Here is a 144,179-nt window from a genome sequence, read left to right as displayed (position 1 = left end):
GTAATGTCATTCTGTAAAAAGGTAACTTAGCCTACCTGAGTATAATAATTGAAATGCGTTTAAAATATGTATTTCTTTTTTCTGAGCCATTCATTCCATTATTATTGTAGTTCTCCATGGTGTTGCATTGATTAATCCCGAGTGGCGCAGCGGTCTAAGGCATTGCATCTCAGTGCTAGAGGTGTCACTACAGACCACCTGGTTCGAATTCAGGCTGTATCACAACTGGCTGTGATTGGGAGTCCCACAATTGGCCCAGCGTCGTCCAGGTTTGGCCGGTGTAGGCCATCATTGTAAATAAGAACTTGTTTTTAACTGACTTGCCTACTTAAATAAAGGTTAAATCCATTTTTTAAATAAAAATATCTGATATACATGGAGCCACTAAGGGGGGGCATTCAGAGTGTTACTGCTGCAGGCGCGCACCTCTCTTCTTCATACATTGGTCCGTGACCATTGGAAGAAGCACAGTGAAAAGAACAGTGAAGCTAGCTCTCTGTGTCTCCAATATTTTGTACGCATGGTTACGTTTTTAATGTAACCAATAGAGATAACATGTTTTACTTATTATTTTTCTGGTCATTTTGGTATATCATTTAATTGTTTTGACCAACTAAAAAAATGGTGAGATTATCCCATTTATATGAGTGTAGCCAAGCTAAGTAGCTAGCTGGTTATAAATGTTTTGGACCTTAAATGTTTTTTTTGTACAAACGAGGGCTCATATTAAATTGTTTTGTATTTGTACCATTACTTGGACAAAATCAAGAGGTCAATATTCTTGTAATGCTTTTTATATAAATAAAACATCTTAAATTACAGCTCAATTTGATCAAATTCTGAATTTGGCTATTAATCGTGATTAATCACAGCAAATCCTGCAGCAAATCCTGCGATTATGTTTGACAGCCCTATTTTAAATTGAACAGTCAATCTGAGATTGAGAAATTAATAATGTCACACCCTGATCTGTTTCACCTGTCTTTGTGCTTGTCTCCACCCCCCACCAGGTGTCTCCCATCTCCCCTCATTATCCCCTGTGTATTTATACCTGTTTTCTGTCTGTTGTCAATTTGTTTTGTACATCAAGTCCACCAGCGTTTTCCCCTTGCTCCTGTCTTTTCTAAAGTTCCTGTTCTCTAATTTTCCCGGTTTTGACCATTCTGCCTGCCCTGAGCCTGCCTGCCATCCTGTACCTTGTCCCACCACACTGGATTATTGACCTCTGCCTGCTCTGAGACTGCCTGCCGTTCTGTACCTTTTGGACTCTGATCTGAATTACTGACCTCTGCCTGCTCTTGACTTGTCGTTTTGCCTGCCCCCTGTTCTTGTAATACACTTTTGTTACTTCGACACTGTCTGCATCTGGGTTTTCCCTAAAACGTGATAGATAATAAATATATGGTACATTGGAAGAAAAACCCAGTGTTGGTCTAATGGTGAAGACATTGGTTTCTCCTGTGGGAGATTTGGGTTCTATTCCTGCCGGTTACTAAAGCAGACGTGAAACTTGGAATATCACGTGAAGAGTCTGTGAAAAGTAATGTGAAAAATAAACATGTGAAACTTCACATGTCCAAAATCCATGCTTCTGACACGTGAAAAAAAGGTATTTGTTCATACATGTGTTTTTTCACGTGATTCTTTTATGTTTTTTTTGTAAGGCTAGCGCTCTCCAAGCTTTTCCCTTGCTGGCTCTATGTAATAGAACCTATTCACAATGCTCAGTGGAATCTGTGAGTGACAATAGCACAGTGAAGCACCACGGTCCGTATGAGGAACACAGGCCCTGCCCAGGAGTCCATGACCCAGAATAATCACTTTAGTCACATGAATGAGTAAAGTTAGAATTTTTTGACACAACCCCCAATTAGAATCTTGATCAAACAAAACATGTCAAAGTCAAAGTGCCAAACAAATTCCCATACGCTCCTGTGAGGGGGAAGTGGGAGGAGAGGCACGGATAAGCCCGCAGCTGTGGTTGTGAAACTTGGACTTTGCTGGAATTCATCAGATAAATCTCTCTCTGTCATGTTATTACAAACCACAGTCTGTCCTCCAGGCTTTGGACTGTTGTTGTTTTAATAGTCCTCTGCAAGACAGATCCGATCAATTTGGATGGTTTTAAAACCACAGCTATAAGAGAACATCACTTTCTACTGCTCCACTGACATAACTTCAAGTTTATGTAATTGCAGCATTTTTGTTTTATCTTTCACCAATTGTTTTCATGAAGATGCAATGCTTTTATTATCTCCAATAAGAGACAGACTACTGATTGAGATGAAAGAAGTTATGATATTAGCCTCCATCTGACAAGTTCTTAATAACGTTATTGTTACATACACAGTGCCTTCGGGAAAGTATTTAGACATATTGACTTTTTCCACATTTTGTTATGTTAGTCTTATTCTAAAATTGATTAAATAAAACTATTTCCTCAGCAATCTACACACAAGAACCCATAATGACAAAGCGAAACCAAATTTGGGGACATTTTTGCAAATGTTTTAAAAACAAAAAACAGAAATGCATTATTTACATAAGTATTCAGACCCTATTCTATGAGACTCGAAATTGAGCTCAGGGGCATCCTGTTTCCATTGATCATCCTTGAGATGTTTCTACAACTTGATTGGAGTCCACCTGTGGTATATTCAATTGATTGGACATGATTTGGAAAGGCACACACCTGTCTATATAAGGTCTCACAGTTGACAGTGCATGCCAAAGCAAAAAGCAAGCCATGAGGTCGAAGGAATTGCCGTAGAGCTCCGAGACAGGATTGTGTCGAGCCACAGATCTTGGGAAGGTTACCAAAACATGTCTGCAGCATTGAAGGTCCTCAAGACCACAGTGGCCTCCATCATTCTTAAATGGAAGAAGTTTGGAACCACCAAGACTCTTCCTAGAGCTGGCCGCCTGGCCTAACTGAACAATTGGGGTAAAAGGGCCTTGGTCAGGGAGGTGACCAAGAACCCGATGGTCACTCTGACAGAGCTCTAGAGTTCCACTGTGGAGATGGGAGAACCTTCCAGAAGGACAACCATCTCTGCAGCACTCCACCTTTATGGTAGAGTGGCCAGACGGAAGCCACTCCTCATTAAAAGGCACATGACAGACCGCTATGAGTTTACCAAAAGGCATCTAAAGACTCTCAGACCATGAGAAACACAATTCTCTGGTGTGATGAAACCAAGATTTAACTCTGGCCTGAATGTCAAGCATCACGTTTAGAGGAAACCTGGCACCATCCCTACGGTGAAGCATGGTGGTGGAAGCATCATGCTGGGGGGATGTTTTTCAGCGGCTGGGATTGGGAGATTAATCAGGATCGAGGCAAAGATGAACTGAGCAAAGTACAGATAGATCCTTGATGATAACCTGCTCCAGAGCTCTCAGGACCTCAGACTGGGGCGAAGGTTTACCTTCTAACAGGACAACAACCCTAAGCACACAGCCAAGAAAACGCAGGAGTGGCTTCAGGACAGCTTTTTGAATGTCTTTGAGTGGACTTCAGACTCCTTTACTTTTTCCACATTTTGTTATGTTATAGCCTTATTCTAAAATTGATTAAATTGTTGTTTTTCCTCATCAGCCTACACACAATACCCCATAATGATAAAGCAAAGATATTTTTTTGAAATGTTGCTAATTTATTAAAACTAAAAAACTGAAATATGACATTTGCATTAGTATTCAGACCCTTTACTCTGTACTTTGTTGAAGCACCTTTGGCAGCGATTACAGCATCGAGTCTTCTTGGGTATGACACTACAAGCTTGGCACACCTGTATTTGGGGAGTTTCTCCAATTCTTCTATGCAGATCCTCTCAAGCTTTGTCAGGTTGGATGGGGAGCGTTGCTGCACAGCTATTTCAGGTCTCTCCAGAGATGTTCGATTGGGTTCAAGTCCGAGCTCTGGATGGGCCACTCAAGGACATTCAGAGACTTGTCCCGAAGGATGATCAATGTTTATTTTATCAATTTTAGAATAAGGCTGTAACATAACAAAATGTGGGGTCTGAATACTTTCCGAAGGCACTGTATATAAATATAGGTTGTTGACACTTTTATACTATTACGTTGGGGACATTTGTTTAGAACATTTCCATTTAGAACATTTCCAAATTCCGTGACCTGGAAGCACTTTTTTTGTGTTGGTGATGAGACGCTGATCATGTTATGAGTCTTGAAATCAAATACCCAATTGTGGTGCTACAGGACAGAGAAAAGAAAAACAAGTAAGATAACCTTTTTATTGTAATTTACATTTGTTTGTAATAGTTAAGTGTTGAGTTAAATTACATACTGTAGCTACTTCAGTCGTTAATTCAAATAATTTTGGTGACTTCACAGCATTTGCTAGCTAGCCAAAATGTAGCGGTTCTGCTGGTCGAGGTAGAGCTCCTTTGCAGCTCCTACCATGAGCATACTCTGCTCCTTCTGTGCTTGGGGAATTACATCATGCAACACTGTGAGATGGATTTCCTTACAGCGATTGCAGGGTTTCCTCAATGTGCAGGTCCCGCCTTATGGCTACGGACACACCTGTAGCATCACTCGCCTGAAGTTATCCAGGCCTTCAATTGAGGTTGAGTGAGCTTTTGTACCCTGGGGCATGAGCCAAGGAAGTGCCCCTTACTTTTGCAATAGCGGCAGTAAGGCTGGAATTTGATGTTATTGCTCTTGAGCGAGGTCTTCTTCCCGGGTTTCTCCCTCCCGTGTTCCTTCCCTGCTTCACTATTTAAGTACATGGTAGTGGGATTTGGCCTTTTATGTCCCTCGTTGCGTTCAAACTCCTTCCTTACCCCGGAGGCTGTGGCTGAGATTGTGGCCTGGTGAGCGATGCTCTTCGCCCTCGCCCTCGCCCTCGCCTTCACCTGTAACCACGCGGCCAGGTCTTTGAGGGCATAGGTGCCTCTCGAGCGCTCTTTCAGGATGCCCTTGTTCAAACAATGTTCGATGAAACTGTCTCTGAGGTAGTCTGGAAGCTTGCTAAGAAGCCTGTCCACGTGGGAGCCACATTTCAGCTTGTTCCCGCCTTCTCCTTCAACGGATTGGAGCATCGAAGTCAGGGATTGGACAGCAAGGGAGAACTCTTGGAAGGCAGCATGGTCTCCCATTTTGAGTCATTTCGGCTCATAACTATTCATCATAATCAGGGGAATAATAATACAAATAATTCAATCAGTGAGCGGTTCTTCAATCTATAATCTCCATCAGTTTGATATCAGAATTGATTAGTACAGCAAACAATGACGTTTCATATTTCACCCTTTCAAGTTTGTCTTCATATGTCCATGTAATTTCATTACATATTAACCATATATCAATGGTATAATTGGCCTGTGATGATCTGTAGGGCCGTGATCATTGTCCATTTACATTACGCAATAGGTTTGAAGCGTGCGCTCCAAGCCGCGCTCCGCGGTGATAACTATAAACAATAACTGATGGCCTGCTCTTCCTATCACAACAGATAGTTCAGATGAAAGGTAACAGATTTGGTGGATTTATGTGGATTCATGGACGCACAGAATGTCTGGATTAGACGGAGTTAAGGAAGAGAAAGCAGCGAGGTCGGGCGATGGCGATTTCCTCCTTTTAATGAGTTGAGATCAGTCGGACATTTCCACCTGACCTAATTAAAGCGTCCCTGGCCCAGCTGAGCAAGTGGCCATGAATTAAAGGATTATTCCACCAACTCCATGGGCCTTTTCTACACCATCCCATCTGGTTTGCGCTTATTGGGACTATCATTTGTTTTTCAACAGGAAAATGACCCAACACAGCTCCAGGCTGTGTAAGGGCTATTTGACCAAGAAGGAGAGTGATGGAGTGCTGTATCAGATGACCTGGCCTCCACAATCACCTGACCTCAGCCAAATTGAGATGGTTTGGGATGAATTGTACCACAGAGTGAAGGATAAGCAGCCAGTGCTCAGCAAGTGCATTTGTGGGACCTCCTTCAAGACTGTTGGAAAAGCATTCCAGGTGAAACTGGTTGAGAGAATGCTAAGAGTGTGCGAAGCTCTCATCAAGGCAAAGGGTGGCTACTTTGAAGAATCTAAAATCTAAAATACATTTTTGGTTTACTGCATGATTCAATATATGTTATTTCGTAGTTTTGATGTCTCACTATTATTCTACAAAACCCTTGAATGAGTAGGTGTGTCCAAACTTTTGACTGGTACTGTATATCACACTTGTGTGGGGAGATGTCAAGGCCTTTACAATATAAATGAAGTAGAAAAGAAACCACAATATTATCTTAGAGAAGCTATGAATCAAAAAGTTAAAAACAGAATATTAGTAGGCACCATTTTGTCTAATGTTATACTGTTGGCTAAATCTAGCTGCAAACCCATTCATCTCTATGGTGAGATCGCTAACAGTTTTCACTCGATCAATTTACACATTTAAACTTTACAATTTCCACATAAAAGGTAGTTATTAGATAATAATTTAAACTCTAACATTTCCTGTAGATAATGTGATTGTGTACACTACATACTTGTTAAACAGAATAAATAAAAGGAAGACAGAAGGAAACGGTTAAAGTTGTACACAGGTGTGAGTTGAGTTGAGACGCAAACCTCTGCGGTTGCGCTCCTATCACGCTCCCTGCTGGTGGCAACAGGCATAAACAATTCCCAATGGAAATCCTTGGAAGACTCACCCAAAATACGAGTGGATTACAACAACAATATCCAAAACATGTTCTATACATAAAATTTCATACCATAACCTTATGAGCGTCACACTAACAATACAGCTGTACCTCCATTACAGCAGTTCCAGTGAATTTACAGTAATAACAGGGAGACGTCACCTCCCCAGCATAATGCCAGTGTGCTTAACAGAAAGAACACTTTAACAATGAATAGACATTTATAACAGGGATATGAGTGACTGTGTGTGTCGTCAGTATAATGAATAGGCCTTCGTAGAGGGAGCACCCAGAGCTCGAGGAGGAACAGGTCTGATTCCTAGATTCCTGTGGATTAATCAGAACTAAATGTGCCGAGCCACTCCCGGCCGCGATCCCTGAGGCTGACCCCCCTCCGAGCCTAACACGAGGTTACTTCTGTTGGCCCGGTGGACGCGCCTGGCGGAGGAACACCCCCACGGCATCCTGGGATAGGCTACCTCCGTGCTCCATGCTGCGCCCTGTGACATCTCCATAATAGATGGCTTCCAGACGACAACGGGAAATTAACTAATCCACCAGAGCCCAGGCGGGCAAGCAGCGGGCAACCTTGACTCCCGCACAACACGGGAGAGAGAGGAGAGAGAGGAACGGCGGGCCATCCGCCTGTCTCATTGTCTCCACAGCGCAATTTGGGACCAGAAATGATTATTAATGTACAATAGGGGTGCCATATTGTGATGAATAGCAGGGAAAGGGTAGACTGATCCCAGGATGCTGTTGCATGCTGGTGGAATTAATGGCAAATTGTCACTCAGGCAGTCTGTGCTGATGTCACTGCTATTGGCTGGCAGACTTTATCAAAATTGTTAAAGCCAGACAAATGTCCTTCTGCCTCAGGGAGTAATGGAGATTAAGATTAGGATGGGTAATTCTTAGACGTAAGATACTCTTGTCCTTCGCTTGTAAATAACATTTCACACAATGATGTTGGCCCTCCATTCGTATGTCAGCTGTAAATTTCAAATATTATCTGCCCACCGAGACCAAGCAAACATCATTCACAGTGGCAATACTCAATCAATGCTATCAGTGTTACACTGATAGCAATGATTGACTATTGTCACATAACATTTTTCAAGATATTGTATGTATTTCCCCATTTTACTCGGAAGTGTCTACCTTGGCCAAGCTAAACTGACGTGCAAGTAGGCTACAGGAGCGTCATGGCCAGATGGTAACACCTTTGATTTGACCTAAAGTAACACTAAAGTAATTTACTGTAATAAGTGGTCTTTGAGTGTGACCTTGATTTACACCCAAACCGTTTCTGTTTGGCCTAATAGTCCACTGCTAAAACCCAGGTGTTGCTCATTAAATACAGATCCATCTGATTGCGCTTGGCTTTCACAAAATACACATTTTCATTAAGCTACAATTCATCACAAATGCAAAACTGGGCTGGATGAGATGCCCATATCAATCATTTAAATGGGATCATCAAGGCATATGTTATTTAATGGGTTGTAACGGCAGTGAGGCAAAAATGATCACTCCAGTGCACCGCTGCTGGGGGACGAGTCTCCCACTCATTCATTCACACAATGTCTTGTTGCTGAGTGAACTCTTATTTATGTGTTCATGCTGTTGTCCCTGCAGTTGTAGTTTTAGATTGCTAGGTAACTCTCTACAGGTGAAAAAAAATAAGGCTGCATTTGAGGTCTATGTTTTCCAGGGATTTTGCCTATCCCAATATGTTGGTAGAATGCAAAAAAGCCAGGTAAAAACATGAACGTAATAACTTTACAACCGATAGCCTGTTGTTGTAATAGATGACTGCGTATGTCATCACGCCCCTCTTTTAATTGGAGGGGAAGTGGTTGTGGGAAACACATCAAACGTGGTTGTGTGCGTGTGTGTGTGCGTACGCGTGCATGCGTGCAGAGGCAGGTCTATTTAGAGATGCGCTGAGCCCAGACGAACACAACAGTGTAAAGGTGGAGCAACTCAGGAGACTCCCCCCCCCCACACAGGCAGCCTTTAAAGATGCTTTTGGAGTATTCTCTGAATAGGTATTACCAATGGGAATGTATATACTGCATGCAGTACAGGCATGAATGCTCATACTGGAACACTATTGCATTTACACTAGAGAGTGTGATGTGCATTACATACTGATGTACAGTCAGATATATGTATCCACTAAATATATTTTCTGTTGCTATGGCTGGGGTTCACTCTCACAAAAGCGTGAAAATATAATGTTCAGTCTTTGAATGATGGTTGAAAGTTTTACATGCTTCAGTCCATACTCCTTGTCATCTCTCCCTCTCTTCTTCCTCTGGTGACAGATACGGACAGACGATGCCAATCTGGAGCAGTAAGGATCTCTCGGCTTTTCCATTTTAGCATGGGTAAATCCGCAGGTTAATTAGTAGCAGTGAATCGATAACCCAATAGCAGGTGGTCAAGTAAAACAAGATCTGCTCCAGTTGGGGTGCAGGTGAGGTGATTGAATGTGACATGTTTTATTACCAGTCCATGCATTCTTCTCTAGAGCTCAGGACGAATTAGGAGCTCTGGCCCTCTCGCTCTGGACCCTGTGGGACAGACCATATCTGCATCCCTAACCAGGGGCCTATCCTGGTGTTCCCTGGCCCTCAAGTCCACAGCCTGTTAACGGAGGAGGCCCTGCCCAGGAAGCAAAGCCTCAGGCTCAGCCACATCTGACAGAGAGGGGAGATGAGAGTGAGAGGAGAGGAGAAAGAAGCCATGGATTTCTCTAAGTACAAGAGCAAACTGTCTGACTTTTTTGGTGATGATTTAGTGATATGTTCTATGGCAATGACAGAGAATGTACCTTTCATGTTATACCTCTCTCATATGTAATAAAGTGCATTTCCTCTTGATGGAAAAATGAAGAGGAAGCACTGTGAGACTGTGTCACTTGAAGCACTGAAAGGACACAAGATAAATCATAGTTTTTAGAACAACAAAAAAGTATGAATATTCTACACTACCAATAAATAAGTATTTGAAATGGGAGTTGTATTGCTCCAAAAGCTCCAAAACATTTTGGGTGTCTCCCTCATTTAACAGATCTGTGATCTCTTTATAAGGAAAGATTACAAATACCAACCCTGTACATAGGGCTGTTATGGTGACCGTATTACTGCCACACCAGCGGTCACGAGTCATGAAGGCAGTCAAATTCCACCTGACCGTTTAGTTACGTTAATTAAGCTTCTCCAAGCTATGATGCTGCTGATGGTCATTAGTAGCCTACCAAACTTGCTAACTGCCTGGTACTCAGAACTCTATTGTCCCTCTAATCACTCTGACATCAATGGAAATGTAATCGAAAATCGAATCAAAAACTTAATGAGAGCCCATGAGCTCATGCTCATGTTGCGCAATAGGCTATGCAATTGCGTGGGAAAACAGAGTGATGGCCTCTATTAAAAAGAGGAGGGTCCCATCAGCTTTCTTTAGGCCTACTATATTTATTTCTCAACTTTCCTAATATTAAGCACATTGCTTCTCTTTACAACAGGAGTATAGCCTATCTGGCTGGCATGAATATGAACCACGGGAAAAGCGTCCTCCATTCGCTATTTAAGTGCATAGATGACATGTATTTTTTCCCCTGCCCCTGTTTCGAGACAGGTGCATGATAACGGTCCATTCTAAATCATAACAAATTTCACACACATATTATATAGTATATGTAAAGACAAGATTAAATCAAGAATTGTCTGATAGGTGACAATATTAGCGTATCACTTGTGAATTATATATTATCACTTGTGAATGAGGCCCAACGTAAGGCAAGAAAGAATCCCTTTTTTTGCAACTTTTTTTTCCAAATCATAGTTGCACACCTCATGTAGCCTAGCCCATAGGCCTATATGTTTTGTTAAGGTTTATACCACAACTAAAGTTGCCAGATAACTTCATAAAATTAAGGACATTAATCCACTTTAGTAGGGGTGTATAGCCCAACTGGCATACATAAGCAGCACCTGAGTTTCAAGTTTGGGGAAGATAATTTTCACCATAAAAATGCACCTTTACAATAAAAGCATTACATGCATAATCATATTTGCGGTCACTTTTGATAATGGTGTTTTCCTGCTAATTGAACATTCACGCTTATAGCCTACTGCCGTGTGCGCACTGCTGCACTTATAATGTGAAGAAATAGCCTAATATTTTATCAAAATGTTAAGCTAAACGTCTGATCTGTTGCGTCAGCGTCAATGTGGGAAGAAAAAAAATTATGCTAGTGTGTATTCATTTGGGATCTATCACATCCCACAACTGTCCCAGACTATGTTTATAATATTTATTTCTCTCACAGAATAGAATCTGTCAACTTTTGTACTATGATGAATAGTAGATTGACATAGGCTAGTGCTTTGCTGTTCGTTAGGCCTCCTCATCTTGTTGGCTGATGAAAAGTAAATGTGTAATGTTCTTCCAATATCTTCAATATGCACCTCGGAATTGGATAAGAACTTTCGCAGTTGCGTCCCCGATGTGTCTGTCTTTACTTGTAGCCTGTGAGAAAGACCCGATCATATGATGGAGAGCCATGTGAGTGAGAGGTGCTCCGGAGCACGCAGCACTCAGGGAGAAGGGAATTATAATTATTATATTTAGCCCAAGGGTACAACCACCACTGGCCGTAAGTCTTGGATTGTTTTAGGGGGCATTACGGCCACATAAAGGGGATGCTGCCTGGAAATTTGAGGCATTATCAAGTGCTTGTCAAATTGTGAATGAGAAGCTGATGAACAGTGTACAGCCTAAGTAAAAAGCAAAGCAGAACTCATGCCTTTCAAGCAACTTTTTTCAGTAGCATCATGCAGCCATAAAATGTATTCAAAATCTAAACTTATAGCTCAACGTTTGTAGAACAACTAAAGTTACATTAATAACTCTAAACTAAGCATATAGGAGTACCTATTTCTTTATTAAAACGCTGAACACAGAATGTGCACACTCACTCAAATCGTTTGAAGAAAATATCCTTTCTATTTTATTCAGCTTTGTTCAATTGTATTCTTCATACTATAAAATAATATAAAATAATGTCATGGAATTCTAAGCAAATCTGTCTGCTAAATTAATTAGTGTAGCCCACATCCATATGGCATAGCCAAATTAGGAACTAACATAAGGACAACTTATGCTATTATGTTCTTCTGAAATAGACTACACTTTCTTCATATCATGTTTCTTTAGATCTGTCTAAAATAAATAATGGATTTATTGTGAAGTTGTAGGCTATATTATATGGATTTATTAGACTTTTTAAAATGTAGATGTTCCAAAGGTCTGCATCAGTGGCATGTGGGCTATGTGTGGAAGCCAGGAGATGCTAAATGTGTTTTTGTTAATTAATGGTCAATTATAGTGAGAGCGGCAGTTATTTGCTTGACAATCACTGGCTGACAAAATTTCGTGACCACCACAGCCCTACCTGTACCTCTATAATAATACTCTAAACTGATGAGAGACCATGCGTAAAAGAACATTACTCAAACATTACTCAGACTAAGTGCTTAGCATTGCACCACCAATCAATTCCTGCGATGTGACGTAAAGAGTACGAAATCTGAGAAATTAATTTAAAGTAGGCCACCACCTGCATGTCAGTGACAAATACCACAAGCCAGGGCTTCTTTCATTACCCATGATGATGTTGTGCTTTGCCAGAGGTAAGACACATAAATGATAGAGGAAACAGAGAAACTTCCCTGGAAAGTGCTGTTTGCGCTATCCGACCTCGTGCTTGCTGCATCTGCTCTCCTCTCCTGCGCTCCTATACGGTGAGGTGCTGCGAGGGACATGGCAAACAGTGGCATCTGTTGGGTTTCAGGCAGAAAAAGCACTCTGGGTCCCCTGCCTTGTCCCCTGTGCTGTGTTCCCTGATGTTTAGAGAAGCAAGGTGAGCTGTGTTTGATTAATGAGAAAGAAAAACGGTTAAGGTGTTGTGGGCCTATTCTCTTCCCGTAAGACAGCAGGGGTCTCCTGTTCAGGCTGCATCTGGAGCAAGGCAAACACAGTGACAGGAACTGAAGCCACATAAGCTTTGTGTTCTATAATCTCTGGAGTCCTTCTCTCACTCTCTCTACATCAGCCTGCCTGCTCTTCTTGCACCATGTGCCGCTCAATCCTCTTTGTTATGCCTTTGTCACACTCAACGTCAACAAAACAAAGGAGATGATTGTGGACTTCAGGAAACAGCTGAGGGAGCACCCCCCTATCCACATCGATGGGACAGTAGTGGAGAGGGTGGAAAGTTTTAAGTTCCTCGGCGTACACATCACGGACAAACTGAATTGGTCCACCCACACAGACAGCGTTGTGAAGAAGGCGCAGCGGCGCCTATTCAACCTCAGGAGGCTGAAGAAATTCGGCTTGTCACCAAAAGCACTCACAAACTTCTACAGATGCACAATCGAGAGCATCCTGTCGGGCTGTATCACCGCCTGGTACGACAACTGCTCCGCCCACAACCGTAAGGCTCTCCAGAGGGTAGTGAGGTCTGCACAACGCATCACTGGGGGCAAACTACCTGCCCTTCAGGACACCTACACCACTAGATCATCAAGGACAACAACCACCCGAGCCACTGCCTGTTCACCCCGCTATCATCCAGAAGGCGAGGTCAGTACAGGTGCATCAAAGCAGGGACCGAGAGACTGAAAAACAGCTTATATCTCAAGGCCATCAGACTGTTAAACAGCCACCAGCAGCCACTATCGAGTGGCTGCTGCCAACATACTGACTCAACTCCAGCTCACTTTAATAATGGAAATTGATGGAAATTGATCAAAAATGTATCACTAGCCACTTTAAACAGTGCCACTTAATATAATGTATATGTATATACTGTACTCTATATCATCTACTGCATCTTGCCATCTTTATGTAATACATGTATCACTAGCCACTTTAAACTATGCACTTTTATGTTTACATACCCTACATTACTCATCTCATATGTATATACTGTACTCGATACCATCTACTGCATCTTGCCTATGCCGTTCTGTACCATCACTCATTCATATATTTTTATGTACATATTCTTTATTTGTGTTTTTGTTTATACACTTGTGTGTATAAGGTAGTAGTTGTGGAATTGTTAGGTTAGATTACTCGTTGGTTATTACTGCATTGTCGGAACTAGAAGCACAAGCATTTCGCTACACTCGCATTAACATCTGCTAACCATGTGTATGTGACAAATAAAATTTGATTTGATTTGATTTAAGAGTGTTAATAAAAATCTCCCTGCCTGCCTTTCATCCTCGATTGTCAGGTGTGCGAGTGCTGTGTGTATTAGCTGTACTTTAAAGACATATGGCTTTGATGAGAACATACACTGTAATCAACAACAAATAAGCCATATATCCATTCAGCAGGTGCTGTTGACATATTGGGAGACTTCAGGATGTCAATTCGTTTTTCATGTTTGTCTTTGATCTTGGTTATTTTGGGGGTCTGGGACGTGTGTCCTGCCATTGGCTCCTTCTGATGGGTAATTTCGTTCTGAAGGGAGGTTGGACAGTCCTACACTGTGCTCTGCTCAGACACCCTGTGACAGCTCCTCCTATCTGGACCATCTCTGGTACTCTTTTCAATCCTCTGCCCTCACTGCCCAGGTATGCATGATTGAACATAACCTTCCTTCTCTGTAGTTACTTGATCTTGCTCTCTTTCTTTCTCATGTTTCTATTGGCTAACTTTATTCCCCTTTCAATTTCACTTTCTCTCTCTTGTCTTTTTCTCCCTTTCTCTCTGCCTCCCTCCCTCTCTCCCTCTCTCCCTTTATCTGTTACCCCCTTTCCCCCTCACAGAGATCAAATCATGGGCTGCTCTGTGCCAATAAGGCTCCATTGTCATCTCCCCAGCTCTTCCACAGTGACAGACCAAGCTAGCAGATAGAGACGGAAATGACAAAACATCCAGGATGAGCTGAAGTGACAATCAGGCCTGGCTCAGGCATGAAGCACGGGGATGATGGGAGAGAGGTGACCACACATGGCCTTCTCTGGATTCATCAAAAAACATTTCTGTACATCACTGTTCCCTGACTCACTCCTGCTACGACTCTCTTGAGTTTTGTGCCATTCAAATTTTTTAATTGGAGGAGAAGCCTGTCCTGTGGGTTATGGGCCATAATTGATGTGGACCTTTATTTAAACTGGCACGAATTCAACATGTGTGAGGGGAAATGCATTGAGACAATCATATCTCCCCTGCAAAGATTGGGCTGTTTGTACAGAACAGTATATGACTGCTTTTATTGGGTACACAGTTTTAAAGTGCAGCATGACTGTCACACCCTGATCAGTTTCACCTGTCCTCATTATTGTCTCCACCCCCTCCAGGTGTCACTTGTTTTCCCCAGTGTATTTATCCCTGTGTTTCCTGTCTCTTTGTGCCAGTTCGTTAAGTCAACTAGCGTTTTTTCTCGTTCTCGTGCTTTTTGCCTTCTCCTTTTTATAGTCCTCCGGTTTTGACCCTTGCCTGTTTCTGGACTTTATACCCAGCTGCCTGACCATTCTGCCTGACTTGACCACGAGCCTGTCTGCCACTCTGTACCTCTTGGACTCTGATTTGGTTTTGACCTTTTGCCTGTCCACGACCATTCTCTTGCCTACCCCTTTGGATGAATAAACATTGTAAGACTCCAACCATCCTCCTCCTGTGTCTGCATTTTGGTCTCACCTTGTGCCTTGATAATGACAAACTGAGTGCTATCCTGTCTTGTAAAAAATCCAATGCATTGCATTAAGTGCTTTAAGGTAGGACCAGACCCATTTAACGTGAATCTATGGTGAATGTTTGAGGAAAAGGTAGCATTGTTTACCTGCTTCAATGTCACAAAGATATTGAAAGGTTTTCAGTCATTTTGGCTACTGCTGGACCAAATGCAATGAGTCTATACGTCATGTCAGGTTAACTAGTGCCTTTACCTCCTGAGATGGCACATTTGACACCATTCTATACATCCCTGCACCGTTCCACTAACCAAGCACCTTCTCTGCTGCTTCTCAGCCTTTATAGCGCTTGGGTCAATGCCAAGTAAATCCATTGAAAACTGAGAAACTAATTAAATTTACCCCCAAGTATCTCGTTACTGTGGAGCTAACTTATTTTAAATAACAGGTGCTAATTAATTTCAAATGTCTTTGTTATGCAAATGAGAACAAAAGCTTAAAACACTAATCCTGTATTGGATATTTAATACTGAAAGTGTATTGTGATTCAGTATCAGCTCTGCTCACACTCCTACCTACTCTGTGAAATCCTGTGGTCTTCTGCAACTAGTGTGAGGTAGCTAGTAGATTAGCAACTAAAGGCTGCTTTTAATGGGCAGAAATGGCTGCCTCTGTCTTCACAAATCTCCCCACATCTTCCTCACACTCCCTCAGAAGAGCTCAGGCACCGTGACTTATTAATGCGCAAGGCACCATGCCAACAATTTGGTCCGCTCTCATTTAATGCGTGAGACTTTCTAAGTCTTTAAGGATGGTACATTAAAATAGACTTGTTGGAATAGCACCGTAGGGAGTCATTGAATGCTGATCATTCAATCAAGCTTTTGATCTATAGTACTATTTCAAAAACCTTAAAAAGAATACCTATTATAATTGTAAATAATATTTAAAACATGACTATACTAATGAAAGAATAGTAATATGCTGCATCCAATATTCAAACATTGTATTGCATGACTATAAATAATCCATAGTCTCCTGGCTGGAGGATACGACTGTCCATCTGTCTGTGTTGGTGAAGCGGTCTGCCAGTCCACCAGGTGACCTTGCCCTGAGCAGTGCTGACCTACCATCACCCTGACTCATCGCTTGGGTTCACTAAGCGTCTATGGTCTGTTTACACACCAGATGGACACTGTTCTGCACACATAGAACAAGAATAATGTACAGTGCTTCCAATTGGCTCATTCAACCCCCTCTCTTCTGCCCTGCAATTCTACCCCAAACCTGGTCTCATAGCATTTCGTATTATTCTTAACGTAAATCCGAGACACTCTATTGAGTATATGTTACGTTTTGTATGATATGTATTAATTTGTGACGTCCATTACCCATTTCGTATGATATATTATGAATTATATGTTTCGAATTTGCAAAACGTAGGATATTTTATGAATTCTAACTAGGTTCTAACGTCAGCTAGCTTGCTAATGTTAGCTAGCCTAGTGGTTGGGGTTAGGGTTAAGTTTAGGAGTTAGGTTTAAGGTTAGGGTGAGGGGAAGGGTTAGCTAACATGCTAAGTAGTTGCAAAGTAGCTAAAAAGTAGTAAGTAGTTGAAAAGTTCCTAATTAGCTAAAATGCTCAAGTTGTCTGTGATGAGATTCGAACTCGCAACCTTTGGGTAAAATATGGGTTAGGTAAATAAGACTTCTACCCGGCCTGTGATACTTTTAGGACCCTTATTTTCAAGTGAATACAGCCTATTTTCCTGCAGAAACCTAATTACTGGGTAATTTCTGATTCTCATTCAGATGCCACCATGGTAGCCACTAATTTGTCACAAGTTAAATGACAACCTTGTTCCTTCCCATCCCTCTAACTAGCAATAGAGGGAAAACAGGAAGCCAGACTATAAATCATTCTGTTTTGTCAGGAGCATTGATTCTGTTCTATTATAAATCCCAAGTCCAACAGTAATTAATCCACCGAGGCGCTTGAGTATAAAATGAGCTTAGAACTTAATGAATTACGCCAACAATTAAATTATTTCAATTTTGTTCGATGAATATATTTAATTTCCAGCCTTGGTGAAAGACAGTTGATTGCAGGCAGTGAAAGAGTACCTGACGAGTAATAATTTAGTCTAGGGCTAGGGAACTGTGGACAGCTCCACTCTGAATTTCAATTTCTCTGTTTCATTTCACCCATTCATTTTTCAATTAACCAACCAAAGTTCGCCAAACACACGGAAAATATTATCTATTTGCCAACAATTTTTTTGAATGTTACTTAATCTTAATCTTTAGGCAAGTCAGATAATTCAGAACAAATTCTTATTTACAATGACGGCCTACCAAAAGGCAAAAGACATCCTGCGGGGATGGGGTGTCACGTTCTGACCTTTATTTCCTTTGTTTTGTCTTTATTTAGTATGGTCAGGGCGTGAGTTGGGGTGGGCAGTCTATGTGTGTTTTTCTATGTTGGGGTTTTGTGTTCGGCCTGGTATGATTCTCAATCAGAGGCAGCTGTCAATCGTTGTCCCTGATTGAGAATCATACTTAGGTAGCCTGGGTTTCACTTTTGGTTTGTGGGTGTTTGTTTCCGTGTCAGTGTTTGTCGCCACACGGTACTGTTTCGTTTTATCATCGTTTATTGTTTTTGTTCCTGTGTTCAGTTTTTGGATTTATATTAAAGACATGAACACTTACCACGCTGCGCTTTGGTCCGATCCTTCTACCACCACAGACGATCGTTACATGGGGGCTGGGATTTAAAAAAAATAATAATAATAATAATTAAAATGGGACAAAACAACACTACATACAGACAGACCTAACAGGCTGACTACACCGCTCGCGTCACGTGCGCGAGCGTTGCAAAATAAATTTAGAAATCTATATTATTCAATTATTGCGCGCACCAACGAGCGTCTACATTACCAAGGGCTAAAATAGAAGTCACTTCTATTTGTGACGCAGATCGCGCTGAAAGTCCTGCCTCTCCCATCTCCTCATTGGTTTATAGAGGCAGGTACCCACGTGCCATCTCCTCATTGGTTTTCCCCACGTGGGTGACTGAAAGACGAACGAGGTCAGTGGCGGTAATGCACCTAATTTATGAAAGTTGCCAATCGCAATATAAAGTCAAGAGAAGAAAAGGCCTAGAAGGAGGAGAGATGACTAGAAACGATTCGGTTGACCGTTTTATGTGTGGATTAATTGTTGGAATAGAGGACCTTGTGCATTTCAGGTAAAATAACAACTCAATGTTTATATCCCAGGACAAATTAGCTTGCAACAGCAATCTAGCTAAATAGGACAAATTAGCTACCAAGTGCAAGCTAGCTAGCCAAATTGCCATACATGTTTAATGCTTTTCGAACTGTCCCCAAATTAATGTAATTGGTTCAGAGTTTGTTTTGATATTTGAAGTGTCGTGATCGCGTTTGGTGTGGGGGGACAAAATAAATGTATGCACGATGGCGCACGATGGTGCACGTGCACAGCCGGTTTGGGTTCCGTGTAAGACAACAACATAGCATGGCAGCAACACATGACAACACAGCATGATAGCAACACAATTTGACAACAACATGGCATCAGCACAACATGGTAGCAGCACAAAACATGGTACAAACATTTTTGGGCACAGACAACAGCACAAAGGGCAAGAAGGTAGAGACAACAATACATCACGCAAAGCAACCACAACTGTCAGTAAGAGTGTCCGTGATTGAGTCTTTGAATGAAGAGATTGAGATAAAACTGTCCAGCTTGAGTGTTTGTTGCAGCTCGTTCCAGTCGCTAGCTGCAGCGAACTGAAAAGACGAGCGACCCAGGGATGTGTGTGCTCTGGGGACTTTTAACAGAATGTGATTGGCAGAACGGGTGTTGTATGTGGAGGATGAGGGCTGCAGTAAATATCTCAGATAGGGGAAGTGAGGCCTAAGAGGGTTTTATAAATAAGCATCAACCAGTGGGTCTTGCGACGGGTATACAGAGATGACCAGTTTACAGAGTAGTATAGAGTGCAGTGATGTGTCTTATAAGGAGCATTGGTGGCAAATCTGATGGCCGAATGATAAAGAACATCTAGCCGCTCGAGAGCACCCTTACCTGCTGATCTATAAATTACGTCTCCATAATCTAGCATGGTGTCGTGTCTTTGGCATCATTAAAACTGAAGACTATTTATCAAATAACTCTCTGTAATTATTATTACGCGATCAAACTGATTAATCGTGTAACTGTAATTAACTAGGAAGTCGGGGCACCAAGGAAAATATTCAGATTATAAAGTTATAATTTTCCTAATATAACTTTCAGATATTTGAATATCTGATCACTTAGTCTTCGAATTAATTAATTATTATTTACCTCATGTTAGTCTCATTCCAAACGTCGTAAATTGTTGGTTATCTGCACGAACCCAGTCTTCACTATGAGTCATCCATACATCAATTGTCTTAAATCATTTATTTACTAACTAAGTAATTCACAGAAATGCATAAACAAACAGTAGATAGTTACAAGGAAATGATAACGGAGTTTCCCTAGTGGGATAAACCGGTATCGCGGCTTGGTGGACAAAAAGGGAAGTGGGGGACAACTGAGATGAGACACTACAAAGTTGATAATTATAACAATTGAAATGCTAATCCTTTGCACATGAACGCTCACTCATTCGGGAATAATTGCAATCAATATATATATTTACGCTCAGTGTGTCGTCGGGATCTCTGTTGAAAAGTTAGTTTCTGTTGGAGAGTCTGTCCGCCCTCTCTTTCTCTCTGTTGTGGTTAGATGGATAATTCAGAGTGACATTCATTCAGGTCGTTATAGAATAGATGTTTCGGCGGTTGTCGGTCTTCTCGTTCAATGATACCGAATTCCTAGCTGCAGACTAGTAATTAATATCAAAGACTTGTTCTTATTCTGTCGGTATCGATAGTCTAAGAGTTTAACCACGTGGTATGGTTAAAAGATTTAGCCATCTACTCAAACCTTAGCTTATACTCGGGTTTATGGTCTCCTCTCAAACCTTGGCCCTCTCGTTATCGAGGTAAGCTGGTCTGGTGATAGAAAACCCAGGTGGGGGTTTTATTCGGAAGAGCAGAAAAGGCCTGTCCCAGGACGCCCGACAATAACTGTGCTCATAGGCGGTCATCTGATTTAGTTAAACTCCAAAGGGAATTGGAGTTTCCTTCATTAACTTCCTTGGGCTGCAATCCCGGTAACGGGATCGATATGACAACAGCCAGTGAAAGTGCAGGGCGCCAAATTCAAAAAACAGAAATCTCATATTTAAAATTCCTCAGACATACATGTGTCTTATACCATTTTAAAGGTAATATTGTTGTTAATCCCACCAAAGTGTCCGATTTCAAATATGCTTTTCAGCGAAAGCACCACAAACGATTATGTTAGGTCACACCAAACCACAATAAGCACAGACATTTTTCCAGCCAAAGATAGGAGTCACAAAAAGCACAAATAGAGATTAAATTAATCACTAACTTTTGATGATCTTCATCAGATGACACTCATAGGACTTCATGTTACACAATACATGTATGTTTTGTTTGATAAAGTTCATATTTATATAAAAAAATATCTAAGTTTACATTGGCGCGTTACATTTACTAGTTCCAAAAACATCCAGTGATTTTGCATAGCCACATCGTTTCAAAAGAAATACTTATCATAAATGTAGATGATAATACAAGTTATACACATGGAATTATAGATATACCTCTCCTTAATGCAACCGCTGTGTCAGATTTCAAAAAAACTTTCTGAGATGGTCTGAGATGGTGCTCAGAACAATAGTCAAATTAGCCACCATGTTGGAGTCAACAGAAACCAGAAATTACATGATAAATGTTTCCTTACCTTTGAAGATCTTCATCAGAATGCACTCCCAGGAATCCCAGGTCCACAATAAATGCTTGATTTGTTCGATAATGTCCGTTATTTATGTCCAATTAGCTACTTTTGTTAGCGCGTTTGGTAAACAATTCCAAAGTCACGAAGCGCGTTCCCTAAAAGCTGACAAAATGTCCAAAAGTTCAGTAACAGTCAGTAGAAACATGTCAAACGATGTATTGAATCAATCTTTAGAATGTTGTTAACATAAATCTTGAATAACGTTCCAACCGGAGAATTACATTGACTTCAGATGAGCGATGGAACAGAGCTCCCTCTTATGTGAACGTGCATGGTCAGGTCATGGCAGACTTGACTAATTCCTCTCTCATTCGGCCCCCCTTCACAGTAGAGGCATCAGACAAAGTTCTACAGACTGTTGGCATCTAGTGGAAGGCGTAGGAAGTGAAAACTCATTCATATCTCGCTGTGATTTCAATGGGATCTTGGTTGAAAATCGACCAGCCTAATAATTTCCACTTCCTGTTTGGATTTTTTCTCAGATTTTTGCCTGCCATATTCAATTTTATTTTATATAGCCCTTCGTACATCAGCTAATATCTCGAAGTGCTGTACAGACACCCAGCCTAAAACCCCAAACAGCTAGTAATGCAGGTGTAGAAGCACGGTGGCTAGGAAAAACTCCCTAGAAAGGCCAAAACCTAGGAAGAAACCTAGAGAGGAACCAGGCTATGAGGGGTGGCCAGTCCTCTTCTGGCTGTGCCGGGTGGAGATTATAACAGAACTATGCCAAGATGTTCAAAAATGTTCATAAGTGACAAGCATGGTCAAATAATAATCATGAATAATTTTCAGTTGGCTTTTCATAGCCGATCATCAAGAGTTGAAAAACAACAGGTCTGGGACAGGTGGCGGTTCCATAACCGCAGGCAGAACAGCTGAAACTGGAATAGCAGCAAGGCCAGGCGGACTGGGGACAGCAAGGAGTCACCACGGGCGGCAGTCCCGACGCATGGTCCTAGGGCCCAGGTCCTCCGAGAGAAAGAAAGAGAGAAGGAGAAAATTAGAGAGAGCCAAGATTTTCAAAATGTTCATAAATGACAAGCATGGTCAAATAATAATCAGGAATAAATCTCAGTTGGCTTTTCATAGCCGATCATTAAGAGTTGAAAACAGCAGGTCTGGGACAGGTAGGGGTTCCGTAACCGCAGGCAGAACAGTTGAAACTGGAATAGCAGCAAGGCCAGGCGGACTGGGGACAGCAAGGTGTCATCATGCCCGGTAGTCCTGACATATGGTCCTAGGGCTCAGGTTCTCAGAGAGAAAGAGAGAACGAAAGAATTAGAGAGAGCATACTTAAATTCACACAGGACACTGGATAAGACAGGAGAAGTACTCCAGGTAACCAACTGACCCTAGCCCCCCGACACATAAACTACTGCAGCATAAATACTGGAGGCTGAGACAGGAGCGGTCAGGAGACACTGTGGCCCCATCCGAAGAAACCCCCGGACAGGGCCAAACAGGAAGGATATAACCCCACCCACTTTGCCAAAGCACAGCCCCCGCACCACTAGAGGGAAATCCTCAACCACCAACATTACAATCCGGAGACAAGGCCGAGTATAACCCACAAAGGTCTCCACCACAGCACAAACCAAGGGGGGGGCGCCAACCCAGACAGGAAGATCACGTCAGTAACTCAACCCACTCAAGTGACGCACCCCTCCTAGGGACGGCATGAAAGAGCACCAGCAAGCCAGTGACTCAGCCCCTGTAACAGGGTTAGAGGCAGAGAATCCCAGTGGAGAGAGGGGAACCGGCCTGGCAGAGACAGCAAGGGCGGTTCGTTGCTCCAGAGCCTTTCCGTTCACCTTCACACTCCTGGGCCAGACTACACTCAACCATATGACCTACTGAAGAGATAAGTCTTCAGTAAAGACTTAAAGGTTGAGACCGAGTCTGCGTCTCTCACATGGGTAGGCAGACTGTTCCATAAAAATGGAGATCTATAGGAGAAAGCCCTGCCTCCCGCTGTTTGCTTAGAAATTCTAGGGACAATTAGGAGGCCTGCGTCTTGTGACCGTAGCGTACGTATTGGTATGTACGGCAGGACCAACTCGGAAAGATAGGTAGGAGCAAGCCCATGTAACGCTTTATAGGTTAACAGTAAAACCTTGAAATCAGCCCTTGCCTTAACAGGAAGCCAGTGTAGGGAAGCTAGCACTGGAGTAATGTGATCAAATTTCTTGGTTCTAGTCAGGATTCTAGCAGCCGTATTTAGCACTAACTGAAGTTTATTTAGTGCTTTATCCGGGTAGCCGGAAAGTAGAGCATTGCAGTAGTCTAACCTAGAAGTAACAAATGCATGGATAAATTTTTCTGCATCATTTTTGGACAGAAAATTTCTGATTTTTGCAATGTTACGTAGATGGAAAAAAGCTGTCCTTGAAACAGTCTTGATGTGTTCGTCAAAAGAGAGATCAGGGTCAAGAGTAACGCCGAGGTCCTTCACAGTTTTATTTGAGACGACTTTACAACCATCAAGATGAATTGTCAGATTTAACAGAAGATCTCTTTGTTTCTTGGGACCTAGAACAAGCATCTCTGTTTTGTCCGAGTTTAAAAGTAGAAAGTTGTCAGCCATCCACTTCCTTATGTCTGAAACACAGGCTTCTAGCGAGGGCAATTTTGGGGCTTCACCATGTTTCATTGAAATGTACAGCTGTGTGTCATCCGCATAGCAGTGAAAGTTAACATTATGTTTTCGAATAACATCCCCAAGAGGTAAAATATATAGTGAAAACAATAGTGGTCCTAAAACGGAACCTTGAGGAACACCGAAATGTACAGTTGATTTGTCAGAGGACAGACCATTCACAGAGACAAACTGATATCTTTTTTTTTTTATTTTTTTTTATTTAACCTTTATTTAACCAGGTAGGCAAATTGAGAACACGTTCTCATTTACAATTGCGACCTGGCCAAGATAAAGCAAAGCAGTTCGACACATACAACAACACATAGTTACACATGGAGTAAAACAAACATATAGTCAATAATACAGTGAAAAAAAATAAGTCTATATACAATGTGAGCAAGTGAGGTGAGATAAGGGAGGTGAAGGCAAACAAATATATGTATAAATAAATAAAAATATAAAAGGCCATGGAGGCGAAGTGAGTACAACACAGCAAGTAAAATAAAAACTAAAAAAACACTGGAATGGTTGGTTTGCAGTGGAAGAAAGTGCAAAGTAGAGACAGAAATAATGGGGTGCAAAGGAGCAAAATAAATTAATAAATAAATACAGTAGGTAAAGAGGTAGTTGTTTGGGCTAAATTGTAGATGGGTTATGTACAGGTGCAGTAATCTATGAGCTGCTCTGACAGCTGGTGCTTAAAGCTAGTGAGGGAGATAGGTGTTTCCAGTTTCAGAGATTTTTGTAGTTCGTTCCAGTCATTGGCAGCAGAGAACTGGAAGGAGAGGCGTCCAAAGGAAGAATTGGTTTTGGGGGTGACTAGAGAGATATACCTGCTGGAGCGCGTGCTACAGGTAGGTGCTGCTATGGTGACCAGCGAGCTGAGATAAGGGGGGACTTTACCTAGCAGGGTCTTGTAGATGACCTGGAACCAGTGGGTTTGGCGACGAGTATGAAGCGAGGGCCAGCCAACGAGAGTGTACAGGTCGCAGTGGTGGGTAGTATATGGGGCTTTGGTGACAAAACGGATGGCACTGTGATAGACTGCATCCAATTTATTGAGTAGGGTTTTGGAGGCTATTTTGTAAATGACATCACCGAAGTCGAGGATTGGTAGGATGGTCAGTTTTACAAGGGTATGTTTGGCAGCATGAGTAAAGGATGCTTTGTTGCGGAATAGGAAGCCAATTCTAGATTTGACTTTGGATTGGAGATGTTTGATGTGAGTCTGGAAGGAGAGTTTACAGTCTAACCAGACACCTAGGTATTTGTAGTTGTCCACATATTCTAAGTCAGAGCCGTCCAAAGTAGTGATGTTGGACAGGCGGGCAGGAGCAGGCAGCGATCGGTTGAAGAGCATGCATTTGGTTTTACTTGTATTTAAGAGCAGTTGGAGGCCACGGAAGGAGAGTTGTATGGCATTGAAGCTCGCCTGGAGGGTTGTTAACACAGTGTCAAAAGAAGGGCCAGAAGTATACAGAATAGTGTCGTCTGCGTAGAGGTGGATCAGAGAATCACCAGCAGCAAGAGCGACATCATTGATGTAAACAGAGAAGAGAGTCGGTCCAAGAATTGAACCCTGTGGCACCCCCATAGAGACTGCCAGAGGCCCGGACAACAGACCCTCCGATTTGACACACTGAACTCGATCAGAGAAGTAGTTGGTGAACCAGGCGAGGCAATCATTAGAGAAACCAAGGCTGTCGAGTCTGCCAATGAGGATGTGGTGATTGACAGAGTCAAAAGCCTTGGCCAGGTCAATGAATACGGCTGCACAGTATTGTTTCCTATCGATGGCGGTTACGATATCGTTTATGACCTTGAGCGTGGCTGAGGTGCACCCATGACCAGCTCTGAAACCAGATTGCATAGCGGAGAAGGTGTGGTGGGATTCGAAATGGTCGGTAATCTGTTTGTTGACTTGGCTTTCGAAGACCTTAGAAAGGCAGGGTAGGATAGATATAGGTCTGTAGCAGTTAGGGTCAAGGGTGTCCCCCCCTTTGAAGAGGGGGATAACCGCAGCTGCTTTCCAATCTTTGGGGATCTCAGACGACACGAAAGAGAGGTTGAAGAGGCTAGTAATAGGGGTGGCAACAATTTCAGCAGATAGTTTTAGAAAGAAAGGGTCCAGATTATCTAGCCCGGCTGATTTGTAAGGGTCCAGATTTCGCAGCTCATTTAGAACATCAGCTGACTGTATTTGGGAGAAAGAGAAATGGGGAAGGCTTGGGCGAGTAGCAGAGGGGAGGGCAGTGCTGTTGTCCGGGGTAGGGGTAGCCAGGTGGAAAGCATGACCAGCCGTAGAAAAATGCTTATTGAAATTCTCAATTATAGTGGATTTGTCGGTGGTGACAGTGTTTCCTATCTTCAGAGCGGTTGGAAGCTGGGAGGAGGTGTTCTTATTCTCCATGGACTTTACGGTGTCCCAGAACTTTTTTGAATTTGTGTTGCAGGAAGCAAATTTCTGCTTGAAAAAGCTAGCCTTGGCTGTTCTAACTGCCTGTGTATATTGGTTTCTGGCTTCCCTGAAAAGTTGCATATCACGGGGGCTGTTCGATGCTAATGCAGAACGCCATAGGATGTTTTTCTGTTGGTTAAGGGCAGTCAGGTCAGGAGAGAACCAAGGGCTATATCTGTTCCTGGTTCTAAATTTCTTGAATGGGGCATGCTTATTCAAGATGGTGAGGAAGGCATTTTTAAAAAATGACCAGGCATCCTCTACTGACGGGATGAGATCAATATCCTTCCAGGATACCCCGGCCAGGTCGATTAGAAAGGCCTGCTCGCTGAAGTGTTTCAGGGAGCGTTTGACAGTGATGAGTGGAGGTCGTTTGACCGCTGACCCATTACGGATGCAGGCAATGAGGCAGTGATCGCTGAGATCTTGGTTGAAAGCAGCAGAGGTGTATTTGGAGGGCAAGTTTGTTAGGATGATATCTATGAGGGTACCCGTGTTTACGGAATTGGGGTGGTACCTGGTAGGTTCATTGATAATTTGTGTGAGATTGAGGGCATCAAGCTTAGATTGTAGGGTGGCTGGGGTGTTGAGCATGTTCAAATTTAGGTCGCCTAGCAGCACGAGCTCTGAAGATAGATGGGGGGCAATCAGTTCACATATAGTGTCCAGAGCACAGCTGGGGGCAGAGGGTGGTCTATAGCAGGCGGCAACGGTGAGAGACTTGTTTTTAGAGAGGTGGATTTTTAAAAGTAGAAGTTCAAATTGTTTGGGAACAGACCTGGATAGTATAACAGAACTCTGCAGGCAGTCTTTGCAGTAGATTGCAACACCGCCCCCTTTGGCCGTTCTATCTTGTCTGAAAATCTTGTAATTGGGGATGAAAATGTCTGAATTTTTGGTGGTCTTTCTAAGCCAGGATTCAGACACGGCTAAAACATCCGGGTTGGCAGAGTGTGCTAAAGCAGTGAACAAAACAAACTTAGGGAGGAGGCTTCTAATGTTAACATGCATGAAGCCAAGGCTATTACGGTTACAGAAGTCATCAAAAGAGAGCGCCTGGGGAATAGGAGTGGAGCCAGGTACTGCAGGGCCTGGATTCACCTCTACATCACCAGAGGAACAGAGGAGGAGTAGGATAAGGGTACGGCTAAAAGCTATGAGAATTGGTCGCCTAGAGCTACTAGAGCAGAGAGTAAAAGGAAGTTTCTGGGGGCGATAAAATAGTTTAAAGGAATAATGTACAGACAAAGGTATGGTAGGATGTGAATACAGTGGAGGTAAACCTAGGTATTGAGTGATGATGAGAGAGATATTGTCTCTAGAAACATCATTGAAACCAGGTGATGTCATCGCATATGTGGGTGGTGGAACTGAGAGGTTGGATATGGTATAGAGAGCAGGGCTAGAATCTCTACAGTGAAATAAGCCAATAAACACTAACCAGAACAGCAATGGACAAGGCATATTTACATTAAGGAGAGGCATGCTAATCGAGTGATCAATAAGGGTCCAGTGAGTAGAGGTTGGTTGGGGTCGTGGCGATCCAGACAGCTGGCCGGGTATATGGCTATCGGTAGCAGCATAGGATGGAGGTCTGTTTGTAGATACCTCGTGCGTTTCCGTCGGTAGGTTAGTGGGGTTCCGTGTAGTGGGGTTCCGTGTGGTAGAGGGGATCAATCCAAATTGGCAAAATAGATATAGTGACCCAAGGAAAAAAATAAAATAAATAATAATAATAATAATAGTTGTCCGATATACTTGTTCAGATAGCAGCCGATAAGACAGCTAACGATTAGCGGGCCTCAGATGAGCGTTCAGGTAACGTCGGGACGGAGGTGCCAGTTGGATAAATCCCTCGGGCAGATAACGTCGGCAGTCAGTCGCGGCAGTCAGTCGTGAAGGCCCGGTGGGGTTCCGTATCTGCAGCAGCAACAAAAGAAACGGGTCCGGATGGTGATGGAACTCCTCAGCTGGCTAGCTCCAGAATGATTTGAGTTTGCTCCGGGGTCGACGTAAGCCAATAGTCACACGGTTTGCAGCTAGCTAGCTGCGAAATCAAGGTGCAAGTGTCCAGAGCCTGCGGCTGGAATCCGGGGAAACTGAGAGAAAAAAAGTCCCGGAATGCTCCGGTCCGAGTCGCGTTGCACAAAAGTGCCGGTAGATTATCGAGCTAAAGGAATAGCTGATGACCACTAAACGTGGGCAGCTGAAACACCAACGCTAGCCAGCAAACCGGCTAATTTCGGGGCAGCTACAGATTAGCTTCTGGCTAGCTATCGGAGTAGCTTCTGGTTAGCTTTCAGGCTAGCTTCTGAATTAGCCCCTGGCTAGCTTCCACGATGGATTTTCAGATTGAGGTAAATAATACTTTTTGTAATTGGTGAAGCGGGTTGCAGGAAAGCTTTTGCAGGAAAGCTTTTGTAGTTGAGTTCTTGGATAATAAAATAAATAAAAGATATGCGAAGAAAGGTGTAAATATATATATATACAGGACACGACAATACGGAACAGAAAAAGACGTCTGAACTGCTAAGCCACCTTGGACGAACGATCTTTCCGACAGGTAAGATCTAAACCAGGCCAGAACTTGTCCGTGTAGACCAATTTGGGTTTCCAGTCTCTCCAAAAGAATATGGTGATCGATGGTGTCAAAGGCAGCACTAAGGTCTAGTAGCACGAGGACAGATGCAGAGCCTCGGTCTGACGCCATTAAAAGGTCATTTACCACCTTCACAAGTGCAGTCTCAGTGCTATGATGGGGTCTAAAACCAGACTGAAGCATTTCGTATACATTGTTTGTCTTCAGAAAGGCAGTGAGTTGCTGCGCAACAGCTTTTTCTAAAATTTTTGAGATTTCTAAAATATGAGTTCTGTTATACTCACAGACATAATTCAAACAGTTTTAGAAACTTCAGAGTGGTTTCTATCCAATACTAATAATAATATGCATATATTAGCAACTATGACTGAGGAGCAGGCCGTTTACTTTGGGCACCTCTGTGCACCTTTCATCCAAGCTACTCAATACTGCCCCTGCAGCCACAAGAAGTTAAACAATCCAAAATCACATTACACAATTTCACAAACAGTATCATCCTCACTCATTCATCTTATACAACAATTAGATGTAAGCCTCATATCTGAGGCTATTGTATAAACAGCGTTATGGTAATGTGGCCATATTGTCTCTCATGAGTTTCACATAATTGTACCAAACGGACCAGTTCGTAGCTGGATTCTTCACCGATCTTTTACACCTTCTCCAGAACATAAATGTTGTTCGGACCTCAAGTTCTGTGAGGTGGAAGAAATTCCGTTGTTCTGTCTATGAAAACTCACTCTCTCTCTATACTGTGGCCATGAGGAGATAATCTCCTCCAGGAATTTATGACCTGAGGTCGCAACAGCCTGAGTGTAGGAGACAGAGAGAGGGGGATGGTGCTCGCTGTACCCAAAGAGGGCAACGTCATGACAATGGGTAGGATGGTCATCTGAATCAGGGTTAGTTTGGCAGCTGGGGTGAAAGAGGAGCGATTACAATAGAGGAAACCAAGTCTAGATTTAACTTTAGCCTGCAGCTTTGATATGTGCTGAGAGAAGGACAGTGTACCATCTAGCCATACTCACAAGTACTTGTATGAGGTGACTCCCTCAAGCTAGATTTAAATGTATCTCACTGAAAATTGATTCTAGAATGTGGGGTGGTTAATCCCACTCCTATTAAATTAAGTCAATTGAATTGAGGTAGGTACGTGAAATAGATCAACCACATTGACAACCAGGGGAGGACAGGAGCACCTCATGATGTTTCCAATCATAACTCAAATAAATTACATTATCTTAAGCCCAGCACAACAATTTCCAATAAAATAACAATCTCCAGGTGCACATCAAATTACAACGGCTGAACAAGCAATGACAATATACAGTATGTTGCCATGGCAACATTTTGACGTCTCTCTCTTTTCCAGTCGTTTATAATAACCCGTCTACCTGTCATCCATCTCTGTATGGAAGATACGCGGCGAGCACACTGCTCTCTTCTGATGTTCTGTCACCCTGAATGAGCTCATCTTCCTGCGACGCTCTCCTCTCCACCTTGACACTTGCTCTCGACCGTTGTCGCCATGTCTGCCATCTGTGAGCCAATCTGTGCGACCTCTAACGAGGATGGAAAGAGAGATGCTGTGAGAAGTGACCCTGAGTATTATGGGTACAGAATCCTCTGTCTCTGTCTTTACCTCTGACTGCCTCTTCCATCTTCCAGGCCTCACAGCCCATGTGGAAACACTATAGAGTGGGATAGGGAGGCCTGGAATAGTATCTTTATAAACAATAAGAAAGAGTCAATATGATGAATATTTACAGAAAAATCGGTATACCACATTACGTTACATATTTCACATGCCATTTGTGAAGGGTTTATGATGTCTATAGACTGTTAATTACTATTTTGATGATAGTTAATAAAAAAAGGTAAAGAGTGACTCCATGGTCATATGTTGTCTACTCTCATTTGAGAATTCTTTCCTACCAAAATCATAACAAATGTAATAAAGCTTATTCTATCACTAAATCCAAGTGAATAGGATAGCAAGCATAACCTTAAAAACAAAGAGGCTGGTCATATATTTCTTAACATAAATGATTCATCCTCTTGCTCCTGGAAGCTCATTTTCAAGTGTAGTGCAACTAACAGGCTGTGTTTACTCCCAGCATGACTGTTTTATTTATGGTGAATAATAATCTGTTTGTTTGTGTGTGTGTTTACTGACATATCACTGCCTTCACTCATACAGGATCCACAAAGTTCCCAATGGTCTTGCAAAAAAGGTTTTATTCTTGACCAATGAAAGGACATTTAGGGTGATGAAGAACATCAACAACCTTCTCCTTGAGCACAATCATTTACAGTACATATCCAAGAAATTTAACTAGTATTCCCATTCAAACACACTACCGTTCAAAATTTTTGGGCCACTTAGAAATGTCCTTGTTTTTGAAAGAAAAGCATTTCTTTTGTCCATTAAAATAACATCAAATTTATCAGAAATACAGTGTAAACATTGTTAATGTTGTAAATGACTATTGGTAGCTGGAAACGGCAGATTTATTTTAATGGAATATCTACATAGGCGTACAGAGGCCCATCATCAGCAACCATCCCTCCTGTGTTCCAATGGCACGTTGTGTTAGGTAATCCAAGTTTATCATTTTAAAAGGCTAATTGATCATTAGAAAACCCTTTTGCAATTATGTTAGCACGGCTGAAAACTATTGTTTTGATTAAAGAAGCAATAAAACTGTCCTTCTTTAGACTAGTTGAGTATCTGGAGCATCAGCATTTGTGGGTTCGATTACAGGCTCAAAATGGCCAGAAACAAGGAACTTTCTTCTGAAACCCGTCAGTCTATTCTTGTCTGAGAAATGAAGGCTATTCCATGCGAGAAATTGCCAAGAAACTGAAGATCTGGTACAACGCTGTGTACTACTCCCTTCACAGAACAGCGGAAACTGGCTTTAACCAGAATACAAAGAGGAGTGGGAGGCCCCGGTGCACAACTGAGCAAGAGGACAAGTACATTAGAGTGTCTAGTTTGAGAAACAGATGCCTCACAAGACCTCAACTGGCAGCTTTATTAAATAGTACCCGCAAAACACCAGTCTCAACGTCAACAGCGAAGAGGCAACTCTGGGATGCTGGCCTAGGCAGAGTTCTTCTGTCCAGTGTCTGTGTTCTTTTGCCCATCTTCATATTTTCTTTGTATTGACCAGTCTGAGATATGACTGTTTCTTTGCAACTCTGCCTAGAAGGCCAGCATCCCGGAGTCGCCTCTTCACTGTGAAGGTAACCCGAAGTGGATTTTTTGTGTTGCTTCCGCCCAGAGGGAACAGGCACTCCACGCAACGGGGGACAAAACCTGTTATTTGCTTTGCTCTCAGGAACAGGGCGACATTGAAAGGAAATAGATAATGACGCCAAAGGAGATGGCCAATGTTTAACAATCCCGTAACCAATTGTGCATGTTTTTTCGTGTAATTTGTAACTTATTTTGTACATAATGTTTCTGCCACAGTGTCTTATGCCCGAAAAGAGCTTTTGATATCAGGAATTATTTTTCTTCAACGAGTCAGACGGGAAGGATTTACTCTAGACAACCTACAAGGCCCTCATCCCCGTAATTCGCAGGAGGAAAAGACAGAGGTATCGTGGACGACGGTTCGGGTGCCTTGTAAGGATTCGTCGCCGAGACGGTAATCTACCTTTACCATCGGTCCTATTAGCCAACTTACAATCAATTAATAATAAAATAGACAAACTATGAGCACATATATACTACCAACGGGACATTAAAAACTGTAATATCTTATGTTTCACCGAGTCGTGGCTGAACGACGACATGATCAACATACAGCTGGCGGGTTTTAAGCTTTTTCGGGAAGGATAGAACAACGGCCTTCGGTAAGACAAGGGTCTGCGGCTTATCCATATTTGTAAACAACAGCTGGTGCACAAAGGAAGTCTCGAGGTTTTGCTCGCCTGAGGTAGAGTATCTCATGATAAGCTGTAGACCACACTATTTACCAAGAGAGTTTACATCTATATTTTTCATAGCCATCTATATGCCACCGCAGATCGAATCTGGCATTAAGACCGCACTCAATGAGCTGTATACGGCCATTAGCAAACAGGAAAATGCTCATCCTGGGGCGGCGCTCCTATTGGCCGGGGACTTTAATGCAGGGAAACTCAAATCAGTTTTACCTAATTTCTATCAGCATGTTAAACGTGCAACCAGAGGGGAAAACAAACTCTAGACCACCTTTACTCCACACACAGAGACACGGACAAAGCTCTCCCTCGCCCTCTATTTGGCAAATCTGACCATAATTCTATCCTCCTGATTCCTGCTTACAAGCAAAAACTAAAGCAAAAAGCAACAGTGACTCAATAAGAAAGTGGTCAGATGAAGCAGATTCTAAGTTACAGGACTGTTTTGCTAGCACAGAATGGAATATATTCCGGGATTCTTCCGATGGCATTGAGGAGTACACCACATCAGTCACTGGCTTCATCAATAAGTGCATCAATGACGTCATCCCCACAGTGACCGTACGTACATACCCCAACCAGAAGCCATGGATTACAGGCAGCATCCACACTGAGCTAAAGGGTAGAGCTGCCGCTTTCAAGGAGCGGAACTCTAACCTGGAAGCCTATAATGTCACGCCCTGATCTGTCTCACCTGTCTTTGTGATTGTCTCGACCCCCCTCCAGGTGTCGCCCATCTTCCCCATTATCCCCTGTGTATTTATACCTGTGTTTTCTGTTTGTCTGCTGCCAGTTCGTCTGGTTTGTTCAAGCCTACCAGCATTTTGTGTCTTAGCTCATGTTTATTCCAGTTTCTCTTTTTCTCGTCCTACTGGTTTTTGACCCTTTCCTGTCCTGATCCTGTACTCGCCCGCCTGACCGCTCTGCCTGTCCCTGACCCTGAGCCTGCCTGCCGTCCTTTACCTTGGCCTCTACTCTGGATTATCGACCCCTACCCGCCTTGACCTGTCGTTGGCCTACCCCTGTTGTTACAATAAACATTGTTACTTCACACAGTCTGCACTTGGATGTTACCTTGGTACCTGATATATAAGAAATTCCACTATGCCCACCGACAAACCATCAAACAGGCAAAGCGACAATACAGGACTAAGATTGAAACGTACTACACCGTCTCCCACGCTCGTCGGATGTGGCTGGGCTTGCAAACTATTACAGACCACAAAAGGAAGCACAGCCACGAGTTGCCCAGTGACATGAACCTACCAGACGAGCTAAATTACTTCTATGCTCGCTTCGAGGCTAGTAACACTGAAACATGCAGGAGAGCACCAGCTGTTCCGGACGACTGTGTGATCCGCTCTCCGTAGCCGATATGAGTAAGACCTTTAAACAGGTCAACATTCACAAGGCCGCAGGGTGAGACGGATTACCAGGACGTGTACTCCGAGCAGGCAAGTGTCTTCACTGACATTTTCAACCTGTCCCTGACTGAGTCTGAAAAAACAACATGTTTCAAGCAGACCACCATAGTCCCTGTGCCCAAGAACATGAAGGTAACCTGCCTAAATGACTACCAACCCGTAGCACTCACGTCTGTAACCATGAAATGCTTTGAAAGGCTTGTCATGGCTCACATCAACACCATTATCCCAGAAACCCTAGACCCACTCCAATTTGCATACCGCCCCAACAGATCTACAGATGATGCAATCTCTATTGCACTCAACACTGCCCTTTCCCACCTAATCAAAGGGAACACCTATGTGAGAATGCTATTCATTGACTACAGCTCAGCGTTCAACACCATAGTGCCCTCAAAGCTCATCACTAAGCTAAGGACCCTGGGGATAAACACCTCCCTCTGCAACTGGATCATGGGAACAACACATCCGCCACGCTGATCCTCAACACGGGGGCCCCTCAAGGGTGTGTGCTCAGTCCCCTCCTTTACTCCCTGTTCACTCATGACTGCATGGCCAGGCACGACTCCAACACCATCATCAAGTTTGCTGATGACAGAACAGCGATCACCGGCAATGATGAGACAGCCTATAGGGAGGAGGTCAGAGACCTGGTCGTATGGAGCCAGAAAACAACCTCTCCTTCAACGTGATCAAGACAAAGGAGATGATTGTGGACTACAGGAAAAGGAAGACCGAGCATGCCCCCATTCTCATTGAATGGGGGCAGCACTGGACCACACAACTGGACCACACAACTGGACAATAATCAAGATTAGACAAAACTAGAGCCTGCAGAACTTGCTTTTTGAAATGTGGTGTCAAAAAAGCAGAGCATCTCTTTATTATGGACAGACCTCTCCCCATCTTTACAGCCATTGAATCTATATGTTTTGACCATGACAGTTTACAATCTAAGGTAACGCCAAGTAATTTAGTCTCCTCAACTTGTTCAACAGCCACACCATTCATTACCAGATTCAGTTGAGGTCTAGAATTTAGGGAAGGATTTGTACCAAATACAATGCTCTTAGTTTTAGAGATGTTCAGGACCAGTTTATTACTGGCCACCCATTCCAAAACAGACTGCAACTCTCTGTTAAGGGTTTCAGTGACTTCATTAGCTGTGGTTGCTAATGCATATATGGTTGAATCATCAGCATACATGGACATGCTTTGTTTAATGTCAGTGGCAGGTCATTGGTAAAAATAGAAAAGAGTAGAGGGCCTAGAGAGCTGCCCTGCGGTACACCACACTTTACATGTTTGACATTGGAGAAGCTCCCATTAAAGAAAACCCTTTGAGTGCTATTAGATAGATAGCTCTGAATCCATGACATGGCAGAAGTTGAAAAGCCATAACACATACGTCTTTTTCAACAACAGGTTATGGTCAATAATATCAAAGGCTGCACTGATATCTAACAGTATAGCTCCCACAATCTAACTATTTTCAATTTCTTTATCAATCATCAGTAATTTGTGTCACTGCAGTACATGCTGAGTGCCCTTCTCTATAAGCATGCTGAAAGTCTTGTTAATTTGTTTACAGAGAAATAACATTGTATTTGGTCAAACACAACTTTTCCAACAGTTTGCTAAGAGCTGGCAGCATGCTTATAAGTCTGCTGTTCGAACCAGTAAAGGCCGCTTTACCACTCTTGGGTAGCGGAATTACTTTGGCTTCTCTCCAGGCCTGAGGACAAAGACTTTCCTCTAGGCTCAGATTAAAGATATGACAGATAGAAGTGGCTATAGAGTCAGCTACCATCCTCAGTAGCTTTCCATCTAAGTTGTCAATGCCAGGAGGTTTGTCATTATTGATTGATAATAATCATTTTCCCACCTCTCCCACACTAACTTTACAGAATTCAAACTTGCAATGCTTTTCTTTCTTTTCTTTCTTTGTTTTTCATGCATGAGTACAGTGACTCACTGTTCGTTATTGGCATTTCCTGCCTAAGTTTGCCCACTTTGCCAATGAAGTATTCATTAAAATAATTGGCAACATTAAATTATTTTTTGATGAATAAGCCATCTGATTCGATGAAAGATGGAGTTAAATTTGTCTTTCTGTCCATAATTTCATTTTTCATTTAAAGTAGTTTTTTTCCATCATTATTTATATCATTGACTTGGGATTCATAATACAGTTACTTCTTTTTGTTGAGTTTAGTCACATAATTTCTGAATATGCAGTAAGTCAGCCTTTTGCCCCATCTCTTTCAACCATACCATTTTTCAATTAATCATCAATCCATGGAGTCTTAACAGTTCTAACAGTCAGGTTCATGTTTATCAATAATTGGAAGAAGCAATTTCATAAATTTATCAAGTGCAGCGTCTGGATGCTCCTCGTTTATCACATCAGACCAACACATTTTTTAAACATCATCCACATAAGAGTTACAGCAAAATCTTTTGTATGATCTCTTAAACACTATTTTAGGCCCAGCTGTTGGAACTTTGGCTTTCCTGGATATAGCCACTATATTGTAATCACTGCATCCAATGTGCATGGATACAACTTTAGAACAAAGTTCTACAGTATTAGTAAAAATGTGATCAATACATGTGGATCTTGTTCCTGGTAGGTTGATTAATCGGATTACAGGCACTGGTTACAGTAAGAAGCTTCCTCTTGAGCGAACAGCTTGGTGAAAACCAGTCAAAATTCAGGTCCCCAAGAAAGTAGACCTCTCTGTTTACATAACATACACGATCAAGCATTTCACACACATTATTTAGATACTGACAGTTAGCACTTGGTGGCCTATTGCAACACCCCAAAAGAAAAGGCTTTAGATCTGTCATTGTTATCATGGATTCACATACAGAATTGATGTCCTCTCTCAATGACTTACAGATTGATGTCATCTTGCCGTTCTCCTGTTTCAACTCATTGAGCTGACCCTGGGAGAACTGCAATCTGGACCTCTCTGGTCAGATCGTCCATTCTTTTATTAGTTGAATGAACTAGTATTTGGACAAAACACTTGAAGCTATTTTCTTGTTGTTGTAACAACTGCTTGTAGAACTCTTTTTGTTCATTTAAAAGATGCTTCACGTGTGATAGACAGACACCACTGTCCTCAACGGTACTCCCGTCAGCTTTGGTCTTTGTTATGGTAGCTAGCAATGTAGTTTATGCAGGTCACAGTGAAGGCTGAAAACAACAAACAGCAGGGATCTAGACAGCTACAAACCTGGGAAAATCCACGGTCCCAGCCACAATGGCTAATCGCGTCGCGGGCTGCTCTCAAGAAAACCCCGCTAGTTTGATATGCAGCTAGCTAGCAGCTAGGCTAGCTGCAAGCTCAAATAGCTCCTTAGACCCATCCTTGGTCGACAGGATCACTGGACAGAGACTAGCAGTCACAGTAACTGATGCCAACTGCGTTGCAGGATCCAAACTAAAAAGTTACCTAGTTACTAAGAACTTTCCAATACACTTTCAAAACAACAAAACTGAGCTCTTACTCGTTCCGCGTTCAACCGGAAGTGAGTGAGATGGATCAACTAAAGTTGAAGATTCCCGGTGTCTGTAATGCCCGACGTTTGCTGCATACAGACCATGTGGCGAGTGTGTTGAAACAGAAGAGTCACTGTTTGTCATTTTGAGTTTTGATTCTGAGTCTTTACCTAACAAAGTAATGTTAGGATATATCAGTTATCCCTTTAAGAGCTTTTGTGCCGAACCCAATACGATGTTTCAGGTGTCAAGTTTATTGTCATGTTGTAGCAGTGTGTAGGAGGGAGATTCCTATATGTGAGAAGTGTGCAGGAGGGCAGGGCTAGCTGGCACATTGTTTTGTAATTTAGCATAGACATGACATCAGTCAAAACACCTAAAAACAAGACATGGTGTTAATAACAAAATACAACAAGTTGAAACGAGCCACCTACTATTCCCCACATGGCAGCTTCTTGTCACTGTTGCTAGCTATCTGACCGTTTAGGATCCTAACAACGCACGACTTCCAGACACATTTTCGTGACGTTGTCAGCCAACCCATCTATGCTGAGGCAGTGAATAAAGTAGAGGAAGATGGGTCAGTGGTGAGCGATCCTAAGAGACTCCTGGTGAGTAGTAAACCTTTCCCACTCCAGGGTGATAGGCCTACGAATGGAATGTGCTTTAGTAAAAGTGGAAACTGCTGAGGGGAGGAAGGATCATAATAATGGCCAGAATGGAGTTAATGGAATGGTATCAGACACAGGGTGTTCATCTGTTTGATACCATTCCATTCACTCAATTCCAGCCATTATTATGAGCTGTCCTCCCTTCAGCAGCCTCCACTGTTCAGTAAGGTTGGCTTTTTAGCATTCATTGTCATGGTTATCAACTGTACCGCAGACATGGAATGTAAATCACAGAAAATTGGTGTTATGATGGCAGCTGCAGGTAAGTACTTGGATTTACGAGGCCTTTGGCCTGATGTAGGATCAGATAGGGTCAAAGTAGTGTAATCGGGTGTTATTGAAGAAGGAAACAAAGGGAATTCACTCAATAGAACATGTTTTCAGCTGCTAATACTAATAGTCCAAGTCAAATAGCAATTTTGATTCATTGATCAGTTTTCTTGATGGTACATGTATTTGTTAATTGACACATGCAAGGCCGAACAGCAAAAACAAGCAAAACTTACCCCAGCCATGGTTGCTGTTGCCTAAACATCAGATTGTTACCATGGTTACCCCACGGATATTCAATGTAAAAGAACTCTGCCTAAAAAAAGACGCAAGAGTCTCTACAAGCCAGAATGTTGAATAAAATGATATGTACACTTACTTTACTGGTTGTCCATGCTGTTGGTCCTTTTGACCATAGGAGGTAGATATAGGGTATCCACAGGAAAGTGTTGTTTACCTGACTTTTTGCGGTGCCGGTAGGTTCTGTCGCTTGTATTTTCAATCTCCTGACACATTGCATGTAATGCAAAATATGTTAACAATAGCCAAATTGTTTTTGAAATTTGACAGCTGATTGCATGGGACAACGTTCAGTCTGTGGTTCGGTTAGGCTCGGGCCATATTGTGCAAGTGTTTGTCAATTGATTCAGTATTGAAAATAGAAAACCGGAAATAAAGACCGATATACAAACCAACATACTGAAGGTCGGGTTGATAACACTTCCCTGTGGATATTTTATCTTAGAATACCTCTGGCATAGGGACAAAATCTGCAGACAACAGGTAAAGTAAGTTGAAATTAAGTTTGTTCAACATTCTGACTTGTATTAGGACTGTTCGGGAATGCTGAGCCTACATGTTAGAGACGAGAGTGTACGTTTTTCACTCTCGGATTCTAAAAGAGGCTATGGTTGCTGTAGCTTCATTCACCTCAGCCGATTTACAAACACAGCCTATTAGCTATACAATTAGCGCTCCACATTAACTCACATTAAAATGATTTTATTAACAAAAGGTAAACAAATACGTTTGCTTTACAGAACTTTTTCATTATGTTGCAGTTTAAAGCTAATTTCCTTACATTCTACATATTTTACCATGACTTATGCCATGTTTGTAATGAGTACGATGGGAGACGGTGCTGGTTTCAGGCGCAGGGCGCAACAGGTGTTTATTTGTAAAGGACTACAGGAGGAGGCAGGTAGCTCGGTCCAGGGGCAGGCAGAAGGTCATACACAGGGACTCCAAAAAGGTAACAGTACAGGCAGGGAAAAGGCTAATAACGTAGTCCGGGAGATCAGGCAAGAGGTTGATGACAGGAAATCTGATAGGCAAAAGTACAGGCAGGGAATAGGCAAAAATGCATCGTTAGTGAGGATGGCCAAAAACGACGATACACGTGAGGACTAATACAGAAATAAACAGAGCTCCAAATAGAATGCGCATCAAAACAAACAATACCTCACAATGATGGGGTGCAAAGAACTGAGCTACTGTAAATAGTGTGTAAATGACATACAGGTGTGTGAACAGGTGTTCAGAATTCAGGTGATTGGTATCTAGAGAGTGAGCTGCGTTCAGGGGATCTATGTGTTTGAGAGTGTGAGTTGGAAGCAGACGTTACAGTGTTAATATGACAGGCAGATCGCTAAAGAGTGATTTCCAAATTGGACGTATATACATGTCTTGAGGACGTCGGATAATGCCTTCAAAACCGGCCACTAGGGGAAACAGTGAACGCTATTACCATCAAGTAGGGTAGGGTTGGGTAATCCCATTTCTGTAAATCAGAAGTTACGCGTTTGATCCCAGTGGTGGACATTTGTTTTCTATTTTTTTGTTTTAACCCTATCCCAAACCTTAACCCTTACCTTAACCATTCAGAATGAGTGCCTAGACGTAATGTTTTAACCCTATCCCAAACCTTAACCCTTACCTTAACCATTCAGAATGAGTGCCTAGACGTAATGTTTTAACCCTATCCCAAACCTTAACCCTTACCTTAACCATTCAGAATGAGTGCCTAGACGTAATGTTTTAACCCTATCCAAAACCTTAACCTTCTAAATTTGACGTTTGGAGTGAGACTGTGAGAGCTTGCTGGATTTCTGAGTGAGAGTGACTAACAAAATCAATGTGGGCCCCCTTGAGGTCAGGGCCCGATCGGTAATTCGGCCATGATTACTACAAGTTTATATAGCTGGCTAGACTAAATAGACTAGTTTACCATCTAAAAAATCATAACTGACATGGGCTAATTGAGTGACTGTCAGTGAGTGACATATAACAAGAGGAAAACTGCTGATGCACAACACTTGGCTCCCGAGTGGCTCAGCGGTCTAAGGCACTGCATCTCATTTCAGGCTGTCTCACAACCGGCCGTGATTGAGAGTCCCATAGGGCGTTGTACAATTGGCCCAGCGTCGTCCGGGTTAGGGTTTGGCCGGGGTAGGCCGTCATTGTAAATAGGAATCTGACTTGCCTAGTTAAATAAAATAAAAACTAGTTTTGAAATTGCACCTTGTGTATTCTACTAATCTAACTGAGGGGCCCCAGTGTCCTCATATGTAGCCAGGGCCCTGGACACATCATTGTTCGCACTTTTTGTGTATTTGTTTTTTAATGCAAACTAAAGCCTGCTTTTTATTGAATACTTCTGGCTTGTTTGCCTACTACCTTTATAAGCGTTATCTATTGTTTGATGTATGCCCCACATGTTATATGCTACACTAAATAACCACTGACAATTTAGTCTGCTCTAGCTTTGGTCTACCGCACCAGAAGTTATGCATCTTACTTTTGACATTCATATTGTTATCTTGCTGCTATATTTGCATAGCTTAATCACACATGCATTTTGCTATTGATATGTTTAATAATTGTATATTAATATCACAATGTATTAATATTATAGAGTTTGATAACATAATTAAGCATTTGTGTAATATCTTGTTTTATTTGCTATTTCTCTGTCTCCCTGCAGAAAAAAATACATATTATGTTACCCACCTGCTGGCCAATTATAACCAAAGACAATCAACACAAGATTCACAGACTAATGTCAACTAAACTGTCAATCATATTTTCTAACTCAACTGTATTGTGATTCAATCAATCTAAACACATTTCCATGTCATGTAGCATCATCTGAACAGAAAGATACATTAACAGCAGTTCCCAAACTAAGGGTTAAATATATATATATTGTCTTTGTATCTCAAAATCATTGTAATGTGGTTAACCTTAAAAATCTAAATGAAAATGATTGAAATATATAATTTCAAATTCAACCAGAGTGCCCTTAGATGTTGGGGGAAAGTGTACTTGACTGTAGCACTTGAGTAGGAATGATTCAAGTGCAACAGTCAAGTGCGGCCTTTCGAGCTGTCATGTAACCCAATGCTGCAGACAAAACATTCTCGGGTCATTACGGAGGAGATTTGGTTCCTGACTAAAAGGGAATAAATACCCTAACGTCTTCCTCAGAGCATTAAAACTCATATCTGTGTGAAGCTGGATTCAGCAGTGCTCTCGTCTGCATTAAAACCAAATATTGATCCAGTTTGAATCTGACAGCAGCGATGAGGTGCGCACTGTTGACCACGCCCCCTGACCATGTGAATCTCCAACACGACTTGCATCAACATGTATCAAGCACATCCATATCATCAGTGCTGGTGAGCTAAGACACTCTGTCAGACAAATTTGCAATTGACTGTCATAGCCCCACATTAAAAGTATGTGATCGTGAGTTGAGAAGATAATCCGAAATACTTTTAGAATGTTTTGCAATTTCCTGCCATAGCCCCATATAAAAAAGTAAACATTGGCAGTTTTTTTCACATGGTTGGGGCTGCGAGAATTTTCAGATATCAAAATGGGGTTGTGGACGAAAAAAGTTTAGGAACCCCTGCATTTGCACAATGGATAACCGGTGGATCGCATTGAGCTTGAATTAAGTTTTGTATAACATTAGCAGTTATTGGTAGTATTTGTTTTCCATGAATATGAAATATATTGCTTTATTTTCATTGATTTTGAATAATATTAATATGATAAATACCTTAAAGGTTTTTGGAACTGTCTTCATCAATATAAAAATGTGATCGAACTGTTAATGTTTTGTTGTCATTTGATCATTTGCAAAGAAAATTTAAAGCATTTGAAGATTCAAAATCATGTCTTTGTAATTTTGTACTCATTAATTATTATCCTGGACAAACTTATTAATTTGTATTTTCCCAAAACTATATTTTCTCATGTCCTTTGTTTGAGGATAATACTATACATTTGACCTTTTGGAATTACCAGAGGGGAGTTTATAAACCCACCATGTAAGAGTAGGGAATATATGTCACGTTCCTGACCTGTTTTCCTTTGTTTTGTATTTGTTTTAGTTGGTCAGGGCGTGAGTTGGGTGGGTTGGTCTAGGTTTGATTTTCTATGTTGGGATTTTGTGTTCGGCCTGGTATGATTCTCAATCAGAGACAGCTGTCAATCGTTGTCCCTGATTGAGAATCATACTTAGGCAGCCTGGGTTTCACCTGTGTTTTGTGGGTGTTTGTTCCTGTGTCAGCGTTTGGGCCACACAGGACTGTTTCGGGTTAGTCACGTTTGTTGGTTTTTGTATTTTGTAGTGTTTGTTGTTTTTCCATTAAATAATGAACTCTTACCAATCCGCATCTTGGTCCGATCCATGCTCCTCCTCGTCTGAGGAGGAGAACGACTACGACAGCCGTTACAATATAGAATAAGAGGGACTCCCGTTTACAGTATTTGGAAACCCCAGGTTAGCTAATTCTGCACTAGACAGAATTAGAAACATCATAGTGTTTAGATGCTTTAAAGAGGAAACAACACCACGAGAGAAGGGATCCAATTCTGCACTACACATGACTCAAAACACTATAATAGCGTGTTCAACCTTTTCCGGATTAATGCTCCCAGTCTCTGGCAAGGTGTTGCACAACTTTTGATTAGGTGCTGTTACAACCCACATGTCATGTTTCAGAACACCTCAGGATGAATGTTTCAGCACACGTTAAATTTGTCCCAATACCCTCACAACCACGTGTTTCAAAGTTAATGTTTTGTCTCCACTAGTTTTAGTGTTACAAAGCACTTCATTTTAACAGTGTACCTGTAGAGGAATCAAGGGGCATTTTATAGAGCAAGGCATATTATGGGATCGACCTCTCTGTCAAAATAGCTATTTGTAAAATCATAATACACATCTACATTTTTGCTCTCTCTGAATTCTGTTTAGTAGTGTTCCATAACTAGTGAATCTGAATCTCTGGCTATGGGGGAAAGAGCCAGGCGGATAGATCAAAGTAGACCCGACACACTTTGATTCTATCAATGGCAAACCATCACACAGACATGCAGTCTTTTCATCGTCAGGGAACAGTGACATCGTTTTGAAAAACATTGTTTGTGACAGACTTTATTCTGCTCATGCTTGATTCATAGGGAATAGTGACAGGATAGTTGTCAAAGAATTAACACCACCGCATCATTCTAAAACAGCTTCAATATTTTAGGGCTGGAAAAGAAACTGTGTGCCTGTACTGCTCACAGATTTGTAAAGTGAAACATCTATTTGCACAGGAAATCATCTGAATGTCACAGACCATTGAAAGCATATCACAGATTTGACATATCCACCCTATCAATTTGTGCATGCCTTTTCTTGTGATCATTGCACACGGAATACCTGTAGTTTTTGTCAAAGCAATCTTTTTTGCAATACAATGAATTCGATACAACCCAATACGAGTTATTCTCACATTATGTCCTTGCCCTTTTAGGAAATGTACGTTTCAACAACCGATTCTCCTCTCCACAAGAAAATATATTTAATTATTGAAGTAGCTGCAACTGAGAAAATGGCCAAATCTTCGGAGAAGGCATTCGTTGTAAATGCAGTTATCAACTGATAGGGACTCCATGATTCTTGTCACCTGGAATAACCTTGTCTTATCTGGCTATGATCTGGTGGTCATTAGATCCTACCATCTATATCAAGCTGATGTCAATGGTTAGAGACAAACTGTCAAATTCCATTTTCACCTTTGGCGGTTTGGAGCACTCTGGGTAATAACAAATGAATGTCTGCATCCAATTCCCGGGAGATTAGGATTCATTTGCATATAACTTAAGTATATCTGGAGGATTGATTTCCATAAATCAGAGGAGCTTAGAGGGCAAGGCTTTAGGCCTTAACTGGGCTTGTAATACCCAAATAAAAAATGTATTTAATGGAAGAGCTAATTTAGGTGAAGAAAATTACTCCGACAAGTTGGATGGTGTTGGCACATTGAATTTAATGGAAGCAGGGCATATAGGAATACTAAGTATGAGAAGTGGTTTGTTTATACAGCTGAGTGTGAGTGCTGGATAAGGGAGCTCTAGCCATGCAGTTGTCCATAAGGATTTATCCTGAATTGTAGTTGCATCAGACCGTATCAGACACATCAGCCTTACATCCCAACAATTTCACACTAGAGTAAACCCAATGTGGAAGCATGAGACAAAATAATAATCAAATCATATGATCATACTTTGGGCCCTATACATTCCCACATGTTCCCACAGGCATGGATATCTTGAGTATTTATGTAATTACACTATTTGAGATGTTCCTTCTTACTTTTCACTCTGTTGACTTGGTTAGCTAAAGCTGAGGGATAAGTATTCCCAAGCCATTCCAAGAAATCAAATAAAATCTTTGTTTGTTCGAAACAAATTACCCAATACTGCCGTTCCGAATCCTTGAATCAGTAAGGATTTTTACCATTGCAACAAACAAATAATCCATAATCCGAACTGTGGGATGATCCATTCCAGAGTTTATATTGTTTGATGTGGGCATTATACAGAATGTCAGGTATGGAAGTTATGCACTTGATTTCGATGCATAATCACATTTACATTGTTCAATACTTGTAAAAACACAATGACGGACAGCATCCATAAAAGCAGCTTTAACAATGTAACCAGCGAATGCAGCTGCATTACTCTATTTAATTGGCAGGGGAGGAGGCCCCTTTCTCGTATTTGCATCACAAACATTTCTAATCAGACCAGAGAATGGCATGAGTGGCATTACATAAACTGCACACGGGATAGTAGGTTCATAATCTCAGCCAGCAAATTAAATTACTTGAAATCATGTTTCTTCCCTGAGGACCCTGACACACGTGAGACACAATCAGTCACAAACCCATGGAGAGGGTGGTGGCTGAATTTCCACCTCATCCGATACCCACTGCTTCCTATCCCAGGGCTCCCCTAGGGGTATAGCCTAGAGAGTGCCAACCCTTCCTGCTCCCTTCATCACTTCTACTTCATGTACCACTAAGGACAGCTTGAAATCACCTGGCATTTCTAAACCATAGACAATGATTAAAGTCATGAGGAGAGAGTATTCATGAGGAGAGTGCTGGTGGTAGTGGTGATGGTGGTTGAAAACAGTGACCTTCAAAGAGAAGGGCAGATCAGAAAGCAATGACATCTGGCACAAACATCATGACAGGATTTTACATCAAAACGGTGCACTACGCAGGTAAACTTTGAAATCTAATCGACTTTGTATAAATGTCGGTCTCTAAAGATGTAAACAGTCTAACATGATGGTAGCAGTGGCGCTACCATAGCTACAATCAGTTGAATGTGTTTTGATACACTTACATACTCCTCACAAAACACATCAAACGAAGCCAAACGCAAATGTTTGTGTGAAATGTATGATTCATACATCAGTAGACGAGAAGCAACGAAGCTGAAGCTCCTCTCTCATGGCTGGTGAATGATATCACATAAAGCTTTTGATAAAGCATATTATACAGTGGCTTCAGAAACTATTCCCACCCCTTGACTTTTTCCACATGTTGCTGTGTTACAGCCTGAATTTAAAATTGATTAAATTTAGATTTTTTTTGTCACTGGCCTACACACAATACCTCATAATGTAAAAGTAGAATTGTGTTTTTTTCTAAATTTGTACAAATTAATAAAAAGAAATAAAAAAAATGAAATGTCTTGAGTCAATAAGTATTCAACCTCTTTGTTATGGCAAGCCTAAATAAGTTAAAGAGTAAAAATGTGCTTAACAAGTTACATAATAAGTTGCATGGACTCACTCTGTGCGCAATAATAGTGTTTAACATGATTTTCTAATGACAACCTCATCTCTGTACCCCACATATACAATTATCTGTAAGGTCCCTCAGTCGAGCAGTGAATGTCAAACACAGATTCAACCACAAAGCCCAGGGAAGTTTTCCAATGCCTCGCAAAGAAGGGCACCTATTGGTAAATGGGTATAAACGAAAAAAGCAGACATTGAATATCCCTTTGAGCATGGTGAAGTTATTAATTACACTTTGGATTGTGTATCAATGCCCCCAGTCACTACAAAGATACAGGCATCCTTCCTAACTATGTTGCCTGAGAGGAAGGAAACCACTCAAAGATTTCACCATGAGGTCTATGGTGACTTTAAAACGGTTACAGTTTAAATGCTGTGGTAGGAGAAAACTGAGGATGGATCAATAACATTTTGTTTCTCCACAATAGGCAAATGTTGGACAATCCAGGTGTGGAAAGCTCTTAGAGACTTACCCAAAAAGTTTGCTAAAATTTCTAAAAGCATGTTTTTACTTTGTCATTATGGGGTATTCAAATCAAATCAAATGTATTTATATAGCCCTTCTTACATCAGCTGATATCTCAAAGTGCTGTACAGAAACCCAGCCTAAAACCCCAAACAGCAAGCAATGCAGGTGTAGAAGCACGGTGGCTAGGACAAACTCCCTAGAAAGGCCAGAACCTAGGAAGAAACCTAGAGAGGAACCAGGCTATGAGGGGTGGCCAGTTCTCTTCTGGCTGTGCCGGGTGGAGATTATAACAGAACATGGCCAAGATCTTCAAATGTTCATAAATGACCAGCATGGTCAAATAATAATAATCACAGTAGTTGTCGAGGGTGCAGCAAGTCAGCACCTCAGGAGTAAATGTCAGTTGATTTTTCATAGCCGATCATTAAGAGTATCTCTACCGCTCCTGCGGTCTCAATAGAGTTGAAAACAGCAGGTCTGGGACAGGTAGCACGTCCGGTGAACAGGTCAGGGTTCCATAGCCGCAGGCAGAACAGTTGAAACTGGAGCATCAGCACGGCCAGGTGGACTGGGGACAGCAAGGAGTCATCATGCCAGGTAGTCCTGATGCATGGTCCTAGGGCTCAGGTCCTCCGAGAGAGAGAAAGAAAGAGAGAAACTTTCTGAAGGCAATGTAAATACCTTCATCATCCTGTTTCAATGTCATGTTCAACATTGTACCATAAGCACAGTAACACTACTGAAGGATCAGTGAGAGAGACAGGAAATAGGATGTGACCGACTCACTGATACTATTACAGTTTCCCCTGAGGCTCGGACGGATGGCCAGGACATCCATGCTGATAGGGACCGTATGGGATGAATGAAGTTGCAGCATGAGAATGACTTGGTATTAACTCCATGCCATTAACTCACAGGTCAGTGATTGTCCACAGACATGGTGGGATGGTTGAGGAGTTGTCACATGAGGCAGGGCGCTAGCGTATGGGTGATGTAATGTAGAGCTGATCCAGACATAGGGAAGGAATAGAAGAGTTACAGTGTGTGGCAATGGCAAAAAATATCTATTACAATTGAAAGATAACAAGTTTAAAGTGATATTTCCTCTCCCAAAAGCAACAGGTGGTGCTATTTGGCTTGATGCTAACTGAGCAAGTGCAAAATCACACTTGTGTCTTGGTTGGTAAACTACCAATTCAAACCTTATGGAAGCTGAAATGTTGAATAATACTCTATTGCTTGAAGCACTTGAAGATCCGTTTTCAACGTTTTCCATGAATCAAATCTCAAATCATGGGTTGGCCTAGCTGTTCTCAAATCGAATTGGTTTGCAATACTGTGTTGTCACTGTCTTAACCTGTAGTGAGCAGATATCAAAGAGGTCCTTGCAGATGAGGGTTAGACAGTTGTTATAGGCAAGGCAAGGATTGGTAGTGATGGTAGGGGGGCCTTTGTTTACACAAGCCGATATTCCCTTGTGGAGATTTTTCTTGGATAAAAGTCTGGAGGATGTGCTTTCTGAAAACCCATTGCACAGAGGCGTTCTCAATGAATGTACTGCTGAACTCTCGTGTTTGTCTGCAGCTGAATCCAATTCCAGGACTAAACGATAAAACAAAGCGTTATGGCAGATGAAATGGTGGACTCATCCTTGCCAAGACCCATTTGATTTCCACGATTGATTCTCCACTCACCCTTATTTGGGGGTAATTGGTGCTCTGAGGCAAGAGAATGCTTTTTGTAAAAGGACATCAGCCAACCCTCTCAGTAATCTGCTACAGATGGACTGGTGTTTCTATATGTTGAGTGGAGTTTTGGAGATTTTCCACAAAAATGTAATTATCCTTGTCTTTTTTATTGTTTTGACATGAAGCAACAGAGAAAGTGGATTCCACCATACACACTTGACACCAAGAGACATGCAATAAGTCATCACATTAACAGTCAGCTTTTGAAAGATTATTTTTTTTTGTCCATTAAAATAACATCAAATTGATCAGAAATACAGTGTAGACATTGTTAATGTTGTAAATTACTATTGTAGCTGGAAACGACAGATTTTTTATGAATATCTACATAGGCGTACAGAAGCCCATTATCAGCAACCATCACTCCTGTGTTCCAATGGCACGTTATGTTAGCTAATCCAAGTTTATCATTTTAAAAGGCTAATTGATCATTAGAAAACCATTTTGCAATTATGTTAGCACAGCTGAAAACTGTTGTTCAGAGTAAAGAAGCAATTAACAATGTCTACACTGTATTTCTGATCAATTTGATGTTATTTTAATGGACAACAAAAGGTGCTTTTCTTTCAAAAACAAGGACATTTCTAAGTGACCCAAACTTTTGAACGGTAGTGTAAGTGTGTACCACTCTAGGGACACAGCACACTGCCACACTCAAGTACACTTAGACATGGACTCTTGAGGAATGAGGAACTCAAATTATGTGCAAAAAGGATTTTGAGGAAGCACACTTTCTTTTTGCTCTCTGGCCTCTTTAATTTTCAAACCCTGTCTTCATGTGCCACTCATCTCCATCTTCTCTGTGTGAGTCCTGTTAAGGCTTACAGTGCTGCCTTGTTGTGGAGTGCTCCCTACTTCTACAGATGTTTCAGCTGTGGTGCTGCTGAGTGCATTTCAAGTCACCGATCAAGTGCAACAGTGTTTTTCTCTATTTCACATAATAAACACACCTGTATGTGCATGTATGCACATATACGTGATTGCATTTTCACACACGAGCACTCACGTGTGCACATAGTACATGTGCACTCATGTGCGCACACACACACACACACACACACACACACACACACACACACACACACACACACACACACACACACACACACACACACACACACACACACACACACACACACACACACACACACACACACACACAGAGAGAGATCTGCATTCTCCCTGACTGTTGTCTTTTGGCCTTGCTCTGTTTTCCTCTCTGTCTCTCCCGCTCTGTGCAGTCACAAATACTTAAGGTTCGGTGCATAAAGGAATGAGTTGTTGTTGCCTTATTTGTTTTGTCCTCTCCCTGTGTATTATGCTGCTGTAGAGAGGAATGGGAAAAGCCTTTGATGCTCCGTTGCCTAGCAGATGCTTTCAGTTTGCTTACTGAATCTCTATACTGAGCCCTCTCATTCTCCTTGGCATGACATGGGCTATTGACTGTCACTGCAGATGGGATAAGAGGCCTGTGCTTCCAAATAACGTTAGAGGATGGAAATAACTTCGACATTCCACACACATACTGCGCGTGATGCAACAGAGGGGCCACTCCAAGACCCAGTTCAACAGCACCAAAAAAAACAACTCTTGGAAATCTCACAGAGACAGAGAATAAAATAAACTTGCAGTTTAGTAAGTGGATATTATGGGCTCTTGGCCAAACAGGGTGAATATTTTGCATGTCATTTGGCATGGAACAAAAGAATGCAATTACCACGTGACTTTGGGAAACAGACACTTTGGCTAACCTAAAAACGATTCTGATATACAATGGACTCCTTAAGTGCTATTGTTGTTGAATTTGTGCTGTAAATGGGGCATGCAGAAATATAATATATTTGAAGTGGAACTAGTGAACACTGAACTGTACTGCTAATGTTATAACTGGCTAAGAAATGTGTCACTCTTTCACATAACAGACTTAACATCTTCTACCTGTCTCCGACAACAAGATGGAGGAAGCAACTGTTCAATAAATCTTTCATGAGTTTTATTACTGCATATTTCATAGGGAGCCTGTCACTCTATAAATCAGCAAAGACAGCCCAATTCATCTTTGAAGTTCAGAGCTAAAAAGTGGAGCAGTGCAGTCAGACCAACTCATCTAGCATATTGTCTTATTGCAACTAAGAGAGCCCAGTTATTACTTTGAGCAAAATCAAAACACCAGTAGAATCTTGTTAGCTTATCTATTGTGGTGTGAAATTCACTTTTAAAGCTATTGGAAGACGGAACAACAGGAACAATAGATAACAGCTCAAGAATATCAGTGAATTAAAATTGGATTATGGTAAATCGCAGAGAATAGTTAGTGAAACACACTTCCATAAGACATTTGCCTTATAACTCCCGTGAATCGTCAGAATGTGATGAAACTGAAATTATACTACAATCAACAAGATTGTAAGCATGTCTTTGATAGTTTGATGAATATGGTTGCTTCGTTACTATAACCTGTTGTTTTCTTGTATGCAGTTACTATTGACATGGAGAAAGGACGCCCTATGTTGAATACAGTAAATGTCACTTGCACTACTAAAAATGGTAAATGAACAGTGACCATACCAGAGGTGCGCTCAACAAGGCTTCCGTTTGCAAACAGTCGTAGCAAACTATTCTTGTTTTCAACAGTTTGTTGATAGTTTTTTTAACACAAACATTCCATTCTGTTAGTTTTAGCTACTCTTTCTGGTAAAACGAAGGATAGACCATGTCAAATGTTGATTTTAGCTGCAGCTTCTGCAATAATCAATGACTTTTTAGACCCTGGTACTGATGTCATGAGTGGCTACCGATTTTAATGTGTGTATCGACAAGAAAAAGTGAGCAGCCGATTGGAAGAGATTCGAGTGTTATGTGGAGGAGGAAGTCGTCCCTCGCTACAACGACTTTGCCTTTTTCGCTCATTTTAGGATGCGCTGAGAAACCTTTCAGGTAATTTGTATGTCTAGACGGTCTCTGTGTTTTGATTAAACTAACCTAAATAAAGATGTCTAAAAAATTCCCATTCATGTAGCTGGCTAACATTATCTATAAGGAAGCACGAATGCAACCCAACCGCTTAGTTAATTGACCAACCAGACAGCTGGGTGGGTGGGGTGTACAGTCAACCAACCAGACAGCTGGGTGGGTGGGGTGTACAGTCAACCAACCAGACAGCTGGGTGGGTGGGGTGTACAGTCAACCAACCAGACAGCTGGGTGGGTGGGGTGTACAGTCAACCAACCAGACAGCTGGGGTGTGACAGCTGATATAATCACTCAAACGGTTATGTACATTAAGTATATTATATATAAAGCCCCTTATCTATCAACAGTTGCACAAAGGGCAAATACCCTAATTCAAATGTAAAAATGTTCAAGTACAATGTAAAAAAAAGTACAATGTAACCAACATTTTGAGCAGAAAGCCTATAATGAACAATACACCATTGTATCATTGCTAATTGCCTCTGTCTTACACACAGAACAAAGGCAGGATAAAACTCTTAAGATGACAAAATCAAATTTTGCTTTGTTTTTCAGATATTGTGTGAGGAACTCAACCCTCTGGTTCCATATAGAGAACTACTGGATTACTGGATTGGCTTCCATTCTATTAGTCTTACTCTGATTTACAAGGCCTGGTGTGATAACATGCGTCTTATCTCTTGGCTGGTACATATGACTATTATGCTTCTATTAGGCTGGTTCAGTCGTGTGCTAATACGCTGCTCTTTATCGTGACCTATTTTAGCAAATACAGTATATTCCAGATAAGAGTAAGATAAAAGCCATCGCAGGGGGAAAAAAGGGAGTTTTTTTCAATCATGGCAGGATTCAATTAAATATTTTGGGGTTAATTTCAGTTTCAGGCTCGTATCTCTTTTTCCCTTTCATGCTGTCTGATGTTCATATCTCATATAATCCAGAGAATTGGTAGCAATTTGCAGACAGAAACTAGTGTAGGCGAAGTGCATGTTTTAGAAATGGCTGAGATCAGTCACCCCACACAAAACCGACTGTTTCAAATGGATTGACAGCTGGAATGGTCCAGACCAAACATCTTTAAAGATTTTGTTGAAGCTGTTCAAGGCTCAGATGTCAGAGTTCATTGGGAGGAAAGAAATTGCTTCAGGGCTTTTTCTACTCACGTCTCTTTCTCAAAACTTAAGCAGTTAATATCAACATATGAGATTATTATCCATTCCATCTGCTGAAGTCAGAGGATCTTCATTCCATTCCTGCCACCCGTACCCAGAATAATCACTAGATTATATATTATTGCATTGTTCGGTGCCTGAATAAATAACACCTGGGTAAAGTACTGCTGGGGTTCATTACAATGATGCTGGCAACCAATCTTTACTCAGAAGTTTCTGTGATTTGCAAATGCAGTAAAAACTCTTGTGTTTTTAGACATATTTATTACTATTTTTAAACACTTAATTTGTGAGCTCTGCAAGTTAGACTTCAAGGTCTACAATTCCAAACATTAAAAAGCAGGTTATAATGAGTTGGCACCCAATGTTTTCACCCCGATAATAATCAATTGTTTTGGACTGGGCCAATGTAGGTAAACACGCAAACACACACCCCAAAACACACAAGCACACACCTTTGGACAAACAGCAGTGAGAAATTGTTCAAAGTCCTTCAGTAAGACAAGAGTGCCAGAGAAGCACTACTCATTCAGCCAACTCATAATTTGTTCTATACTTGAGGCTGATGAAGGAATTAAGTCATTAGCATATTACCCATCTTTGGTAAAATTCTATGAATCAGCCCTCAAACACACACTGAAGAAAGAAGAGGTAGGAAGAGCATCACATTGTGTCTGTCCCTGTACAAGTTTGTCCCCATAGTGATCACTGTTTACTTCACTGAAGCCAAGTAAATTACAGTCTGACTGCCATTTAACCTGAATATATTCAAATTTTATTTTAACAATGTATAGTCATTTCTAGAATAAAAACATGTTTTACAGGTAGACAAGTAGAAATCATGTATGTAGATCACATGCCATTAGGTGTGACTCATGAGAGATAAGATGTTTATTCAACCTTAGTATCAACTGGCCCTATAGTTGTCCAATATAACCTTTAAAACTGTCAAAGAAGTATTTTTCTTGTTCTACCTCAGAGACCAAACAGTTGGCTCTGTAAAAGTTGTGCAACACCCCCACCAACTGGAAAGATAGCAGAATTACACCAAGTGGTGGAAAAAGTACCCAATTGTCATACTTGAGTAAATGATACCTTATTAGAAAGACTCAAGTAAAAGTGAAAGTCACCCAGTCAAATCCTTCTTGAATAAAAGTCTAAAAATATTGTTTTAAATATACTTAAGTATCAAAAGTAAATGTTATTGCTAATATATACTTGAGTATAAAAAGTAAAAGTATGAATCATTTCAAATTCCTTATATTAAGTTAACCAGACAGCACCATTTCCTTGTTTTTTTAAATTTACAGATAGCTAGGGGCACGCACCAACACTCAGACATAATTTACAAACGAAGCATGTGTTTTGTGAGTCCGCCAGATCAGAGACATTAGGGATGACCAAGTTTGCTCTCTTGATAAGTGTGTGAATTAGACAATTTTCCTGTCCTGCTAAGCATTCAAAACGTAACGAGTACTTTTGGGTGTCAGGGAAAACATATGGAGTAAAAAGTACATAATATTCTTTAGGAATGTAGTGAAGTAAAAGTTGTCAAAAGTATAAATAGTAAAGTACAGATACCCCAAAAAACTACTTAAGTACTACTTTCAAGTATTTTTTACTTAAGTACTTTATACCACTGATTACACCCATTACCCCGAGTAAAATTGTACTTAATTTGCTAGATTGCCTTGTGCAACCCATATTCCAAGTGATTTTAAAAATAACATGTTATTTGTTTACGATACAAAATTCAAAAAGGCACTCGCACATCTGAGCCATCTCTTTTGCAGGTGCATGGTTAAATAAGATGAGAAAAAAGAAGAAACCCGCACACTACTCATTAGTTGAAAAAAATTGAAGCTGAAATTGGGATTTTATTTTAGGAATAAGGCCTGTTTTTCTTTTGAAGCCAGAAGGAGGCTAGTATCAACTACATTTATGCCTTTACTAGACTATGGGGATATTTTATATATGAATGCTTCCGCTCAGTGTTTGAGATCAATTGACACTCTTTACCATGGCACTTTGAGATTTATTTTAAACTGCAAAACCCTTACGCACCACTGCACTTTGTATACCAGGGTTGGCTGGCCTTCTCTAGTCACTCGTAGGCTCAGTCACTGGTATACTTTTATTTACAAAGCCATTTTGGGTTTACTACCTTTTTATTTGGGCATTTTTATTGTTCAGAAATGTGGTGGGTACTCTCTTCGTTCGCTGGACTTTATCCTGCTAACTGTTCCAAATGTCCGAACTGAATTTGGTAAAAGGGCTTTTATGTACTCTGCGCCATCGTCTTGGAACACCTTACAAAATAATTTTAAACTGGAAGAACTTGTCCCGATTGGTGTTTTTAAATCACTGATGAAGGATTTTGAGGCTGATTCCCTGACCTGTCAATGTTTTTAATTTGCTGTTTTTGATTTTGTTATACTCTTGTGAATTCAATGGTTTTTACTAGATTACTTGTAGTTTTTCATGTGTCTGTCTGTAATTTTTGTAATGACTTGGTGCTGCCTATCTTGGCCAGGACGCTCTTGAAAAAGAGATTTTAAATCTCAATGAGCCCTTCCTGGTTAAATAAAGGTTAAATAAATAAAAAAATTAGTATCACTGCTCTTTATTAAGCTTTACATATCGGCCTCAAGGCCTTCGTCAGAGGTTTTTGAAGGCCGATACGTAAAGCTTAATAAAGAGCAGTGACACTAGCAAGAGCAGTGTGCAGGTTTCTTCTTTTTTATCATTTGCACAAAATACCTCTCAACTCCCACCATCTGTGGTTGCCATCTGAGCAGCCCTTTGATTTTGACCTCTCAACTAACTGGAAAATATTAGTTGTAAAGACCTGACTGGCACGACTAAATGCGACTTTCATAAGCCACACTCCCACTGGAGCATGGACCCAGCATGGGTACAGACACCTCATCCTCTTCAGCCCACTTCTCATCCTCACACTTGGACATAGGGTGGACAGACACTTCAATGTCCAGGCTGTTTTCAATGGTACCATCAACACCATCACCATCCTCTCTGCCGTGTGCTGCTGGGCCCTGCTGCTCCGCTGACATCTGGACCTCACAGGTTTGACCTCTCCCCTCTGGGTTGGCTGGCTCTATAGCTTTCTGGAGGCTTGTCGCCCCCACCGAGGTGTGCACCGTCTCCATAATCTCCTCCACAAAGGCCCTGCAACTGAGGATGGTCTGGGGAAGTGGCACGCTGCGGGCCAGCTCCTCCATGTGGCGGGCAAACTCCATGGTCTTGAGCTGGGTGACCTTGGCCCACTCCATAGTCTTGGCTGAGGTGATGATGGGGATGCGCTTGGCTATCTCGTAGGCCTTCTGGAGCTTCTCAGCTCCCTCGGTGCGGAAGAACTCGTTGATGGCCTTCTCCGTCTTCTTCAGATGACTGCTGACCATGCAGAGGCGCGTGACATTGAGGATCATGGTGATGGTGAAGGCGATTAGACACACGATGACGTAGTACAGGCCCAGGCCGCTGTGGACGTAGGCCACCCGTAAGGTGATGGTGTAGTTGGAGGTCCCTGCCAAGCTGGAGGCTATGCAGGTGTACCGGCCTCGGTCTTCAAAACTGACCGTTGTAATATTTAAAACGCCCTTGTCCTGAATCAGCCATTTCCCACCTTTCGGAAAGAAATCAAAAGTTAGTTAAATGTGCTTTTAATAATACAATGTGAACCAATTAATCAGATGTTGTAAAGATTTCAGGTAACTAGAAGTTGATAGAGTTGGCTGTATGTATTACCTCCCTCTTCCGCATTCAGAACGTGCCCTTTGGAATTGTACCACTGAATGTAATCTGGCTTTCCAGTGACATTGCACTCAATCAGAGTGCTGGCTCCCTCTTTTACTACGATATCCCGGAGAGTAGGTAAACTGGCAAGGTGGTGAATGGATACCAGAGAACGGTTCTGTGTTCCATCTTTAGTGATCTCTTCTGCATGTCCAGAGGCAAAGAGTAGTGTGAAGACCATGCACGCACACTTTGTAATCAGTGTGTAACTGTGTGCTTGTGTATGTGACATGTTGGGGAGCAGTACTATCTTCAGTTCACATCAAGGGAAAGTTCTCTAAAACCTGTAGAACCTGGAGTGGGAGGAGGGGGAGGGGGGTGAACAGGTGGCGAGGTAAAAGCTATTGCAGCTAGTCAACATTTCAATCACAGCCAACCAAAAATATATATATATACACTGAGTATACAAAACATTATGACACCTGCTCTTTCCGTGACAACCTGACCAGGTGAAAGTTATGATCACTCATCGATGTCACTTGTTAAATCCACTTCAATCAGTGTAGATGGAGGGGTGGAGACAGATTAAATAAGGATTTTTAAGCCTTGAGACAATTAAGAAATATGTATGTGTGCCATTGTAACAGTTTAACTTTATGGCGTCCCCTCGCCCCGACCCAGGCACGAACCAGGGACCCTCTGCACACATCAACAACAGTCACCCACGAAGCATCGTTACACATCGCTCCACAAAGGCCGCGGCCGGGTCAACAGCATCAATGTAACAGTATAACTTTACGTCCGTCCCCTCGCCCCGACCCGGGCGCGAACCAGGGACCCTCTGCACACATCAACAACAGTCACCCATCGCTCCACAAAGGCCGCGGCCCTTGCAGAGCAAGGGGAACCACTACTTCAAGGGCTCAGAGCAAGTGACGTCACCGATTGAAAGGCTATTAGCGCGCACCACCGCTAACTAGCTAGCCATTTCACATCCATTACACCATTCAGAGGGTGAAAGGGCAAGACAAAATATTTAAGTGCCTGTTTGGTATACTTAGTGTAGTTGATCTACATCATAGCCAATTATGGATCATAAATGTTTAAAAACAGTGCAAGAAAATAAAACGAGCAACTATGCATAAAGTAATCAACAACTATGATACCTGTAGTAAGGTACGTCAGCAGGTAGCTAACTAGCTAGCAAATGTCAGCTACACCTGTTGTTCAGTTAGCAAGCAGAAATGCCCTGATGGAGAATAATAACATAACACTAGATGCCACAAAACATCTTAGATAAAATAATAAAAGTCATAACTACAGCAGCCAACAAAAATAAAATGAACAATAGCCTTAGATTTGTTCTTTATCTACCTTCATGCACGCAAATAGCAGCACCTGGTGACTTCCGCATTCAGCAGTGGGCGTGGTCAGAATCTGAAGAAACCAACGTTGCGCCAAAGATGTTCTCGTCCATCTGTGGTTGTGCTCTCTTCTTCGATGAGGTTTAACGTCGGTTGGCATACATTAAATGTTGCCTTTACTGCCATCTATTAGACTGGAGTACAACTCCCTTATACTTTGCTTGAACAAAATAAATAAACAAATACCCTACCATCTTACACTACACTCCCCCAAAAATAAACCCCTATAATAATAAAAAAGTAACACCACCCGCTATTTAAATTTATTTAGTCCTACCTCAGGCAAACAACCCGAACCTGGGACACCACCACAACAACCTGGGACACCACCCAAATACCTCTCTGCAGCTGACACCACAACAATTTTCTATGACAACTTCTGGAAACCTCAACCTGCCTCTCTTGCACCGGACATTTCTGATCCCCAGCCCCATGGGCACCCTTACAATTAACACCTACCACAACTTTCCCCAATGCTACACATTCCTTTGTCTCATGTCCTTCTGCACACCTAGGAACATCCCTCATACACACTGCTGCCACAAGCCTATAAGCTTGACACCTGTAACAATGTAATGTATTCGACAAAAAAGCTCGTACAGGATAACTTATATATCCTAACATCACTTTGTCGGGCAAAGACTCAACATCAAAACTCAAAAGAACAAACAATGACTGTTTCACCACTCACACCACCCTGTCTGTGCCGCACCAAACGACTAGCATCACAAACACTGGGAATCTTCCCCTTCAGTTGGTCAACTTTTACTGCTACCCAGTAATCACTCCTTTCATTGGCACCCTTTTCTTGAGAGTAAAACCATTCACAACTCTTGTCCCCATTCATTTAACATGGATCGCCTGCTCCCTCTGACCAGCAGAAACACAAACAATTATCACAAGACCACGTCTAGTTACCCTCACCAATTCCACAGCACCCAACTATGTTTTCACCCACCCTGAAACCACAAATGGATCAGCCAAAAGGCAGGGGTCCACTTTTTCCAAAAACTTCACTACCACTGTCAGACTCATCTCACTTATCCTGACCCTCGGTGCAAGGCTCGGGCTCCAAGAACTTCACCACACCTACCACCTCAGATACTTTGCCCTCATTCACTTACATTTCTCCTCCTGTCTTTAGCTCACTCTGCTTACACTTTCTACCATTCTTCTTTAACAAACCATCTCCTTTTTCCCCACCATTTTTAACCGACTGAAGCTCACCCTCTTCCTCCCTTCCTCTCTCTCTCTCTTAGACCTCCTCTGCCTCTCTTTTTCCCTCCATTCCTCCTCCGTATTCCAAGTATACATCTCCTTATGATAATACTGCACTTCTCCTAACATACATCTTGTTCTTACCTTCTCAAGGGATGCCATTTAACCAGCTGTCACAATCTCCATACAATCAGCACTGTATCTCTCTCCAGCAATAATCTTCTTCAAGTTTTATTGGCGAATCACAACCAACCGACAGGTGCATACACCACCACCTACTGTACTGGAGTGTGAGGCCAGTCATGACCTATCTACAGTGTATTCTCTTAACTAACCCTAAATAAATAATTCCCTACAAACCTCAAAACTCCCATCACCCCCACCCAAAATACCACCCACTCCCATTCCGTCCAACCTCTCTGACTCTGTCAAACAACCTGTCCCTTTCTACGTCATACATTTCACAAAATAATAATACATGTTCAACCATTACACATTCCAGTACCATGTTTCCCTATCAATTTCAAAGATAAATTAAATCCGGTAAATCCTAATCTCATCCTACACAACATAACCTCCTGCCTTCTGTTCCCATTATATGCCACTATCTCCCGTACAGATTTCCTTATACTGTAAAAATGTCTGCACCTACTTCTTTCATCCCATTGTCTCCGCTAGCAATCTAACCAATTTCCCAAATCAATGTTTCAATTTCCCCTCTACCTAACTACAACTGTATATCCACAATATCATTTTCACTGCTCTTTTTGCTATTATATCTACTGCATCATTTCCATAAACACCTGTATGAGCCAGAATCCAACATAACTGAATTTCAATACCATTTCTTTGTAACCCCAACAGCATCATTATTTCTAACCATAAATCCTCACATTCTGACTTTCCAGATCTTAAACTAAACAAAATTAATGCAGTCCGAACATATTACTACTCTTCTTGGTTGCACCTCCTCTATCCAACAATTATCACTACCATTTCTGTTGAATATACAGATAAATCACTTGTTATTCTCTTGCATAGATTCTTCACATCACTGTTTATTTTCTTCTATCAGGCTAAGATAAACATGTGGTCTTGTATAAAACCACAGTGGCACATTTCCTATTGTCACAAATGGCCCTATAACAATATCTCCATATTCATCCATATTCATCAACCCTTTTTCCAATCTCTGGGCCAAAACCACTCTTTTGATATTGTTCATATTCCCAGCAGTCTTCCAATACTATCAGTGTAGGATGATCTACCTTACTACACTACAGTCTTGCCCAGTATGCCAAGGCTAGCTTAACTATTCTAAGGGATAGCGGCCTTTCCCCAGTATTTACTTGCACATCATGAGTGCCTTCACTTGCATCTTATCAAGGCGCAACAGTGATGTCACCGGCTTCATCAATAAGTGCATCGATGACGTTGTCCCCACAGTGACCATAAATACATACCCCAACCAGAAGCCATGGATTACAAGCAAAATCCACACTGAGCTAAAGGGTAGAGCTGCCCCTTTAGACGAAACATCAAACAGGCAAATCGACAATACAGGACTAAGATGGAATCCTACTACACCGGCTCCGATGCTCGTCAGATGTGGCAAGGCTTGCAAACTATTACGGACTACAAAGGGAAGCCCAGCCATGAGGACCCCTGTGACAAGCCTCCCAGACGAGCTAAACAACTTCTATGTGCGCTTCGAGGCAAGCAACACTGAAACATGCATGTGAGCACCAGCTGTTCCGGAAAACTGTGTGATCACGCTCGCTGTAGCTGATATGAGTAAGACCTTAAAACAGGTCAAAATTTACAAGGTCGCAGGGCCAGACAGATTACGAGGATGTGTACTCTGACATGCGCTGACCAACTGGCGAGTGTCTTCACTGAAATTTCCAACCTGTACCTGGCCGAGTCTGTAATATCTACAGTACATGTTTCAAGCAGACCACCATAGTCCCTGTGCCCAAGAACACCAAGGTATCTTGCCTAAATGACTACCGACCCGTAGCACTCACTTCTGTAGCCATGAAGTGCTTTGAAAGGCTGATCATGGCTTACATCAACACCATCATCCCAGAAACCCTAGACCCACTCCAATTTGCATACCACTCCAACAGATCCACAGATGATGCAATCCCACCTGGACAAAAGAAACACCTATGTGAGAATGCTGTTCATTGACTACAGCTCAGCATTCTAAACCATAGTGCCCTCAAAGCTCATCACTAAGCTAAGGACCCTGGGACTAAAAATCTCCCTCTGCAACTGGATCCTTTACTTCCTGACGGGCCGCCTACAGGTGGTAAGGGTAGGCAACAACACATCTGCCACGTTGATCCTAAACACGGGGGGCCCTCAGGGGTGCGTGCTCAGTCCCCTGTTGTACTCCCTGTTCACCCATGACTGCGTGGCCAAGCACAACTCCAACACCATCATTAAGTTTGCTGACGACACAACAGTGGTAGGCCTGATCACAGACAACGATGAGACAGCCTATAGGGAGGAGGTCAGAGACCTGCCAGTGTGGTGCCAGGACAACCTCTCCCTCAACGTGATCAAGACAGAGGAGATGACCGTGGACTACAGGAAAAGGAGGGCCGAGCACACCCCCATTCTCATCGACGGTGCTGTAGTGGAGCAGATTGAGAGCTTCAAGTTCCTTGGTGTCCACATAACCAACAAACTATCATGGTCCAAACACACCAGGACAGTCATGAAGAGGGCACAACAACACCTATTCCCCTCAGGAGACTGAAAAAGTTCTACAGCTGCACCATTGAGATCATCCTGACTGGTTGCATCACCGCCTGGTATGGCAACTGCTCGGCCTCCGACCGCAAGACACTACAGAGGGTAGTGTGTACGGCCCAGTACTTCACTGGGGCCAAACTTCCTGCCATCCAGGACCTCTACACCAGGCGGTGTCAGAGGAAGGCCCTAAAAATTGCCAAAGACTCCAGCCACCCTAGTCATAGACTGTTCTCTCTGCTACCGCATGGCAAGCGGTACCAGAGTGCCAACTCTAAGTCCAAAAGTCTTCTTAACAGCTTCTACCCCCAAGCCATAAGTCTTCTGAACAGCTAATCAAATGGCTACCTGGACTATTTGCATTGACCCCCTGTAACGGTCGTCCTCCTCCTCTTCGTCTGAAGAGGAGGAGTAGGGATTGGACCAAAGCGCAGCGTTGAATGTGGACATAATGATGTTTATTAAAGTAAAGACGAAACACGAAAACACTTTAACAAACTACAAAACAAATAAACGATGTCGACAGACCTGGACTTGAGAACTTACAAAATACGAAGAACGCACGAACAGGAACAGACTACATACACGAACGACAAACGAAACAGTCCCGTGTGGTAGACATACAGACACGGAAGACAACCACCCACAAACAAACAGTGTGAACAGCCTACCTTAATATGGTTCTCAATCAGAGGAAACGTAAAACACCTGCCCCCTAATTGAGAACCATATCAGGCAACACATTGCACCCAACATAGAAACACAAAACATAGAATGCCCACCCCAACTCACGCCCTGACCAACTAAACACATACAAAACAACAGAAAACAGGTCAGGAACGTGACACCCCCTGCATGTGACAAAAATAATTTGTTTTGATGTAAACATATAAAACATAAAAAGCACCCATAATCTATGGACAATCTCTTCAAAGTACGATAAATAGTCAGTAAAGACTGCCTATCTGCTTCAACAGCACCTTGCATTTTCTCTATTACATAAGGAATATTCCTTCCCCTTTTCCAAATGGCACCATCATCTGCATATAACACACCCCGTATACCCTGTCCGATATCCCCAAAGATATCATCAATCATCATAGTGAATAAGATACCACTAACATGTGGAGTTCCATTTTCCACCTCATGTTCTCTTGATAACTCCAATCCCACCCTGACCTGGAAGATTCAGTCAAACAAGAAATCCATAATCCAGTTATACATTCTCCCACTAATACCCATTACATTTAATCAGTAGACCTTCCCGCCACATTGTATCATATGCTTTTCCAATATCAAAATATACTACTGACATCACTTCCTTCATTGACAAAGCTTTGGTCACCTCAGTACTGATTTTAACTAATGCATCAAGGGTAGGCCTTCCTTTTCTGAATCCACTCTGGTATGGACTTAATAGACCCCTATGTTCCAGATAATACGTAAATCTTCCTACAATCAATTTTTCTATTAATTTACAAAGATTTGATGTAAGTGCAATAGGTCTATGTTTAGCAGTGTCATGACTGACTACGAGAATTCCAAATAGGTCAGATTCGGTTTGCAATGAATAACTTAAAATCAGACCCCCTTTCACCAGTTGAGGGGGGAGGAAAGAACTAGTGGGGATTGATACTTACGTCCTGTTGTAAATCAAGGGAGAAGATCCAGGCCTGTGCTCAAAATTCACCAAAGGAATGTGTTTTGTCTCAACAGACCTTTTCCCGCTGAAACTCTAACACATTCAAAAGCAAATACTGGAACGGTATTTCGAACGTAGAACATGGGGAATGATCAGAGGCGATCTATAGAACACTAATGTCATTTTGTTTGTTATTTTGTGATGTCATAAAAAAATTGAAAGGAAATACTGTAACTTGGAAAGTACACACACTACATAGCTGAAGTTTCCACACTATGGGTTGTGCATATAATATGAACAATTATGAAAGTGTTTTTGTTACAAGAGGGATGTAATTTGAGATGTAATAAGATGTTCCATAACTTTGCAGAGTGAGTAATCACCGCCCAGGAGTGAGGTCAGGGAGCGTGCCAGCCTGCCGGAACCGTTCCTTTCGAGCAAAAGGTATAAATTATGTGTTAAGAATAAAAAACACATTGACCAGAAAACCAGAAAAAAAAACTGAAAAAGCGTGAAGCGTCAGCTACACGTTTAAAATGGTTTGAACTTTGACAATAAACTCACCTCCCTGACAATCACTGGTACAGCTGATTAGCTGTCCTAAGTAAAGTATCTTCGAAAGCTAATTTAAGTAGGACCATCCTGTTACTCTGCTCAAACCATCGTATTACACTACTCTCGTCACCCACTGGGGAACTATCAATACGGCTGGCTAGCCTATCAAAGAAGTATCTTCAAGAGCGAATGGAAGGAAGATCAACTCTGTAGTTCTGTCCAGGACAACACGACAAGTCACCGGATACCGGACAACTACGAAGAAGGACAATAGTAGAAGAGTTGTTGGAACCATTTCGGACAATCCGAGCCTTGCAAGCGTCCGAGCCTTACAAGGCCCAACACTCTTTCCAAAGATACCCCGTTCACCGAGAGATTCCCGGCGAGCCGAGGCATTTCACGTAAATTCATTCATGACTTCTTGTTCAAAGCAGGCGGCAGTTCGTGTGCAAAGTATTTGGTTATTGTAAGTGAGAGTAGTTTCTGAATGTGGCAATGTCAAGTGTCTCTGTCCTTCTCTCTCTCCCTCTCCATCTCTTCTTTAACAAGCATCCATGTTGTTGTCATTCCGCTGGGGATCTGTTTTCAGCGTATTACGTCTCCGGTCAATAACCGGTGCAGAGTGTGTGTGTTTATCCTGTGTTCCCATTTAATTAGCTAGTAAATAAATCATTAAACCAATGTGTAGTACTAAATCATAAGTAAGGCTCTGGTTTTTGCAGATGCAAGGTTGCAAATGTTCCGAATTATATGGTACGAGGATGGACTGTTTATAGATGTGATAGGTAAAAACCTTTTAGAGTTTAATTCGGGAGATGGTAACTCTTTAAAGAACCGCTCTCGTGATGCCCCAGATCATAATGAGTTAATTTTTACAGTGGGGCAAAAAAGTATTTAGTCAGACACCAATTGTGCAAGTTCTCCCACTTAAAAAGATGAGAGAGGCCTGTAATTTTCATCATAGGTACACTTCAACTATGACAGACAAAATGAGAAAAAAAAATCCAGAAAATCACATTATAGGATTTTTTATGAATTTATTTGTAAATTATGGTGGAAAATAAGTATTTGGTCAATAACAAAAGTTTATCTCAATACTTTGTTATATACCCTTTGTTGGCAGTGACAGAGGTCAAACGTTTTCTGTAAGTCTTCACAAGGTTTTCACACACTGTTGCTGGTATTTTGGCCCATTCCTCCATGCAGATCTCCTCTAGAGCAGTGATGTTTTGGGGCTGTTGCTGGGCAACACGGACTTTCAACTCCCTCCAAAGATTTTCTATGGGGTTGAGATCTGGAGACTGGCTAGGCCACTCCAGGACCTTGAAATGCTTCTTACGAAGCCACTCCTTCGTTGCCCGGGCGGTGTGTTTGGGATCATTGTCATGCTGAAAGACCCAGCCACGTTTCATCTTCAATGCCCTTGCTGATGGAAGGAGGTTTTCACTCAAAATCTCACGATACATGGCCCCATTCATTCTTTCCTTTACACGGATCAGTCGTCCTGGTCCCTTTGCAGAAAAACAGCCCCAAAGCATGATGTTTCCACCCCCATGCTTCACAGTAGGTATGGTGTTCTTTGGATGCAACTCAGCATTCTTTGTCCTCCAAACACGACGAGTTGAGTTTTTACCAAAAAGTTCTATTTTGGTTTCATCTGACCATATGACATTCTCCCAATCTTCTTCTGGATCATCCAAATGCTCTCTAGCAAACTTCAGACGGGCCTGGACATGTACTGGCTTAAGCAGGGGGACACGTCTTGCACTGCAGGATTTGAGTCCCTGGCGGCGTAGTGTGTTACTGATGATAGACTTTGTTACTTTGGTCCCAGCTCTCTGCAGGTCATTCACTAGGTCCCCCCCCGTGTGGTTCTGGGATTTTTGCTCACCGTTCTTGTGATCATTTTGACCCCACGGGGTGAGATCTTGCGTGGAGCCCCAGATCGAGGGAGATTATCAGTGGTCTTGTATGTCTTCCATTTCCTAATAATTGCTCCCACAGTTGATTTCTTCAAACCAAGCTGCTTACCTATTGCAGATTCAGTCTTCCCAGCCTGGTGCAGGTCTACAATTTTGTTTCTGGTGTCCTTTGACAGCTCTTTGGTCTTGGCCATAGTGGAGTTTGGAGTGTGACTGTTTGAGGTTGTGGACAGGTGTCTTTTATACTGATAACAAGTTCAAGCAGGTGCCATTAATACATGTAACGAGTGGAGGACAGAGGAGCCTCTTAAAGAAGAAGTTACAGGTCTGTGAGAGCCATAAATCTTGCTTGTTTGTAGGTGACCAAATACTTATTTTCCACCATAATTTGCAAATAAATTCATTAAAAATCCTACAATGTGATTTTCTGGATTTTCTTTCCTCATTTTGTCTGTCATAGTTGAAGTGTACCTATGATGAAAATTACAGGCCTCTCTCATCTTTTTAAGTGGGAGAACTTGCACAATTGGTGGCTGACTAAATACTTTTTTGCCCCACTGTATATGATTAATTTAATTGAAAACCTGTTGTTCTGCAATCATGTTGTACCTTGCAATCATGACGCATTCATGACTACACATTCAGACCATACTTGCTATAAAGTTACAGAAAGCTAAACCAACCTGCTTCTCCTGTCCGGTGTCGGTCTTTACACTATTGTGGTGATTGATGAACATTAATTTCTCTGGTCCCTACTGTTGCATTAAAGACGCGGGTGGCGCTATGCTGTCAAATCCTCCCATGTTTCTAGTTTGTCCATATGTTTTCAGCAACGGGTATTCTTTTTTCTTCGGTTGTCATATTGGCAGGTTTGCTAGCAACAAACTATTTAGCTAGCTTCTAGACTAGTGTTTGATATGCAATGCAATCTCCTTGTAATTAACAGTCAGTGTTGACGAGTGTACTGACGAGAAGGCAAACGTTTCTAGTTGTGCCAGGCAAAACCAGGCATTATCAGCTCATTGTTATGGATTTATCCAAATTAATGTCAATAGAAAATAGCTACTTTGCTGTTATTCTGGCTGCAGAGTTTGTGACTGTGTTAGCCATAGCTAGCTGGCTAGCTAGCAGGCAAGGGATAGGAACGTTGCCAGCGAGCACAGATATTGAACTAAATTGAACGAATGACTGGGTCGCGTCGATAGCAACCAAAATATGAAAAAGTATGAATTTGCTCATATAGATGGAAATATCAACGAAAAACAAATTTCTACCGATGAATCCAAAAGGCTTCTTAACAGCTACTACCAACAAGCCATCTGAACAGCTAATCAAATAACTCCCCGGACTATTTGCATTCACCCCCACCCCCATTTTTATGCTGCTGTTACTCTCTTGTTATCTATGCATATTCACTTTACCTCTACCTACATGTACATATTACCTCAATTACCTCGACTAACCTTATTTTTATTTATTTTTTCTTCCGTTTATTTTAGTAAATACTTAACACTTTTTTTTTTTTTTTTTAACTGCATTGTTGGTTAAAACTTCTCTAGGATAGGGGGCAGCATTTTCACATTTGGATGAAAAGCATACCCAAATTCAACTGCCAGCTACTCATCCCCAGAAGATAAGATATGCATATTATTAGTAGATTTGGATAGAAAACACTCTGAAGTTTCTAAAACTGTTTGAATCATGTCTGTAAGTAAAACATAACTTATTTAGCAGGCGAAACCCCGAGGACAAGCCATTCAGATTTTTTTTTTGAGGTCACTCTCTTTTCAATGAGATTTCATTGGGAATACAGATTTCTAAGGGACCTTCTTGCAGTTCCTACCGCTTCCACTGGATGTCAACAGTCTTTAGAAATTGGTTGAGGCTTTTCCCTTTGTGTAATGAAGAAGTACGGCCATCTTGAACGAGGGTCACTCGAAGTGTCCTGTTTGTTAGAGGCGCATGACCAGAAAGCTAGCTACAGTTTGTTTTAATCCTGTATTGAACACAGATCATCCCGTCTTCAATTTTATCGATTATTTACGTTAAAAAATACCTAAAGTTGTATTACAAAAGTAGTTTGAAATGTTTTGCAAAGTTTACAGGTAACTTTTGAGATATTTTGTAGTCACGTTTCACAAATTAGAACCAGTGTTTTTCTGGATCAAACGCGCCAAATAAATGGACATTTTGGATATATATCGACGGAATTAATCGGAAAAAAAGGACCATTTGTGATGTTTATGGGACATACTGGAGTGCCAACAACAGAAGCTCGTCAAAGGTAAGGCATGAATTATATTTTTATTTCTGCGTTTTGTGTCGCGCCTGCAGGGTTGAAATATGCTTCTCTCTCTTTGTTTACTATGGTGCTAACTCAGATAATAGCAACGTTTGCTTTCGCCGAAAAGCATATTTGAATTCTGACATGTTGGCTGGATTCACAACCAGTGTAGCTTTAATTTGGTATCTTTCATGTGTGATTTAATGAATGTTAGATTTTTATAGTAATTTATTTGAATTTGGCGCTCTGCATTTTTACTGGCTTTTGGCCAAGTGGGACGTTAGTGTCCCACATATCCCAGAGAAGTTAAGGGCTTGTAAGTAAGCATTTCACTATAAGGTTGTATTCTGTTGTATTCTGCGCATGTGACAAATAACATTTGATTTAAATGTGTGCTTTCATATTGTTTTCTTTGGCAACTGTGGTATAAGCGGGATAAACGCTTACTTAAGGATTTATCTGCACTGTATAGCTAGCCAGACAGTTTTAGAGGAATGATTGCATTATTTTTTTCAAATTAACTGCCAATATGCTAACACCCCATTTGAACTATGCAGTCAATCCGAAGCCATACACTGGTTGAAATCAGTTGATAATAGGACTTAGACAAGTTGTAAATGCAACAAGTACTGATATTGTATCATATAATAGCACTCACAGCTTTCAGAGAAAACAAAAATGTAGACATTTATGGTCTGTTAACATATATTTTAGAAGCTATTTATACAGAAAATTGGTACTAACCCCGTATAAACTGTATTCATTATTATTTTCCAATAGTTTAGGTTAACAATAATTATATTAAAACATTTTAATAATGTTACATGCCTTACTTTTATTTTCCTGCATAAGTAAAATCACGAGTAAGTAAAATCACGAGTATGCCTCTTCTGCTGGTTTGGATTTCACCCTGACCAATATGCTTGCCAATTTCATCCCATTCTGGAACTTTGAGGGTTTATGACAGCCCTTCTAGTAATCGAATAGGATTTCTATGCGTCAAACAACCTTGTGAACAATGATCATATCTGAAATGCAGAGGAGAGTGGTGCGGTAGGAGCTATATGAGAACGGGATCATTGTAATGGCTGGAATGGAATAAATGGAATGGTATCAAACAATAAAAACCACGTTTGACTCCGTTCCATTAATTATATTCCAGCATTTACAATGAGCCCTTCCTCCTATAGTTCCTCCCACCAGCCTCCTCTGCTGAAATGTCATAGATACACTACAAAATTAAAAAAACATGACTGCAAGAACAGGTTACTCAAGAGTCAGATTTTAACAGATTTAGTGATGCGTTGTTCGCGAAGAGCTCTTTTTGAACAGATCTTTTTGGTGAACATCGGGAACCAACTCACATCTGAGAAAGAGACATTCATTTAGAGTCATTCCATGAAAAGAGTGTGTCTTGTTTTGCACGCTTTGTACAAAATAATAAAATGCAGTACTACAGGATATTTCTTAACGTAGCTCTTTATTAGCTAGCTATAACTTGCATGTTCACGTATCTCCAACCATGATCAACTGACCATCACCTAACCATCTGGGTGGTCTTAACCAATCATAGCACAGTATGATACGGCGGTAAAATGCATCCAATTATAATTCAGTATGTTTACACATATGAATATTACAGAGTGCATGTCTTTTGAGTAGAAATTGTGCAACAATATTGCATTTTAAAAGCCTTCTATATTAAATGTAGTGCTCTTTAATATAGGCCATAATGGGAATTTAATAAATCAATTTTTAATATGAATAAAGACTTGCTAAAGTGCCAAAATTCAGCATTTTGACATGTCCCTCAGTGCACCCTCTGTGAATTATAGGAAGATTTTAACCCACCCCAACATTTCTTCAGGTTTTCACCATCATTGTAAAGCCCTAGTTATGTTGTTGCTTTGACAAAGTCATTTCTGAAGATCATTATTTATTTCATGTGATTAGTGATTAATTTACATCTGTCCCTTATTTTAAGGCCAACCCTGTTACATTAACTGAACTCTTGTTTTAATATGATTTCACTATTTCTTTTGAAAAATACATTTGCAAAAGAAACAATGAACATCTAATAGTCAAATCATAGTGTAAACGCAGGTGAGCTGGTTCTACTCTTTTTGGCAATTTTCTGGTGTTATGTGGTGGAAAACTGAGCGATTCGAGCATAACACGTCACATACACATGTTTAGCAGATGTTATTGCGGGTGTAGCAAAACTCTGTTACCCATAGACAGGCAAGAAATGTTTTAACAATTGACCATTTTTTGTGAAGCTTGCATTCTATTGCCATTCCCTGTTGAACACAACAAGCTTCCGTTCCCCGTGTCACAAGGGGATTTATGGCTGATTTAAGATGAAATTGTCAACCCTGTTATGGTCAACCCTGCTACTTTATTTGCCACTTAGGAGATAAAGCAGATTGCATTCTGAATTTCACATTATGAAGCTTACCGTAGTTCTCCAGAACAGTTGAGCCAGCCAAGTGTTTGTTTGTAAATAGCACAACGGGAGACGGCGGGAGCTGGTGAGTCTATAGCATTCTAAATCTATAGGCACTTACTATAGTCATTTTTTTTTTACCTCTTGAGATGGGAAACATGTTTTTATTTAGTTGAACATTGTTCTTTATGACAGAATGTTAGAATTAGGTGAAATCAAACATTTTATTTGACCAAGTTTCACTTGAATTATTCAATTTTTTTTTCTTTTTTGCAGGACATCTAATAATTCAGTCAAGTAAAATGTAATTGAACTTTCATGTCAATATCTGACATAATGGTAGCCACATTGTCACGCCCTGACCTTAGAGATCCTTTTTATGTCTCTATTTGGTTTGGTCAGGGTGTGATTTGGGGTGGGTATTCTATGTTCTATTATTTGTATTTCTATGTTTTGGCCGGGTAGGGTTCTCAATCAGGGACAGCTGTCTATCGTTGTCTCTGATTGAGAACCATACCTAGGTAGCCCTTTTGCCCACCTGTCTTTGTGGGAAGTTGACTTTGTTTATGGCACTTAGCCTTTAGCTTCACAGTTTGTTTTGTAGTGTTTATTGTTTTGTCGGCGTACTCACCTAAAAAGAAAATGTACGCTCACCACACTGCACCTTGGTCCAGTTCTTTCAACGGCCGTGACACACATTTTCAAGTTTTACATTTACATTTTAGTCATTTAGGAGACACTCTTATCCAGAGCAACTTGACTTACAGGCAATGTTCTCTCTAATTATTTTCTACACTGAGACAATTTCAGGTCTGCTGAGTGCAAACTTGAACCAAATTGTGTGCAACTGAGCGTTTACTGTGAACACTGAGGCTGTGCCCACTTTAAGTTCCAGTTCCAGACAGTGGTCAAGTAGGCTACTGTGGCTAATGTAGGCCTACCAGAGTGGCCAACAATAAATAAAAAAATGTAGAAAATGCATTCCATAACATTTTAGCATGGAAATAATGTAGCAGTTCTATCATTCAGCCTACAGTAGCAGCCAAGGTGTGGTGTTCAATGTAGGCCTACATTCCATGGGACTTTTGAAAAAAACATGCAGGGCTTGACATTAAGTAACCTCCGCTTCCACATAGGTATTGTTAAGGAGTACTACTCCAGTGGTCATGACACCACCCTGGAGTTTCTCTCACAACTCATCTCTTATCTTTTCCAGGGACCATCCCTTACCTCCCTCATCAACACCACTGACATAAAAAATTACAGGTATTCTTTATTTTCTGTCTGCAATTAACATTATTGCATGTCTAATCAAACATTTAAATTCAATAACTGTATTTTTACGTACCTGATCAACCCGTAACCTGTGTGTTTGCTTGTTTACGTTTGTCTCCTACCCTGTTCCCTTTACTCTGCTCCTGTTCTCCAGGACCTAGGGGTTCTACCTAACACTCAGACATGGATCCACCTGATGTCCTCCATTACCAACCACCCTCCAACTTTTCATTACATCATCTACAGCTACTGTTACTGTCATGTTGTCATTATCTGCTAAGAAAGAGCAAGAAAACTATCATAATGGGCACATAATGTGAGATACACAGATTAGTTAAAAACACTAGCACTGCAAACACTCAGAACAAAGAGAGCAGCAGTGCCTGGACTTTGCAGTCTAGTAGGTGGCAGGAATGCAACAAATTGGATGCCAACGGCCGGTAAACCTTATATAAGAAGACAGTCCATGTTAATTCATGGCTGTATTTTATGGCGCTAGGAACATATTAGGTGACTTGGTGATAGGTATCAGTAGCTTAGTGAGACTTAATTCTGTAATGAATCACCTCCCATACTACACGATATACAGGCGACAGTGATGCTGAGCAGGCATGTGACCGTGCGGCGCGCATGCATTTCGACCTATCACACTCACAGCCGCCTTCCCAGTAATGCCAATTTAGCAATTTTGTTGCTAGATTTAGCAACTTTTCAGAGTACACTGGCAACTTTTTGAAACAGCACCTAGCAACAAATGTAGCTACTTTTAAAAATATATTTGGAACTTTTAGCAACTTTTGAAAAGTGACTCAAACGCTAAAATGCATTTTCCCTCTAAATGACACAAACCGATTTTCACTGTCACACACTCAGTCACAACACACGTGCCTGGCTGCAAAAGTGCATTGTGAGTGACGTCAGCAGCAGGCGCTCAGCTCGTGCACAGGCAGCAGCAGGCCAGCAGCAATTTCAGCAAATTGCAAGTCATTGTTAGCTGAGTGCAGCAGCAGTAGTGTGCGTTCGACGAGACAAACCCAATGAATATAGTTGGTTACAAATGTTTGATCTTGAACAGAACTTACAACATCAATCAACATGTCTCAATCAAAATTGTATAGCCAGAAGTACAGAAAAGATTGGGAGTCTGTACCTGAATTTAAAGGGTGGCTGAAGCCAGTAATTGGGGATAATTGTCGGGCATACTGTGAGCGCTGCGTTAATCAAATCCGGTATCAGGATAAATAAAAAGCAAGGTCTGCTAACTTTCTTTAATTATGTTTAATTAACGCAAACAATAAATGGCAAATGCAATTTTCGTATATACGGGTTCGCTGTATCACCGCGCAGGGTAAAACAGGGAACTGGCAGGAAGTACGTAAACAGCTGTTCTTATACCGTGATGACGTAGTTCCAACCCGTCTGTTGGCCTGTCACAGTAGAGGCTGAGCGTGGTTTAAACTTTGCTCAGCCTATCGCCGGTACTCAGACCGGTCCCAGTCTCTGGTCCCAGTGTCTCAGATGTCCGCATCTGGTCGTTGGGTAGATTAGATCCGTCTTGTGCCGCTCCCGATGCTCTACACTCAAACAGTTCCTAATATGGTATTGTCCAGTGTCCTACCCTCCCTGGTTGGCCTGGAGATATGCACCACTCCCCTCTCCAGATTGACCACAGCTTTTATAGCCTGTCACTCTGTTGATCAGTCTTTACACACATACACACACACACATCTGTATTGTTTGTGTGTGTGTGTAACGAAACAATATTCATCTTCAAACAATATGGTAGCGGGCTATAGTGCATAAACATAAATCCTAACAATACTGTGCGTACTGCAAATCAGATATGCTTGCAAAAATGTATGACATCAAAAAACATTGTTCTACAGCAAAGCATATAAATAAATCAAAACCGCACAACCCCACAACGCAGTCTACATTACCACAGTTGGTTAAGAAAGTTGATAACTGATAACAAAAGCGCAGAAGCTACTATGGCAATGGCCATTGCGCAGCATTGTTCGCTGTTAGCATGCGACCATTTAGGTATGGCTTGCAAAGCTGCCTTTTCAGATTCTGTCGCAGCAACAAACTTCCAAATGCACCGCACCAAGTGCACAGAAATGATCAGGGGAGTACTGGCTCCTTATTTTCTCAAAAGGGTAACATCAGATGTGGGGGATGAGAAGTTAAGTCTCTTTTTGGATGAGTCCACTGATGTCAGTGTCTCGAAATACCTGGGTGTGGTGATTCGGTATTTCAGTACTAAAAAAAGAACCGTTGTGTCCACATTTCTCGGGCTGGTTGAATTGGAGGGGAGCGATGCCAGATCAATAGCAAAGGCGGTAGTTGAGTGTCTTGAGAAGTGTAACCTTAAAAAAGAGAATCGTCAGGGTATTGGCACTGATAATGCGTCCGTGATGACTGGGGTGCACAACGGGGTGCACAAGATTTTAAAGAAAGAATGTGCATTGCCCAATTTGGTACTCATCCGCTGTGTGTGCCATTCTTTACAATTGGCTGTCAGTGCAGGATCCAAAGAAACCATCCCTAGGAGTGTTGAGTACTTAATGAGGGAAACCTACAACTGGTTTTCGATTTCCCCAAAACGGCGTGAGGTGTACAAAGCAGTGTATGCCACCATTAATTGTGGCCAGAAACCCCTGCAGATCACCAAAGTGTGTGCCACACATTGGCTATCGATTGAGCCTGCGGTAACTCGTATATTGAGCCAGTGGGAAGAACTGAAACTCCACTTTGAGGTGACCAAGGCCAGTGAGCATTGCTACATGGCGGATGTGCTCCACGCCATATACATGGACAAGACCAACTATGTCTACCTGACATTCTTGAAATCAATCCTGTCCGACGTACAAGTTGCAGTGAAGTCATTTGAGGGAGAGCAAACAGATCCTGTCAAGCTTTTGGACAATCTGGTACACTTCTTAACATCAATTTGCAGCAGAGTAGTCAACCCTATGGCAAAAATTGATGTCCTTAAGGATGCCATTAATGGACATCTCAGTCCATCAGCATACCTTGGGTACCTTTTCGAGAGCATAGTGTACCAACTCAGTCTTGCGCCAGAGGACAAAAAGGTCATTCGGAGATGGTGCATCAACTACATTGTTGCTTTAAGCAAGGAGCTGCAAGCAAGGCTCCCAGACAACCTTGAAGCCTTGCGAAACATGGCCTTGTTTAGTGTTTTGGAAACGCTAAAGCACAATAAAGGCACCACTGAAATGATTAAAGTAGCTAAGCTACTGGGATACCAGCCTCAAACAATTGATAAAATTGTTTCCCAATGGAGAAACATCCATCTGTTTAGGTGGGACTCAACTGAAAATACAGTCGAGTTTTGGAGTGAAGTCAATAACTACACAGACTCTTCCGGGTCAAATCCATTTGAAGAACTGTGCAAAGCTGCACTCGCTGCCCTCTCCTTGTACACTCAAATGCGGAGGTTGAACGGCTGTTCAGCCAAATGAGTGTGGTCAAGTCAAAGTTAAGAAATAGTGTCACTGCACACTCTCAACTCCATACTCCTGGTGTGGTATGGACTGAAGCTGGCTGGTGATACCTGTTACCAGCATAAACTACCAAGTGAAGTTCTGCAGCAGTTTGGCACCACAGCAGCATACAGCTTTAAGGCCACTCCATCCTCAACTGCTGGTTCCAGCTCCTTGACAGTGAAGATGAAGAGGATTTCCTTGCCAATCTATGATTCATCATATTTACAGTACGTATGCAGTGGACTTTCTGGAACTGGTGGAGACACACAGCTGATGGTGGCAGTGTACACTGCAGTGTGTGCAATAACAGTGGCAATATCTGGAGGAAACCATTGAGCAGCTAGCCAGCCAAGCAGCACAACAACCTGGAGAGAGATGCCTAGCGTACGCACACATCATAATTTGAGTTAAGTTGCTTGTTCAATAAGATAGCATATATACCTCGTTATTAGCTTGTACCTATAATTGTTGATCAGTTAGGTAGCATGTTAACCCTCAATACACTGCTTAAAACTATAATTGTTCAGAATGTATAGGTTCACTAGTTAAAAAGAAAATAAATAACATGTAATTGTTCAATAATGCGTAATTGTTTAATAATTCAATGTGTTGTGTTTAAAAATAAAAATATCTGATGATATAAAATGTGTAGGGTTTATATTACTTTTACAAATAAAAATATATGATAATAAACAAATCTAAACTAACAAATGTCAAATCATATTTTTCGCCGAGATGGCCAGTAACGTTATTGTGTATTCTACGTAACGATGCAGTTTTACGTTATTACGTAATGTCGTCACAACGTCATTTAGCAACTTTTAGCAACAAATCGACCTGCCTCTAGCAACTTCCCCTGAAAATTTGTTGGCAAAATTGCGCCTTCCCGCCTACGTTCTATATGGAACACGATCTACTCACGACATACCGCTGTCAGGCCGACGTCGGCGAGATGTACAGTATATGTGAGTAATAGAACTACTCCCCAACAATGGTTTTGGACCTAAAAGCAACTGGGAGCTAATGCTAGTGTAATGTTCACTCCAGGTCAGCAGGTGGCGTTGTGTACTGTTTTGACCACTATAAGTACATGTTTATGCAGTAGAAGAAGAGACCCCCATCATAACAAATTATCGTGTGACGTGGCTAGTCGGGGGTTTTGTAGCTAGACCTTGCAAGACTATTACACGAAGTCTGGCATAAAATGGGTTAGTAACGTAAATAGATGGCATTCTTTATCAAAACCATGTGGCTTCTTTCTTAGACATTTGTCTATCACCTAGAAGACTGGTGAGCAATGACTTTAGCATAGGAAGCTAACAGCTAAGTTAAGGGAAAGTGCAACAATGTCTAGCCATTGATGTGCTGTCACTGATGTTTTTTGGACACAGTTACGTTTGGCTCAGACAACTGTTATCTTGGCTAAACAATAACTGAAAGTCTGAGTATCAGTCTCTATTCTCTGTAATTTAGTTTATCTAGGTAGCTAGATTTAATCTGCAAGAATAGCCTGTCACTGGACTTCTCTTGCCCCAGGTTGCGACCGGACTGAATTTAAGTAACGCCTGGGGCAATGTGAACTTCTACTGTACATCCCACTTGTTTTGACTTATTGATTGGATATAAATTATTTTAAAAACTGTTTATGGTTTCAATTAAACATTACACAATAAATTCGTATTGTCTTTTCATCCAATAACAACAGGTATGTGTTAAGTTAAGATGTCAGACAGCAAAGCCCCTGGTGACCCTGCTGGGAGTTCAGAGGTCGCAGAGACAGAGGCCCCACCACTGCAGACCTCCACTGTGACGCCACCAGACAGTGCTCCACAGACACTACCTGGAGAGAGCACCACACATAACTCCACAGATGTCCCCCCAACCAGGAACGCAAGGAAAACCAGGAAGAGACCAGATCCAAAACCTCCAGTTGAAGTCCACAAGACTCAGGAGGAGAAACCTAAAGTAGATGGAGAGACAGCCAAGGTAAGACATGCATGCATACAGCAGAGTGAAAGATTCAACAAGCTTAGCTTCTAACCTTGGGGCCTGGATATGGTTTAGTTTTTTTTTTTTATAGCTGTATAGGGTACAAACGATAGTCAGGTACAAATGTTTTCTATGTCCCTCTATCTCTCTCTCCTCCAGACATCCATTGAGTCAACAGTAGTCCAGGGAGGATGGGGCTACTGGGGGAGCTGGGGAAAGTCCATCATGTCAACGGCCTCGGCCACTGTGGCCACTGTAGGTGAGGAGAACCAAAAATGGTGTTTTCTGTTTGTGGCCATTTTGTGTTCTCATTATGGTGTTATGTTAAACAATATGTGTGCCCTTTCAGTGAGCATATGTAAACTTTAAAACATCTAAAAATACATTTTATTATGTTTGTTTCATTCTAAGGTCAAGGGATCACCCAGGCTATTGAGAAGGCAGAGACTTCTCTGGGAATCCCCAGCCCCACAGAGCTGTCTGCACAGATTGGAGAGGAGGACAAACAAGAGGGTAATGATGGCATACACTGGTCATCAACATGATCAACACATGAGTCATCACTCTAGATTTAGCATCAGCTGTGATAAGCCTTAGTATATTTAGGATGCGTTTGTTGTGGAGATGTAAAGTGCTTCACTGTTGTAGCTATGCACGTTAGGTTGATGTCTGAGATCTACAGTGTGGTCTGAAATTATTGACACCCTTGATTAAGATGTGCAAAAATGACTAAAATATTATATAGTTATAATGTATGCTAAAATTTTTTTGTAAATATATAACTGTATACTAATACAATTTCTCAGAAAGAGATTTTGACCTCTAACAAAGTTAGAGGTCAAAATTGACATCCCTGTTTTCAATACCCTTCAATAGCTCACCTTGCGAGGATAGCCTGAGCCTTTTTCTTAAATGTTTCATGAGTTGGAGAACGCATTGGGAGGGATCTTTGACCATCCCTCCATATAGAATCCTTTTAGATCCTTGATATCCTTTGACTGCGCTTATGCTCTGCCCTCTTCAATTCAATCCACAGGTTTTCAATGGGTTTCAAGTCTGGAAACTGAGATGGCCATTGCAAAACGTAGATTTTTGTGGCCAATTAACAATTTCTTTGTGGATTTTGGTGTGCTTAGGGTTATTGTCTTGCTGGAAGATCCACTTGCGACCAAGTTTCAGCCTCATTGCAGAGGCAACCAGGACATTTTATCCAAGACAATAACCCCAAGCACACATCAAAATCCAAAAAGAAATTGTTATTTGGCCAGAAAATCAACATTTGACTGTCCATCTCAGTCTCTGGACTTGAAACCCATTGAAAACCTGTGGTTTGAACTGAAGAATGTAGTCCATAAGCACAGACGAAAGATATCAAGGATCTGTAAGGATTCTGTATGTAGAAATGGTTTAAGATCCCTCCCAATGTGTTCTCCAACTTATGAAACGTTTAAAAAAAAAAAGGCTCAGTGCCGTTACCCTCGAAAGATGAGGTATTGAAAACAGGAGTGTCGATAATTTTGACCCATAACCTTTTGAGAAGAAAAAAAGTATTACTTCTTAAACATAATCTGTTCCTCTGAGCAATTGTATTAGTATCAAATAATATAATTTCAGCAACAACAAAAAATGCAAAGAGTATAGCTGAGTATTTGAATTATTTACTTTTTACATACTTTTTCCTCATCTTTATTAAGGGTGTCAATTATTTTGGACCTACTGTATTTTACTTCTAGGTGAACCCAGTAATGAGACTGATAAAGGGGAAGGAGATGGGGCATTGGCTATGGGAAGCGCCATTGGAATGTTCTCATCCCTCAGCAGTGTTGTTCAAAGCACCGTAAGAAACAATGCTTCTTTGCTTTTTTTTGGCGATTACCATCATATGTTGTTTGTGGGCAAAAGTGACTTGGTTACTGACTAAATGTATATCTATATTTCAGGGGAAAACTGTCCTAACAGGGGGTTTAGATGCCTTGGAGTTCATAGGCAAGAAGACCATGGATGTCATAGCAGAGGGAGATCCAGGGTACAAGAAAACAAAGGGTCTGATGAACAGGACTAACACTCTTTCTCAGGTGAATATTGTTGAATGGATGTCAGAGAAGCCACCCCCAGTGTTGGGCTTACACCTTATTGGTGTTGGAAAGATTGTATTCAAGGTTTTTGTTTTGGCTAAAGGTCTTACGGGAGGCCAAGGAGAGAGAGGAGCAGGAAACAGCCAAGGAGATGTCCTCCGACACAGAAAATAAGGCCCATTACGGAATGCTGTTCGATGAATTCCAGGGCCTATCCCACCTGGAAGCTCTGGAAATTCTCTCCAGGGAGAGTGAGTCAAAGGTAATAATGAGCAAGTTCCACATTTTACTTTGTACAAAGAAACAAGTAAACAGCCTCTCAAAACATGATTGATTGTACACCCTGCACAGCCTACCATTGAAATCAGTACAACTTTTTGCTCGCTATACTTTGCACACTTGTAAAGAGAGCACCTACAACCATTGCAACCTCTTGAGATATAAAAATAGATCCATGCCACTTTAAAATCCTCCTGGCTCCTTTTAGTAGATCCTATCTATGACTGAATCAGTTGTCTGTTGTGTGGTGTAGGTAAAGTCTGTTCTGACCACTCTGTCTGGAGAGGAGCTGGACCAACTTAAAGAGGACCTGGAGCTCATAAAGGAACCCTTCTCTCTGGTGGAGTTTGATGAGGAGGAGGTGAACGAAAAGAAAGGTAGCCTATCGTCACAGAACTGCCACACAAAGTCTACTATCACAATGTTACATTTACATTCTTTTAGTACTCACAACAGAAACAAAATACTTTTGGTGTGTGCTTTTCTTCTGTGGGTGATAAGCCAACTGAAAAACATCCAATGTGTTATCTTGTTTCTTTGATAATACAATGAATAAAATCAATACATTTTGTTTATTCATATTTATTTTCAGATGAAGATGGCTCTGAGTTTCTGAGGGAATTAACAGGGGCCCTGGATGGACTACACATATCCACAAAAGCTGACAAACTTGGCAAGGTTGGCACAATACATTTCTCTTGATTTCATTTAAAGCCAGAGATCTTTCTGTCTCATGCTAGTGGTCCAATATTATAGCAGTGTTTGTTGCTATCTTCTGAAGAGTTTTGGTAGAACTGAGTTTTAAATGGACTGAGTTCACTACTCGTCTTTGCGTTTTCTGCGTATTTGCAGCAATTTTTAGATTCTATATGTTTCTGCATTCATTGCAATTCAGGCAACACCTCTTCTCCAGTTGATAGATCACTAATCTCTAACCTATTTTCTCTCTGCATACCCCTTATCAGGTGAGTAAGAATGCATGTGACCAGATTGCCCAAATGACCAAACTCATAAAGGAAGAAGGGAATGAAGAGGAAGTGGCAAAAACCTATACTGTTGAGGTATGGAGAAAAAAAAATGTGTATGAAGGTCATTATCTGACTGTGACTATTGGAATGGAGCTTTACTCCTTTCTGTTGTAACTACTGATGTGAGAGTTGTTGATTCCTCTCAGGATGTCCACTCGTTGGCCATCAGAAACCTGGCTGAGCTCACAGCCAGATCCATAGAGCAGTTCCACAAAGTGGCCGAGATGATCCTGTTCTGTACCAGCCAGGAGGTCACCACTCTGGAGCAGGCCAAAATCCTCTCGCAGTAAGTTCCTACACACCATCAGCCATCTACAGTGTTATATTACGAGTCATAGATACAGCCTTCAGAAAGTATTCACACCCCTTGACTTTTTCAGCCGGAATTTAAAATTGATATGTTGTCACTGGTCTACACACAGTATCCCATAATGTGAAATTATGTTTTTAGAATTTTTTACAAATGAATTAAACATTATCATCTGAAATGTCTTGTGCCAATAAGGATTCAACACCTTTTTTATGAAAAGCCTAAATAAGTTCAGGAGTTAAAATGTGCTTAACCAGTCACATAATAAGTTGCATGGACTCACTCGGTGTACAATAATAGTGTTTAACATGATTTTTAAATTACTACCTTATCTCTTTACCCCACACATACAATTATCTGTAAGGTCATCCAGTTGAGCAGTGAATTTCAAACCGATTCAACCACAAAGACCAGAGCGGTTAATTACACTTTGGATGGTGTATCAATACACCCAGTCACTACAAAGATAAAGGCATCCTTCCTAACTCAGTTGCCGGAGATGAAGGAAACCGCTCAGGGATTTCACCATGAGGCCAATGGTAACTTTAAAACAGTTAAAGAATATTATGGCTATGATGGGAGAAAGTTACTCCACAATACTAACCTAAATGACCGAGTGAAAAGAAGGAAACCTGTACAGAATAAAAATATTCCAAAAAAAGCATCCCGTTTGCAATAAGGCACTAAAGTAATACTGAAAAAAAACGTGACAAAGAAAGTAACTTTGTCCTGAATACACCGCTTGATGTTTGGGGCAAATCCAGTGTATCACTGAGAACCACTCTAAATATATTCAAACATGGTGGTGGCTGCATCATGTTATGGGTATGCTTGTCGTCAGCAAGGACTAGGGAGTTTTACATTTTTTTTAATGAAAGAACAGAATAGAGCTGAACACTGGCAAAATCCTAAAGGAAAACCTTGTTCAGTCTGCTTTCCAACAGACACTGGAAGACAAATTCACCTTTCAGCAGGACAATGGCCAAAAATACACTTCAGTTGCTGACCAAGATGACATTGAATGTTCCAGAGTTGCCTAGTTTTGACTTAAATCTGCTTGAAAATCTATGGCAAGACTTGCTGTCTAGCAATGATCAACAACCAACTTGACAGAAATGAATAATAATATATATACAGTGGGGAGAACAAGTATTTGATACACTGCCGATTTTGCAGGTCTTTCTACTTACAAAGCATGTAGAGGTCTGTCATTTTTATCATAGGTACACTTCAACTGTGAGAGATGGAATCTAAAACAAAAATCCAGAAATTCACATTGTATGATTTTTAAGTAATTAATTTGCATTTTATTGCATGACATAAGTATTTGATACATCAGAAAAGCAGAACTTAATATTTGATACAGAAACTTTTGTTTACAATTACAGAGAATCATACGTTTCCTGTAGTTCTTGACCAGGTTTGCACACACTGCAGCAGGGATTTTGGCCCACTCCTCCATAGAGACCTTCTCCAGATCCTTCAGGTTTCGGGGCTGTCGCTGGGCAATACGGACTTTCAGCTCCCTCCAAAGATTTTCTATTGGCTTCAGATCTGGAGACTGGCTAGGCCACTCCAGGACTTTGAGATGCTTCTTACGGAGCCACTCCTTAGTTGCCCTGGCTGTGTGTTTCGGGTCGTTGTCATGCTGAAAGACCCAGCCACGACCCATCTTCAATGCTCTTACTGAGGGAAGGAGGTTGTTGGCCAAGATCTCGCGATACATGGCCCCATCCATCCTCCCCTCAATACGGTGCAGTCGTCCTGTCCCCTTTGCAGAAAAGCATCCCCAAAGAATTATGTTTCCACCTCCATGCTTCACGGTTGGGATGGTGTTCTTGGGGTTGTACTCATCCTTCTTCTTCCTCCAAACACGGCGAGTGGAGTTTAGACCAAAAAGCTCTATTTTTGTCTCATCAGACCACATGACCTTCTCCCATTCCTCCTCTGGATCATCCAGATGGTCATTGGCAAACTTCAGACGGGCCTGGACATGCGCTGGCTTGAACAGGGGGGGACCTTGCGTGCGCTGCAGGATTTGAATCCATGACGGCGTAGTGTGTTACTAATGGTTTTCTTTGAGACTGTGGTCCCAGCTCTCTTCAGGTCATTGACCAGGTCCTGCCGTGTAGTTCTGGGCTGATCCCTCACCTTCCTCATGATCATTGATGCCCCACGAGGTGACATCTTGCATGGAGCCCCAGACCGAGGGTGATTGACCGTCATCTTGAACTTCTTCCATTTTCTAATAATTGCGCCAACAGTTGTTGCCTTCTCACCAAGCTGCTTGCCTATTGTCCTGTAGCCCATCCCAGCCTTGTGCAGGTCTACAATTTTATCCCTGATGTCCTTACACAGCTCTCTGGTCTTGGCCATTGTGGAGAGGTTGGAGTCTGTTTGATTGAGTGTGTGGACAGGTGTCTTTTATACAGGTAACGAGTTCAAACAGGTGCAGTTAATACAGGTAATGAGTGGAGAACAGGAGGGCTTCTTAAAGAAAAACTAACAGGTCTGTGAGAGCCGGAATTCTTACTGGTTGGTAGGTGATCAAATACTTATGTCATGCAATAAAATGCAAATTAATTACTTAAAAATCATACACTGTGATTTTCTGGATTTTTGTTTTAGATTCCACCTCTCACAGTTGAAGTGTACCTATGATACAAATTACAGACCTCTACATGCTTTGTAATCTCCAGTCCAAAATCAAATCTAGAGTCGGCTTTCTATTTCGCAACAAAGCCTCCTTCATTCACGCCGCCAAACTTACCCTAGTAAAACTGACTATCCTACCGATCCTCGACTTCGGCGATGTCATCTACAAAATAGCTTCCAATACTCTACTCAGCAAACTGGATGCAGTTTATCACAGTGCCATCCGTTTTGTTACTAAAGCACCTTATACGACCCACCACTGCGACCTGTATGCCCTAGTCGGCTGGCCCTCGCTACATGTTCGTCGTCAGACCCACTGGCTCCAGGTCATCTACAAGGCTATGCTAGGTAAAGTGCCGCCTTATCTCAGTTCACTGGTCACGATGGCTACACCCACCCGTAGCACGCGCTCCAGCAGGTGTATCTCACTGATCATCCCTAAAGCCAAAACCTCATTTGGCCGCCTTTCCTTCCAGTTCTCTGCTGCCTGTGACTGGAACGAATTGCAAAAATCTCTGAAGTTGGAGACTTTTATCTCCCTCAACAACTTTAAACATCTGCTGAAGTTGGAGACTTTTATCTCCCTCAACAACTTTAAACATCTGCTGAAGTTGGAGACTTTTATCTCCCTCAACAACTTTAAACATCTGCTATCTGAGCAGCTAACCGATCGCTGCAGCTGTACATAGTCCATCGGTATATAGCCCACCCAATTTACCTACCTCACCCCCATACTGTTTTTATTTATTTACTTTTCTGCTCTTTTGCACACCAGTATCTCTACTTGCACATGATCATCTGATGATTTATCACTCCAGTGTTAATCTGCTAAATTGTAATTATTCGATTTATTGCCTACCTCATGCCTTTTGCACACATTGTATATAGATTCTCTTTTTTTCTACCATGTCATTGACTTGTTTATTGTTTACTCCATGTGTAACTCTGTGTTGTCTGTTCACACTGCTATGCTTTATCTTGGCCAGGTCGCAGTTGCAAATGAGAACTTGTTCTCAACTAGCCTACCTGGTTAAATAAAGGTGAAATAAAATTTAAAAAAGTAGGAAAACCTGCAAAATCGGCAGTGTATCAAATACTTGTTCTCCCCACTGTATATATATATATATATATATATATATATATATATATATATATATATATATATATACTGCTCAAAAAAATAAAGGGAACACTTAAACAACACAATGTAACTCCAAGTCAATCACACTTCTGTGAAATCAAACTGTCCACTTAGGAAGCAACACTGATTGACAATAAATTTCACATGCTGTTGTGCAAATGGAATAGACAAAAGGTGGAAATTATAGGCAATTAGCAAGACACCCCCAATTAAGGAGTGGTTCTGCAGGTGGTGACCACAGACCACTTCTCAGTTCCTATGCTTCCTGGCTGATGTTTTGGTCACTTTTGAATGCTGGCGGTGCTTTCACTCTAGTGGTAGCATGAGACGGAGTCTACAACCTACACAAGTGGCTCAGGTAGTGCAGCTCATCCAGGATGGCACATCAATGCGAGCTGTGGCAAGAAGGTTTGCTGTGTCTGTCAGCGTAGTGTCCAGAGCATGGAGGCGCTACCAGGAGACAGGCCAGTACATCAGGAGATGTGGAGGAGGCCGTAGGAGGGCAACAACCCAGCAGCAGGACCGCTACCTCCGCCTTTGTGCAAGGAGGAGCACTGCCAGAGCCCTGCAAAATGACCTCCAGCAGGCCACAAATGTGCATGTGTCAGCATATGGTCTCACAAGGGGTCTGAGGATCTCATCTCGGTACCTAATGGCAGTCAGGCTACCTCTGGCGAGCACATGGAGGGCTGTGCGGCCCCACAAAGAAATGCCACCCCACACCATGACTGACCCACCGCCAAACCGGTCATGCTGGAGGATGTTGCAGGCAGCAGAACGTTCTCCACGGCGTCTCCAGACTCTGTCACGTCTGTCACATGTGCTCAGTGTGAACCTGCTTTCATCTGTGAAGAGCACAGGGCGCCAGTGGCGAATTTGCCAATCTTGGTGTTCTCTGGCAAATGCCAAACGTCCTGCACGGTGTTGGGCTGTAAGCACAACCCCCACCTGTGGACGTCGGGCCCTCATGGAGTCTGTTTCTGACCGTTTGAGCAGACACATGCACATTTGTGGCCTGCTGGAGGTCATTTTGCAGGGCTCTGGCAGTGCTCCTCCTTGCACAAAGGCGGAGGTAGCGGTCCTGCTGCTGGGTTGTTGCCCTCCTACGGCCTCCTCCACGTCTCCTGATGTACTGGCCTGTCTCCTGGTAGCGCCTCCATGCTCTGGACACTACGCTGACAGACACAGCAAACCTTCTTGCCACAGCTCGCATTGATGTGCCATCCTGGATGAGCTGCACTACCTGAGCCACTTGTGTGGGGTGTAGACTCCGTCTCATGCTACCACTAGAGTGCACCGCCAGCATTCAAAAGTGACCAAAAAATCAGCCAGGAAGCATAGGAACTGAGAAGTGGTCTGTGGTCACCACCTACCGAACCACTCCTTTATTGGGGGTGCCTTGCTAATTGCCTATAATTTCCACCTTTTGTCTATTCCATTTGCAAAACAGCATGTGAAATTTATTGTCAATCAGTGTTGCTTCCTAAGTGGACAGTTTGATTTCACAGAAGTGTGATTGACTTGGAGTTACATTGTGTTGTTTAAGTGTTCCCTTTATTTTTTTGAGCAGTGTATATATTTGTTTGTTTTTGATTTTTTTTTTTATCTCAAGCCCCCGTCCCCACAGGAGGCCTTTTGGTAGCCCGTCATTGTAAATAAGAATTTGTACTTAACTGACTTGCCTAGTTAAATCAAGGTCATAAAAATAAAAATATCCTAGTACGTGATTGTGCTCTAACTCAACATTTTGTTCTCCCCTTACAGAATAACAATTGTTTTGTGTAAAGAGATATCATTACTTTCCAAGAAGTTCACCTCCTGTTTAACTACAATAGGGGTAAGATGGTAATTCTTTACGAACCTATATCACAAAGTATATTTAGCCTATCACTTAGCTTACACTCTTCGAAGCTACAGTCACAGAACTCTGCTTCAGATGTTAATATTCAAGGTCTTGCACAACTTTTCATCATGGAACTTGTGTAATGCATCACTATGACAACTAATAAATGGTATTTTGTGTTTCACAAAGTAATCAACCTTATTTTAAAGCAGTGGTATTCAAAGTCTTGGTCATGGCCCCTATTGCGTCGCGGGGGAATTGGAGTGTGGTCCCCAAAACAAAAATAAATTAAGAGAAAAGTTTATTGTATGGGACAATATACAAATGTGTTTGGGAAAGATAAGTTGATTAATGAGATGAAAATGTAATTATTTGAAGATTACTGGTTTATTAAAAAAATTACAGTTTTTAAGGTTGTCCTCAGATTTGGGGAGGGGTGTGTGTGTCTTTCAGAGGGGTTGGGTAAAAAGTGGAAATTTCAGCTGGACCTTGTGTGCAATTGGCCAATGAAGTGATCTTAAACAAAAAATATGGTGGTGGATCTTGATTTTATGGGGCTATTTTGCTTCCACTGGTCTTGGGGCCCTTAAGGTCAATGGCATCATGAACTTGACCCAGTACCAGGACATTTTATACAAGACAATAACCCCAAGCACACATCAAAATCCACAAAGAAATGGTTAATTGGCCACAAAAATCAACATTTTTCAATGGCCATCTCATTCTCTGGACTTGAAACCCATTGAAAACCTGTTGGTTAAATTGAAGAGGGCAGAGCATAAGCACAGACGAAGGATATCAAGGATATGGAAGAATTATGTATGGAGAAATGGTCTAAGATCCCTCCCAATGTGTTCTCCAACTCAGAAAACATTTTAGAAAAAGGCTCAGTGCCGTTATCCTCGCAAGGTGCGGTATTGAAAACGATTGTCAATTTTGACCCGTACCTATTTGACAAAAACTTGTAAAACAAAATCTCTTTCTCGGAGCAATTGTATTAGTATAAAATAATGTAAAGTAAGAGTACCGATTGTTCTACTTTTTTGAGAAAGATAAGTTAAGAGATGAGAATTTTATTAATTGAAGGTTACTTGTTGATGTAAAAATCTAAAATATACAGATTTTAAGGTTGTAATCAAATTTGGGTAGGGGTGTGGTCCCCGAAATTATGGCATAAGTAATTGGGTCCCTGCTGAAAAAGTTTAAAAACCACTGCTTTAAAGAGCTTCAATCCATTAAAAAATTTGTTGCAGGGTGGTCGGTAACAAGTTGATGGAATCTTTCCATGCTGCAATGCTGACATTAACTAAAGTAATCTCCATTAGAATGATTAATTAGACCCATAGAGTAGTGTAAATCAGTCTGAATATGTGTATAAGATTCCTGGTTCACTGAGTCCAGAGACTAATAAGAGCAAAACATTTTGTTTTGCAGTCAAATAAAAAGGGAGATGTCCTCAATCCACTCATAACAGGAGTATTTTTGGAGGTTTGTATTATTGTGCATCGCTGCATATCACATAATTCTGTCTGAAACCTGAATATTGTGTGTGTGATTTACAAATGTGGTGCATTGTTTAAGTATCTAAAGTGTATATATGTATGTATCTCTTCTTTAGGCTTCCAACAGTGCATCATACATCCAGGATGCCTTCCAGCTCCTCATGCCTGTATTGGAGGTGTCCCACATTCAAAGGAGTGCTGACTCTACCCAACAGTGAACGTATCCCTCTCTCTGCTGTGCTAGCAAGGGACCCTGACAAACAAAAGCATTGACATGTCATTGCGGTTTTAAAAACATTTACTTCCTCAGCTGTCATTCATATTTAGTTTGAAGCCTAAACTAAATTGTCATGCCTCAGAAGAAATGCACCGTTGATAGTGTTTACTCGTCATGGGGTATTGTAATGCTTTTGCTGTTGTGTAGCACAGTAGATAGACCAATGCACATTATTTGAGGAGTCGAGCTGACGTGTTTGAATGACACTGACGTCTGCATTTCTCACGTGTCCATGTCTCTATTTAACAATTACTATGATTCAATTCATTATTCATAACACCAGGATTCAGGATAACCTCAAGTACTTAACCAAGTATACAGGCTTCTGTATTACAGATGAGTGTGATATTGCTTTGCCATACCTCCCTATTTATCTGCAAATGTAATGTTTGAACAGAATATGAATAATTGAATGAATGAACAACTATTTTAATTGTTTTAATGTGAAAAGTGGTAACTTGTGTCTTGGAACTATATCAGGTTTTCCTTGGACATTTGGAGCTACATAACCGTCAGGTATTTTATGCTTCTCAAATCAAAGTAATTTCTTAAACAAAAGCCTATTACAGCTTTGTATTGATTATTGTGGAATACCAAAGCCCAAGTGAAGATTTGCATAAATGTGACACTTTGTAAAGCATTGAGTTTGTTAAAACCTTTGCAAGCCAATGAACTCCAGGATAATTGGTTCTTTATTGTGCTGAAAACTTGTTGTACATGTGGTTTGTTGTCATGACCCCCATTGGCAACTATAAAGTTCAAAACTATAGATATGTAGCATGCTATAATAATGTAATTCATTTTTCTTGGGGGAAACGGCTGTATATGCTCCGTGCTCTTTAGCGACTACAATCAGACTATTTGGGTCAGAGCTTCAAGAGAGAGTGAAGGTGAGCTTTTTTCTTCTTCACTGCGCCTGCGTAAATGTTTCTATGACTTCCGATAGCAGCAAGTAAACCAACGTTAACCAGTGACGTTAGCTATCAAGTACTAGCAGTAGCCCCAGCAGAAGTACAAGATCATACGACGGATCAGGTAAACATTGTTATTTGTGGTTTATACGGTTCATAGTAGCTAGCCAATACCATAATGTGAGTCCAGCAGTTTACGTAAGTGGGTTGGCTAGCTGTCCTGCCGTTTTCCAGCTAACGTTAGCTTGTCATATTCATACGAACCAACGCTAGCAAACAGAACGTTAGTTAGCCATTTCGCTAGCTAGTCTAAACTAATTCGGCTAGCTACTGTTGACTGTTATGGAAGATTGCAGCGATGTGACAAGTTCGTAATTTGGATATCACCAAATGTGGGGGGTAAAATACAAAAAAATTAAAGATTGACGAGGTAGTTAACATTCATGTTAGCTAGCCACACTGCTAGCCACACTGGAGGTTAATGTTATCTACCGTGAACATACTATGTTTCCCCCTGTAACTGAGTTAGCTACCTAGCTTGTTCGTCATTTCATTGTTGCGAGCTAGCTAGTTAACCAAGTGTTTGTACAAGAAATGTTCATAATTTGCAGAAACCAAAGTGGAGTCGTTTATCCAGCCAAGCTCGCTTGCTCTTGAACTACCAGCTAGTTAGCATCCCTCATACCGCAGTGATGATATCCAGGCCAGTCAGGTTTTGATTTAAGCGCCCAGCCATGTAGTTAGCTACATGTGTTTGATGCTGCATCCAGCTACTGCACACAGTTTTAACTAGCTATCATTTTGCATTTAAAATGTAATGGTTGATTAGCTGAATGGCCTACATTAATTTAAACCTCTTGTTCCCAGAGTTTTTTCTTCTTCACCAGACTGCTCCCCGAAGGTGCTGCAGAATTATCGGTGTTTTCAGTCCCTTCCTCAACCTGCAAAAATGCCAGCCGCACTTGCAGATACCAGTCAGATTATCTGTGAGGTCTGGGCAAGCAATGTGGAGGAGGAAATGAGGAAAATCCGACAGATAATTCAAAGCTACAACTCCATTGCCATGGTAATCTATCGTGCCAAATATGCATATACACTATTTTCAATTTGTGCTTAGTAGGTCTGGGAAGGTTTTGATATTGCGTTAAAACATTTTATTTCGGTAATTTAATGATGTCCTCCTTGTTCCACCAGGACACAGAATTCCCCGGAGTAGTAGTTCGACCCATTGGCGAGTTTCGCAGCACAGTAGATTACCAGTACCAGCTCTTGAGGTGCAACGTGGACCTTCTGAAAATCATCCAATTGGGACTGTCGTTTATGAACGAGGACGGAGACTATCCTCCTGGAACAACAACATGGCAGTTTAATTTCAAATTTAATTTAACGTGGGTGTTATTCCTTACATCCTTTTTACAATACAGCATAGCCAGTGTTGAAATTAAAACTAGCATGCATATGCTTATTTGGGTAGGATTTGTTGCCTCATTAGAAGACTTGAGTAATAGTTTGTTTTGCTCCTTTCTGGAAAAAAAGACTGATGTTCTTTTGTAAACAGAGAGGATATGTACTCCCAGGACTCAATAGACCTACTCCAGAACTCTGGCCTCCAATTCAAAAAGCACGAGGAAGAGGGGATCGACACACTCTACTTTGCTGAGCTCCTGATGACATCTGGTTTAGTGCTGTGTGAAAATGTCAAGTGGCTCTCCTTTCACAGGTAGGGATGCTCGGAGAAATGTCAGTGGTCCTAGGCCCTAGTTTCTCCTGGTTACCAGGTTAAACTCTGGGCCCAAGTCATTAAAACTCACAACAGTGCCTCAATTGTCATTTGAGAAATGTTATGATCTACCTGCTGTTTTTCTCATTTGCAGCGGGTATGATTTTGGCTACCTGGTGAAGCTCTTAACGGACACTCGCCTACCTGAGGAGGAACATGAGTTCTTCCAGATCCTCAATCTCTTCTTCCCTGCAATCTATGACGTGAAATATCTGATGAAAAGCTGTAAGAACTTAAAGGTAAAGACACATTCCTGGTAACTTTCTTATTCATTCATGTTATGGTATTAGCAAAGCGAATGAAAGCACTGTTGGCTGTAAAGCAGTTTGAATTTGAGTATCATGCATGCCTACACTTTGTTGGCATGCTTAGCTTGATTAGCTAATGCAAGTCTTTGGGTCTCAGACAAGGTTACGCATCACACAAGCGTGGCTCACTGAACCGCCTCAGCTACACAAGCAATGGTGGTCTAATGGTAAAGAAATGTGACTGACATGAAATGTCAAGGCTGAGGTAGAGCATATGGCTCCAGTTGGCTGACTGTTACCTGTGTGTTTGTTCAGGGAGGACTCCAGGAGGTGGCTGACCAGCTGGAACTGAAGAGGGTTGGGAGACAGCACCAGGCCGGTTCCGATTCACTGCTCACAGGGATGGCATTCTTTAGGATGAAAGAGGTACCTATTCTATTCTTAATGTCTCCTATCTTCCATGACATTTTCAACATTGTGCTTACACCTGTCATGTCCTTTCAAATCAGTGGTCAGGAAGGAAATTAACCTTTTTAAGATTGACAGTCCCAGTTCAAGATGTAGAAACTAGCCTTGATGATGGGGACGTGCATCTTGGGAGAACCTGAGTTTGACAATGTTTCTGTTACTTGAAACTTCTGAAGTAAGTTGTCTTTTGCAGCTTTTCTTTGAAGACAACATTGATGATGCAAAGTATTGTGGGCGATTGTATGGATTGGGCTCTGGGTCCACTCAAAATCAGAACGGCATCTCAAGCTCTTCCCAAGAGGAAACTAACAACAAGCACTGACCGACCACGTGGAAGACTCACTTGTTTTATCCCATCCGGTAGATGTTTCTCTTCTCCCCTCACTCCCAGAAGAAAACATGAGATTAATTTCTGTATCGAACTTCACCAGCTGCAAAAAGGGCATTGGTTACCACAGACTCTCCTCTTGAAACCATTTTGTTCTGTCATAGTTGATTTTACTGCGTATTGTCACCATTCAAATTCCCTATTGTACCACCATTGAGCCTTTCTAGCACCCATCTCACAGGTCCAGTATTCGGAAACCTTTTATCTGTGTGTTACAGCATTGCAGTAACTACCATTATTTTAAAAGCATGGGACCAGCTCGTGTATTGTACTGCAAATGATAAGTGTAGCATTTAAGTGCTCAACAGCAATTCCCTGCACTCCTGCTTTTCATAACAGCAAACTTTATTTAGACCCAACTGTAACTCAAGCATCGGTAGGTATCGTTCCCAAATCATTTCAGTGTTGGATACATGCTTGTAGGGATTGTACATTAAAAAAAAGAAAAAAGTATGCTGGACAGGTATGTAAACTAAAATGTTAAATTTCACTGCAGCCAACCTGTTTTAGCATTTTTCCTTTCAGGAAGGAGATTTTTAGGTGGGTACCAGGTTGGTCTGAGTATGAACTTGTTACAGGGGCACACAGCAGTTCTGTGTAACATTTGCTTTTAATTTGTTCACCGCTCAGTTTAAACAGATGTTTTTGGTTGCTATTGTTTTTACAACATACATTGTTTGAAACAGTTGTATATTAAAACATTTTCTATTTTCAATGTGACATTTTTTTGTATTTTGTCATGTCTTAAGGCATGCCCCAAAATGTATTTCCTATATTTAGGCATGCCTTACTGAACCAATTGTGTCCCTGTTTTAAGGTTGAATTGGATTACGTAGTTGGGCTACATTCTGTCATTGTGCCTAGGCTAGCATACATTTCTTCTTCCCAGACCAAGCTTTAGCTGTTAAAAACGGACAGAGCAAGACCTGCATCTGATTTAAAAAGGGTCTAAGTTGTCTTGGACAGGTTCATTTCCACCCTGAGGTAGTTGGATCCTCTGCATAATTAAGGATTTTCCATGTATTCCTCCTTAACATGAGGGATACTCAGAGCGAGGTAATGTACACAGACTTGGGTGCCATTTGTTTTGTAAATATAGGGATCTAGGCCATTGCACATAAGTATCAAACAGCATTACTTCAATAATTTCATTCCAGACTAAAATGCTACACCTGATGAATCAGTACATCAATTTATTTCATATTTTTAGGGTGGTGTTCATACACCCAAATTTCATGTAAGTCAGATGTATTTTAGTGAAAAGGTTTACTGATATACAGTGCCTTTTGTGTCATGGGAACACTTTGCTTACCCAGTGCGCGGGACTTTTAAATCAAGTGCACCTACCGGCAACAGCTCAACACGATTTAAAAAGGAGTGCAAGCCTTTGTCGTTCGTTGGCTTTTTTACATAAATATTTGGTGATCGACTAGAAATGTCTTGAAGATCGACCAGTTGGCGACCACTGATCTAAGGAGATCTCTGAAGCTGCCATGCTACTCTTCTACCGTTAAAATACATTTTGTTTATATTTGATTATTTAACCATTATTTAACTAGGAAAGTCGGTTAAGAACAAATTCTTATTTACAATGACAGCTTCCTGCAGGGACGGGGATAAAAAACTATACAGTTGAAGTCAGAAGTTTACATACACTTAGGTTGGAGTCATTAAAACTCGTTTTTCAACCACTCCACAAATTTCTTGTTAACAAACTATAGTTTTGGCAAGTAGGTTAGGACATCTACTTTGTGCATGAAACAAGTCATTTTTCCAACAATTGTTTACAGAAAGATTATTTCACTTATAATTCCAGTGGGTCAGAAGTTTACATACACTAAGTTGACTGTGCCTTTAAACAGCTTGGAACATTCCAGAAAACGATGTCATGGCTTTAGAAGCTTCTGATAGGCTAATTGACATAATTTGAGTCAATTGGAGGTGTACCTGTGGATGTATTTAAAGGCCTACCTTCAAACTCAGTGCCTCTTTGCTTGACATCATGGGAAAATCAAAAGAAATCAGGTGAGACCTCAGAAAAATTGAAAAATTGTAGACCTCCACAAGTCTGGTTCATCCTTGGGAGCAATTTCCAAACGCCTGAAGGTACCATGTTCATCTGTTCAAACAATAGTACGCAAGTATAAACACCATAGGACCACGCAGACGTCATACCGCTCAGGAAGGAGACGCATTCTGTCTCCCAGAGATTAACGTACTTTGGTGTGAAAAGTGCAAATCAAACCCAGAATAACAGCAAAGGACCTTGTGAAGATGCTGGAGGAAACAGGTACAAAAGTATCTATATCCACAGTAAAACGAGTCCTATGTCGACATAACCTGAAAGGCCGCTCAGCAAGGAAGAAGCCACTGCTCCGAAACCGCCATAAAAAAGCCAGACTACGGTTTGCAACTGCACATGGGGACAAAGACCGTACTTTTTGGAGAAATGTCCTCTGGTCTGATGAAACAAAAAAATAACTTTGGCCATAATGACCATCGTTATGTTTGGAGGAAAAAGGGGGAAGCTTGCAAGCCGAAGAACACCATCCCAACCGTGAAGCACGGGGGTGGCAGCATCATGTTGTGGGGGTGTTCTGCTGAAGGAGGAACTACTGCACTTCACAAACTAGATGGCATCATGAGGCAGGAAAATTATGTGGATATATTGAAGCAACATCTCAAGACATCAGTCAGGAAGTTTCAGCTTGGTCGCAAATGTGTCTTCCAAATGGACAATGACCCCAAGCATACTTCCAAAGTTGTGGCAAAATGGCTTAAGGGCAACAAAGTCAAGGTATTGGAGTGGCCCTGACCTCAATCGTATAGAGGGCAGAACTGAAAAAGCGTGTGCGAGCAAGAAGGCCTACAAACTTGACTCAGTTACACCAACTCTGTCAGGAGGAATCGGCCAAAATTCACTCAACTTATTGTGGGAAGCTTGTGGAAGGCTACCCGAAACGTTTGACCCAAGTTAACTTCTTTGGGGTAGGGGGCAGTATTTTCATGTCCGGATGAAAAGCATGCCCAGAGTAAACGGCCTGGTTTGATAGAAAACACTCTGAAGTTTCTAAAACTGTTTGAATGATGTCTGTGAGTATAACAGAACTCATCATGCAGGCAAAAATCTGAGGTTGGTCGATTTTCAACTCAGCTCCTATTGAAGATACAGTGGGATATTGGTAATGTTGCACTTCCTGAGGCTTCCACTAGATGTCAACAGTCGTTAGAACCTTGTCTGATGCCTCTACTGTTTAGTGGGGCCGAAGGAGAGAGGAATGAGTCAGGTCTGCCATGAGGTGACCATGCGCGTTCACGTGAGAGCGAGCTCTGTTCCATCGCAATTCTGAAGACACAGGAATACTCCGGTTGGAACATTATTGAAGAATTATGTTAAAAACATCCTAAAGATTGATTCAATACTTCGTTTGTCATGTTTTAACGGACTGTAATATAACTTTTTTAACTTTTCGTCCGTACTTTCCGCTGGACCTGCCCGCGCGTCGTGAGTTTGGATTGTGTACTGAACGCGTGAACAACAAGGAGGAATTTGGACATAAATGATGGACATTATCGAACAAAACAAACATTTATTGTGGAACTGGGATTCCTGGGAGTGCATTCTGATGAAGATCATCAAAGGTAAGTGAATGTTTATAATGCTATTTCTGACATCTGTTGTCTCCAACATGGCGGATATCTGTTTGGCTTGATTTGTCGTCTGAGCGCCGTACTCAGATTATTGCATGGTGTGCTTTTTCCGTAAAGTTTTTTTGAAATCTGACACAGCGGTTGCATTAAGGAGAAGTGGATCTAAAATTCCATGCATAACAGTTGTATCTTTTAGCAATGTTTATTATGGGTATTCCTGTAAATTGATGTGGCTCTCTGCAAAATCACCGGACGTTTTGGAACTACTCAACATAACACGCCAATGTAAACTCAGATTTTTGGATATAAATATGAACTTTACCGAACAAAACATACATGTATTGTGTAACATGAAGTCCTATGACTGTCATATGATGAAGATGAAGGTTAGTGATTAATTTTATCTATATTTCTGCTTTTTGTGAATCCTCTCTTTGGCTGGAAAAATGGCTGTGTTATTCTCTGAATAGGCACTCACCTAACATAAATGTTTGTTGTGCTTTCGTCGTAAAGCCTTTTTGAAATCGGACACTGGCTGGATTTACAACAAGTCTATCCTTAAAATGGTGTGGATTTCTGTTGTTTTGAATTTGGCACCCTGCAGTTTCACTGGCTGTTGACGAGGTGGGACACTACCGTCCCACATACCCTAGTGAGGTTAAGCTGCATCCCTGCGCCTTCTTCTCCCACCGCCTCAATGACACAGAGAGGAACTACGATGTGGGGAATCAGGAGCTTCTTGCGGTGAAGATGGCTTTGGAGGAATGGAGGCACTGGCTAGAAGGGGCGGAACATCCGTCATGAACTGACTCCACCACGAACTGACGAGAAGGGTCAGGATGAACCAGGATAGGAGCAGTGGTGAAGCGGTGTTTAAGGTCCTGGAACGCCTTGTCAGCATGCAGAGGACCACATGAATGGAACCTTGGTAGAGGTGAGTGCAGACAGGGGGGAGGCCAGGGTGCTGTAACCCCGGATAAAGCGGCGATAAAAGTTGGCGAACCCCAGGAAGCGTTGCAGCTGCACCCTGGACATAGGCTGAGGCCAATCCACCATCGCTCTCACCTTCTCGGGCTCCATCTGGACACTCCCAGCAGAGATGATGTAGCCCAGAAAGGGAATGGTGGAGCGATGGAACTCACATTTTTCCACTGTGGCAACCAAAAAGCTCTCATCGGCCCCAGAGTCAATGAGGACCTGAAAAGATTTGGACTGGCTTCCCCACAACAGAATGACATGAAAGGGGTGCGAGTAAGGGAAACAGAAAAGTTCTCCATAAGGCCCACCAGAGTACTCGCTCCTACCGGTGAGCCTGGTCTTTTACCGGGCAAGAGGACACAAAATGACCAAAACTACCACAATACAGACTGCTCCTTGTGTTGATCCTGTGTTGTTGATCCTGTGTTGCTGTTCCGCTGGCGACAGCCCAGCTCTGACTAGTTGCATAGGTTCGGGAAACAGTGCCTCAGCCCTCTTCAGTGACTCTCGAGGAAGGTCGGAAAACTTTGGGTGCTCTCGGCAACGTCGGAGACTTCAGGGATGACTCGGAGGCGAGGTGGAATCCCTGGACGAGCAAAATCAAATTTCCTCTCCATCCGTCATTCCCGCAATCGCCCATCGAGGCGGATGCTCAAAGCGATGAGGGAGTCAAGATCCTTGGGTAACTCTTGAGCAGCAAGTCTGTCCTTAACCTCCTCCGAGATGTCATGCAGGACCATGTCGAACAGTGCTTCCTGGTCCCACGCACTCTCTGCTGCCAACGTGCGGAAATCCACCTCATAGTCGGCCACTCTGCGGGCGTCCTGCCAGAGCTGGATTAGCTTCCTGGCAGTTTCTCTCCTGGAGAACGGGGCATCAAAAACCTTCCTCACCTCTCCCACGAACCCCTCCAGACTCACGCACATGGCTGGCTGTTGTTCCCATACGGCGGTAGCCCAGGTAAGAGCCCCACCAGACATCAGCGTGATGAGGTAGGCTATTTTGGAGCAATCCGAGGGGAAGGAGGATGGCTGGAGCTCGAAAATGAGGGCACACTGAGCTAGGAACGCCCGACAGGTGCTCGGCTCTCCATTAAAGCGTTCCGGGGTGGTAATCCTGGCTCCCGGGAAGGTGGAGTGGCCGGTGGGGCGGCGCTGCTAACCGCCGAGTTACTGAGGGGTGGTGGGGTTACCACCGTGGCAGGCTGCCCCCCAGACAACCAGCAGAATTGCTCCAACAGCATGTCCAACGTCCGGTCATGGTGCTCAGCCAATGTTTGGACCCCCTCCGTAAGACCACGAAGCAATTCCTTGTGCCTACCAATGGAGGCTCCTTGGGAGGAGATGGGATTGCACAGCTGGCCAGGGTGTGCTGGGTCAGTCATGGCCAGTTCGTACTATCAGGTATGAAGGTAAGACCCAGATGCAGACAACGTCGAATAAACAATGGTTTAATAATCCAACAGGGGCAGGCAATAGACAGGTCAAGGCAGGCAGGGGTCAGTATACCAGAGGTGGGGCAACGGTACCAGACGGCAGACGGGTTCAGAGTAGGTAGAGGTCAATAATCTAGAGGTGGGGCAAAGGTACAGGTCGGCAGGCAGGCTCAGGGTCGGGCAGGCAGAGTGGTCAGGAAGGCGTGCTCAGGACAGGCAAGGGTCAAAACCAGGAAGGAGAGAAAAAGAGAGACTGGGAAAAGCAGGAGCAGAGAACAAAAACGCTGGTTGACTTGACAAACAAGACGAATTGGAAACAGACAAACAGAGAACACAGGTATAAATACACTGGGGATAATGGGGAAGATGGCCGACACATGGAGCGGGGGGGAGACAATCACAAAGACAGGTGAAACAGATCAGGGTGTGACAGGTGACTACATGAATACATAATCCATACAATTGACTTGTTATCAATGCATTATATTACAGTAAAGAAAATAAGTAAATAACTAACCATTCTGTAACATCAATTGTATATTAAGATTTGCTGTTGTCTGTTAAAATGATATGTAATGGATACTGTGGAAGGTATCCTAGCGGTTAAGAGAGTTGGGCCAGTAACTGTAAGGCTGCTGGTTCGAATCCCAGAGCAGGCAAGGTGGAAAAATCTGCTGTTCTGCCCTTGAGCAAAGCAGTTAATCCCCCAACAACACCAGTTCGCTGACGACATGGACGTCGATTAAGGCAGCCCCCGTGCACCTCTCTGATTCAGAGGGGTTGGGTTAAATGCGGAAAACACATTTCGGTTGAATGGATTCAGTTGTGCAACTCAATAGGTACTCCCTTTGCTCTATGGTTATCATAAAAGTAAAATTTCTAAATTGAAGGTACACTACAAATACAATTACAAGTATTCACAGAGTATACCACACATTAGGAACACCTTCCTAATATTGAGTTGCACCCCCCACCTTTGCCGTCAGAACAGCCTCAATTTGTCAGGGCATGAACTCTGCAAGGTGTCGAAAGCGTTCTACAGGGATGCTGGCCAGTGTTGACTCCAATGCTTCCCACAGTGGTGTCAAGTTTGCTGGATGTCCTTTGGGTGGTGGACCATTCTTGATACACACGGGAAACTGTTCTTGACACAAACAGGTGCGCCTGGCACCTACTACAGTACCATACCCAGTTCAAAGGCACTTAAATCTATTGTCTTGCCCATTCACCATCTGAATGGCATACATACACAATCCATGTCTCAATTATCTCAAGGCTTAAAAATCATTCTTGAACCTGTTTCCTCCCCTTCATCTACACTGATTGAAGTGGATTTAACAAGTGACAATAAGGGATCATAGCTTTCACCTGGATTCACCTGGTCAGTCTATGAAATGCAAAAGTGATCTTGACTCAGAAAAGGTTGGTGACCACTGACCTAGAGGAAATAGCAGCTTGCCCGTCTCACTTCATCTGGCCACGCCCTGCAACAGCTCTTCTAGTGCCACCCCCCAGTCATCTAACAACCAGCTCACTGTGCCCAGGGTCACGTACAGGGACAGTTGTGTCAGAAGCTGGAAGAGGACAAGAGCCATTACAGTGGGTTCAGATGAGACACAAGAGGCACCACTGTCTACAACATAGTAGATATTTCCCAAAAAGTCTACAAAAGTACATTTGCTGACTATATGGTCAGTATCAGTCAATATCGCTCTCCATCCCATCAACAGAATAATTATGCAAATCAAATCAAAGTTTATTTGTCACGTGCGCCGAATACAACAGGTGTAGAACTTGAAACAGTGAAATGCTTACTTACAGGCTAACCAATAGTGCAAAAAATGTATTAGGTGAACAATAGGTAAGTAAAGAAATAAAACAACAGAAAAAAGACAGGCTATATACAGTAGCGAGGCTATAAAAGTAGCGAGGCTACATACAGACACCGGTTAGTCAGGCTGATTGAGGTAGTATGTACATGTAGATATGGTTAAAGTGACTATGCATATATAGTCACAGCGAGTAAAACAGCGAGTAAAAGAGGGGTTGGCGGTTGGTGGGTAGCGGGACAGAATGCAGATAGCCCGGTTAGCCAATGTGCGGGAGCACTGATTGGTCGGCCCAATTGAGGTAGTATGTACATGAATGACTGCATATATGATAAACAGAGAGTAGCAGCAGCGTAAAAAGAGGGGTTGGGGGGGGGCACACAATGCAAATAGTCTGGGTAGCCATTTGATTACCTGTTCAGGAGTCTTATGGCTTGGGGGTAAAAACTGTTGAGAAGCCTTTTTGTCCTAGACTTGGCACTCCGGCACCGCTTGCCATGCGGTAGTAGAGAGAACAGTCTATGACTGGGGTGGCTGGGGTCTTTGACAATTTTTATGGCCTTCCTCTGACACCACCTGGTGTAGAGGTCCTGGATGGCAGGCATCTTAGCCCCAGTGATGTACTGGGCCCGTGCACCAGTCAAGTCTCTGTCCACTGGCGACATACCTGTTTCATAGGAACGTTAGGTGTCATCTGTGGATTGTCTATGGCTTTCAGTTGTTGGTGAAGAGCTTTGAGTTTCACTGGCTTGCTGGGAGAGACACCAAACTCCCTCTCCCACACAGCCCTCTTGGCTTCCTGGCTACTGGAAGCTGACCAGGGATGGCTGGAGGAACAGTTCCAAGTCACTACGTCTGTCCCTGTTAGACTCACAATGAGCAGCTCGATAGTGCAGAAGTGTAACCGGTGGGCCGATAGCAGAGGGGGACAGTATAGATCAATCATGAAAATCAAGACACATATCTTATCTGACCATAACCTATAGCTAATCAATGGGACTATATCTTGTATCTATATCTATGAGCATTGGCCAGTTCAGGGCAACTAACCAATATGCTCTCCTGTGCGATGAGGAGTTGCTGTGCTCCCAGCCAATCCTGAGAGGACGCCGCATCTAAGGTAGAGGTGAGTGAATGGGACAGGTCGCTTTCACCAGAGATCTTCGCCAGACTGGCGGGCGTCTTCAGTGAGACTGGGTCGTTTTTCTTTGCAATTACTTTGGCAGCGTCGAAGCTGGAGTCCACGGCGAGATAACAGGGTGATACATTTGATTTGATAAATACACAGCGTGTTCCATTAGCATCAAGTCAGCTATTCAGAGCAACCGTCTATTTCTCTACCTGCATTACACAGTGCACTTTTACACCGACATGCAGTTTTATTAATGAAGATGGGTTAATGTTAGTTTGTTATTTAACATTTAGCAGCAGTAGTCAAGTGGCTGTCTTTCTCCAGCACGGTTGCCCAGGTGGTGTAGAGCCCCTTGAGCACAAGGTCACCTGGCTGCAGCCTAGCCATGGCCAGGGCTATGACCCCCCATGAGACAGCACACAAACATGTCACTCACAGCTCAGAGATTCCAATGATCACTCCCACTGATAGGTCAGTCACAGATAACAATCTAAAATCCTACCACTAAGTAGAAGGGAATTACTTTATTGGATCTTCATGCAACACAAACTTTGATATTCTTTATATAATAATTTATGTGTAAAATAACCTGTAGAGCTAAATGACCTTTAGAGCTGGTGGGACTTGAGGAGGTCTATGGCCTCGTAGACCTTGTTGATGGACAGGAGATGCAAGGCAGCCTTGAGGAACTGCTTCTGAAGACACAGCTGCTTCACATAGGCATCCACTGTACTCAGCCACACCTGGTAGCAAGCTGAGGGGTTCACAAATACTATTACACCTGCATGCATACATACTGTACAGCACTGTACCACAGAGAAACACATTACTTTGTCAAGGAGCAAGATAACAACGAATTATACTAATTGCCTAGTTGGTTGCTGAATCAGAAGAGCTTAATTTTGTAAATATGCATTCTACACTGGAATAAATAGGAAAACATTTAAACTTTAAATTAGTGCTCTTTACCCATACGTGCAACAGAGAGCAGGTGATCACTCAGCTCTCCTTTCCCAGTGGCCTCCTGCAGAGCACCTGCGATGGTCACCTTTCCACAGTCTCAGGTACACCACAGACTCATAGTGACCTGCCTCCACACACCTATAGAGTACCTACTCATTCAAGGGTTTTTCTTTATTTTGACTATTTTCTACATTGTAGAATAATAGTGAAGACATCAAAACTAGGAAATAACACATATAGAATCATGTAGTAACCAAAAAATCAAATCAAAATATATTTTATATTTGAGATTCTTCAAAGTAGCTTCAACAGCTTTGCCCCCGGTGATGCGTTGTGCAGACCGCACTATCCTCTGGAGAGCCTTGCGGTTGAGGGCGGTGCAATTGCCGTACCAGGCGGTGATACAGCCCGACAGTACTGTTGCTCATTCCGGACACCAGCTCCGGAGTCTACGTCACCGGCCACTAGGTGTCACTGAACTGTTTCATTACGGACACATGTTCCCGTTCTCCCTGATTACTAATTCTATGTATATGTGCCCTCTATTCACCATTGTTTGGTCGGTTATTGTTCCCATGTCCGTTTGTCTTGTGAGTACCTGTGCTTTGTTGTTTCGGCTTTCGTGCTGCGTGTATTGTGTACTCGCTATTACGGGTCTCATCCCGTGCATTGTTTACAGGTCTTGTCCTGTGCATTATTATTATGGGTCTCGTCCCGTGTATTTATTGGAGGTTTAACCTTGCTCTTTTGTTTGGGTTTACATCCCTGTGTTTTGTATACGTGTTTGTTTTGGGCTTCGTCCTCGTGCTTTTCATGGCATGTTGTATTTTTGGGTAGAGTATTAAAACCCCCTATTACGTATTCCTGTGCCTGTCTCCAATCATTTATACAATGTGACAATACCCAAAAAACTCAAGACTGTAATCGTTGCCAAAGGTGCTTCAACAAAGTACTGAGTAAAGGGTCTGAATACATATGTAAATGTGATATTTCAGGCAAATGTATAAAAACCTGTTTTTGCTTTGTCATTATGGGGTATTGTGTGTAGATTGATGAGGGGGGAAAACTATTTAATCTATATTAGAATACGGCTGTAACATAACAAAATGTGGAAAAAGTCAAGGGGTCTGAATACTTTCTGAATGCACTGTATATGGTAGATATGTAAAACTAAAGGTCTAAGAACAACAACATTGACGTATAGGCTGATTCTGTGAGCGAGTTTATTAGCAAGTGCATCGGTGATGTTGTACCCACTGTGACTATTAAAACCTTGCCGATCCAGAAACCGTGGATTGATGGCAGCATTCGAGCAAAACTGAAAGAGCGAACCACCGCTTTTATTCATGGCAAGGTGACTGGAAACATGACCGAATACAAACAGTGTAGCTATTCCCTCCGCAAGGCAATCAAACAAGCAAAGCGTCAGTATAGAGACAAAGTAGAGTCGCAATTAAACGGCTCAAACACGAGACGTATGTGGCAGGGTCTACAGTCAATCACGGATTACAAAAAGAAAACCAACCCCGTCGCGGACATCGACGTCTTGCTCCAAGACAAATTAAACCACTGCTTTGCTCGCTTTGAGGACAATACAGTGCCATTGACACGTCCCGCTACCAAAGCCTGTGGGCTCTAGTTCACCGTGGCCAACGTGAGTAAAACATTTAAACGTGTTAACCATCGCAAGGCTGCCGGCCCAGATGGCATCCCAAGCCGCGTCCTCAGAGCATGCGCAGACCAGCTGGCTGGTGTGTTTACGGACATATTCAATCAATCCCTATCCCAGTATGCCGTGCCAACATGCTTCAAGATGGCCACCATTGTTCCTGTTCCCAAGAAAGCTAGGGTAACTGAACTAAATGACTATCGCCCCATAGCACTCCTGTCATCATGAAGTCCTTTGAGAGACTAGCCAAGGATCATATCACCTCCACCCTACCTGATACCCTAGACCCACTCCAATCTCCATCCCACTGCACACTGCTCTGATTGTAGAATAATAGTGAAGACATCAAAACAATGAATTGACAAATATGGAATCATGTAGTAACTAAAAAGTGTTAAACAAATCAAAATATATTTTATATTTGAGATTCTTCAAAGTAGCCACCTTTTGCCTTGATGACAGCATTAGACACTCTTGGCATTCTCTCAACCAGCTTCACCTGGAATGCTTTTCCAACAGTCTTGAAGGAGTTTCCACATATACTGAGAACTTTTCCTTCACTCTGCAGTCCAACTCATTCCAAATAATCTCAAATGGGTTGAGGTAGTGTGATTCTGGGGGCCAGGTAATCTGATGCAGCACTCCATCCCTCTCCTTCTTGGTCAAATAGCCCTTACACAGCCTGGCGGTGTGTTGGGTCACTGTCCTGTTGAAAAACAAATGATAGTCCCACTAAAGGCAAACCAGATGGGATGGCGTATTGCTGCAGAGTGCTGTGGTAGCCATGCTGGTTAAGTGTGCCTTGAATTCTAAATAAATCACAGACAGTGTCAGCAGCAAAGCACATGCGGAGATCATCCGTTCACCTACTCTGAGTCTTACAAAGACACGGCAGTTGGAACCAAAAATCACAAATTTGGACTCATCAGAACATAGGATAGATTTTCACCGGTCTAATGTCCATTGCTCTTGTTTCTTGGCCCAAGCAGGTCTGTTCTTATTGTTGATGTCCTTTAGTAGTGGTTACTTTTCAGTAATTTGACCATGGCCTGATTCACACAGTCTCCTCTGAACAGTTGATGTTGAGATGTGTCTGTTACTTGAACTCTGTGAAGCATTGATTTGAGCTGAAATTTCTGCTGTTGGTAACTCTAATGAACTTATCCTCTGCAGCAGAGGTAATTCTGTGTCTTCCTTTCCTGTGGCGGTCCTCACGAGAGCCAGTTTCATCATAGCACTTCATGGTTTTTGCGACTGCAACTGAAGAAACTTCTTGAAATTGCCCTCATTGACCGCATTGACTGACCTTCTAGTCTTAATGTAATGATGGACTGTCGTTTCTCTTTGCTTATTTGAGTTGTTCTTGACATAATATGGACTTGGTCTTTTACCAAATAGGGCAGTCTTCTGTATTCCACCCCTACCTTGTCACGACACAGCTGATTGGCCCAAACACATTAGGAAGAAAATAAATTCCACAAATTAACTTTTAACAAGGCACACCCTTTAATTGAAATGCATTCCACCTCATGAAACTGGTTGAGAGAATGTCAAGATTGTGCAAAGCTGTCATCAAGGCAAAAGGTGGCTACTTTGAAGAATCTCAAATATAAAATATATTTTGATTTGTTTAACACTTTTTGGGTTACTACATGATTGCATATGTGTTGTTTCATATGTTGATGTCTTCACTATTATTCTACAATGTAGAATAGTAAAAATAAAGAAAAACCCTTGAATGAGTAGGTGTCCCCACATTTTTGCCCTAGGAACAGACTCAATTTGTCAGGGCATTAACCCTACAAGGTGTTGAAAAAAACATTACATATGCTGACTCCAATGCTTCCCACATTTGTGTCAAGTTGGGTGGATGTCCTTTGGGTTGTGTACCATTTCTGATACACAGGGGAAACTGTTGAGCGTTGTAGTTCTTGACACAAACTGGTGTGCCTGGCACCTACTACCATACCCTGTTCAAAAGCACTTAAATCCTTTGTCTTGTCCATTCACCCTCTGAATGGCACACATACACAATCAATGTCTCAAACGTCTCAAGGCTTAAAAATCCTTCTTAAAAATCTCTTCCCCGTCATCTACACTGATTGAAGTGGATTTAACAAGTGACATCAATAAGGGATCATAGCTTTCACCTGAATTCACCTGATCAGTCTATGTCATGGAAAGAGCAGGTGTTCGTAATGTTTCATACACTCAATGTATATCTTCCAAGACCATTAGTTTTACGTTGCTACCATTCCAAATAGAGCCCTCTGCTGGCTCACTGCTGCCTCTGCACCCCATTTACCCTCTGCATCATACCTTGAGATGTGCACTCTTGTCTTTAACACAGATCATACAACATATCAACAGGTAATTTAAACACTCAGATCTCAAAATATGATTCGGCACCAGCATACACGCCTGGGGAACTCACCTATGACAGTGCGGCGGTCGTGGACCTAGACCACGGCGTTGCTGGATCCAGAGGCCAGGAGGTACTGCAGCTTGGGCAGGGAGCTGTGGTCATGGTGCCAGCGCAGCACGTTGATGATCTTATGGTGCTGCTGGATGGTACACAGCAGCTTGAGAGACGGACCTGGTACACCCCTATGGACCTGAGAGAGACAAAACCAGGAATTATAGTTGCCCCAATATAATTTTAAGCACTTTGAGACCTAGTTAAAATGGATACATAAATAAAATGACCACATTCAAATCACATTTTCCCAAAGTGCATTTGAACTTCGTAATACATTTTACAGTAAAACTGTCAGTACAGCTACAGTCTCATTTTAGACAGGCACTCATCAATCATTTTAGATGACAGTTGCCTCCAGTTAATTCTCCAGGCCTATACACAGTTTAAGGGAATGACGACTCTCCCGTCCTCATTGCCGATGGCCACAACTTTACCATCTGGTTTCCAGCTGAGATCTGTGTGGGGTGACAGCTTGTGCTGCAGAAAATAGAACATGACCTTGAAAATGTATTCAAATTAACACCATTATATTCAATTGCACATCGCCACATGCAGTGACTGGGTAAAATACTTAGGGAGTTATGTAGAGGGTCCTGCTGAAAAGGAATAGATAAATACATAAATGTAGAGAGCCTCTCCATATCACCATGATGCTGTTGGTGTACTTGATGACCCTTTCAATGTCTGTGGCCTCTCCTGTCAGTTTCCAGGGGTTATGCTGTAGGATGAGGCCCTCTCCAGCACAGCTATACAGGCTGTAGGACAGCCAGTCTCCTGCTCCGCCAGGAGATTACACACTGACTGTTACACACTGTTTTAGCACCCCGTTGTCTCTCTTATTCATGCACACACACACACACACACACTTGCAAAGGCATACAGACCATCATACTCATCCAGCGTATATTATGGTAGAGTCTGACACAACACTAATCAGTCAACGATAACCCTCAAGAGGTCACATCTCAATCTCAATGTCCACATGCCACTCTGGGCCACCAGCAGGAGGAGGAGCCATGCCAGCAAAAAAAGTATCTCAACAAATTAACATGGTCTTTGTTGGTTTAGAAACCATCAGCAGATCCTTCACACAGCAGCAATTATGTTTACTGTTTCAAAAGGCTGAATGACGGATATGGTAATCAAAATGTAATCTGCCGGAAGCTGGTAAAATTAACTTTCCACCATCTTGATTTCCCAATGAATGGCTCAGGGAGAGAGGTAAGCATTTTCTCAACTCAATTATGGAGTATATTACAAAAGCGTCAAGAGATGTTTTCTGCTGACTCATGGCTTTGGCACAACGCCCACTCGAAGAAGTTGCTGGGTCAGAGAGTGCTCAGCATACAGTACACACACTTAGATAGACTTAAGAGCTTACCATTTTACAGAGGGGTGACTGGGGGTTCCCAGGCTAATGTGTACACAGCCTTTTTGTGATAAGTGCTGGATACCTGAGGAGGCCTGGGAACAACACAATAAAGACCATTCATTAATGTCATAGCAGATGTGAAATGTAATTATCTTGGTGAGAAATTATGATAATCACTAACAGTTTGAATTTGATTAAACCGCCGCTATACAGTATCTCAGATATAAATAGATGCATAAATATAGCAGCCTGGTCTCATAGACTAGACGTAACATAGTAAACGTAAAGTAAATGAAAAATCCGGACCTTAAATTTGTATGATTGGTTACGTTTGGTACATAAGACAGAAGGTTTCTTAATAATGAAAGAAAGGCTCAAACTAAAGTTGAGTGGTTGGTTGGGAAGGATGGATGGATGGTTGGGCCTGTAACGCATAACGCAAACGTTTAGCAACCCAAAGGTTGTGTGTTCAAAAATCATCACAAACAGCATTTTTACAGATTTTGTAACTACTACATTTTAGCTACTTAGCTGACCCTTCCCCTTTAACATAATTCCTAACCCTAACCTTAACCCCTAACCCCTAGTAGGCTTGGGTGGTATCCAGATTGTAATACTTTCACACAAGGGGTGCTATTTTCAAATCCCACTGAGCCTCTGAGATTCGAAGGTTACCAACGCTAACAAGTACATGTAAAATCCCATATCGAATGCTAAGTAAATGCTAACGAGCGTTGCAAGCATTTTATACAGTCTCTGGCCTAAACTATTTGCAGGACAGAAATCCCTGCTCAAAAACTTATACAAGTAACAAAAAAATGTTACTCACAGTTTGCTGCACGCACAAAACCAATATTAGACAGCAAAGCTCTTGATCCAGGAGGAAAGTCTCTGCTGTTACTAAGCAAAGCTTGATTTTGCAAGAAGCTAAGCACTTGGCTAGATAGCTAACTAGCTACTAAATTAGCAAACCAAATGCACAACTGCAGACCATTTAGCACATTTTAGACAGTTAACTTAATAGTTATAAAATATCTAGCTGGCAAACATTTTGTTGTGAATTCCATATCATAACTAGATCCCCTGGCGCGTGCTGCACAACAGTGAGTGACTCACAAGGCTCTGGTCTCTCATCGCTGTGTGCTTGTAAACAAACACCATGTCATAATAAAACGTCACAGGTGAAATGAAGAACACAATCTTCTTTATCTCCTAACGTATTGCGCAAGTTTATTACAGGTATTTACTGAAAAAGTAGCTACAAGTATTAAAATGTCTAAAAAAACTTTAAATAAATAGTTTCAACGGTATTGAAGAACAATCCCTGAAGCAATTTCTAAATACCCCGGTATACGGTATATAGGGTATACACCCCAAGCGTAAGCCACCTAGCTAACGTTAGCATTAGCCACCTAGCTAATGTTAGCATTAGCCTTCTCGCTAACGTTAGCCACAACAAATTGGAATTTGTAACATATCATACGTTTAGAAAATTCATAAGATATTGTACGAATTACAATTCTTAACATATTGTACAGATTTTTGACATCCACAAATTAATACATACCATACGATTTGCATTGTTTTACATTTACACAGATGCGCTAGCCATCTTCACGTTTACCATAAACCAGTAGACAATAACTGATATCAATATGCCCTAAGAGTCTCTTACCGCTGTGACTTTGGACTTGAAGCCCTGCCAGAAGGTCTTGGTGTCATACTTGTTCTGGATGGAGAGGCTGCTCCACACACAGATCATGCAGTCTCCCACCCCCAGGGCCAGGCAGCCCCACAGGAGAGAAGATCAGGGCGTACACAAGGAGGGCCAGGCAGCCCCACAGGAGAGAAGATCAGGGGGTACACAAGGAGGGCCAGGCAGCCCCACAGGAGAGAAGATCAGGGGGTACACAAGGAGGGCCAGGCAGCCCCACAGGAGAGAAGATCAGGGCGTACACAAGGAGGGCCAGGCAGCCCCACAGGAGAGAAGATCAGGGGGTACACAAGGAGGGCCAGGCAGCCCCACAGGAGAGAAGATCAGGGGGTACACAAGGAGGGCCAGGCAGCCCCACAGGAGAGAAGATCAGGGGGTACACAAGGAGGGCCAGGCAGCCCCACAGGAGAGAAGATCAGGGCGTACACAAGGAGGGCCAGGCAGCCCCACAGGAGAGAAGATCAGGGCGTACACAAGGAGGGCCAGGCAGCCCCACAGGAGAGAAGATCAGGGGGTACACAAGGAGGTCCCACATGATCAGCTCACCCCTACACACAAAGGGGAAGTTAGTACAAAATGACTGCTCAAAATACTAAGTATTGGCATGTTGCCGACTAAATCATATTTATAATGATTAATGGTACTATCCTCAATTATGTTTTCATAGTTCATACCCAAAGCAGCTTGACACGACTTGTGATGGCTTCCCCTTGGGCTAGTTCACAGTGAGCCAGATTCTCTCCTTGACCGCCGGATTCACCTCTGTCCCTCTTCTCTTCAGGAACGGCAGCTTCATGGTCATCACACCTGACAGAGGAGGGGGACATAATCATCTTTAACTCCAAGAGATGGGACCCACTTAAAGAGCAGACTGCACCAACTCTCAATAGTTGTATGATAACCATAAAAAGCTATGGAGGATGCAGGTTGATAACTCAGTTAGGTTGTTGTCTCACTTTTGCCCTTCAGCATGCTCCAGATTCTCCTTGTCTGGTCCTTGCTCCTGGATGCAAGATAACACCCCTTCTCTGTGCCCTCTGTTACCCCATTGGTTGTTTCTGAAAATATAATTTTGTCAATCAAAGGGGTAAAATGTCTTCTGTTAACCAGATCTGATGACTACAAATACTGTAGATAGTCTTCTCAGCATGCCATTTGTCACTGACTGAATACATTCTGTACATTCTAACCTCGGTGTTGTTGTTGGGCATGCTGTAAAGTACCTCTTTATTGGGCAGTGGGGCCCAGGTCAGGATTTGGATCTCATCGTCATGGCCACGGAGATGATGCACTACCTCACCCTTCTTACTGATGTCAATCAGCACAATCATGCATTCTTTGTACCTAAGAGAGAGAGATTGAGATACATAGACATCTGGAATGCTTTCCTGTGAAGTAATTTGTCCCTGGTATTTGCAGTGCGTGATGGATGCATTTGAATGGGTTCTGTAAAGTACACTTCTCAGCATGAGCAATTATTGTAGCTCAGTTAGTAGAGCATGGTGCTTGTAATGCCAAGGTAGTGGGTTTGATTCCCCAGACCACCCATTTGTAAATTGTATGCACGCTTGACCAAGTCTCTTTAGTTAAAAGCGTCTGCTAAATTGCATATATTACTGTACATGCATGCACCACTTTTGTGGTCAACATTCAGAATCTTGATGAAGATACAATAAATCAAATGCTATTCACATTCACATCTAGCTAATTCAAGTGCAGCTTTCCTTCTGCATAATAAACAGTACGAAAGCGGTATGATTGACCAAATTGTCGTAAAAAGTACGAAACCTGAGAAGGGTTAAACTATATCAGTTTGCTTGTGTAACAAACTATTTTTATTAATTGATTAATTATTTTTCGTTCATATGGTTAGCTAATTCTATATGTCCTATCAGATAATATTTGTATATAAATATGATCAGGGGTATAACTTTCACTGGGGACAGGGGGGACATGCCACCCCCCACATTCTGAAATTGCATTTTTGTTCACCCCAGTTTTATCATTGGAATGTGATACAAAACGATGCAACAGTGTGCTTTAGGACTATGCGGAAACATCTGAGTGGTCGGGTTGGTTGTTTGGAGTTTTTATCTGACTGGATAAAAAATGTATTTCTAAAACCAAAGTTGTGTCCCTGAATATTATGCATTTTAACAATAAAACGAGACGAGACCACAGATAGAAAGATAAAGGAAAACATTACTAAAGAGAGGAACATGGAGGAGGAAGACCAGAGGTTGTGGATGATGTACAGTATATACATCAGGGATGTGTCTATTTTTGCAATTTGAGAATATTTCCGGGGAAAAATTTGGAAGCTGAATCAATGTCCTGATAATGTTAGCCTACTGTTACACCAAAAACACAACATTTCTAGTGAGGTTTTAGGATGGTTAGATGAAGCTGAATAGTTGCATTTATTTTCTCATACAGCCAAAACTCAACAGCACTCACCACTAGGGTCCATGTGCTTTTTGTTCAATTAATATTTCCTATTACATGACAAGATAAAAAAGAGTAAAGGGTCATTCCTCGTTAATTTGATTTGACTCTAAAATCAAACAACAACACATAAATGTTTTTTGTTCGTTGTTTTAATTGTCTAAAGGAAATATTAAATAAAGAGAAACGGAATAATGATTTGATTAATCAAATGTTGTGTTTTTAATTATCGGTTCTGGTTCAACCCGTGCATTATACATTTTGGCCAATTAATGGTCGTGTCTTCCTGACAACATAGAAAATGATAAATGGGTCTTTCTTCATGTTTTAGATCTGCATATGTAATCGAATAAATGTAATTTAAAAAAAAATGTTTCTCACTCCAATGGTTTGCTGATTAACAGTCACTGTAGTGGGTCATATTTGCCCTCCTACCATCAGGCAGGCGGTACAGGTCTCTATGTTCCCGCACTAGCAGGCTCAAGAACCGTTTCTTTCCAGCTACTGTAACCCTGCTGAACTCTGTGACACGGCACTAGCCATATCCACCCGCCCACCGCTTAGTACTGACTCTCAGGGACCTTGTTGCACTACTGTCTTTGCACTCTTCACGGTACTACTGGACTCTAACATTGCTTTGCAAAGTCTGATTAAGGACATTATTCAGTTGTACATGTACATGTCTACCTCGGTAACCTCATTGCTGCTATCCCTGCATTTTAGTTGCATGCCTCCTTGCACTTTCAATTTGCCTTCATTGCACATTTAGACTTGCCATTTGCTTTCATTGCACATTTATTCATCCCACTTAATAACATACTTTGTACTTAATTGTTTCACTTGTAAATTTGTTGTACTCTTTTATTTGCACTTCTGGTCAGATGCCAACTGCATTTCGTTGTACTGTACTTGCTCAATGACAATAAAGTTGAATCTAATCTAATCTAATCATGTGACCAGTACTGAGTCCAAATTGGCGTAGATCAGTGAGACAGTCACTTCCACAACGTTTACTACATTAACGACTAACCAGTAGCCTACATAATTGTGAACAGGCTCTATAATATGCCACCGATCACAATAAGCTTCAATGCCTAAGAGCTTAGACAACATTACCACATGGGCAGTCAGCCGCGGTCTGGTGAAATTCATGTGTCATGAACAATGATCTATACAGTGGTCATGACCCATGGATAACAGTTTTTAGTTTTGCCTATGTCAGGATCTGGCCATTTGTGATGAGCCTATATGCTACATCAATAATAAGGTATAATATTTAAAAAATAGCTCGTTGCGCATCGGAGAGTTTCAATTTACGTATCATATGCTATAGGTCACGGGGAGTTTCAAAGAAAGTGTCATATGCTATAGGTTTGATGCGCACAATGCTTAAAGACCAAGGCCCGGTTTCCCAAAATCATCTTGGTTCATCTTTATGGTTCTAACAATGAACTTAGCTTTAAGATGCTTTTGGTAAACTGGGCCTTGGGCCTCATTTCCCAGAGCCTTCCTATAGTGTTAAAATCATCGTTTGAACCATCTTACGATGTATCTTTAGCAGCAGAGGAATTTCCCATAGCCTTCCTTAGTATCATGGCTCTTGAAACCCTTGCACATCTAAAAGTGATCCAGACCACTCATAGAGCAGCCAAAGTGCACCGTTAGGCTTATTTTCTGCCTTACCTCACAATATATAATTCTAAAACAATGTATAAATGTTTTGTGTAAATGGAAATGATCATACAATGATAAATGTTTAATTTGGGTAATGTATAGGAACTAAATTACACTGAACAAATATATAAATGCAACTTGCAACAATTTCAAAGATTTTACTGAGTTACAGTTCATATAAGGAAATCAGTCAATTTAAACTGTAACGGCTGTCGTCTGTGGAAGAAGGCGAGGACCAAGGTGCAGCGTGGTAAGTGTTCATGATGTTTAATAATAATCAAAAACTGAACACTGAATAACAAAACAACAAAGAAACAACCAAAAACAGTTCTGTCTGGTGCAGACACACAAAGACTGAAAATAACCACCCACAAAACCCAACAGAAAACAGGCTACCTAAATATGGTTCCCAATCAGGGACAACGATTGACAGCTGCCTCTGATTGAGAACCATATCAGGCCAAACACAGAAATAGAAAATCATAGAAAAACTAACATAGACAACCCACCCTACTCACGCCCTGACAATACTAAAACAAAAGACAAAACAAAGGAACTAAGGTCAGAACGTGACATAAACAAAATTCATTAGGCCCTAATCTATGGATTTTACATAACTCAGAATACAGATATGCATCTGTTGGTCACAGATGCCTTAAAGAAAAGTTAAGGGCATGGATCAGAAAACTAGTCAGTATCTGGTGTGACCACCATTTGCCTCATGCAGTGCAACATCTCCTTCACGGTTGATTGTGGCCTGTGGAATGTTGTCCCACTCTTTTTCAATGGCTGTGCAAAGTTGCTGGATATTGGCGGGAACTGGAACATTCTGTCATACACGGCAATCCAGAGCATCCCAAACATGCTCAATGGGCGACATGTCTGGTGAGTATGCAGGCCATGGTAGAACTGGGACATTTCAGCTTCCAGGAATTGTGTACAGATCCTTGCGACATGGGGCTGCGCATTATCATGCTGAAACATGAGGTGGTGGTGGCGGATGAATGGCACGACAGTGTGCCTTAGGATCTCGTCACGGTATCTCTGTGCATTCAAATTGCTATCGATAAAATGCAATTGTGTTCCTTGTCTGTAGCGTATGGCACCACATACCATAAACCCACCGCCACCATGGGGCACTCTGTTCACAACGTTGACATCAGCAAACCACTCGCCCACACGATGCCAAACACTCTCTCTGCCATCTGTCCGGTACAGTTGAAACCGGGATTAATCTGTGAAGAGCACACTTCTCCAGCATGCCAGTGGCCATCGAAGGTCAGCATTTGCCCACTGAAGTTGGTTCCAACTCTGAACTGCAGTCAGGTCAAGGCCCTGGTGAGGATGACTGGCATGCAGATGAGCTTCCCTGAGACGGTTTCTTTTCACAACTTTTCGGTTGTGCAAAACACAGTTTCATCAGCTGTCCGGGTGGCTGGTCTCAGATGATCCCGCAGGTGAAGAAGCCGGATGTGGAGGTCCTAGGCTGCCGTGGTTACATGTGGTTTGTGGTTGTGAGGCTGGTTGGACGTACTGCCAAATTCTCTAAAACGACATTGGAAGTGGCTTATGGTAGAGAAATTAACATGAAATGATCTGGCAACAGCTCTGGTGGACATTCCTGCAGTCAGCATGCCAATTGCACGTTCCCTCAAAACTCGAGACATCTGTGGCATTGTGTTGTGTGACAAAACTGCACATTTTATTGTCCCAAGAACAAGGTGCACCTGTGTAATGATCATGTTGTTTAATCAAGTTCTTGATATGCCACACCTGTCAGGGGGATGGGTTATCTTGGCAAAGGACAAATGCTGAATAACAGAGAAGTAAACAAATTTGTGCACAGAATTTGAGAGAAATAAGCTTTTTGTATGAATGGATTTTTCTGGGATCTTTTATTTCAGCTCATGAAACATGGCCAAACATGACCAACACTTTTACATTTTGTGTTTATATTTTTGTTCAGTGTAATATTTGAAATGTGTGTATGTAACATTTAGTCAAGATTAGTTTTATCCCAAGCTAAATCTTATCCAGTACAAATTGGAAACACCTGGAACATTATAAGTGCCAAGCCATTGTCAGCAGAACAACAATAATAATACAATATACTGTATAGCTGCTATTCAGCAGATTGTTGCTCTCCAAAATAATCTGCTGCGCAGTCTGTTGGTGTATATACATGCTCATTTTCATCTGTAGTCCATAAAACATTTAGACATAGCTGAACATCTTGACATGGAAACATTATATATATATTTTTTATTTCACCTTTATTTAACCAGGTAGGCAAGTTGAGAACAAGTTCTTATTTACAATTGCGACCTGGCCAAGATAAAGCAAAGCAGTTCGACACATACAACAACACAGAGTTACACATGGAGTAAAACAAACATACAGTCAATAATACAGTAGAAAAATAAGTCTATATACAATGTGAGCAAGTGAGGTGAGATAAGGGAGGTGAAGGCAAAAAATAAAGGAGCTGGACAGCTCCCCCAACGGAATCGTGAAAAACCAAACATGCCCCCAATGACGCTCTTAGCTGTCTCTCTTACAGGTTCACTCTGTGTGCTGTTTGGGAAACACTTAAAAAGTTGGATAGTAAATAACGATGTATGCTTAAAGCGGCAATCAGTAGTAGAAACAATAACAAAGTGGATCTCCCACCCCTGGTTCCGTAAAAAGCTGAAGGATGGAGCTGGAGAAACGATACCACTCTCAAATTCATAGACAGGGCTTTGGACTGACAGGGCTTTGGACTGACAGTCCATGATATCAAAATTATGTTTTTAGCAATGTTTTAAAGCTATGTAGTATATTCCAGCACCATTTCAACTTTAACATCTCAACATCATCTAATCACCTGTTCTTAGTCTAATACAGTGACAACTAAAATACACCAAAAAACGATTTAGTGCAATCAATGTAAGCTAAATATGATGTGGCTGTCCATGGTACTGATTCCTGTGTGTGCGTGCGTGGAAGTAGAAAAAACATTTTGACTCAACCTACTTGTAGAAGAACGCCAATGCCATCCTTCTCTTTCAATGTTGCCTAAACGGTCTGTGAATTATGTCCTACAGTGCACGCTTTTAGTTGTTGCCCTAGGCTACCTGGCTAAAATGCTTGCTCAACAGCCTTCCTTTCATTGGCAACTATGCACCAGGCCATCTAGTTAACATTAGCATACTACATCTAGCTACATGTTGACCTTCCATCCTCTCAGGCCAGGGTCACAATGTATTCATTTAAGGTTGGATCAGAATCACCAATATAATCATTGGCCAGTATGGAGAATTAAGTAAAACCACCAGTCCAAATCCCTATCTCCATCCTAGCTAGCCACTGGAGGACGACGACACAACGAGATGCAACAATTCAAGTTTTTTTCTGTCGATGATGTTTGGCTTCTGATGTGATTGTTCTGAAGCCAAATCCAAACTGACTGCCCTTCTTGGTGTGCCTGGATCAATTACAGCTTCGCTCACTCAGTTTAGCTTAATGCTGATTGGCTATTTTATTCAAAAAATTGTCAAGGGAGGCCAAGTGCTCGCTGGCTTCCATTGCATTCAATGCTATGGGTGGCATCAATGTCATTTTGACCAGACAGCATCGGATGGATACGGTACACATACTGAAACAGAGGGGCGCCGTTTAGTTTGTGCGGATGCTTTCCACATTTTAATTTAACCGTTATTTAACTAGGCAAGTCAGTTTAGAACAAATTCTTATTTACAATGACGGCCTAACACGGCCAAACCCGGAGGACGCTGGGCCAATTGTGCGCCGCCCTATGGAACTCCCGATCACAGCCGGATGTGATGCAGCCTGGATTCGAACCAGGTATTGCAGTCTTAGACCACTGCGCGACTCGGGAGCCCCAACTACAGCCTTATTCTAATATGGATTAAATGGATAACAAATCCTCAGCAATCTACACACAATAGCCCATAATGACAAAGCGAAAACTTTTAGATTTTTTTGAAAAAACAAGTTCCTTGGTGCCTACACAGAAATACCTTATTTACATAAGTATTCAGACCCTTTGCTATGAGACTCAAAATTGAGCTCAGGAGAAATCCTGCTTCCATTGATCATCCTTGAGATGTTTATACAACTCAATTGGAGTCCACCTGTGGTAAATTCAATTGATTGGACACAATTTAGAAAGGCACACACCTGTCTAAATAAGGTCCCACAGTTGACAGTGCATGTCAGAGCAAAAACCAAGCCATGAGGTAGAAGTAATGGTCCGTAGAGCTCTGAGAAAGGATTGTGTCGAGGCACAGATCTGGGGAAGAGTACCAAAACATTTCTGCAGCATTGAAAGTCCCCAAGAACACAGTGGCCTCCATCATTCTTAAATGGAAGAGGTTTGGAACCACTAAGACTCTTCCTAGAGGTTTTTAGAAAATTGTGCTAATTTATTAGAAATATTAGATTTACATAAGTATTCAGACCCTTTACTCAGTACTTAGTTGAAGCACCTTTGTCAGCGATTACAGCCTCAAGTCTTCTTGCATTTGACGCTACAAGCGTGGTACACCTGTATTTGGGGAGCTTTTCCCATTCCTCTCTGTAGATCCTCTTAAGCTCTGTCAGGTTGGATAGGGAGTGTCGCTGCACAGCCATTTTCAGGTCTCTCCAGAGATGTACAATCGGGTTCAAGTCCGGGCTCTGGCTGGGCCACTCAAGGACATTCAGAGACTTGTCCCGAAGCCACACCTGCATTGTGTTGGCTGTGTACTGTCGTGTCTTTGGCTATGCCAGATTAATTGCTATGACATGCTATTCTATAAAATAATTTCTCCGTAATTAATATTACCTGATTGAACTAATCATGTAAATGTAATTAACTAGAGAGGGACACCACGAAATAATATTTATAGAGCTGTTATCTTCCGAATAAACTCTTAAAGATTTAGTAATATTTTACATCCATAGCAGTCACATTAATCGTCATTTTATTCAGTCTCATCTGAAAGTTGTAAATCCTTGGTTATCTGCAAGAATCCTGGCTAACAAGTTGAATCAGCAATACAAAATTGGGTTTAATTATTTATTTACTAAATACCTAACTAATCACACAGAATCACACATACACAATTAAATCATAACTTGATCACAAATTGCCGTCATAAAGGAAAACGTCCCTAGCGGGCGGAATAGATATGACAGCTTGTTACACAAAGAAAAGGGGCGGGATTTTAGTGAAAGAGCGGTAAACTAGAACATAGGCGAGCTGTGCTATCGTAAATACAGTATCTTATGCATTCTAAATTACCGCCCATTTGAAAAAGGAAAATGCAATAAATATTTACTCTGAGCTGCGCTTCAGTAGGTTGGTGGTAGATGGAAGACCGTATCGCCAACCCGAGTCCTCTGTCCTTTGAAGAATGTCTCTGGTGGTCACTGGATATGTGGTAACGTCGTTGTGGAGTAGACGGGATACTCTGACTGTCCTTCCTAACCTGCGTTTGTAGCAGCTGTTGCTAACTCAACGGCTAGGAGGTATCACTTCTGTAGTGAATACGAGTTCAAAGTTCATACCATTTACAACCAAAGTCCATGCTGATGTTGGCTTAGTTCTGTAGTTATTATCTGAACCATTCTGACATCGGATCGTCATCCTAATGTACCCGGAACAGGAAGTTATATTTTTGTCAATGGCTTTTATAGTGGAGGGAGAGGGGTGTGTCTGAAAAGTTTATAACCCATGTCTCTTCACAGGGGCGGGCCCCTGGTTGAGCAGAAGCCCAAACTTATGAAAACCCAAATCTCTCATTTGGAAGCTAAAATTACATTTCATCTCTTCACAAATAATTTCAAATTCAAACATTTGAATTAAACAACAATTCCATGTGAATCCGATACCTCTGACGTTTAGACTTTCCACAGTAGAGTTTGTCATTCTATCATTGATGAGAGGGCAACCGAACTGACATAATATACCTTAAGTACCTGCTTTCTGGAGCAGGTTTTCATCAAGGATCTCTCTGTACTTTGCTCCGTTCAGTTTCCCTCGATCCTGACTAGTCTCCCAGTCTCTGCCGCTGAAAAACATCCCCACAACGTGATGCTGCCACCACCATGCTTCACTGTAGGGAAGGTGCCAGGTTTCTTCCAGACGTGACGCTTGGCATTCAGGCCAAAGAGTTCAATCTTGGTTTCATCAGAACAGAGAATCTTGTTTCTCATGCTCAGACTCCTTTAGGTGCCTCTTGGCAAACTCCAAGCGGGCTGTCATGTGCCTTTTACTGAGGAGTGGCTTACGTCTGGCCACTCTACCATAAAGGCCTGGTTGGTGGAGTGCTGCAGAGAAGGTTTTCCTTCTGGAAGGTTCTACCATCTCCACAGAGGAACTCTAGAGCTCTGTCAGAGTGACCATCGGGTTCTTGGTCACTCCCCTGATTGCTCAGTTTCACCCGGCGGCCAGCTCTAGGAAGAGACTTGGTGGTTCCAAACTTCTTCCAATTAAAAATGATGGAGGCCACTGTGTTCTTGGGGACCTTTAATGCTGCAGACATTTTTGATACCCTTCCCCAGATCTGTGCCTTCAGAGCTCTATGGATAATTCCTTCGACCTCATGGCTTGGTGTTCGCACTGACGTGCGCTGTCAACTGTGGGACCTTATATAGACAGGTGTGTCCCTTTCCAAATCATGTCCAATCAATTGAATTTACCACAGGTGTATTCTAATCAAGTTGTAGAAACATCAAAAGGATGATCAATGGAAACAGTATGCACCTGAGCTCAATTTCGAGTCTCAAAGCAAAGGGTTTCAATACTTACAGTGGGGAGAACAAGTATTTGATACACTGCCGATTTTGCAGGTTTTCCTACTTACAAAGGTTTTCCTAGGTACACTTCAACTGTGAGAGACAGAATCTAAAACAAAAATCCAGAAAATCACAATGATTATTAAGTAATTAATTTGCATTTTATTGCATGACATAAGTATTTGATACATCAGAAAAGCAGAACTTAATATTTGGTACAGAAACCTTTGTTTGCAATTACAGAGATCGTACGTTTCCTGTAGTTCTTGACCAGGTTTGCACACACTGCAGCAGGGATTTTGTCCCACTCCTCCATAGAGACCTTCTCCAGATCCTTCAGGTTTCGGGGCTGTCGCTGGGCAATACGGACTTTCAGCTCCCTCCAAAGATGTTCTATTGGGTTCAGGTCTGGAGACTGGCTAGGCCACTCCAGGACCTTGAGATGCTTCTTCCGGAGCCACTCCTTAGTTGCCCTGGCTGTGTGTTTCGGGTCATTGTCATGCTGGAAGACCCAGCCACGACCCATCTTCAATGCTCTTACTGAGGGAAGGAGGTTGTTGGCCAAGATCTCGCGATACATGGCCCCATCCATCCTCCCCTCAATACGGTGCAGTCGTCCTGTCCCCTTTGCGGAAAAGCATCCCCAAAGAATGATGTTTCCACCTCCATGCTTCACGGTTGGGATGGTGTTCCTGGGGTTGTACTCATCCTTCTTCTTCCTCCAAACACGGCGAGTGGAGTTTAGCTCTATTTTTGTCTCATCAGACCACATGACCTTCTCCCATTCCTCCTCTGGGTCATCCAGATGGTCATTGGCAAACTTCAGATGGGCCTGGACATGCGCTGGCTTGAGCAGGGGGACCTTGCGTGCGCTGCAGGATTTTAATCCATGACGGCGTAGTGTGTTACTGATGGTTTTCTTTGAGACTGTGGTCCCAGCTCTCTTCAGGTCATTGACCAGGTCCTGCCGTGTAGTTCTGGGCTGATCCCTCACCTTCCTCATGATCATTGATGCCCCACGAGGTGACATCTTGCATGGAGCCCCAGACTGAGGGTGATTGACCGTCATCTTGAACTTCTTCCATTTTCTAATAATTGCGCCAACAGTTGTTGCCTTCTCACCAAGCTGCTTGCCTATTGTCCTGTAGCCCATCCCAGCCTTGTGCAGGTCTACAATTTTATCCCTGATGTCCTTACACAGCTCTCTGGTCTTGGCCATTGTGGAGAGGTTGGAGTCTGTTTGATTGAGTGTGTGGACAGGTGTCTTTTATACAGGTAACGAGTTCAAACAGGTGCAGTTAACCTTTCACGAGCCTCTACCCCGGGTCCGGGATCACCCCCCACCCCCCCCACACACTGATTAGCATAGCTAGCATAGCTTCACAAGTAGATAGTAGCATCTAAATATCATTAAATCACAAGTCCAAGACACCAGATGAAAGATACAGATCTTGTGAATAAAGCCACCATTTCAGATTTTTAAAATGTTTTACAGGGAAGACACAATATGTAAATCTATTAGCTAAACACGTTAGCAAAATACACCACTTTTCTAACTCCATCAGTTTCTTACTCCTTCAGGTGCTATCACCAATTCGGCTAAACTAAGATATTGATAGCCAATAACCTATAAAAAACCTCTTCAGATGACAGTCTGATAACATATTTATGGTATTGGATAGGTGTTGTTAGAAAAAAGTGCATATTTCAGGTAGAAATCACAGTTTACAATTGCACCGACCATCACAAATCGACTAGAATTACTAGATAGAGCAACGTGTATGACCAATTTACTCATCATAAAACATTTCATAAAAATAGACAAAGCATAGCAATGGAAAGACCCAGTTCTTGTGATTTCAGACCATATTTCAGATTTTCTAAGCGTTTTTCAGCGAAAACACAATAAATCGATAAGTTAGCATACCACATGTGCAAACGTTACCAGAGCATCGATTCCAGCCAAAGAGCGCTATAACGTAATCACCGCCAAAATATATTAATTTTTTCACTAACCTTCTCAGAATTCTTCAGATGACACTCCTGTAACATCATTTTACAACATACATATACAGTTTGTTCGAAAAGGTGCATATTTAGCCATACAAAACCGTGGTTACACAATAAAAATACTAGGAAATCAAGCCTCAATATGTCTGACGTCATCTATCAGAGTGATCTAGTTTAATTGAAAGCTAATCATATACTTGACTAAAAAATACAGGGTTGACAGGAATCGAAAGACAAATTAGTTCTTAATGCAACCGCTGACTTACATTTTTAAAATTATCCTTACTTTTCAATACAGGGTTCGCCAAGTGACGCGATAACAAACAAAATGGCGAAATATGCGTTTAAAATATTTCGACAGAACAACAATTTATCATATTAAATATTGCTTACTTTGAGCTGTTCTTCCATCATATTCTTGGGCAATGTATCCTTTCTATGTTATAAACGTCTTTTGGTCGATAGATGTCCTCTGTCCTTCGAAATGTCCACCACCAACGACCGACACCCCGAAACGTTTCCAAAGCTAAAAAGGGCACGACAAAGAAATTCCTCAAAATCGCACTAAACGGATATAAATTGCTATAAAACGGTTCAAATTAACTACATTATGATGTTTTTAACAACTATAACGACTGAAAACATGACCGGAGAAATATCACTCTCTAAAAAACGATTTGGAATGAGGCAAGTCCGATGTCCTTCACGCTTCAGGCGCGCGACGAGAAAGGGCGGTCCCTATACATTTTGTGGTTTTATAATGGCTGTGATTGTGCAATCGATTCCATTCAAAACGTGATGACGTACAGACACCCAGAGGAAGACGTAGGCAGTGTCGGTTTCTTCATAGCATTCACTGTCGCCTTAAAAACAGACCCCAGATCAGGGGTAAAAATTTCTGAAATCTGAACCCTGTCATGAAAAGTGCTGTAGAAATTGTTCTGTACCACTCAGAGACAAAATTCCAACTTCTATAGAAACTAGAAGGTGTTTTCTATCCAATAATAACAATAATATGCATATTGTACGATCAAGAATTTAGCACGAGGCAGTTTAATTTGGAGACCCAAATATGCTAATGCGGAACAGCACCCCCTATAGTTGCAAGAAGTTAATACAGGTAATGAGTGGAGAACAGGAGGGCTTCTTAAAGAAAAACTAACGGGTCTGTGAGAGCCGGAATTCTTACTGGTTGGTAGGTGATCAAATACTTATGTCATGCAATAAAATGCAAATAAATTACTTAAAAATCATACAATGTGATTTTCTGGATTTTTGTTTTAGATTCCGTCTCTCACAGTTGAAGTGTACCTATGATAAAAATTACAGACCTCTACATGCTTTGTAAGTAGGAAAACCTGCAAAATCGGCAGTGTATCAAATACTTGTTCTCCCCACTGTATGTCAATAAGGTATTTGTGAGAATGCCAAGAGTGTGCAAAGCTGACAAGGCAAAGGGTGGCTACGTTGAAGAATCTCAAATATAAAAAATAGTTTGTGTCTAACACTTTCTACATTATTCCATATGTATAATTTCATATTTTGATGTCTTCACTATTATTCTACAATGTAGGAAATAGTAAAAATATAGGAAATAGTAAAAATAAAGAAAAACCCAGGAATGAGTAGGTGTGTCCAAACTCTTGACTGGTACTGTACATTGAAGTAAAAGTGAGAATAAAACATGTATTGTTTTTTCAATGACCACACCACAATTGAACAAAACAGGTGTGATTCAGTATATATCAAGAAACAGCCAACACTTGTGCTTACTTTCACTGTCTGTCTGCCTCCTTTACCATTACTTATTTTTTTAGTGGAAGCTGTAATGAGGTCTGTGTGTAGCTTGTGTAGAGGAGTCTGGCGGAGGACAGCAGATATGAGTAAATAAACATAATTTACTCAAAAATAGACAAAATACAATAAAGCGAGCCCACATAACAGACCGTATTACATCCAAACAATTACTCAAACAAACATGGGGGAACAGAGGGTTAAATAATGAACAAGTTATTGGGGGATTGAAACCAGGTGTGTAAGACAAAGACAAAACAAATGGAAAATGAAGTGGATCGGCAACGTCGACCGCCGCCCGAACAAGGAGAGGGACCGACTTCGGCGGAAGTCGTGACAGTACCCCCACCCCCCTTGATGGGGGGGGGCGGGGTGATCCAACAGCGCGCCGACACCGACCTCCGGGACGACCCGGAGAACGAGGCGCAGGGCGATCCGGATGGAGACGGTGGAACTCCCGCAGCAACGAAGGGTCCAACATGTCCTCCACTGGCACCCAGCATCTCTCCTCCGGACCGTACCCCTCCCACTCCACGAGGTACTGAAGGCCCCTCGCCCGACGCCTTGAGTACAGGATGGCTCGAACAGCATACGCCTGGGCACCCTCGATGTCCAGAGGGGGCGGAGGAACCTCCCGCACCTCAGACTCCTGGAGTGGACCAGCCACCACCGGCCTGAGAGACACATGGAACGAGGTATTAATACGGTAATCTGGGGGAAGCTGTAACGTGTAGCATACCTCGTTCAGTCTCCTCAGGACTTCGAACGGCCCCACAAACCGCGGACCCAGCGTCCGGCAGTGCAGGCGGAGGGGCATGTTTCGGGACGAGAGCCAGACCCGGTCCCCCAGTGCGAACACTGGGGCCTCACTGCGGTGGCGGTCGGCGGTTGCCTTCTACCGCCTCACGGCCCGTTGCAGGTGCACATGGGCAGCGTCTCAGGTCTCCTCCGAGCGCTTAAACCATTCGTCCACCGCAGGAGCTTCGATCTGGCTCTGATGCCAAGGTGCCAGAACCGGCTGATACCCCAGTACGCACTGGAAGGGAGAGAGGTGAGTCAGTTTTGGGCCATCTCTGTCCAGGGGATGAACGCTGCCCCCTCCCCCGGCCGGTCCTGGCAATATGACCGCAGAAACCTACCCACATCCTGGTTTACTCTCTCCACCTGCCCGTTACTCTCGGGGTGAAAACCTGAGGTGAGGTTGACCGAGACCCCCAGACGTTCCATGAACGCTCTGCAGACCCTGGACGTGAACTGGGGATCCCGATCAGAGACTATGTCCTCAGGCACCCCGTAGTGCCAGAAGACGTGAGTGAACAGGGTCTCCGCAGTCTTGTAGGGCCGTAGGGAGACCGGGCAAAGGGAGGAGATGGCAGGACTTAGAAAACCGATCCACAACGACCAGAATCGTGGTGTTGCCCTGTGAGGGAGGAAGATCCGCCAGGAAGTCCAGCGACAGGTACGACCACGGCCGTTGTGGAACAGGTAGTGGTTGTAACTTCCCTCTGGGCAGGTGCCTGGGAGCCTTGCACTGGGCGCACGCCAAACAGGAGGAAACATAAACCCTCACGTCCTTGGCCAAGGTGGACCACCAGTACTTCCCACTAAGGCACCGTCCGACCGATGCCAGGATGACCAGAGGAGGGTGACGTGTGGGCCCAATAGATCAAACGGTCTCGAACAGCAGACGGAAAGTACAGGCGCCCAGCTGGACACTGGGGGGGGAGTGGGCTCTGTGCGTAACGCCCGCTCGATGTCCGCGTCCAGCTCCCACACCACCGGTGCCACCAGGCAGGAGGCCGGAAGTATGGGAGTGTGATCCAAGGACCACTCCTCTGTGTCATACATCCGGGACAGTGCGTCTGCCTTAGCGTTCTGGGAATCTGGTCTGTAGGACAGAGTGAAAACAAAACGGGTAAAGAACATCGCCTCGCCTTACCTGGCGAGGGTTCTGTCTCCTCGCCGCCCGGATGTACTCCAGATTGCGGTGGTCAGTCCAGATGAGAAAAGGGTGTTTAGCCCCCTCAAGCGAATGTCTCCACGCCTTCAGAGCCTTGAGAACAGCCAACAGCTCCCGGTCCCCCACATCATAGTTTCGTTCCGCCGGGCTGAGCTTCTTCGAAAAGAAATCACAGGGGTGGAGCTCTGGTGGCGTGCCCGAGCGCTGAGAGAGCACGGCTCCTATCCCAGCCTCGGAGGCGTCCACCTCCACTATGAACTCCAAAGAGGGATCCGGATGAGCCAGCACGGGAGCCGAGGTCAACAGAGCCTTCAGGTGACCAAAAGCCCTGACCGCCTCATCCGACCACTGCAGCCGCACCGGTCCCCCCTTTAGCAGTGAGGTAATGGGAGCTGCTACCTGACCAAAACCCCGGATAAACCTCCGGTAGTAGTTGCAAAACCCTAGAAACCACTGCACTTCCTTTACCGTGGTGGGAGTCGGCCAATTACGCACGGCTTAAATGCGGTCACACTCCATCTCCACACCTAAAGTGGAAATGCGGTACCCTAGGAAGGAGACGGACTGTTGGAAGAACAGACATTTCTCAGCCTTGATGTACAGGTCATGCTCCAACAGTCGACCAAGCACCCTGCGCACCAGGGACACATGCTCGGTGCGTGTAGCGGAGTATATCAGAATGTTGTCGATATACACCACTACACCCTGCCCGAGCAGGTCCCGGAAAATCTATTCAACAAAGGCCTGGAAGACTGATGGAGCATTCACCACCCGTACGGCATGACGAGGTACTCATAGTGCCCTGAGGTGGTACTAAATGCCGTCTTCCACTCGTCCCACTCCCGGATATGCACCAGGTTGTAAGCGCTCCTGAGATCCAATTTTGTGAAGAAGCGCGCCCTGTGCATTGACTCGATCGCACTGGCGATGATTGATCCCTCGATAGTCAATACATGGGCGCAGACCTCCATCCTTCTTCTTCACAAAAAAGAAACTTGAGGAGGTAGGTGAAGTGGAGGGCCGAATGTATCCCTGCCCCAGGGATTCGGAGACATATGTTTCCATAGCCGCCGTCTCCTCCTGTGACAGAGGATACACGTGACTCCTGGGAAGTGCAGCGTCTACCAGGAGATTTATCGCACAATCCCCCCGTCGATGGGGGGGTAATTGAGTCGCCTTCTTACAGAGAGCCAAATCAGCATATTCTGAGGGGATGCGCACGGTGGATGGAAACCCCTTCACACCTCCCTGAGCACTCTCGTGACCACCTCTTCAAAATCAAATCAAATGTATTTAATTAGCCCTTCTTACATCAGCTGATATCTCAAAGTGCTGTACAGAAACCCAGCCTAAAACCCCAAACAGCAAGCAATGCACGTGTAGAAGCACGTTGGCTAGGAAAAACTCCCTAGAAAGGCCAAAACCTAGGAAGAAACCTAGAGAGGAACCAGGCTATGACGGGTGGCCAGTCCTCTTCTGGCTGTGCCAGGTGGAGATTATAACATAACATGGCCAAGATGTTCAAATGTTTATAAATGACCAGCATGGTCAAATAATAATAATCACAGTAGTTATCGAGGGTGCAACAAGTCAGCACCTCAGGAGTAAATGTCAGTTGGCTTTTCATAGCCGAGCATTAAGAGTATCTCTACCGCCCCTGCTGTCTCTAGAGAGTTGAAAACAGCAGGTCTGGGACAGGTAGCACGTCCGGTGAACAGGTCAGGGTTCCATAGCCGCAGGCAGAACAGTTGAAACTGGAGCAGCAGCACGGCCAGGTGGACTGGGGACAGCAAGGAGTCATCATGCCAGGTAGTCCTGAGGCATGGTCCTAGGGCCCAGGTCCTCTGAGAGAGAGAAAGAAAGAGAGAAAGAGAGAATTAGAGAGCATATTTAAATTCACACAGGACACCGAAAAAGACAGGAGAAGTACTCCAGATATAACAGACTGACCCTAGCCCCCCGACACATAAACTACTGCAGCATAAATACTGGAGGCTGAGACAGGAGGGGTCAGGAGACACTGTGGCCCCATCTGATGATACCCCCGGACAGGGCCTAACAGGCAGGATATAATCCCACCCACTTTGCCAAAGCACAGCCCCCACACCCTTGAGAGCCCTCTGTTACCACGAAATAGTGGGGTCATGACAGGCCAACCAGGGTAGGCCCAGCACCACGGGAAACGCAGGAGAATCAATAAGGAAGAAGAGACTGATTCTCTCCTTGTGACCTTCCTGCGTAACCATGCTTAGTGGAGCGGTGGCCTCCCTAATCATCCCTGACCCTAATGGTCGACTATCTAGGGCGTGCACAGGGAAGGGCATATCCACAGGAACAAGGGGAATCCCTAAGCTATGGGCAAATGAACGGTCAATAAAATTCCCAGCTGCGCCTGAATCTACGAGCGCCTTATGCTGGGAATGCGGGGAAAACTCAGGAAATTTAATAAACACATACATGTGAGCAACAGGGGGCTCTGGGTGAGCCTAGTCAGGAACCCCCCCAGCACCGACCAGCAGTGTGCCCTCTGCGGCCACAGATGGTGCAGGGAATGGCCCCTCCTCCGGTCGCCCTAAGTGCAGCACCTCCCAGCTCCATGGGCGTCGGAGCGGAAGTGCTGGGGGATGGAACTGACAGGCCCCGATCCGGACGTTCGTGGGTAACCAGCAGGTTGTCCAGCCGGATGGACAGGTCCACCAGCTGGTCCAACATGAGGGTGGTGTCTTGGCAGGCCAACTCCTGATGGACGTCCTCGCGCAGACTGCACCGGTAGTGATCGATCAGGGCCCCGTCGTTCCATCCCGCGCTTGCAGCCAGGGTCCGGAAGTCCAAAGTGAAATCCTGCGCGCTCCTTGTCCCTTGCCTCAGGTGGAACAGACGTTCACCCGCTGCTCGACCCTCAGGCGGGTGGTCGAAAACTGCCCGAAAGCGGCAGGTGAACTCTGCGTAATGGTCCATTACGTCTCCTTCACTCCATACGGCGTTGGCCCACTCCAGGGCTTTGCCTGAGAGGCAGGAGACGAATGCGCACACGCTCTCACGTCCCGAAGGAGCCGGATGGACGGTCGCCAGGTAGAGCTCCAGCTCTAGGAACCCCTTGCATCCGGCAGCCGTCCCATCATACTCCCTCGGGAGCACGAGCCGAATCCCGCTGGGACCGAGTGAAGGAGGGGTGGACAGTGGGGCCTGCTGTAGTGGGGCTGGTGGAGGCGCTGGACGACCTCCTCCTCTCTCCCAACGATCCATCGTCTGCAGCACGCGATCTATGGCGGTTCCCAGACGTTGCTATATGGCCGCGTGCTGCTGGACGCACTCCTCTATCGCCATAGGGAGGGCGTCTGCTCCTGCTAACTCCATTCTCAGGTGAGTAATTCTGTAATGAGGTCTGTGTGTAGCATGTGTAGAGGAGTCAGGCGCAGGACAGCAGATATGAATAAATAAACGTAATTTACTCAAAAATAGACAAAATACAATAAAGCGAGCCCACATAACGGACCGTATTACATACAAACAATTACTCACAAACAAACATGGGGGAACAGAGGGTTAAATAATGAACAAGACATTGTGGGATTGAAACCAGGTGTGTAAGACAAAGACAAAACAAATGGAAAATGAAAAGTGGATCAGCAATGGCTAGAAGGCCGGTGACGTCGACCGCCGAACGTCGCCCGAACAAGGAGAGTCGTGACAGAAGCATTTTTTCCCGCATGATTATCTGTCTCCAAAATAGACGTCTCCCTTGCCCAGCTGGCTTTTTTTCATAGCTCTTTGTAATGGAAAATTCTTCATTATTAATTCTTTATTTTGTTATTTCTTCAAACAATCAATCTTTATTACCGATAAAAATTGCAATAATGAAGCTGGTCAACGACCACCCATCGGTAATCTTTGAGAGCCCAACGTTACAGAGGAATCATGGGTCTTATATTGCAAACACTAAAATGCTTAGTCATGGCTGGTTCCACCCTTCCCCGGCAGGTCGGGGCATCATCTTGGGTTCATCTTGTGAGTTATGTGCACTGGGTGTTCTTTTACCCCCAGGCTTAGTTTCTCAGATGTAAAGATGATTAAAGACAAAGAGGGGTTTGTTCTACTCCTCCAGGCTATCTCTATCTCGGGTCACACACAGGCCAACTCATTTTATGGAATGCAGGCTGTAGGTTTTATCACCAAGCCATCACAAATCAGTTGCTAGCTCCAAGCCTCAGAGGCCCAACTCAGTCACACTCACACAGATGAGAAAGTACTCATCAAAGCTATTCGATGCATAAACAGTATTTTAACAGAATCTTGTAATTCTTGTACCATATCTGTCACACAAGTCTAAAACAATTATCTGGTTACAAATAATTCTAGAATGGTTCTTTTTTTAAATGACAGGCCAAATCCTAATGTAAAGTCCCATAACGGACGCGTCCGATTAGATGGTATATATGAAATCTGGATTCAGTATGACAATCACTCTTCAAAAATATTCACTTTATCTGTGGTCTGCAGAATTCTGGCCCCTTGAATTTTCCATGTCTTGTCGGGTTGTTCAGTTTTTAACTTTTTTGGGATCGCTTTTTTGGTCAGGTAGCAATACACAACCTGAAGAGGTTACAGTGTATTTCAATTATAACCCAATAAACAATATAATCTATATATACAAAAGTATAACGACACCCCTTCAAATGAGTGAATTCAAAATGAGTGAATAAAATTTAGCAAACATCCATGCAATATCCATAGACAAACAACGGCAGTAGAATGGCCTCACTGAAGAGCTCAGTGACTTTCAACGTGGCACCGTCATAGGATGCCACCTTTTCAACTAGTCAGTTTGGCAAATTTCTGCCTTGCTAGAGCTGCCCCGGTCAACTATAAGTGCTGTTATTGTCAAAGTGGTAGGCCACACAAGCTCACAGAACAGGATCGCTGAGTGCTGAATGAAACACTAGCTATGAGTTCCAAACTGCCTTTGGAAGCAACGTCAGCACAAGAACTGTTCATCTGGAGCTTAATGAAATGAGTTTCCATGGCCAAGCAGCCGCACTCAAGTGTAAGATCACCATGCACAATGCCAAGGTTCGGTTGGAGAGGTTTTAGAGCCGCTATTGGACTCTGGAGCAGTGGAAATGCGTTCTCTGGAGTGATGAATCACGCTTCACCATCCGACAGTCCAACAGACAAATCTGGGTTTGGTAGATGCCAGGAGAACACTACCTGCCCCAAATCATAGTGCCAACTGTAAAGTTTGGTGGAGAAGGAATAATGGTCTGGGGCTGTTTTTCATGGTTTGGGCTAGGCCCTTTAGTTCAGTGAAGGAAAATCTTAATGGTACAGCATACAATGACATTCTAGACATTTCTGTGCTTCCAACTTTGTGGCAACAGTTTGGGGAAGGCCGTTTCCTATTTCAGCATGACAATGACCCCGTGCACAAAGTGAGGTCCATACAGAAATGGCTTGTCGAGATCGGTGTGGGCGAACATGACTGGCCATGCTCAGAGCCCTGACCTCAATCCCATTGAACACCTTGGGATGAATTGGAACGCCGACTGCGTGCCAGGCCTAATCACCCAACATCAGTGCCTGACCTCACTAATGCTCATATGGCTGAATGGAAGCAAGTCCCCGCAGCAATGTTCCAACATTTAGTGGAAAGCCTTCCCAGTAAAAGGGGGACCAACTCGGCATAGGCAAGGTGCAAAAGATCGTATAAAATACAGCATATACAGTTGAAGTCGGAGGTTTACATATACCTTAGCCAAATACATTTAAACTCAGTTTTTCACAATTCCTGACATTTAATCCTAGTAAACATTTCCTGTCTTAGGTCAGTTAGGATCACCACTTTATTTTAAGAATGTGACATGTCAGAATAATAATAGAGAGAATTACTTATTTCAGCTTTTATTTCTTTCATCACATTTCCAGTTGGTCAGAAGTTTACATACACTCAATTAGTATTTGGTAGCATTGCCTTTAAATTGTTTAACTTGGGTCAAACGTTTCGGGTAGCCTTCCACAAGCTTCCCACAATAAGTTGGGTGAATTGTGGCCCATTCCTCCTGACAGAGCTGGTGTAACTGAGTCAGGTTTGTAGGCCTCCTTGCTCGCACATGCTTTTTCAGTTCTGCCCACAAATGTTCTATAGGATTGAGGTCAGGGCTTTGTGGTGGCCACTCCAATCCCTTGACTTTGTTGTCATTAAGCCATTTTGCCACAACTTTGGAAGTATGCTTGGGTTCATTGTCCATTTGGAAGACCCATTTGCGACCAAGCTTTAACTTCCTGACTGATGTCTTGAGATGTTGCTTCAATATATCCACATAATTTCCCTGCCTCATGATGCCATCTATTTTGTGAAGTGCATCAGTTCATCCTGCGGCAAAGCACCCCCACAACATGATGCTGCCACCTCCGTGCTTCACGGTTGGGATGGTGTTCTTTGGCTTGCAAGCCTCCCCCTTTTTCCTCCAAACATAACGATGGTCATTATGGCCAAACAGTTAAATTTTTGTTTCATCAGACCAGAGGACATTTCTCCAAAAAGTACGGTCTTTGTCCCCATATGCAGTTGCAAACCGCAGTCTGGCTTTTCTTATGCCGGTTTTGGAGCAGTGGCTTCTTCCTTGCTGAGCGGTGTCAGGTTTTGGCCAGGACTGTTCTGTTTTTTTGTCACTAGATGTCCCCATTGCACCTTTTTTGTACCTTTTGTTTTTGCCCTTGCTATAATTATTGTTTGCACCTGTATGTCGTTCCCTTGTTAGTATTTAATCCCTGTGTGTTCCTCAGTTCCTTGCTCAGTGTTTGTATGTTAGCACCCAGCCCCAGCCCAAGCCTTGTTGTGAACATATATTTTTCTCTTGTTGGATTTTCCAGAGGTTCTCTGGTTTTGTTCTTTTGTATTTTGGATTAGTCTTTTGAGGTTTGTTTTTCCCTTGCTGTTTTTACCACTTTGTGGATTTTCTTTGTATTTTGGAAGATATCTATTTTTTATTAAACCACCATCTCTAGTACTGCTGTGTCTGCCTCATCTTCTGGGTTCTGCCGATTTAGTGACTGTTTCTCGCACCGGGTCCTGACAGAAACACTGAGCCATTAAAATGAACCCAGAGGCAGCCAGTACCCAGGACTTTTTTCCCATGCTGTCCCACCACGAGGGGACTGTCCAACGTCACGAAGCTGCTCTGGTTCAGCAAGAGGCCTTAATGGCTGGACATTCTCAACTTCTGTCGGAGATGATGACTTCCATAAAGCAGATTTCTGATCAACTTTCTCCTGCAACCGCTTCTGCTCCAGTTCATCAGATTCAAGTGCCCGTGGCAGTTAACCCCCTGGCTGAACCTCGTCTGCCGCCTCCCCAACGGTTCTCAGGTGATCCGAGTGGTTGTAAGGGGTTTTTCACCCAATGTTCTCTCTCCTTCGAGCTGCAACCCTCGTCATTTCCCACCGACCGGTCCAAGATAGCATATATCATCACCCTGCTGTCGGAAAAAGCCCTAGCCTGGGCTACTGCTGTGTGGGATGCCCAAAGTCCCTGCTGTGCCAGCTACTCTACCTTTGCTGAAGAATTCAAGCGAGTGTTTCAAGGTCCTACCAGCGGTCCTGACTCAGCCAAACAGCTCCTGACTCTCCGCCAAGGTCGGCGCAGCGTGACGGACTATGCCATCCAGTTCCGCACGGTGGCAGCAGCGAGTGGCTGGAATGACGAGGCGCTCACAGTGTGCTTTTTGAAGGGTCTTTCCGACACCATCCAAGATGAACTGGTCACTCGGGAACCACCGGACAACCTCGAGTCCCTGATCAAGTTGGCTTCACGCATAGACCAGCGTCTGAGAGAGAGAGAGCTCAACCGTAGATCTTTCACCCTAGCTCCTATCGGTCCCAGCTCCGAGTCTCCACCTTTATCCCCGCTGACTCCACCGGAACCCATGCAGGTTGGACGCATCTCCCAGGCTGAGAGAGACCGCCGGATGAGGGAGCGATGCTGTCTATATTGCGGAAAACCGGGCCATTTCCTCTCCACGTGTCCCGGGCTCCAGGGAAAACGCACTCTCCCGTGCAGGCCTGGGAGGACGGTAACGGGAAACATAACCTCCTCTCATCCATCCAACTCCCGCCTGCTCATTCCAGTTACCCTTTCCTGGGACAACCACGAGCTTCCCCTTCAAGCCTTGGTAGACTCTGGAGCCGCAGGTAACTTCATGGATGGTGTCTGGGCGAAGGAGAATGGCGTTCCCTCTGAACCTCTAAGTGACCCCATAAGGGTTACTACGTTGGATGGAAGCCCTTTGGGATCTGGACTTGTCACTCGTGTCACTACCCCCTTGCGTCTTTCAGTTTCCCAACACCAGGAAGTGATGAACTTTCATCTGACCTCGTGTTCCGAGTTCCCTCTCGTCCTTGGATACCCCTGGCTTCACAGCCATAACCCTCACATCGACTGGTCTGTGGGCACTATCAAGCAGTGGGGTCCTACGTGCCAAGCCACTTGTATCTTCCCAAGTTCCCCGAGTTCCCCTCCCGAGTCTCTAGAATCCATCGACCTGTCCCGAGTTCCCGAGTGTTACCATGACCTCAAACCGGTATTTAGCAAACAGAGGGCCACCAAACTACCACCCCATAGACCTTACGATTGCCCCATCGACCTGTTTCCGGGCACCTGCCCCCCCAGGGGTCGGATCTTTTCCCTATCTCCTCCCGAACGAGCTGCTATGGATACCTACATCAAGGACGCTCTGGCAGCAGGCCTCATGCGTCCATCCACCTCGCCGGCGGGAGCAGGGTTTTTCTTTGTGGCCAAAAAAGACGGGGGATTACGTCCTTGCATCGACTACCGGGGACTTAATGCCATAACCGTCCGTAACCGCTACCCGCTACCCCTTATGGCCACAGCCTTTGAGCTGCTCCAGGAAGCAGTGGTCTTCACTAAGCTTGACCTGCGGAACGCATACCATCTTGTGCGGATCAAACCCGGTGACGAGTGGAAGACCGCTTTCAACACGCCTACTGGTCACTACGAATACTTGGTGATGCCCTTCGGCCTGACCAACGCCCCGGCTGTGTTCCAAGCGCTCATAAACGATGTGCTTAGGGATATGCTTAACATTTTCGTGTTTGTTTACTTGGATGACATCCTCATCTTTTCGAGCTCCCTTCAAGAACACACTAAGCATGTCAGACAAGTGCTCAAACGCCTCCTAGACAGCCATTTGTACGTTAAGCCGGAAAAGTGTGAATTCCATTCCTCTCGAGTACAGTTCCTGGGATTTGTAGTGGAACCCGGTCGAGTCCAGATGGACCCCAAGAAGGTAGGGGCGGTAGCAGATTGGCCCACCCCCAAGTCCGTTAAGGAAGTTCAGCGTTTCCTGGGCTTCACTAACTTCTACCGCAAGTTCATCAAGAACTTCAGCTCGGTGGCAGCCCCTCTCTCAGCTTTAACCAAGGGTGGCAACACAAGGTTTCTGTGGGGAAGAGAAGCTGAGACGGCCTTCCAAGGACTCAAGCAGCGCATCCTCTCTGCTCCCATCCTGACACTACCGACGGCGGATGAACCTTTTGTGGTGGAGGTAGACGCATCAGAGGTTGGTGTTGGAGCTGTCCTGTCTCAGAGGGGTGAAGACAAGAGGCTTCATCCTTGCGCCTTCTTCTCTCACCGGCTTACCCCGGCCGAGAGGAATTACGATGTGGGGGATCGTGAACTCCTAGCGGTTAAGATGGCATTGAAGGAATGGAGACACTGGCTCGAGGGGGCTTCTCAACCGTTTCAAGTGCTTACGGACCACAAAAATCTGGAGTATATCCAGCAGGCGAAGCGGTTGAACTCCAGACAAGCTCGATGGTCTCTTTTCTTCAGCCGATTCCAGTTTATTCTCACCTATAGACCCGGGTCGAAGAATCTCAAACCGGATGCCTTGTCACGAGTCTACTCTCCTGCCATTCGAGAAGATACTGACATGACTGTTCTTCCTGCCGCTAAGATCGTGGCTCCGATCTCGTGGCAAGTGGAGGATACCGTGAAACAAGCTCAAGCCATCGAACCGGGCCCTGGAGGAGGTCCTGCTAATCGGTTGTTTGTTCCCAAGGCAGCAAGGTCCCAAGTCCTTCTGTGGGGGCACTCCTCTCGCCTCACCTGTCACCCGGGCGTAGGTCGCACCTTGGAGTTCATCCAGCGTAAGTTCTGGTGGCCCACCATAAAAGAAGACGTTGCCACTTTCGTCAAGGCCTGTTCCGTGTGCTGCCAGGGCAAATCTTCTCACCTCCGCCCTCAAGGACTCCTTCACCCTTTATCTATTCCCCACCGACCCTGGTCCCATATCTCGCTGGACTTTATTACTGGCCTTCCTCCGTCCCATGGTAATACTACGATCCTAGTCATCATCGACAGGTTTTCTAAGGCGGCCAGGTTTGTTCCCTTGACCAAATTACCTTCTGCCAAGGAAACAGCTGAGTTGGTGATTAACCATGTGTTCCGAGTCTTTGGCATCCCGCAAGATATGGTTTCCGACAGAGGTTCCCAGTTCGCCTCAAGGTTTTGGAAGGCCTTCTGCCAACTCATAGGGGCCACGGCCAGTTTATCTTCAGGGTACCATCCGGAGTCCAACGGCCAAACTGAGAGGATGAATCAGGAGCTGGAAACCACCCTCAGATGTATGGTTTCCAACAACCCATCCACATGGTCATCCTTCATTGTTTGGGCTGAGTACGCGCACAACACCTTGTGCTCCTCCTCCACTGGTATATCCCCGCACGAGTGTCAGTTTGGCTATGCTCCTCTATTGTTCCCGGACCAGGAGGCAGAAGTCAGAGTGCCTTCAGCCTCGAGGTTCATCAGACGCTGTCGGCTTACGTGGAAGAAGGCCCGTCTTAATCTTCTGCGTTCCTCACAGCAGTACCAACGACAAGCCAACAGACGTCGCCGTCCCGGTCCTACCCTGTACCCCGGCCAGAGAGTATGGCTCTCAACAAAAAACTTACCGCTACGGGTGGAGTCTCGCAAGCTGTCCCAGAGATTCATCGGACCCTTTAAGATTGCCAGGAGAGTCAATCCCGTTACTTTTCGCCTGCACTTACCCAGATCCCTTAAAATCAATCCCACATTTCACATTTCTTTATTAAAACCTGTTGTTTTTTCTCCTCTTATTCCGGCAGGCAGACCTCCCCCTCCACCCCGTGTCATCGGAGGCCAGTCGGCTTATACCGTCCACCGGATACTGGACTCCCGCCGGGTGCAGCGGTCCTGGCAGTATCTGGTGGACTGGGAAGGCTACGGTCCCGAGGAGCGCTCCTGGGTTCCTGCCAAGGACATACTGGACCCTGACCTCATTCGTCAGTTCAGGGCCCTCCACCCTGAGAAGGCTGGTAGGAACGTCAGGAGCCGTTCCTAGGAGGGGGATTCTGTCAGGTTTTGGCCAGGACTGTTCTGTTTTTTTGTCACTAGATGTCCCCATTGCACCTTTTTTGTACCTTTTGTTTTTGCCCTTGCTATAATTATTGTTTGCACCTGTATGTCGTTCCCTTGTTAGTATTTAATCCCTGTGTGTTCCTCAGTTCCTTGCTCAGTGTTTGTATGTTAGCACCCAGCCCCAGCCCAAGCCTTGTTGTGAACATATATTTTTCTCTTGTTGGATTTTCCAGAGGTTCTCTGGTTTTGTTCTTTTGTATTTTGGATTAGTCTTTTGAGGTTTGTTTTTCCCTTGCTGTTTTTACCACTTTGTGGATTTTCTTTGTATTTTGGAAGATATCTATTTTTTATTAAACCACCATCTCTAGTACTGCTGTGTCTGCCTCATCTTCTGGGTTCTGCCGATTTAGTGACTGTTTCTCGCACCGGGTCCTGACAAGCGGCCTTTCAGGTTATGTCGATGTAGGACTCGTTTTACTGTGGATATAGATACTTTTGTACCGGTTTCCTCCAACATCTTCACAAGGTCCACAAGGTCCAGTTGTTCTGGGATTGATTTGCACTTTTCGCACCAAAGTACGCTCATCTCTAGGAGACAGAACACATCTCCTTCCTGAGCGATATGATGGCTGCATGGTACCATGGTGTTTATACTTGCGTACTATGGTTTGTACAGATGATTGTGGTACCTTCAGGCGTTTGGAAATTGCTCCCAAGGATGAACCAGACTTGTGGAGGTCTACAATGTTTTTTTCTGAGGTCTTGGCTGATTTCTTTTGATTTTCCCATGATGTCAAACAAAGAGGCACTGAGTTTGAAGGTAGGCCTTGAAATACATCCACAGGTGCACCTCCAATTGACTCAAATGATGTCAGAAGCTTCTAAAGCCATGACATAATTTTCTGGAATTTTCCAAGCTGTTTAAAGGCACAGTCAACTTAGTGTATGTACACTTCTGACCCACTGGAATTGTGATACAGTGAAATAATCTGTCTGTAAACAATTGTTGGAAATATTACTTGTGTAATGCACAAAGTAGATGTCCTAACCGACTTGCCAAAACTATAGTTTGTTAACAAGAAATTGGTGGAGTGGTTGAAAAACGAGTTTTAATGACTCCAACCTAAGTGTATGTAAACTTACGACTTCAACTGTTCATGTGATATGAGTAATGTAAGATATGTAAACATAAAAATTGTATTATTTAGAGTGGCATTGTATAAAGTGTCTTGTGATCCATTTATTAAAGTGGCCAGTGATTGGGTCTCAATGTAGGCAGCAGCCTCTCTGAGTTAGTGATTGCTTTTTAGTAGTCTGATGGTCTTGAGATAGAAGCTGTTTTTCAGTCTCTTGGTCCCAGCTTTGATGCACCTGTACTGACCTCACCATCTGGATGGTAGCGGTGTGAACAGGCAGTGGCTCGTTTGGTTGACGTTCTTGATGATCTTTTTGGCCTTCCTGTGACATCGGGTGCTGTAGGTGTCATGAAGGGCAGGTACTGTGCCCCCGGTGATGCATTGTGCAGATCGTACCACCCCCTGGAGAGCCTTGTATTTGAGGGCGGTGCAGTTGCCGTACCAGGCTGTGATACAGCCCGACAGGATGCTCTTGATTGTGCATCTGTAAAGGTTTGTCAGGGTTTTTTGGTGACGAGACAAATTTCTTCAGCCTCCTGAGGTTGAAGAGGCGCTTTTGCGCCTTCTTCACCATACTGTCTGTGTGGGTGGATCATGTCAGTTTGTCTGTGATGTGTACGCTGAGGAACTTAAAACTTTCCACCTTCTCCACTGCTTTCCCTTCGATGTGGATAGGAGTGTGCACCCTCTGCTGTTTTAATTTTTTATTCATTTATTTTTATTTCACCTGTATTTAACCAGGTAGGCCAGTTGAGAACAAGTTCTCATTTACAACTGCGACCTGGCCAAGATAAAGCAAAGCAGTGCGACAAAAACAACAACACAGAGTTACACATAAACAAACGTACCATCAATAACACATTAGAAAATTAAAATAGAAAAATCTATGTACAGTGTGTGCAAATGTAGAAGAGTAGAGAGGTAGGCAATAAATAGGCCATAGAGGCAAAATAATTACAATTTAGATTTAATACTGGAGTGATAGATGTGCAGATGATGATGTGCAAGTATAGATACTGGGATGGTTGGTTGTGCTTTTTACAGATTGGCTGTGTACAAGTACAGTGATCGGTAAGCTGCTCTGACAGCTGATGCTTAAAGTTGCAATTCGTTCCAGTCATTGGCAGCAGAGAACTGGAAGGAAAGGCGGCCAAAGGAAGTGTTGGCTTTGGGGATGACCAGTACAATATACCTGCTGGAGCGTGTGCTATGGGTTGGTGTTGCTATGGTGACCAGTGAGCTGAGATAAGGCGGGGCTTTACCTAGCAAAGACTTATAGATGACCTGGAGCCAGTGGCTTTGGCGACAGATATGTAGTGAGGGCCAGCCAACGAGAGCATTCAAGTCGCAGTGGTAGGTAGTATATGGGGCTTTGGTGACAAAACAGATGGCACTGTGATAGTCTACATCCAGTTTGCTGAGTAGAGTGTTGGGGGCTATTTTGTAAATGACATCGCCGAAGTCAAGGATCGGTAGGATAGTAAGTTTTACGAGGGTATGTTTGGCAGCATGAGTGAAGGAGGCTTTGTTGCAAAATAGGAAGGCAATTCTAGATTTAATTTTGGATTGGAGATGCTTAATGTGAGTCTGGAAGGAGAGTTTACAGTCTAACAAGACACCTAGGTATTTGTAGTTGTCCACATATTCTAGGTCAGATTCGTCCATAGTAGTGATGCTAGTCGGGCGGGAGGTTGCGGACAGAAATCGATTGAAGAGCATGCACTTAGTTTTACTAGCATTTGAAAGCAGTTGGAGGCCACGGAAGGAGTGTTGTATGGCGTTGAAGCTTGTTTGGAGGTTTGTTCACACAGTGTCCAAAGAAGGGCCAGATGTATACAGAATGGTGTCGTCTGCGTAGAGGTGGATAAGAGAATCACCCGCAGCAAGAGCGACATCATTGATATATACAGATAAAAGAGTCGGCCCGAGAATTTAACTTTGTGGTACCCCCATAGAGACTGCCAGAGTTTCGAACAACAGGCCCTCCAATTTGACACACTGAACTCTATCTGAGAAGTAGTTGGTGAACCAGACGAGGCAGTCATTTGAGAAGCCAAGGCTATTGAGTCTGCCGATAAGAATGAGGTGATTGACAGAGTCGAAAGCCTTGGCCAGGTCGATGAAGACAGCTGCACATTACTGTCTTTTATCGATGGCGGTTATGATATTGTTTAGGATCTTGAGCGTCGCTGATGTGCAGTTTCCTGAAGTCCACAATCATCTGCTTTGTTTTGTTGATGTTGAGTGAGAGGTTGTTTTCCTGACACCACACTCCGAGTGCCCTCACTTCCTCCTGTAGGCCGTCTCGTTGTTGTTGGTAATCAAGCCCACTACTGTTGTGTCATCTGCAAACTTGATGATTGAGTTGGAGGCGTGCATGGCCACGCAATCGTGGGTGAACAGGGAGTACAGGAGTGGGCTGAGCAGGCACCCTTGTGTGGCCCCAGTGTTGAGGGTCAGCGAAGTGGAGATGTTGTTTCCTACCTTCACCACCTGGGGGAGCGGCCCATCAGAAAGTCCAGGACCCAATTGCACAAGCGGGGTGGAGACCTAGGGCCTCCAGCTTGATGATGAGCTTGGAGGGTAGTATGGTGTTGAATGCTGAGCTGTAGCCAATGAACAGCATTCTTACATAGGTATTAATTTTGTCCAGATGGGATAGGGCAGTGTGCAGTGTGATGGCGATTGCGTCGTCTGTGGACATTTTGGGGTGGTATGCAAACTGAAGTGGGTCTAGGGTGGCCGGTAAGGTGGAGGTGATATGATCCTTAACTAGTCTCTTAAAACACTTCAGAAGTGAGTGCTACGGGACGGTAGTCCTTTAGTTCAGTTATCTTTGCCTTCTTGGGTACAGGAACAATGGTAGCCAACTTGCAGCGTGTGGGGACAACAGACTTGGATAGGAAGCGATTGAATATGTCCGTAAACACACCAGCCAAGCGGTCTGCGCATGCATGCTCTCGGGATGCGGCTAGGGATGCCGTCTGGGCCAGCAGCCTTGCGAGGGTTAACATGTTTAAATTGTTTTCTCAAGTTAGCCACGGAGAAGGGGGGGGCACAGTCCTCGTTAGCAGGCCGCGATGGTGGCACTGTATTATCCTTAAACCAGGCAAAGAAGGTGTTTCGTTTGTCTGGAAGCGTGATGTCAGTGTCCGTGACGTAGCTGGTTTTCTTTTTGTAGTCCTTGATTTCCTGTAGACCCTGCCACATACGTCTCGTGTCTGAGCCATTGAATTGCGACTCCACCTTGTCCCTGTAGTGGCATTTTGCTTGTTTGATTGCCTGCGGAGGAAATAACTACACTGTTAATATTCAGCCATATTCCCAGACCTCTTTCCATGGTTAAATCTGGTGGATCGCGCTTTCAATTTTGTGCGAATGCCGCCATCCATCCACGGTTTCTGGTTAGGGTAGGTTTTATTGATCGGACCAGCGTTGAATGGTTCTCGTCACTGGTACATCCTGTTTGAGTTTCTGTCTATAAGACGATAGGAGCAAGATGGCGTCCTAGTCGGATTTGCCGAAGGGAGGGCGGGGGAAGGCTTTGTATGCATTGCGGAAGTTAGAGTAGCGTTGGTTGAGGATTTTGCCCATGTGCGTAGCGCAATCAATATGCTGGTAGATTTTAGGTAGCCTTGTTCTCAAATGTGCTTTGTTGAAATCCCCAGCTATAATAAATGCAGCTTCAGGATATGTCTTCCAGTTTGCATGTAGTCCAGTGAAGTTCCTTGATGGCCATCTTGGTGTCTGCTTGAGGGGGGATGTACACAGCTGTGACTATAACTGATGAGAATTCTCTTGTTAAGTAAAATGGCCGGCATTTGATTGTAAGGAAACCTAGGTCGGGTGAGCTTGAGTTCCTGTATGTTGTTATGATTACACCATGAGTCGTTAATCATGAAGCATACACCCCTGCCCTTCCTCTTCCCAGAGAGGTGTTTAACTCTGTCGGTGCGATGCATGGAGAAGCCCGGTGGCTGAACCAATTCCGACAACATATCCCGAGAGAGCCATGTTTCCGTGAAACAGAGAATGTTACAATCTCTGATGTCTCTCTGGAAGGCAACTATTTCATTAAATTCACTTCCTTATTTACATGACGGTTCATGTGACTTGGTTACCATCAGGTACTAGCCAAGTAGCTGAGTCATTCAACAAATCAAATCTATCGCCATCCGTTTCAAAATACCCCAAAATTATAACCCAAGTTATGACATAGCAAGAGGGTTATCAGACCTTTGTCACTCTCCATGGAAGCAACAAGTTTTTAAAATTGTTTTTATGGTCAGACCTAGGTAGCCGCCAATGCAGCTGGAGAACATGCTAGCTAAGCTAGCTAATGTACGGCTAAAAAAAAATTCTGCATACACAACACGCTCAAGAATAACTATGCTACCCCCTAACATGTTCATATAAACACGTAGTGTAGTTTTATGTTTCTCTGACTCCTTACCTATGAAAATAGTAATATTAGCAGTACTTGAAACAAGCTAAACTGCCTAGCAGCTATTTCCCCAACTGTCAACAGTTGTTATGGTTAAGGTGTCACATGACCAGTTATCTTGTAAATAAATTGTAAACGAGATGTTTTTTTTGGGGGGGGGGGCAGTTAACTATTTACAAAATTATGTGCACTCACCTCCACACACACATTATCTCCTCTTTAGGCAGTATGATCCAATATGGCCCTTAGATATGCAAT

General features: G+C 42.9%; 3 protein-coding genes and 1 pseudogene across 7 annotated transcripts; 2 read left to right on the top strand and 2 right to left on the bottom strand.

Annotated features, from left to right (window-relative positions):
• Positions 1-54,128: 54,128 nt before the first annotated feature.
• On the bottom strand, positions 54,129-58,660 carry LOC139532105 (microfibrillar-associated protein 3-like). 2 transcript variants are annotated; one of them, XM_071329262.1, is made up of 3 exons: positions 58,504-58,660; positions 57,142-57,482; positions 54,129-57,019 (listed from the first exon to the last, which is right to left on the bottom strand). In XM_071329262.1, the coding sequence occupies exons 2-3, from the start codon at positions 57,419-57,421 to the stop codon at positions 56,238-56,240; spliced, it is 1,062 nt and encodes a 353-aa protein (XP_071185363.1). In that variant the 5' UTR covers positions 57,422-57,482; positions 58,504-58,660; the 3' UTR covers positions 54,129-56,237. The 2 variants fall into 2 exon arrangements, with proteins under 2 accessions (XP_071185363.1, XP_071185370.1); XM_071329269.1 differs by lacking the exon at positions 58,504-58,660 and adding an exon at positions 58,296-58,481.
• An 18,308-nt stretch (positions 58,661-76,968) lies between these two features.
• LOC139532083 (protein FAM114A2-like) lies at positions 76,969-89,831 on the top strand. 4 transcript variants are annotated; one of them, XM_071329222.1, is made up of 14 exons: positions 76,969-77,129; positions 77,870-78,150; positions 78,313-78,412; positions 78,565-78,666; positions 79,887-79,990; positions 80,094-80,228; positions 80,332-80,490; positions 80,761-80,884; positions 81,100-81,185; positions 81,473-81,568; positions 81,682-81,821; positions 87,406-87,478; positions 88,919-88,972; positions 89,103-89,831. In XM_071329222.1, the coding sequence occupies exons 2-14, from the start codon at positions 77,887-77,889 to the stop codon at positions 89,202-89,204; spliced, it is 1,539 nt and encodes a 512-aa protein (XP_071185323.1). In that variant the 5' UTR covers positions 76,969-77,129; positions 77,870-77,886; the 3' UTR covers positions 89,205-89,831. The 4 variants fall into 4 exon arrangements, with proteins under 4 accessions (XP_071185323.1, XP_071185320.1, XP_071185337.1 ...); XM_071329219.1 differs by lacking the exon at positions 76,969-77,129 and adding an exon at positions 77,255-77,372; XM_071329229.1 differs by lacking the exon at positions 76,969-77,129 and adding an exon at positions 77,277-77,454.
• A 238-nt stretch (positions 89,832-90,069) lies between these two features.
• LOC139532101 (CCR4-NOT transcription complex subunit 8-like) lies at positions 90,070-93,773 on the top strand. Its single transcript, XM_071329249.1, has 7 exons — positions 90,070-90,298; positions 91,042-91,240; positions 91,369-91,562; positions 91,733-91,894; positions 92,049-92,193; positions 92,518-92,628; positions 92,864-93,773. The coding sequence occupies exons 2-7, from the start codon at positions 91,124-91,126 to the stop codon at positions 92,990-92,992; spliced, it is 858 nt and encodes a 285-aa protein (XP_071185350.1). The 5' UTR covers positions 90,070-90,298; positions 91,042-91,123; the 3' UTR covers positions 92,993-93,773.
• Positions 93,774-100,591: 6,818 nt separating this feature from the next.
• Positions 100,592-130,192, bottom strand: LOC139564990 (gem-associated protein 5-like; annotated as a pseudogene).
• Between the last annotated feature and the right edge of the window lie 13,987 nt (positions 130,193-144,179).

The sequence above is a fragment of the Salvelinus alpinus genome, chromosome 1, assembly GCF_045679555.1.
Source record: "Salvelinus alpinus chromosome 1, SLU_Salpinus.1, whole genome shotgun sequence".
NCBI lineage: Eukaryota > Metazoa > Chordata > Actinopteri > Salmoniformes > Salmonidae > Salvelinus > Salvelinus alpinus.
The sequence above is the reverse complement of the archived record's forward strand: the minus strand, read 5'-3'. Positions and strand labels throughout refer to the sequence as shown.

Bases quoted from the DNA above. Each gene is read 5' to 3' on its own strand.
- LOC139532105 (XM_071329262.1), bottom strand. From the start codon at position 57,421: ATGTCACATACACAAGCACACAGTTACACACTGATTACAAAGTGTGCG. The intron at 57,020-57,141 runs GTAATACATACA...TCTTTCCGAAAG, and splicing joins TCTGAATGCGGAAGAGGGAG to GTGGGAAATGGCTGATTCAG.
- LOC139532083 (XM_071329222.1), top strand. From the start codon at position 77,887: ATGTCAGACAGCAAAGCCCCTGGTGACCCTGCTGGGAGTTCAGAGGTC. The intron at 78,151-78,312 runs GTAAGACATGCA...TCTCTCCTCCAG, and splicing joins TAGATGGAGAGACAGCCAAG to ACATCCATTGAGTCAACAGT. The intron at 79,991-80,093 runs GTAAGAAACAAT...TCTATATTTCAG, and splicing joins GCAGTGTTGTTCAAAGCACC to GGGAAAACTGTCCTAACAGG.
- LOC139532101 (XM_071329249.1), top strand. From the start codon at position 91,124: ATGCCAGCCGCACTTGCAGATACCAGTCAGATTATCTGTGAGGTCTGG. The intron at 91,241-91,368 runs GTAATCTATCGT...TTGTTCCACCAG, and splicing joins GCTACAACTCCATTGCCATG to GACACAGAATTCCCCGGAGT. The intron at 91,563-91,732 runs GTGGGTGTTATT...TTTTGTAAACAG, and splicing joins AATTTCAAATTTAATTTAAC to AGAGGATATGTACTCCCAGG.